The 141588-nt window shown below is 50.8% G+C and overlaps 4 protein-coding genes across 11 annotated transcripts in view; all 4 read right to left on the reverse strand.

The window, feature by feature from the left end:
* Positions 1-3205: 3205 nt before the first annotated feature.
* KLHL30 (kelch like family member 30) lies at positions 3206-13388 on the reverse strand. Its single transcript, XM_004427731.3, has 7 exons — positions 12553-13388; positions 10979-11114; positions 8915-9001; positions 8145-8300; positions 6600-6788; positions 5652-5797; positions 3206-4159 (listed from the first exon to the last, which is right to left on the reverse strand). Exons 1-7 carry the CDS (start codon positions 13324-13326, stop codon positions 3908-3910), a joined length of 1740 nt encoding a protein of 579 aa, XP_004427788.1. The 5' UTR covers positions 13327-13388; the 3' UTR covers positions 3206-3907.
* A 7258-nt stretch (positions 13389-20646) lies between these two features.
* ESPNL (espin like) lies at positions 20647-45434 on the reverse strand. 2 transcript variants are annotated; one of them, XM_004427729.3, is made up of 10 exons: positions 45141-45434; positions 43663-43853; positions 41662-41848; positions 38106-38288; positions 34102-34233; positions 27344-27440; positions 26987-27004; positions 26167-26270; positions 25014-25208; positions 20647-23690 (listed from the first exon to the last, which is right to left on the reverse strand). In XM_004427729.3, exons 1-10 carry the CDS (start codon positions 45432-45434, stop codon positions 22092-22094), a joined length of 3000 nt encoding a protein of 999 aa, XP_004427786.2. In that variant the 3' UTR covers positions 20647-22091. The 2 variants fall into 2 exon arrangements, with proteins under 2 accessions (XP_004427786.2, XP_004427787.2); XM_004427730.3 differs by lacking the exon at positions 26987-27004 and having other exon boundaries at positions 27326-27440.
* Positions 45435-46581: 1147 nt separating this feature from the next.
* SCLY (selenocysteine lyase) lies at positions 46582-82836 on the reverse strand. 6 transcript variants are annotated; one of them, XM_087424627.1, is made up of 13 exons: positions 82666-82836; positions 80149-80261; positions 71850-71950; positions 66981-67161; positions 65790-65849; positions 63603-63730; positions 63222-63386; positions 62114-62220; positions 54844-54880; positions 51738-51821; positions 51141-51243; positions 49704-49779; positions 46582-47699 (listed from the first exon to the last, which is right to left on the reverse strand). In XM_087424627.1, exons 1-13 carry the CDS (start codon positions 82752-82754, stop codon positions 47546-47548), a joined length of 1398 nt encoding a protein of 465 aa, XP_087280753.1. In that variant the 5' UTR covers positions 82755-82836; the 3' UTR covers positions 46582-47545. The 6 variants fall into 6 exon arrangements, with proteins under 6 accessions (XP_087280753.1, XP_087280752.1, XP_087280755.1 ...); XM_087424626.1 differs by having other exon boundaries at positions 80149-80264; positions 82666-82835; XM_087424629.1 differs by lacking the exon at positions 82666-82836 and adding an exon at positions 82375-82630 and having other exon boundaries at positions 80149-80264.
* A 14319-nt stretch (positions 82837-97155) lies between these two features.
* UBE2F (ubiquitin conjugating enzyme E2 F (putative)) overlaps positions 97156-141588 on the reverse strand; it is a 56611-nt gene continuing 12178 nt past the window's right edge. Inside the window, exons 3-11 of one of the 2 annotated variants that reach the window (XM_087424637.1) lie at positions 139080-139109; positions 135011-135076; positions 118942-119009; positions 110924-110994; positions 109043-109123; positions 106468-106525; positions 103349-103381; positions 101907-101969; positions 97156-97915 (exon numbers count right to left, since the gene is read on the reverse strand). In XM_087424637.1, coding sequence (XP_087280763.1) covers positions 97865-97915; positions 101907-101969; positions 103349-103381; positions 106468-106525; positions 109043-109123; positions 110924-110994; positions 118942-119009; positions 135011-135076; positions 139080-139109 — 521 coding nt within the window. In that variant the 3' untranslated portion in view covers positions 97156-97864. The remainder of the gene's footprint in view (positions 97916-101906; positions 101970-103348; positions 103382-106467; positions 106526-109042; positions 109124-110923; positions 110995-118941; positions 119010-135010; positions 135077-139079; positions 139110-141588) is intronic. The other variant, XM_087424638.1, reaches the window with a different exon arrangement.

A 141588-nucleotide genomic window follows, 5' to 3' on the forward strand; every position in this document is an offset into this window, starting at 1 on the left:
CCCAGTTCTCAAATCACGTGATTGTACCCATAACACAGAGGAGGAAACTGAGGCTCAGATCTTGCGACTGGCCCAAGGTCACTGAGCCCCCAAATGAAACCTTGTCTGGGTCCAGCCCCGACAACTCGAGGTCAGCAGCTTCAAGGAACCCACGGATTCCATTCAAATCAACGAACAGTTACTCAGGTCCTGCTACGTGCCAGGCACAGAGTCAAGTGCTGGGAGCAAGCCACATGCATCCTGGACGGAGCTGTGGGTGATCTCAGGTCTAACAGGGGAAGAGGTCTGTCTCACTTCCACCCAGAGGGTCTCTTGGGTTCTTTTCTGCTAATTGTCTGCATGGTTTCAATAGACTGGTTTTAAAAATTAGTCTTTAGGTCACCTCTTCAGTTTAATGCAAGAGAGTGGATATCGGTGGCTCTCTTTGCCATTTTGGTAAGAATCACATTGTTAAATGTGACTGTGACCAACATAACCCCAGCCGCTGGCCCTGGAAATCCTTGGGAAAGTCTAATAGCTTTGAGGAAACTGTGTTGGCTCCTGGGGTATTCACTGCAAACAGGAAATTACTTCTCCATGAAGGTTCTCGTCGCAGTCCACTTCATTCTTCAGTTAATCAGTGGCATGCCTGGCTGCCCTCCTGTGTGCCTGGGGCTGGGACCTCTGGAGAATTGGCTGCACACAGCGGTGGCAGCCACACTTCAGGCTGAGTGCCCAGCACTGTGCTGGGGGCACTGGGAGCAAAGGTGAAAGACACAGCCCTGGAGGAGTGGACACCCTTACCTTGTGTGTGGCTGTTACCACCTCCCTCTTAAGTCACAGATAGACTCCAGGTCAAGAGACTTTCCACTGGGCCAACTGGTCGACCAACCACCTGGAGCAGTGGTCTAAATTGACTACAGTGGACTGTCATTTGAACAGTCCATTTTATTATAAATAATTACATGGGAGTGTCACCTGCCTACCTCCAGCAATCACTGACCCTGCCTGGTACAAGGAAGACACTTGATAATAAAAGGGTCTTGTCTGGGAGGTACTGGAGAACCCAAGTCCAATGGAACTGGCTAGAAGTATCCCTGGACCCTGGCTCACCTGGGAACCAAAGGGAGCCGAGCCCCAGCTGGCTGTGCTGGGCCTGGCTCCTGAGGACACTGTGTGGTCACTGAGGGCTGGGGTCTGCTGGCGGAGGGGTCGCTTCCCACGTTGCCTGTGGGAAAGACAATATGCACCCACCTGGCAGATGTGAGTACTCTGGGGCTGGGGAGGTGGTTCGCTCCCCATGGGCCTGAGAGTTTGGTGGGCTTCTGCACATGTTCCAAGGTCATCCATTCCCCTTTCTAGAAGCCAGGCTAGCCTCAAACCTTCTAGTGAGTGCTTGTTGTCCTGGGGACTTTGATAAGGGAAGAGGATGGCTTGGGCTGCTCCACGACACTCCATGTGAATTAGTACACTAGTGTCCGTTTGGACGAGAATCTGTTGAGCGTTTGATTCATATGCCAGACGTCTTTCGTTTGCCCATCCTGGTCCCTGTCCACCTCCACCCGCTCCCTTCCCCACCACCCCAGCAGGCTGGTGGCGGTGGACTGTGTCAATGGCCTGTCTTCCTTCTGATTCTGGTTGGGTTTGGCCAGTAGGAGGGACTAGCGAGAGACTGGGGGGCAGGAAAGAGAGGGAGGTGGGGCTATCTACTCCACCACTTCCTCCCCACTGGGCTGCAGGTGGCGGTGGCAGGGGCTGCGTTCCGTTAGCAAAGGCCCCAGCTTCTTGGCAACCCTCTCCCTCCAGCTGTCTTCCTGGAGTCTGCATCTCCTCCTTCCCTTGCCTCTGGAGGCAGAGGGGTGGTGAGGGTTCCCCACTGTTGCCAGTCCTGGGAGCCCCTGGAGCCCTTGCTGAATTCCCATCAGCCTGCCCACACCTTAGAAATAACCCTTTGTTTAACTCTCCTCCATCACTCAATTTGTGGGGCCGTCTGTTTCCTCCTGGGACCCTGAAGGATATGATTGGCCTGATCTAGTGCCCAGAATAGGGCAGCTCAGCTGATCAGACCAAGAGCAATTTGGCACCCCAAAGTTGAGGCCCAGGCCCTGGAGTGGGATGTGTTCCCCCCACCCCAGCACTGACCCCCATTGCCATGAGTGTGCGCAGGAGCAGAAAGCAGGCCTCACTCCAGGACGCCGCCTTTTCAACTGCCCATTTGTGATCAAAATAAGTCCATTTTGACATAGTGAGTCTTTATTTTGAAACAGCACTTGGCTGAGCTGAGGAAACATTCCAGAAGGTTTTCTTACAGAAAGATTCAAGGACCCCAGAAACCTTCCTCCTCGTTTTCACCCACTCTGCCAGCCGACTAGGTGTCCTCAGGTCCAGGGCTCCTGCTCCTTTGGGAGCAGACGCTCAGGAGGCCCTGCTCTGTCTGGGCCCTGGGGGCCAACTCCATTCTCCCACAAAAGATGGGCGTGAGGAGTCAGGGCTGGAGCAAAGTGGATCTGGGTCTCTGGAAGCTGGAGGGACCCAGGGATTCCCTCCTGAGAACCAGGGATGTCAGAGGCCCCTCTGGTCCCCCATGGATTCAAGGAGGAGCCTGTGGGCTGGCGCTGGAGAGGAAACCCAGGTCCAGAGGGACCCCGGAGCTACCCAAGGCCACAGCTGGTCAGTGCCAGGGCTGGAGCCGGGCTGGACCTAGAACTCTCGACTTGCAGCCCTGTATCCCCTGATGGAGCCTGTGACAAAGAGGGAGGGCCACTGAGCACCCAGTGAGAGTCCTTCATCGTCCCCTTGGTTACAAACTTGTGCCTTGTTCAGGATGAGACAGAAGGGGCAGGGAGGGGCCCCAGTCCGACCTGGGGGCTCTGGGACCCGCCTGAGCCACCCTGAGTCACACCACGTGCGGGCAGGAGGAGCCCTTTGGGTGCCACCCTCGCTCAGGAGGTGACCTGAGTGGGAGTAAGCCACCAACGCACCCAAGAGGCATCCCCGGAAATCCCTGCAGGACCCCGCCCCCTCGGGGCCTCCCGCTGGGGACCTTTGTTCTATCGAAGAGCCTTTGTTGTGAAGCGAGCCACCCTTTGTTGTGAAGCGAACCACCCCAATAAACAGGGGAAATCCCGCCCAGGGAGCACCCCTTCCTGCTTACCTCCCTGGGAAGCCTCTGCGGACCCCCTCTCCCCCTACCCCTCTCTCCTGGCCCCCACGCCCCACCTCCTTCCTTCCAGTGCCACCCTCTGTGCTGCCCTCCTGGGCGGCGTGATACAGAAACAGCTGGGCCTCCTTTGTCCCGAGGAGCAGCCTTTGGAAACAAGGTGGCAGCATGCAAGGCTGGGGGCAGGGAGAGCCGAGAGCCCACCTGAGCCAGCCCCATGTGCCTGAGGCCCAGAGAGGGGCGGCTGCCGACTGTAGGCCAGGCAGAAGCAGGCCCATGAAGGCCTGGTGCTGACCCCGCCCCAGGACCCTTTGCTCTGTGTCCACCCTCCCCAACAGCTTCAGCTTCCTGGGCTACTCCATGTCACCCCCCATTTGTGCAACTCCTCCGAAAGCCACCGGTGAGAGACACAGCCAGGAACAGCCACATTCAGAGAGCCAAGAGAGTTCTCACAATGCTTCCCCGGACCCCTCAGCTCCTTCCCCTGAGGTCTCAAACACGCCCATGGGTGGGAGAGCTGCCTCTCCCCTCTATACAGGCATCCAGAGGCCCAGCCCTTGCCGCTAGTCATCTTAGACTCTAGAGAGTTTGGTTAGTGCTGGCTGCGGAGACCAAGGCTGTGTCCTCTGACATCCCTGGTGGCCCGAGCCCAGCCCGAGCCCTGGAGGGGACAGTGGCTCTTAGTGAACAAACGAGTAAAAATAAGAGGGGGGCCATCCCACAGAGGTGGGGGCGCCGCTGGGCCCCCCAGGTGTGACGAGGAGCGGCTCAGTGCTCCTGGGCGGGGCTGAAGGGCTGCGTCCACTTGGAGACGTCCAGGAAGATGGTAGAGGCCCCGTGGTAGAGCCAGAGGCGGGGCAGGGCGCCGTGGCGGACCCAGGCGTCGTGCCCGCGGTCATAGGCCTCCATCTCCACGTGGTAGTCGCCGTCCATGCCCTGCCAGCGGCCGCCCGTCACGTAGAGCGCGTCGCCCAGCGGCACCAGGGCGCCGTTCTCATGCAGGCTGTGCAGGGACTGTACCTGTGGACGGTCGGCGGTCAGTGTCCAGTGGGCGGCTGGAGAGTGGTGGCTAGGGGTGCCCTCGGGGTGAGGCAGAGCTGGGGACATGCAGAGAGGACCACCAGCATCTGCCCAACATCCCATCCAGGGCACCAGCACCCCTGCTACCTGGGGACCTGTAACTCCCCGCTCCGCCTCAAGGACTCTCCCTTTAGTGGGGAGACCCCACTGCTCCCCTCCAACCTGCATCTCCCACGGTGATGTCTCCAGCTCCTCTCGCTCTCTTAGGCCCAAATTTGCTCATATCTGAAGTTGGGGAGTCAGAGAGGGTGGGGGGATGTGGAAGCCTGAGGTTGGAGTTGCCTCCCGGGGTGAGGTCTGGGCTGGGCTTCTGACTCCCAGCTGCTCTCTTGGTGGGGACAGATGTGGCCTCAGCCCTGAGAGACGCACACGTGAGGGGCTGCTCACCCCATGGGCCCCCTCGTTCTGCCCCTGCACCCCTAGCCTCGGTCCAGGGCCTCAGGAGTGCCCTGGATAGGGACTGTGGGGTGAGGGCCAGCAGCTTTCCAGAGGCCAGAGAGAGATGTAGGCACTTCTGGAAGGGCCCAGGCTGGGAGAGGACAAAGTGGAGCCTCACACAGCTGGGACCCCAGCCCAGAACTGTGGCACAGGCCAGGAGAGGCTGGCCGAGGCCCAGCTGACAGGGCCCAGGAAGAGCGCCAGCCTGGCAGGGCCCGCCCTGCACCTGTTCTGCCACTGTAATGGGGGCCTCCAGTCAGCTGAGAGCTGACGCCAGGGGACAGCTGCGGTCAGCAGGATCGCAGAGGCCCTGCCGTCGCCCAGCCACCCGGCATGGCCTACCTGGGGTGGTTCTGGAAGCAGTGCCACCCCCTGGGGCATCCAGGGACTGAGAAACTCAAGGCAGGCGGGGCAGGCCCAGGGCATCCAGCTAGTGCTGAGGCCACCATGGGTTCTGGGCACTGTCCCTCCTTCTCCGGAAGAAACATGGAGAAAGGTCAGGGCTCCGGTGCCCCCGAGGATGGGTCTCAAGATGCCCACCTCCTACCTTGTCCCCTGGTCCTGATGGAGGAGGAGGCGGGTAGCAGGCCTGGCCCTGGGGGAATGGGGCGTCCAGGAGCCGCTGCTCCCTCCTCACCCACAGCGCAGGAGTGCCCTCTCCAGCTTGACCACCTCTGGGGACTGGAGACTCACTCCCTCTTGGCCCTGGCCAGCACCAGGAAGGATGGGCTTTCTCTTAGTCCAGCTGTCCCTGAAGCAGTCCCAGTGAGCCTGGTTTTGCTCCCTGAGAAGGAGGACAGGGGCCCTGTGCTGGGGACAGAGCACTACAGTGACCAGCAGCCCACAGTCCTTGGCTCTCATCCTCAAGGGGACTCTGGGCCCTCGTGTCTCCCTTCACTGCCCACCGCCTGTGGCAACACCCCCACGTCCCCTGTCCCAAGACTGCTCTCTGCCCTAGGGTAGGGGTTGCACTGGGAATGAGGCTGAGGCCCACCTTCTGCCACAGGTTGGCCCCTGGGTCATACACGTAGACCTTCTTGGTGTTGTCGCCGACCAGGTAGAGCGCCCCCTGCAGGGCGGCACAGCGCGGCGATGACAGGTACTTGGGGAGGAAGGGGGAGGCGATGACGCTCCATGTGTCTGCGGGGACATGGCACAGGCCCACTGTCACCAGGGTGGCCCTTCTCTGAGCCTCAGGAGTGAGCCCCTTGCGGGGTTGGGGTGGGGTGGGGGCTCCACAGGCCGTGCCCACTGCCTGCACCTCACTAGCCTCACTCTCCCTGGGGTGGGGAGGCTGGTGTGGGCAGGGCTCCCTCGGATCCTTGTCCCCAGGTCATCAGCAGGGACGTTAGAGCGCTCAGAGCCCTGGCCTGGCCGCCACCCCACCCCACTCACCCTAACTGGGCACCCCTGGGCTTCTACCTCCTTTCCACTCATCCTAACTCCAGGTCCAGTCCATCTCCTGAGGAATCCTCACACCCACCCTGCAAAATGGGTCCTGTTGTCGTCTCCACCATGCAGAGAATGGGACAGAGGGTGAGAGATGGGGCAGGAGGGCCACCGAGCCAGAAAGAGCCCAGCTGGTGCCAAACACTGGCATGGAGTCCAGAGCCCCAGCTGGCACACCCCCAGCCTTGAGGGTCTGGGTCACGGCTCCCGGTCCATGAGGCCAGTTCCAGGCGGACACCCCAGCCAGACAGCTTTCAGGACCTGGGGCTGGGCTTCCGCGTCCCCTGCCCCGGGCACTCTGCCTCCAGCCCCCAGGCCCCCATACCTCTAGGCTGCAATGGGACTGTGGCCCTGTGCCGATGACCCCCTTGGTTCCCTGCCCCTGCCTGTCTCCACTGTCCCATCCACCTTTGACGGGACTGCAGCCCTTGTAAGAGGCCCCTGGCTGCCTGCTCCCAGCCCCCAGCCCCCTGCCCGGCCCGCTTGCGTGCACCTGTGACGGGGCTGTAGCACTGCAGGGCCAGCGCGTTGTACTTGCAGGCGCTGGAGCCCACCAGGTAGAGCCGGCCCTGGCAGCCGGCTGCGGAGAAGTTGCTGACGTACTTGAGGGCCGGGCTGACGGGCGTCCAGGTGTCTGTGTAGGGGTCGTAGCTCTCCACCTCCACCACGTCCAGAGTGGTGCCTGCGGGGGAGGGGGGTCAGGGCTGCAGGGGGCTGGGGACAAGGAAGGTTCCTGGACACGTAGGGTCCGGGGCTCTGTAGAGGCCGCAGGGACGACCCTGGGTGCCCCAGGAGGGGAAGGGAAGTGAAGGAGGGCCCGGCCACGCGAGGTGGGTGTTACCCCCATTTCACAGAGAGGGAAGCTGAGGCCCGAGAGCTGAGGGCCACACTGCCAAGAAGTGGGCACTCAGGAATATTCGACTCCAGGGTGCGAGATGGGGGCCTCACAGCAAAGCCCAGCCACTGCCAACCCTTCAGAGCCCAGAGCGGGTTGGAAGGGTGCTGGTGGGAGCCCCTGGAAGCTGCCACTCCCAGGCCTCTCACATGGTGGGCGTCCTTCCCTGGAGTGGAGGAGGTCAGTCCTGGGGAGCTATAAGAGGTAAGACCCCGGAGCTGTAGGCAGCTCCCCACTCCAGCTCCCAAGAGTCTGAATGTGACAACCATGCAGACCTGCCTGCGGGTGGGAGGGCACGCCTGCTCTCACTGGGGACACTCTCCACCTCTGAGAGGCTGGGGACCCCGAGTTGCCTTGGGCTCAGGACCTATGTGTGCTCTCTGCTCTGGGGGGGCGACACGGCAGCCACTGAGAGAAAAGGGGTTACCTGGGACAGGTGGGGGCACTTAAGAGTGGTCTCAGGGCCAGTTTGTCACCTACGGAGGTGTTGGGAAACTCTTGCTCTGCCACACGCATTTTGTTTTTCAATATTCATCTAACTGTGCGTCTCTGGGGCCACTCCTTGCTGTAAGCTCTGGGCTGTAAGGGAGATAAGGTGGGCCCTGTGCTGAGGCTGGGGGCATGGTGGGGACAAGGGTGACAGCAGAGGGACCCATTGTGGGTCACCTCACCCCAGGGATTTCACTGAGGAGGTGACCCCGAGCTGAGGGCTGAGCCCAAGGCTCTGGGATGGGAGTGGTCATCCCCGCTGGCAGCTCGAGGCCCCAGCTCCTCACGGGTCCCCTTCTGGGGACTGACTCATGGCCCTGTTTTCTGGATCCCCGAGCGCATCAGAATCACCCTGGAGCTGGCTGCCTAGGCTGGTGCCTGAGCCTCAGCCCAGGATGTCCAGGTGACAGCACAGCCTGGCTGGGAGCCCTGGTGTAAGGCTTGTTTACCCAGACAGTGAGCTCCTCAGGGCAGGACTGGGGAGCAGTGCCTCTGTTGTCCCTGAGGCCAGCATGGGGGGTCTCTGGTCCCCAGTGAGGGCATGGGGGTGGGAGCTGTTACTGCAGGATTGAGAGGCTCCCAGGCCGTGAAGAGGAGGGGAGGGGGCTCCGACGAGCAGGAGGTGCCCAGGGAGTGTGGAGAGGGGGGCCTTACCGCCAATGGCGTAGATCTCGCCGTTGAGCGCCGCACTGGCATGGTTGGTGCGGGCCTTCCGCATGGGCGCCACGGGCTTCCAGGCTGCCTCCCTCAGAGGGAAGCACCAGGCCTGGGTGGTTGACCAGGTGTCCGTCTTGGTGCCCCGAGAGCCACCTGACGGGAGAGGTTCTTTCCACTTGGGTGCCCACCAGCCTGGGGTCTCTGGGCCAGTGGGGGCTGGGTACCAAAGGTCCTGCCCCCTTCTCCCCCTGCCAGTCCTCTGTGCTGCCAGACACCGGGCCGGGGTGGGACGGTGGTGGCACATATGAATTGGACAGGTCCCTCCATGCCCCATACACCAGGGGGACAAGATTAGCGGTTTCAAACCTCCATCAGTGGAAGCTTTTTCCCCAAGAAAATCTTACAAGGATCCCAACTTCTAAGATATAAGAGAGCAGAGTGACCCCCCCCCCAACATCACGCAGTTCCTTCTGGGGAGGCCCTGGCTGTAGGAGCACAGCAAGGCCACCCAGGGGGTCCACATCAGAGAGAATATGGAACGATTCCCTGCACCCATGTGCGGACCCACGGACTTTAAATTTTCTGGTTTTCACATCATGAAAAGTTCTGGAAGAGTCTTGACTAAACTGTCAGGCGTCCCATTGAGTGAAGGGGGAGAGCTGGTTCTCCCTGGAGTCACGTTCAGAGTTCAGATCGGCTACTCGGATGAGGCTGCTGGGAGCTTGGCTCCCTCTGAGCCAGCTCTGCAGGGACCCCCGGGTGCCCACCTGTGACGTAGACGGCATTGTTCAGCGCTGCCAGGGAGAAGCCCCACTTGTGGTAGTCAGGGAAGTCCGGGAGTGCCATCCACCTCTCTGGTAGGAAGAGAGAGAGGCAAGGGGTCAGAGGGGCTGGGCTTGCTGCTGGGGCCTCCCCTTGCCCCTCAGCGCCCCTCCACTCAGTGGCTGCAGAGATGTCCCCTCACTGATGGAAGGGCAAGGGGCAGGACTCAGCTGGCCACCGTGGTGAGGGGTGACACCTGCTGGGGCAGGGTCCAAGGCCCCCGTCTCCTCATGCCACCCCTCGGAGCCTGGCACCCAGAGTGGACCCGGGACCACACCCAGGGTGTGCAGAGAGGCAGCCAAGACTCCAGAGGCTGGGTCTCACCCTGACCCTGCAGCTGACCCCACTGACCCCAAATGGACCTTTCAGTTGGGTCCCACCTCAGTCAGATGGGGTAACGGATTAAGGGGCCTAATCTCTGGTCACTAGTGAGTTATAACACAAGCATGATTCATTCGTTCATTCCTCATTCATTCATTCATCCTGAGCACCTTCTGTGCTCATGTGTAGCCAGGTGCCTGTAGGGGATCAGACTCAGGCCTTGCAGCAGGCAGAGTGGATCCAAATCCCAGCTCTTGCACACCAGCCGTGTGGCCTTGGACAAAGCCTAGCCTCGGTTTCCTCGTCTGTAGAATGGGGGTAATTCCCACCTCTCAGGGAGATGTAGGGGCTGCATGTGACGACGCCTGTCTGTCACAGGGTGACTGCTTAGCTGGTGGTGGCTGTTAGGACTATTGTCCCTACTGTGAGGGACAGAGTAAGGTGCCCACATTGAACCTGCCTTTCTGGAGCTACATGAGGTAAACTGAGGCACAAGATGAGAAAATGCTTTTAAAAAATCAAAATGAGACAATAAACGTGGGAATGTAAGTCCTATAAATGGACACATTTTGGGTGTTTGTGGAAGGCTGTGAGAGAGACCCAGGCCTGCGGGACGTCCCCTGGGGAGACTCTGTTTACTATTTACAACAGTTTTCAGGACACGCGGCACTCCGGGCCTTGCTGGGGGCCTGCCTGCTGGGCAGGGACTGCATGTCCCCCTGACTCATGTCTGTGTCACTCCATGGTGGGGATTTCCCAGTGGGCACCAGGCCTTTGCCTGCCAGTGTCTCCCCGCCCTCCCCTCAGGTTCCAAGGGACAGCTGCTCCCAGGCGGAGCCAGCAGAGTCATCTCCTGACGTCAGCCCCCAAATCCCCTCTCATCAGCCCCTGACCTGGGCAGCCGGCCTCCAACTTCCCGGAGCCCGCCAGCGTCTGACGCCATGGGGATGGCGGCGACCTGCCCAGTGGCCCTCGGACATCAGCCAGCCCCCATCAGTGTTTTCCGAAGAGCTGCCCGGGGCCAGCGTGGCCCTTCCACAGCCCCTGCTGCCCACTCACTCTTCCTCCTTTCCCAGGAGGGAAGGGATGCCCCGCCCCCGCAGGAGAGGCCACATCCAAATGACAGGCCTGGTCCCCATGCCCGTTGGCTCCTCATTACAGCTGTGTGAGGAGCCCATTTCACAGAGGAAGAAACTGAGGCTGGGGGAGGTGAAGTCACCTGCTCAAAGGCTGGAATTAGAACCCCATTCGGGCTGACCGAGAGCTCTCAACCCCTGCCTGCATGCCCAGCCCCCGGTTTTCCTCCTGGGGCCATGGTTCCATTGGGCGCACAGGGGAGGGGGCACCAAGAGGAAGCCACCAGCCAGGCTGCCTACCCCACTCAGGCCAGCGGCCACCTCCCACACAGTGCAGTCTGGGCAGCAGAGCCCTGTATCCGGGGCCACAGGGCCTAAAAGACCAAAGTTGGGGGCTGTGGCTGGATGCAGGAGGGCCACAGTGGCCCCCATCAGACTCGCCTCCCTCTGCCGTGGCCCCCAGGCTCCCCTGCAGCCCCCCGTGAGGCCCGGGCACACCCAGGACGGTGGACTCTGCCCCTCGCTCGCTCCACCCGCTAGGAGGACACAGGCTGTTCACGTTGATGCAGGGTCTGCAGGCCCAAGCCCTGGGCACCAGGAGGGCGTACTCACTGGCCTTGGTGTCGTAGAAGGCGAAGTTCCCGGGGTGTGGGGCGGGCTCCTCGGCGCCCTCCTCGTCCTCCTCCAGCGCCCGCCCACCCACCACCACCAGAACCTCCTCCAGCGTCTGCGGGAGGGCCAGCAGCGCCTGTGGGCCCAGAGGGCTGCAGTCAGAGGGGCAGGGCTGCTGTCTCCCCCGTACAATGGCCCCAGGCGCTGGCAGCCTCGGTGGCGTTTTCTGGGGCAGGGGGTGGCATGGATGCGTGGGGGTGGCCGTGGGTCCACCGGTGTGCCCCTGTGTCGGTGCACATGCATGGAGTGGGGCGAGCTTCAGCGTGCATGTGCCCATGTGTTTGTGCATGTGCCCATGTGAGCGTGACACACACGCTCACATGGGGCCAGGGATGGCAGCAAGTACTCAGAACTGGGGGAGGTGGGGACAGCAGGTCCATGTGTGCCCCAAGTGTGAGCGCTGCTCCCCTCCCAGCCATCACCACATGGCTTTTGGAGGTGTTCCTGCACCCACTTTTGGAACCGACCCCCAGACCCTGTCCCCAGTACCCCACATAAGCCTCCCCCTCCCCCACTACCGGGAGCCCAGCTCCCCGGGGCAGCACGTAGCAGGTCGCACTAGGATGGCCCTGGCCCGGCAGCCAATGCTGGAATGGTTCCACCCTGGTTGGTAACTAGCCACCGCCCAGAGCTCCTAGGCCCCCGGGTCCCACCGCCTCTCTGACCCCATCCTACTGAAGGCCTGGACCTCCCACCTCCAGCAATTCCCAAGGAGCGCCTAGTAGGGCAGGGCCTCCTGTGGCTCCAGCACAAGGCCGGCCCGTTGTGCCTGCAGAGCCCGGTGGTGCCTGGCGGTGCAGGGGTTAGTATTCTGCCACCACACACAGCTCCCAGGGCCTGAGCCACATCTTTGTCCCCAGACATGGCGCCTGAGGAGCCTCCAGAGCAAGGCCCCGAGCCGGCAGCCCAGCAGTGGACAGACTCATCCGCTCCTTGTCACCTCATCAGGACCTGCCCCGCCCGCCAGGCCCACTGCCAGCACAGATAGGAATTGCACCCCATAAACTCTTGATCAGCTTCCTAAGGGTCAGGTGGTGGCCGGCTGCCATGCTGTCCGTGCTCTTTGCCTGTACACAAGTGGTGCCATCTTCCTGGATTGTTTTCCCTCCTGCCCAGCTCCTATTCCTTCCTCTAAGGCCCAGCTCAGATGCTGCCTCCTCTGGAGAGCTCTCCCTGACTACCCCTTCCTCCGAGGATGCCCCCAGCCCAGCGCTGCCCTTTCTCATGCTGCCTTAGGTCTGTTTCCAGGTTTGTCCCCACTGAGCTGTGGGCTCCTCTAAGACGGGGGTTGAGAATGATCCCTCTGGGTTCCCCTTCCCCTGACATCCAGGGTGTGGCACACACAAGGGCACAGTCTGTACTTGGGGATGAACGGTGATGCCCTCACAGATAACCGGCCCAAGGCAGGTAGAGTTGGAAGGTTGGGGACACCTCGGGGATGCCCACTCCGTACTCTCCATCCCCATGCAGCTGGGGTCTCCAGTGCTCCTCTCCCTGCTCCTCCCCTCACTCACCCCCTCATGGCCCCGGGACAAGGCTGCCTGACACGCCTCCGACTCCCGGATCAGCGGCTCTGTGGCCAGCAGCTGCTGCACGCAGGGCCTGGGCACGGCATCCAGGTGCACCAGGCTGAGCAGCTCCGGCAGGTGGGCAGCCCGGGCCTGTGGGTCATGGCGCACCCAGCGCAGCAGGGCTTCCAGCCGGCTTTGCTCTGGCTGCACCTGCAGCAGGTCGCTTGCCAGACAGGTGGCCAGCCGGTCTTGGGACAGCTGCAGGAACTCGTCCTCACGTGCCACGGCCTCAAAGTTCTCTCGCAGGAAGGCCCAGGCCTTGGCAGCCACGCCGAGCAGTCCCTGCTGCTCCCCAAACTCACAGATGCCAAGGCAGTTGGTGGCGTCCAGCTGCTGCTGCAGGTAGCGGCCGCAGACCTTCTGCACGGCCGGGAAGTGGAGGCGTGCGGCCGCGCGGGTCAGGGCCTCCACGTTGCCCTGGGTGACGGTCAGCCGGCCCGTGTACACGAAGTCCACCAGCTGCCCCACCATGGCGGGCTCCACGTCCCGCAGCTCCACGCGCGCGGAGAAGCTCTCAGCAAAGTCGCCTGCAAACATGGCATGGAAGTAGGGGCTGCTCAGCGCCAGGAGTCCGCGGTGGCAGGGCAGCTCCTGGTCACCCACCAGCAGTGTGACGTCAGCCAGCTTGGGCTGAGAGCGCAGCCGCTGCAGGCCGTCCAGCATGTCCTGGGCGTGCGAGGGCAGGTGGAAGTCCAGGTCGTCCACATTCCGCACCATGGCTGCCGGTGCCACCTCGGGGGCCCCCTGTGGCCCACCCACTCACAGGGAAGAAGGGCCTGGAGATCCTAGGGACAGAGGAGAGCAGGGTCAGCCAGGGGTAAGGGGACACTACCCCGACACTACTCACTCGCTTGAGTCACCCGTCTGTCTGACGTTGTCTGTCAGTCCTATCCGCCCCTCAACAAGCATTGGCTGAGCATCAGGGACATGGGACGTGCATCCCCCCTGACGCAGCCCCACAGCCCGTGAGGACGGCACAGCACTCTCCCCGTTGCACAGTGGGGAAGCTGAGGCTCAGAGGGCAGGAGAGCTACCCATGGCCAGGCCATCAGGGCAAGACGGGGCCAGCAAGAGAACCCAAACCCTGGGCCCCCCCAACTCTGGGCTACGCAGCACAGACACCCTGGAGCATGGGGCTCACTGTTGCCCCCAACTCTCGAGAGGCTTCCTCTGCTCCCGGATCCAACACTGCTGGGGAGGGCCTTTGAAAGCTTTGCTGCCCTACCAATCCTCACTGTCCACCGTTACATGAGCCTGGGCCTGCTGAGACCTTGCTGGGTGACCTTGGGTGAGCCACGCCCCTCTCTGGTCCCAGTCTCCTCATCTGCAGATTGAGAGGCTGGTGGGGAAGGGGCTGCGTGGAGACGCCAACAGAGTGCTCCCCACATCCTGAGCTTGGCACATGCGTTCGTCACTTAGCCCTCACGACAGCCCTGAGAGGTAGGTGCCATTAGGGTTCCTTTTACATGGGGGGAAACCAAGGCACAAAAGGCTCAAGTCACTTGTCCAAGATCACACAGCTAGGAAGTGGGGGAGCCAGGCTCGGGGGCTGTGCCCTGAACTCCCAAGTTTCATGTTGCTGGGTGTAGGTTGGTAAAGAAACAACCGAAGGATACTCTGGAGGGTGATTTTGCATCCCAGCGTTCACATCATCTGATTCAGCAGATCCTCTTCTGGGCTTGTTTAATTATGTGCACATTTATTTATGTGCTTCTGATATATTACCCCAAGAAAGAAATGCTCTGCATGGAGGCCTTTGCCCCGAGTGACCCACAGCAGCAGAAAGCTGCACAGTCGAGAAACAGCCCGTCCACTAGGGGGCACCCTCCAGAGTCATCAAAGGGAAGGACAAGGACCAGTGCATCCATGGGGACAAGATGCTTGGTGAAATTAGCGCAATCGAAGTGACAAGGCGCCGTAAGGAGAACCGGCAAACTATAGACGCCTAAGGGTGGGAGGGCCTTCCTGAGTTACGGGGCCGGTGCGGGGAGCTTGAGGCCCCCTTCCTCACGGGTGCCCGTCTCCATCCTGCAGAGCAGGGAAGTGCCCAGGGAGCCCCCCTCAGGGCCCAAGGACCTGCCTGGGCTCATGCCCAGACAGGAGAGGTCAGGGGGCCGCCGGCCGTCCTGCCTCACCCCCCTCCCCGGGAGGCCCTCTGGCTGGGGTGAAGGCAGCTCTACCCTCCCAGGGGAGGCCAGGAGATTAGCCGGGCAGCCGCCGTCCCCAGGCCTCGCATTCCCATCATTGTTGTGCTCCTTTTGGCCAGCTGCTAGGGCAACAGGAGCCAGCAGGCAGGAGCGACCAGCCACCTTCCCTGGGGGCCTCAGCCCTGTCTGCTGACATCTACCGCCTTGCAGTCCCAGCATGGGGCAGGGGCTTCTGGAGGGTCTCAGAGCCTCCACCGGATGCCAGCCCAGGCCAGGAGTGAGCAGGGCTGAGCGGGCAGGACAGCAGAAGAAGGGTCTTAGTCAAGCTCCAGCCGGTGACTGAACACTGGGAACCTGGCTGCAGTAGGAGGGTGTGGTCCAGCCTCCCCCTGCCCACCTCTCCAGCCAGGACATGAAGGAAAGTGAACCCGCTGAGCCTCCGCCCCCTCCAGGGGCCCGGCTTGACCAGGGCGGGGGTCTCTCTCCAAACCACCCAGTGCTGTGATCTCCAGGCCTGCCGGGCTGTCCCACCATAACCCACCCTCCCCTGCTGGTCCCTGCCCCAGTCCCCACCTCCACCTCCCATCTGCCCCACTCCAGAGCCCCCTGGACCCTACCTCTCAGTCGTCTTCTGGACCCCCGTTGCTGAGCATGCAGGCCAGAGAACAGGACTGCCCATCAGGCGAGGGGGCATAGAGGGCCTGCTGGGCTGGGCTGGGCTGGGTGACCACGTGCTGATGAAAGGGTATTTTTAGCCTCTGTCTGCATCGGGAGGGAGGGAGGGAGGGATGGGCAGGTGGGGGAAGGAGAGAGATGACTGCTCCCCCCGTCCGCTCTGAAAGCCCACACTGGCCCCTAGGGACAGCAGGAGGCATTCCAGGGCGAAGGCGAGTCTGGGCTTAACCCCTCCCAGAGGCGCTGGGCTCACTGGGGAAGGGGGTGCAGCTCCCCCACTTCTGTTTCCTTATCTGCAAGAGGGGGCCAGTGGAGCCTGTGCTGGGGACTCTGGAGTGGACTTGTGAGGGCCTGACAGGTAGCAGCTTCCCCCTGGTTATGGACGGGTACCCATGTTGCCTCTCGTTCGTCTGTCAAGCGGGAAAAAGTGACTATTATGAAGAAATGCAGGTTGGTCAGCAAAGGCTTTCAAAACCTGGGGTCCGTGGTGGTGGGAAAGTCTCTGGTGGTTAAGGGGTGCCAGAGAGGTGAGGAGGCATCCAGAGTACCCACCATTCTGGTGACAGGGACACGGGATCCTGAGGATCCATCCATGTCATATTGTGGCCTTGGTCTCGGAGCTGCCCCAGATATCTTTATTAGTCGTGAGAGCCAAGGACGGCTAAGAGGTGGGTCATCTAAAAATACAGCAGCAGCGGCTGGCGGCCTTCCCTGCATCCTGGGTTCACGCGGTCACAGGGGAATCCCTCACACCTGGGTCTCAGCTGGGCTCAGGACACACAGGCCCTGACCCAGTCAGGGGGTTGAGCCCGGGGGGCTGAGAGGGGGGTCTCCGGACATCTCTTATGCCGGTGGTCAGAGCAAAGCTTCCCAGCCCAGGGCCTGCAGGCACGCAGCCTGGCGTGGCCAGGTGGGACCTCTACCTGTCGGCCCCTCTTTCCTTTATCCACATGGGCCTTACTAACACAACTGTTTTCTAGATGTGCTGGGACGTGGGAGAGTCAGGGAGGGCCAAATCCCACAGAGGCCTCCCGACGCCCACGAGGGATTGGCTTGATGCTCTTATGGTACAGAGAGGCCCGGAAGGCCCCCAGGGTGACACCCTCACTCCTGGCAGAGTTAGGTGATTTCTCAAGGGCGTCGGGGTATCCTGACAGCTTGGGCACCTGCCTCGCCAGCCCAGCTGCTGGCCCTGCTCCCTGCTGAGGGGATGGTTGTGAGCTGGGAACCAGCCTCTGCTCTCACCATGTGTGCGGTCTAGTGGAGGCCCAATCGTCACTCAAATAACTGCTATGATTGACCAGCTGATTACAAGGTCACAGGTCACTTCCATGCGCTGTTCACCCACAGGCTTCCTGATTCCATGCTTCCCTCCCCAGCCCAGCCCAGCCTAGTTTAGCCCAGTCATAGCCCAGTCCAGCTCAGCCCAGCCCAGTCATATCTCAGCCCAGCCCAGTCCAGTCCAGCCCAGTCATATCCCAGTTCAGTCCAGCCATATCCCAGCTCAGCCCAGCTTAGCCCAGCCCAGCCCAGACCAAGGCCCTGCCCCTGCCCCAGTCCCAGGACTTTTCCCCTAGCCTTGGGCATCAGCCTCATGTTGGGGGGCCCTCATGGATGTCCCCAGCTCTCACTGTGGCCAGGACCATCCCAGGGAGGGCGCTAGAGGGGGAACAGAGGCGTTGGTCTTGCCTCGGGCCCCCCCCACCCCCGCTCCATTTGCAGGCAGAACACGAAGGGTTAATGCATTCCGACTCAGGCTGGAGGAGATGAGGACAGGGCATTCTGATGACAGGCCACCGTGCCCAGAATGGAGGCCTTTCAGGGATGTGGGGATGGGAGACCCAGCACCTCGCATGACACATCAGTTTGGGAAACTCGATACCAGGGACTCAAAAGGGATCCTCATCATCAGATTGCTAATGAGTGGTGTGGTTTTTAAAAATACGCTGCTTGGTTCTTTCTACGATGATAAAAATAGCACACGTTCATTGTGGAAAATTTGGAAAACACAGAAAAATACAAAGCAGAAAATTCCACATGTAAAAGACAATCCCCATTAACACACTGGTGTCTTCCCTGCCAGGCTATTACTATTCGCAACATTAGAATGACTGCAGTTACGTTTTCGTGTCTTGTTTTATCAATATCATGAGCATTTCTGATATGATCAGTCTTTGAAAACATGATTTAAAATGTCATCGTGGGCCGGCCCTGTGGCTTGGTGGTTAAGTGCGCGCGCTGCATTGCTGGTGGCCCGGGTTCGGATCCCGGGTGCGCATCGAGGCACCACTTCTCCGTCCATCCTGAGGCCGAGTCCCACATACAGCAACTAGAAGGATGTGCAGCTATGACATACAACTATCTACTGGGGCTTTGGGGGGAAAAAATAAAATAAATAAAATCTTAAAAAAAAAAAAATAAATAAATAAAATAAAATGTCATCGTATTAGGAATATGTCACACTTTAAGAAGTTGGAAGTGACACCTAGTCACTTCTATTAATGGACATTTGGGTTGTGTGCCATTTTGGACTATGATAACTAATATGGTGTCACTTCTGTGATTATTTCCCTGGAATAGATCGGGGAATGAAATCACCAAGTTGAAGTTGTGACCATCTTTATAGCTCGATGCACGTCCCAGAGGGCCATCCAGCTTGGGCGAGGAGGGCACCTTCTATGGCAGGAGGTAAAACGGTCCCCTCCGCTTGGTCTGGCGCATTCATGCTGTGAGGCCGTCCCGGCACAACTCTTGGGGGGTTTTATGGCTTTACGTGCTCACAGTGTCTCTTATTCCATCTGGGATTTATTTTGGGCATGGGGTGCATAAGGTCATACTTTTTATTCCTCAGAATAGTTTACCAATGCTCTCAGAGTTACTATTGACAATTCCTTCTTCCCCGTGGACTGGCTGTGGCACCTTGACCTCAGGGCAATGCTTTCTGTGTGGAGTGTCAGCTTTCTTTCTCTATTCTGGGCTGTCGATCTGAGGGACAGTATTCTGGGGTCAGCACCACCTCGTTTGGTGGACTATTGCTCTATAATTATGATGTCTTCCTATCTGAAATGGAAGCCTCTTCATTACTCTTCTATTGACATTTTCTTGTCAGTCGTGTTAGTTGTCCGTTGCTGCATAACAAATTACCCCAAAATCCAGTGTCTTACAACAACAAACATTTATTATCTCAGACAGTTTCATGGCTCTGGGAGCACTTCAGCAGGTGGTTCTGCCTCAGCACCTGTCCTTAGCTGGCCACAGGGTCAGCGGGACTGCAGTCACCTGAAGGCTGGACTGGGGCGGGAGGGCCCCCCCCCTTCCTCCCCACGTGGGCCTCTCCGTACGGCTGCTCCCAACATGGCGGCCAGCTTCCCCCAGAGACAAGAGAGCAGCGAAGATGGGAGCCTTTTATAACCTACTCAACGTGTTACCTGTGGCTCCTGCCGTGTTCTGTGGTGCAACGTAGGAGGGGCTACACAGGACGTGACTACCAGGAGGCAGGTGCTTTCTTGGAGGCTGGCCTCCACAGCTGGCTTTGTTCATTTTTTCTTTCAAATGAACTTTTAGAGTCATTAAGAAAAAGCGCTCAACTTTGCATTAAACTTGTACATGGATATGCGAAGCACGTACACCGTTACCATCTTTGTTCTAGCCACGAGGGAAAAGGTGCCATTCCTTCACCATCTTTGATCCGACTCTGTTCTTCTCCATATCTGTCCTGCACACATGTACGGGCCAGAGAGACGGAGTCCCTTTCTCCAGTCTTTTTGCAACTCATCTGAAAGCCCCTGGGGTTTGCACCTCGTTTGGTGTCTGCTCACCTCACTCAAGCCTGCAGCCTATGGAGGGGCTCCGGGGTCCTCGGTGAGTTTTTGCCAAACGGACGACAGGGGTATAGGCACCAAACAGGCTTATAGCTGAGACTGTGGCCTTGCCGGGGCCAGCCCTGCCTACTGCAGGGACACCTGCTTCCCACAGGTGAGCTGCTAGTGGGCCGGGGGTTTCCAGGCCGCTCAGCATCAGAATCACCTGCAACGTCTTGAAAAAAAAAAAAAACAGCTTTCCCAGCTCCAGCCCAGGCTGAAGGACTCAGCATCCCTGGGGCCACCCACAGAACACGGTGCTTTTATAAGACCCCCAGGAAGCAGGGTGTCTGCAAGAGGCATTTGGGAGCCACCCGGAGTGCCCAGCAGAGGTGCCCTCTCCTTCCTTCCAGGCCTCAAACCCAGGCCTGAGCCTCCCTCACCCCTTTCCTGGCAGCCCACCCCTGGAACCCAGGATACTTGTGGGCCGCTCCCTGCTAATCTTGGTCCAGTCCCTCAACAGGGAAACTGAGACCCGGAGGCCATGGAGGGCCTTGCCCGAGGCCACAGCAAGTGGGCAGGGACGCCCTGAATTGGGCATGCTGGTCCCCTGCCAAGGCTCTCCTGAGCACCCCCAGCCATCAGGCGACCACTGAGGCCGGGCTCTGTGTCCGCCCCCTCGCCTCACTCCCATCCCCCTCCCTTGCCAGGCCCTCGGAAGAACAGTATCCTGCAGGCAGCACCCGAGGAGCGAGACATCAGAGTGCCCAGTACCTCTGACACCCCGACCCCAGGGCTCCCCCAGCCCCACCTCAGACCTGCACCCCTGCCAGCCTGGGCGGCGGCAGTGCCCTGTGGACCAGCCCTCATCTGGCTCCATCGGTCGAGTTTTGGGGCCAAGAGCCAGAGCCTCACTGATCAGGCAACAGCGTCTGAGATGCCCGCGGCTGCCCAGAGTCAGCACCCTGCTTGCTACAACCTGCTCCTTGAAATACTGACGTACCTGGGCGAGTGTTACTGTCGTTCCCGGACAGAGAACCCGCCTGTCTGGGACCTCAGTCCACCCTCACTGTGACCCTGGGAGTGGGCAGGTCAGCATGCACCCATTTTACAGATGAGAAAGTGGAGGCTTTTGGGGGATAAGGAAGTTGCCTCTGGTGTTTCTACTGAGCTGAGATGAGCACTTGGCTCTCAGTGTCCACCCAGTGCCGGGACCCTCTCTGGGCACAAGTGGCTCCCCACCGAGGGCAACAAGCACAGCGTGAAGGCTGGCCAGGAAGGGGAGTCTTTATTTAGCAAACTCATGTCCAGTGTCGGCTCTATGGGAGGGTCTGGAGTCGGGGCCAGCACCTCCTCCCTTCCTGATCCTGGCAGCCCTAACCCCCTGACACCCCCCCAGTTCATATCTTCCCGAGTGTCCCTCCCTGTGGGATGCTGAAACAGCTGGCTGGGAGGGCACTCTGTTCCATCCAACAACTCGCCTACTGCCCTTCAAGCTCTGCAGGCGGGTGGGAACACTGCAGAGACCCCTGTCCCAAGAGAGCCAGGCTGCAGGGAGGCAGTGGCCAGTGGAAGATTCCTGAAAAGAGTCCTCCCCACACACTGCCTGTTGGGGCCATCATACGCTGCAGGACAGCCCTTCCCCAAAGCCCTGTGGGCTTGGGCCAGCCTCCCCGGGCCCCACACTGGGTGGAGGCCCATCCTCCTGGCTGCCATGGGGGCTGGGGACAAGCCACATCCCAGGGCCAGTCATTCAGGGCTCAGTCCCCAGTGCCCTGTTCACGAGATACTCTGCAGCACCTGGTGGCCCTCAGAGGGAGCATCCACTTCCTTTCCTCAGTCCCTCGTGGAGGAGGCGTGGGTGACACCCGGGTGACCACAGGAAGTGGCCGCACCTCATCAGGGCCCAGCTGATGTGCCCCCACCCCTGCCATGCGTTTTCCTCTGGAGCCGGGTTCACCTTGGAGGGTGGGGTGCCGGCCCCCTCTGCTCAGAGCCCCCTTCAGCCACCGCCTCTCTCACAGATACTCCATCCATTCTTGCTCTCAGGAGCCTGCAGGTGGGGCCCTGCGCTGCCTCGGTTTGCGTGGCCGGGGCCAGGGGCCAGTGGTCAGCTGGAGGACAGGAGCCCCACAGGGAGCCCTCCTTTCTGGAGCACACTGGGGTGGGGCACTGGCATGGCGAGGCAGTGGAACACATCTGTCAGCAGGTGGCTGTGTGTGACTGGCACACATGTCACCGTGGCCCATCTCCCTGACCTGGAACATTCCAGAGGGCAGTCGGGTCTGACAGGAGGCCTCTTGCCCATCAAATCCCATTCTCTCCAACCTCCAGCTCCTCTCCCACTTCACAGACTGGGGAAAGAGGCCTGGGGAGGTGAAGGGGCATGGCCCAAGGTCACCAGAAGGTACCGAGGCAGGACGAGGGGAGGGCAGACGGAGGCTCCAGCTGCGGCCCAGACTACCAGCACTGGGGGAACAAAGGGACGGGACGCCCAGGCGATTTGGGACACTGGAAAGAGGCTCCGGGGAAGTGGGCTGGCATCCCAGGTGCCCGGGGGACAGCCAGGCAGAGGGACCCGGGGCTGGGACGGCAAGTCGTCTAACTTCAGGGCCGACCAGGAGACTGACAGGGCTCCTTGGGTTCAGTGGTGAGAAGGATTCTGCAGCTGAGTCCCAGCACTGAGGAGGCCGCACCTGTCAGGGGGCAGAACTGGAGCGCAGCAACTAGCAGGCTGAGTATCTGCTAGCCTGGCCTCGGCGTCACCTGGCCACCAGGTGGGTGAAAAAGGAAAAGAGGAAAGAGAACCAAAACCACCCCCAAAACCCCATTCTAGAGGAAGGCTGGCTGCCAGCCCTTCTCACTGTCCGAAGCTGAACATTTCAGCCTCTTTTTCCTTCCAGAAGGCAAAGCTCCGGCCGATGTAGCCACAGATGTCCTCATTGTTGAAGCTGCCCCACTGGGAGCCAGGCCCCAGCCGCTGGGCCGCAGGCTCCAGGCCGCTGCTGGGGATGGCAGCGTGGGGCAGGGGCCCGAGCAGGGTCAGGCCTGTCTTGCGGCCCGGCTCCACGTCCCAGGCGGGACCACGGCTGGAGCCGAAGAAGCGAGCTTTGATGTCCTCGAAGCCATCAGTCCAGGTGCGGCGGCCGGCAGCCACCTCATCCGTCACGGCCTTGTGGAAGGCACGCACGGCCTCCCAGCCGTGGGCACCCAGGTGCTCGAAGACCTCGAAGCAGAGCAGGTGGCGCATCTTGCGCTCCTCGGCCGGCAGGTCGCACTCCAGGAGCTGGAAGTAGCCCAGCAGGAAGAGGTCCAGCGTGAGGCTGCCGTAGGGCACGGGCGCCCCGTCCACGTGGGGCAGGAACTGCTCGGGGGACAGGGGCCCGCGGGGCCGCCGGCTCAGCCGCCGCAGCTGCCGGGCCGGCACGTGCGCCATGATGGCCTTCCAGTTGCCCAGCAGGTGGGCGATGATGCTCTGCTGCTGCCACAGGTGGCCGAGCCGGGGGCCCTCGCTGGGCGGCAAGGAGGGTGGCCGAGGGCCCTTGGCCACCTCCTGCCCCCGCGGCCTAGCACGGCGGGCCTCCAGGGTCCTGCAGGCGGCCGTCTTGAGGGCTGGCGTGTAGGCCGACTTCTTCCAGTGGCTGAGGAAGAGCATGACGATGCGCTCCTTGCGCAAGTTGGCCAGGTCGGGACCAGGCACGGCGCCCGCCTCTGATGAGGCCTCCTCACAGCTGATGCCCAAGTCGCTGGCCTCCTCTGCGTCCCCTGGCCCAGGCTCCCCTCCCATCAGGGCCCCGTGGGGCTGCGGGGGTGCCGGCCAGGAGCCTCTCAGGCACTGCCCGGGCTGGGCCCCCGCCTCACTGGGGCCCGGGTTTGGGGCACAGGGCAGGCCAGGGGCCGACTCGAAGTTGCCTCGCAGCATCCGCACGGATACCCCGCACTCCTGGATCTCGCGCTGAACCGTGCTCCGCGGGGGGCTGGCTGGGGTCTCCCTGCGGGCCTCCTGCTGGGGCAGGGCAGCTGGCTTCTCCTCGCCCTGCACCAGCCCGTTCATGCCCTTCAGCAGCAGGGACATGCTGCGCACCAGCCGGGAGATGTGGCTGCACCAGAAGGGCAGGGGCTGCCCTCTGGGCTGGGCCTCCGAGGAGCCCTCGGGCTCAGCTACCAGGGTGGGGCCCTCCTCGCCCTCCAGCCCCTCTGCCCGGGGCAGGAAGTGGCTGTTGACAGTGATGCTGACCGGGGGCGTGGGCAGCAGGGCCTGCAACTCGGCCGCCAGCCGGCCCAGCTCGCTCTCATACTCCTGGCAGCGGCGCCGCAGCTGCAGATCAGTAATTTGCTTCTCCAGGTAGACCAGGTCATCCTCAGTTAGCAGCTCCCCAAAGGGGCCCAGGATGGCCCGGTGGGTCTGCGAGTACCGCCAGGGCGCCTGCTCCGCAGGGCCCGTGCTCGTGCTGTCGTCCTAAACACAGGGAGGGCAGGTCAGTGGGGCAGTGGCCCACACTCATCGCAGTGGGGAGAGGGCATGTCCCTGCTGGACACAGGCTCCTCGTGGCCGGCCTGGCCCCAGGTGCCCCCGGGGACCCCAGCCCAGCCCCTGGACACCAGCTGGCCCTTGCCTGGACTTAGAGAGTAAACAAGGTGGCTGGCCAGCCCCAGTCCCAAGTCTGAGGCTCAGGGCAGCCACCTTGCCCTGCAGGGGTCCAGTCTTTCCCCTCAGAACAGGCCGGGGCACCTCTGCCCTGCCATTCCATATCTTCCTAATCTCCCCCTCATCTCCTCAATGTTTAATCCAAAGGATCTCTCTCCTCAGAGTCCTCCCAGACCGTCCTACCAAACTCCAGAACGTTCTGTGGTTGGGTGGTAGCCTCAACCACTCTGCTCTGGGTTCTCCCCGAGTTTCACCCTGAAACATGCCCCTGGGCTTGCCCTGGCACCAGGATACAGCCCTGCCCCCCAGTGCTCAGTCTGTGGGGAAGACAGACATGGAGGGAACCTGAGCCCACCATCCCTCATTCATTCCACTCCAGCAGTCTTGCCTCCTCCTGGTCCTCCCTTGGGCCAGCCCTTCATGCCACAGGACCTTAGCACTTGCTGTTCCCTCTGCTTAGAATCACTTGTCCCAAATTCTCACAAGACTCCTCTCTCATTTCGCTCTGGCCCTGCTCAAGGTCACCTCCCCAGAGAGGCTGCCCTGAGCACCATATGGAACAGCACCCGCCCCCGCCCACCCCCACCCCCGCTTTTCACAGCTTTGCATCTCTCCATAGCACCTGGGATCACCTTCCCCGCCCCACACACCCAATGCAGTTGCCCAGTCACCCCGTCTTCCCCGCTGCAATAGAGGCTCCAGGGGGGCAGGGCTTGTCCCCTTCACTGCCGAGAACCGGGCTTGGCACAAGGTAGGCGCAGATTCGAATCATTAGATAAAAGAGCCTGTGAGCGTCACGCCGCTAACGCAGGTGAAGGGGCACTGCTCATAGCCTCTGATCGGGTTCAACCTCATCTTCTGCAGAGGAGGAAGGTGAGGCCACAGAGGGGCACTCAGTACGGTACCTGGGTCTCAGGACTCGAGGCGTGGGCCCAGGTCCCCACCTTCCACGACCACCTGCTGGGACAAAGCCTCCTGCCCCACCTCAGCCCTCTACCCCCGGCCCCACCCTGTCCCACCCCGCCCCAGTCCCTCACCATCCCGCCCTCCACGCCCCGCCCCTGTCCTGCCCCACCCAACCCTCCACTCCGGGCCCCCGCACTCCACGCCCTGCCCCGCCCCGCCGGGCCCCACCTGGGCCTCTGGCTCCGGGTCTGCGCCCAGACGCGCCTGCAGCTTGCGTACCATCACCTGCCGCTTCCACTCAGGGATGGGCCGGCCACGCTCGTCCCGCGTGGGTACCAGCCCGTCGAGGTCGCCGGAGGGCAGCCCATCCAGCTGCAGCGCGGCCAGGCCGTCCGGGGCATCCCCCGCCGCCGGCTCCGCCCCCTGTGCGACGCGGGCTGGTCACTCAGGGCCCCGAGGGCACCCGGGCCCAGGAGCAGAAGGAAGGGCCTCTCGGCGCGAGCATGGCCCAAGAAAGAGGGGTGGTGGGGGCCGGCCAGGGAGGGCAGGGGAAATCACGACAGCACCCCGTAGCCTCTGAGGGCAGGGGCCTGAGATGTCCCCTGTGGGACCCAGGCGTGTGTGGTGGGGCGTCGCTGGCTGAGAGAGGCAACCAGAGATTCCTCCCTCTTCTGTATATGGCCGAGAAGAGTATGCCATGTGGGTGGGCAAATTCCTTTGGGGAACAGTTGCATAGACAAAGTCTGGTGGCCAATTCTGGACTGTAGGACTTGTCAGAGCCTTAATGTGCTGTGTGCACTGTAACACTCCAAGAGGGGTGGCACTGTGCAGCATTTCCCAAACTTGCACAGAACATAGGGACTGCGACTTCCCAGGACGCATTCAAGGAAAGGATGGGCTGGATTGATTTATAAGGGTCTCGTGCCCAGAAAGAGGAGCAGGCCTCCTCCAGTGGGTCCTGGGCTGGCTTGGAGCCCCCAAGGAGGAGCCCCCAAGGAGGAGAGCACTGCGTTCTGCCCACCCTTCCCATGGACGACTGCTCCTCTATACTGAGATGGCAGCGCCTGAAGGGGGCAAGGGGCATCCCTGGGTTTAGAGGTCAGGATGAGGAGCTTGGGCCACTGGGACTCCCCGGGATCAGAGGAGGGTCCCACGTCTTCTATGATGAGGTGACAAGCTGCTTGTGGCCCTGAAATTCCCGTCTCCTCAGAACCCAGGGATGTCCTCCAGAGCCAGCCAATCACCCCAGGCGCCGGCCTGATGTCCACCCGCAGGCAGTGACCTGGCCTGGGCCCACATAGGACAGCACGGTGAGAGGCTAGCTGGGCTTTGAGGGTTGGCTGGGGGCGTTGGGAGACAGGGACTGGAGGTGGGGGCGCACCGTGGGGATGGCCATGGCACTGGCGGCGACCCTCGGGGGGGCTGCGCAGGTCGTCTGCTCCCTCGGAAGAAGCTGGTCCGGCCAGGCCGGGCTGAGGGGCGCTGCTGCTGGGCGGGGGGGCTGGAGTCAGAGTGGCTTCCAGAGAGGGCCGGGGATGAGGAGTAGAAGACCCTGGACCTGGGGCAGAACCAGCCCCCCGCAAAGTGCCATAGGGCCAGGCAAACTCATTCATGGCTGGGGCCCACCCCAAGCCTGGCGGGTTGCACAGCTTGCATTTTACTCCGCTCATCCCATCCCAGGGCACGTCCCCTGCCCCCTCCCCACCCCCTTCTATGGCCTGGAAGGAGCTAGAAGGGCATAAGTTTTGGTGCTCTGAGGACATAATGCAGCCCCATCAGACCGCAAACCCTGTCCTCTTACCGCCCCTCCCCCCACTACAAACACACACCTAGGGCCACACTCCGAGTGAGAAACATCCTGCATCACACGCACACACACGCACACGCACACCCGCTTGGACGTGTGACTGTATAGCTACAACCCATTCCGTTCCATTCTCACTACATATGGGGCCTGCTGTCATGTTTCGTGCTGTTCCACTTCATTTTGATACGTGCTGGTCACAATCCCCTAATGGGTGGTGACCTGCAGTGTGAGGACGGTTCCCCTGTCCCCTGCTGGCCCACGGATGCTTGGCCTGCTGGAGTCTCAGACAACAGGGGCAGATCCGAAAGGGGCCTGGGCCCCAGTGACCCAACCTTTGATTTACCTCTGGACAAGCTGAGGCCCAGAGAGGGGATGAGGCTGCCCAAGATCACACTGGCAGGAGAGCCAGGCCCTGGGGCTCAGAGCTCACAGAGGGACCCCAGAGGGCTGGGCAGGAGGCTGTTGAATTGTGATCATAATAAGGGCCCATTATGGAAAATGGTGATTCTCACTTTAAAGAAGGAACAGAGACAACAGAGGAGACCTGGAAGGAGTTGGGGGTTGGGCGATGGGAGGGGTGACCCCAACCCTGTCCTGAGAGTCCTGCGTGTCAGCTGCCTGGAGTCAGCTACTCCCCTACCCGCCCCCTCGAAGGACCTCAGAGGGGAGGCCAGCAGCGCCCTCTCCTGGCACCCGTGGCCCAGGCCAGCCCTCCCTGGGGACGTGTACTCACAGGTGGGGCTCCTGAGACCTGAGCCCCCTCTTCTTCCATCCTCCAGGGAGTGCCTCGCGGCTGACAGTGGAGGAGGGGGGAACGGTGGTGGCGGGGGCGTCATCAGGAGTGGCACCTGTGGGTGGACAGGCCTGGTCAGCGGGAACCAGGTGGGCCTCGACTTGGGCTGCCAGCTCTCCCAGGTGGGGCTGGGGGCATCCAGCGGGCTGCCCTGACCCCATCTCCCCGGGGGGCTGTGCAGCTTGGAACAGGGCTGGAGGGGGTTAAGTGTGCAGGAGAGAGGGGCAGTGCCCCTCGAGTACTGTCCCCCTGTGTCTCTCCACCCCCTCCACGTTGGGTGACAGGCTCCCCAAACACCCCCATGCATTTGTCTGAGTGTCGTCACTCACTGTGCCCCCATGCCGCCACCACCACCACCACCAGGTGAATCCCCATCTCAAGGCCCCTCAAGGCTCACGGGCTCCCTCTGGAGGCAGCTTAACTCAGCAGCTCCAGGCCCTGTGTCAGGGCCTGGTGTCCGGCTTGTGCTCACCTCTCTTTGGCCTTACAAGGGATGCATGCACACATGCACACGTACGCACAGGCATCCATATACACGCACGCACACACACACACACTCCCTGACTATCCCTGACTTCCGTGCTGAGACGAACCACCTGGAACCGCCCCCCCTCTCTGAGGGGAGAGCAGGTGCCCGGCCCCTGGGCACAGGGGAAGACCACAACGAACTTGGAACTCTTCTCAGCCCTGTAAGCAGGAGCTGTCCCAACCTTTAGAGTGGTGGTGCTGTGCCCAGGACCCATGATGGAGTGTCCAGGCTGCCTGGAAACAGAGACCACCAAAATCAGCCCCAGGGAGCCTGGGGTTGGGAAATCCATGCCCGGGGCTGCAGGGGCACCCACGCCTCACCTCCACACCCTGCTCCACGTCTGGGGCAAGGCACAGACCTGGCCGTGGCTACCTCTCCTGCCCCCAAGCGCTGACAGGTCTGCTGCTGGTAAGAGCCCTTGACCTGGAGTGCCCCCCAGCTCAGCCCCGCGAGGCCTCAGTTGTTGCATCAGACCGACGGGAGCTAAGGCTCCTGGGCCGGCCGGGCAGGAGGCACGAGGCGTGCCGGCTGCCCTGACACTGCAGGACCGTGCTCACCTCCCCACCTCTGCGTGTCCCTCTTTAGGCGGCAGAGAAATTCTCCAGGAGGACACCCAAGCTGTCCTCCAGCCAGGCTTGACACCTTTTGGTTTAAAGCTGAAAGTCGAAGGCTGGCTGACCCGGTTTCTTGGATGGCAGGCACCTGGGCTCTTGGCTGCACTGTCACCTTGATGCCCAACTGGCACCCGGCTGCCCCAGCTTGTGTCTCCAGCTAGTAGGGCTGCACTCTGCGTTCCCTCTGAGCACCCCACCCTGGCCATCAGACTGAAGCTCCTCGCCTCCCTCCCTCCCAGCAGTGGGCAGTGGAGGCGGGACACAGTCTCAGGGCCCCCAGTTGGCACCGGAGAGAGCCCTGAGAGGGACAGAGGACCTGGTTCAAACCAGCCGCATGCAGGATGTGTGGCCTGGGGCTGGGGCTGGGGCTGGGGCTGGGGCCGGTGTCAGGGGCGTGTAGCCTGTGCTGCAGCTCAGTTGAATGCTCTGCTGTCTCTTGAAATGCTGAATCGTTTTTGAACAAGAGGCCAGCATTTTCATTTTGCACAGGGCCCTGCACGTGAAGTAGCCGGTCCTGCTGCGGCAACCCCCCACCGGCCCCTCGGAGCATCCCCTTGCTCATTGGTAAGGTGGGCCCAGTCCCGCCTCCCAGCAAGGAGGGCAGGCCTTAAGTGGCTCTCCCAGCCTGGGGGTGCACTCAGGAGAACCCTGGCTCTGCACCCACCGTCTCCAGCCCCTCAGTCACACTCCGGTCCAGGACCCTCAGTCCACCGTGGCCACTAGGAAGGAACACAGCCTGCGACCCCGTCTGCCCGGCCACCACGCACCTCACACGTCACTCCTTCCGGGAATCCGTGCCGAGAGCCCAGGAGCCCGGGCACACGGCGGGATGGGGATGATCCACCGGCCCCCTGCCTGGGAGGACCCTCGGAAGCAGGGGCCGGGCTGTGAGCACAGGGAGATGCGGCTGTCCTGGGCTGTCAGGGGTGTCGCAGCTGCCGCCCCTGGGAGCAGGAGGTGCCGCATTAATATTTGAAGGCCGAGGTGTCAGGTGGCCAGGCAGGCTTGGGCTGGGTGTGGGATCCCTTACCATGGTGCCTTAACTCCACAGCACAAGGGCCAGCGGGGAGACCCTCCGGGTAGGTGTGGGGAAACCTGAGACCCCTGGGTCACGTCAGAGGGAGAGACTACCCAGAGGAATCCCCTAGTAGTGTCTCCACCCCTAGTACAGCCACCAGGGCACAGATGGGGAAACTGAGGCTCAGAGAAGGCAAGGGGCTTTCTCAAGGCCCCACAGCTGGGACGTGGCAGAGCTGGGATCAGAATCTTAGTTGACACTCCAGTCCTGACTCCTGCCAGGGCCAGGAGCTCCTGGAATCATTGCTGCTTTGGTCCAGGGGCACCAGCAGTGGAGGCAGAAGCAGGCAGGTGGAGCTCTGGGGGCAGGGGAGGCCCGAGCACCAGTTGGGTCTCTCACACTCCTACCAAGGATGCAAAACCCTGGCCATTGCTCGGGGCTGTGTTTGCAGGGAGGGACCCAGAGGAACAAGCAAGCTGCTTACTGCTCACTATAAAATGGGGGTTCCCCAGGCTCAGTGGTCCTCAGCTGTGACACAAACCTGCTGTGTGCACAGCAGCCATCTGGGCCCATGTCATGCCACCCTGAGACTTGGGGGAGCAAGGGGACCTGACAAAACATGATGCTTGCTCGCTGCCATGTGTCTCAGAGTCTCGTGTCTTCTCCCAGCGTCCACGACACAGGCACAGGCTGGCTTAGGAGCTTTAAGCAGGGTCGAGTCAGCCCCAGACCCCACGGCACGGCTGCAGAAGCTGGCTCTGACAGTCTGACGGACAGAAGAGGGCTGGGCCCTGGGTGGGCCCTTGCCACAGGGCCACCCCAATATCCCCGGCCCCTGCCTAGCCAGGACAGGGCTATGAGCCTGGCCATGTCTCCCCTGCAACCTGTCTGTGCCTGGGAGCCCTCAGCCCCTCCCCGCAGTTGAATCTGCTCTCAGGGGTGAGGGGCAAGAACTGCCCCTCTGCAGGCAGAGTGCGGGGCTTGGCTGGGGTGGCAGTGGCCCCCTCATGCAAGGGAAGACGGAAGAGGCAAGAAGTTGTTCTGGGGCCCAGGAGAATGGACTTTGGCCCCAGCGCAGCCCCTGCAGCCTGGGGGACCTCAGGCCACCCTCCTGGTCCCTGGGGACGAATCCTGCTTCACCTCTTGCCAAGGAAAAGCCCTGGGGAGTCTCTCCCTGGGCCTCAGTTTCCTTGCCAGTAGGTCAGGAAGAACTCTGCAGTTGTCGGGAAGATGGGAATTATGGAGACCGCCTGGCAAGTGGTGGGACCCCGACCTCATCGCTGCTGTTACCACAGTGTCACCACGTTCTCTGATTTTAACTGGGACAGGACAGTCCCACAGCACAGGGGTCTGCTGTGATAGGAGTGTCCACGACCCTGAGTCCCACATAAGGCTCTGGACACTAACTAAGTCTACAAGGACCCACAGGAGCTGCAGATGTTGGGTCCCAACCTTTGGGGTCCTGACAGTTGGTCACATGCTGCCCCCGAATTGGGCAGTTGCCCCGAGGTTGGCACCCTTCCCGTGGCCTGCTGTCTCCTTTCCTGCGTTTTTGGTGAGATTTGAGCAGCACCAGCCTGCCATGCATTATACATTGTGGACAGCTGTGGCCAGCCGGGTTACAGGCCTGTAATGCCACAGGGGCCGAGAAAATCATGACCCACAGATGGGCGCCGGACACCAGTCACCATGGCTGAGATTCTGTTATTGGCTGCACAGCCAGGCCCCGCCCCTCCCTGGAGGGGGGAGGCTGCCCAGGGAAGTCCCTTGCTCTCTCTGGGCCTCAGTTTCCCCATCTGTAAAATGCAGTGGTCCTGGAGCCCTTCTGGACCTAGGGGCCGGGAATTAGCACTTGCTGGGGGCTCCATGTGCATCTCTACCTTCCAACTAGGCTCTTCAGTCCCATTTTACAGATGAGAAAATGGAGGCTTGGAGATGCTCAGAAGTTGCCCAGCCAGGAAGACCCACTCCAACCCTGGTGGGAGTGAGCACAGGGGTGGGGGCAAGCAGGACAGCCCCAGATGCCATGGGAGTCACCAAGGGGCTTGCCTCCCCGAGCATGGAGGGCCACACTCACCATCCTGGGCTGCTGTCCCTAACTGTTGCCCCCTGGCCAGGATCTCACTGAAACCTGGCCCTACAGCCAGGAGCCCAGCTGCCCCGCCCACTGCCTGGGGGTCGGGGTGCAGGGGGCCCTGCTAGTCACTGCCCCACCCGTCAGAGAGGCCCAGCCCCTCTCTGGGCAGTGGCTAAGCGCAGGTCCTGCGGACCCACCTACGAAGGGGGTACCTCCCCTGGGGCAGGTCTCGCCACTGCCAGTCCAGCTTATTCCCCAGGCTGCCTCTCTTGGGACCTATGACTCCCTGGGGACAGATGCAGGCTGTCCTGTCGTGGGGATAATGATGGCTTTCACCACCTCCTCTGAGTCTGACATGGAAAGGGGCCAGTGCAGGCGACCTCTGCATATTGTGTTTCCATCAATATTGCATCAGGCACACAGCTTCCCCTGGCCTGGCGGCCCACAGCTGACGGCCTACCCTCCCGCGGAGCCGAGACTGAAGGGGTACCACTCCAGCCAGGGGTGAGAGATGGCACCACGTGCTGCCCTGGGCGCTCACTGAGGGAGAAGAGACAGATGCTTGAGTCCTGAAGCTCGCTGCAGACGCACTAATGAGCCTCGAGAGCCGGGGGTTCAGATCTGCATGTGCCCGCCCTCGGGCCCCAGATGCAGACTATGGGGGACTGTGGATCGGAAGGAGGTGGATAAGCCCACCCACCCTCCTCCACCACAGGTGGGGCAAGTGGACAGGCTGAGCCCTGCTGGCCCGCAGGTCGGGGTGGGGGGGAGGATACCCAGACAGCCCAGACGGCTTGGGGAATCCTGAGTGAAGGGGACGCTGCCTCAAATCCTGTGGTGACACCAAGGGGACAGCCAGGACCAGAAGAAACCCCCGGAAGCCTGAGATGGGCCACATCCCCACAGCTCTGGGGGTGTCGGGAGAGCACCCAGAGCCCCCATCCCGGCAAGAGAGCTGAGTGGAGGGGCCAGGAGGGGCTGGCAGATGTGCCAGGGTCTGGGGAAGGAGGGCCGGGGACAGAGACTCTGCTTGGACGGAAGGCCCAGACCACGGGCACTGCAGCGTGGCTGGGCTGGGGATAGGTCAGGGACCCCAGCCTGAGGCCAGGCAGGATCTGCTCCCTGGCAGCAGAGCAGCTGCCTGCCCCACCTCGTAATTTCAGCTGCCAGGCCTACCCCAGTGACCACACAGGGGCCCGGGAGGGACCCAGGTGGCCGGGGCATTCCTAGCCTGTGGACTGGGAAGTCCCATCCACTAAACCAGGAATCCGCTGAGTTCCAGCAACTTCTCAAACCCAAGCCAGAAAGACAACCTCTTATCAAACAATACCCAATCGAACATTTAGTAAATGGGTAATTTAGTAAATAAGTTACTTCAAGCGGTAACTGTAGTTCCCGTTTCTGAAATATCAACACCAGGACAAACCAGGGCAGTGACGCGTGCCCAGAGCACCCGAGCTGTCCCGAACCGCGGCAGGCCTGGGGGGTTTTCAGGAGGCGGGGACAAGAGGCTCTTGGCGGTGGCCGGGTGAGGACCGTCCCGCGGGCCCCAGTGACAAGGACGACTGCGGCTCTACTTCAGTTGGTCCTGGACGCTCTGGGGACGCCCCCGAGGGAAGAGGAGGTGAGACCTGGTGTGGGGGGCACGTCACCTCTCTGGGCCTCGGTGCTATCACCTGAAATGGGCAGGCGACCCCAGGGAACCTTCTGAAGGGGCGGCCACTAAAGAAAACTGGCAAAAACTGTGGCAGGTTGGACTAACTTGTCATAGTAACTGCCTATGGGGGTTCCGGAGGGTTCGCCTCTCCAGAATGGGGGAGGGATGGGTGGGAGGGCACGGGGGAGCCTGGCTCCACGCTGACCAACTACTGACTTCACCCACCTGCCCATCCATCCATCCGCCCACTTGTCTGTCTGTCCGTCCACCCTCATCTGTCCATTTGCTCCTCTGTTCATTCAACAACCACTTGTTGTGGCCTGTCATGTGCTGGGGGCTGGGGCCAGCAGGACAGATGAGGTCCCTGTGCTTACATGGCTCAGAGTGGTGTGCGGTCATGTGAGGTCACTCGCCAAGACCAGAGAGCACGACTGGAACCTGCTGCCTTCTGGCCTGCACAGGGCTGGCCTGGCCTCATCAGGGTCACCTCACCGAGGACCCATGGCCCTGCTCCCACCCCCAGGGCATCCTCAGTCTGACATAACGTCACCAACAGGAGGCCTGGCCAATGTTCAGCCACAAGCCCAGGCCTGGTCCCAGCTATAGCCCCAGGTCTATCATGGCCCCTGTCACAGCCGGGGCCCCTGTCACGGCCCCTGTCACAGTCTGGCCTCAGCGCCTGGCCAGCTGGCTTGTGGTGCTGCCTCAGTTCTGGCCCAGGCCCCTTTCTCCTGCAGATGACATGGTGTATGTACACAATGAGCTTTCCAGCTACCTGGGGCCTGTCACCTCTGCCCCCAGGATGGATGGGGACTGCTCACCGGCCGGGCCGTCTCCCGCAGGTACTGGGCGCAGTCCTGGTGTCCGTGGTACTCTGCCAGGTCTGCCGCCGTGTAACCGTCTTCATCCCGCAGGGAGGGGTCCACGTGGTGGGAGACCAGGGTCTGGCAGCACTGCAGGGAGGGGGCGCATGTGTGACCCGCTGCGGCACACGCCGGAGCCCCTGGCTTTCACCCAGCGCTGATGGAGGGCAGGCACCGTGTGAGCAGCTCACCAGCCCCATCTCCCAGGTGGGAAACTGAGGCTGCTGACAGCTGAGGAGCCTGCCCAAGGCCCCGCCGGCATTTGCTGCAGGGGAGGACTTGAATCCCGAGCCTCACCGGCAGCCGCCCGGTCCTGGCAGCAACGGCACCAAGCCCCGCAGGCACCAGCACATCCTTGTCCCAGGTGGGAACCGAGGCGCCCCAAGGACAACATAAAAAATAGACTAAACGTAAAAGTCACCTTCCTAGAGCATGAGAGAGGTAACAAGGAAAGTGAGGAATTACCCAGCCAAGCTCAGGAGACAAGGAAAATCCGGGGGGATAAGCCCACTACCCAGAATGGCTTTTGCCCTAAGAGCATGTTGATGCAGGAGACACGGTTTTAACCTGAGTGGTTCTTCCACAGCCTCACGGGACTAGGGAGACCAGGAAAAGCTCAGGGTCCTCAAAGGGGGGGCTCTGAGTCACCACCTCCCACTGTGGGCTGAGGGCTCCACCCTCAGAGAAAAGGTAAACCAGAAGCCAGCCAGCCCTCTGCTTCTTGCCGCACAGGTGGTCCAAGGAACCTCGAGCCTGGAATGTGGACTAAGACGCTCCTGGGCTGGCAATTCCCACGTGTGCCTGACAGGCAGAGGCCAACAAGATGTCATCCAAGGCCTCAAGTGACTCCTGCAAATCATTTTTCAAATATAATGTCCAGCATACAGTCAAACAAAACCAGAAGTAAGAGCCTGAAGACACAACACACAAGGAAATAGACCCACAAAGACCCAAGAATTCACAGACTGTAACACAACTGTACTTACTACTTTCAAAGAAATAAAAACCAAGCTTGAAAATTTAGGATGGAATTATAAACCATAAAAAGTGACACAGGGGGCAGGCCCAGTGGTGCAGCGGTTAAGTCTGCGTGTTCTGCTTCAGTGGCCTGGGGTTCGCAGGTTCGGATCCCAGGCGTGCACTGACACACCACTTGTCAAGCCATGCTGTGGCGGCATCCCATATAAAGGAGAGGAAGATGGGCATAGATGTTAGCCCAGGGCCAATCTTCCTCAGCAAAAAAAAAAAAAAAAAAAGAGGAGGATTGGCATCGGATGTTAGCTCAAGGCTGATCTTCCTCACACACAAAAAAAGTGACACAGTAGCTTTGAAAAATGACTAATTAGAAGGTCAAGACATAAACATAATAACCAAGTTAAAAATTGAAGCTGAAGGCAGCCCGGGGGCGTAGTGGTTAAGTTTACACACTCTGCTTCAGCAGCCTGGGGTTCACAGGTTCAGATCCCAGGCGTGGACCTACACACCACTTATCAAGCCACGCTGGGGCAGCGTCCCACATACAAAACAGAGGAAGACTGGCACAGATATTAGCTCAGGGACAACCTTCCTCACCAAAAAAAAAAAAAAAAAAAATTGAGGCTGAAGAATTAGTAAACAAAATTGGTCAGAAGCAGCAATCCAGAATACAGCACAGAGAGACAAAAGATGAAAACAGAAAACGGACTTGACACAGTCGGTCTAAAATGCATGCAATATTAATCCCAGAAAGGGAGGAGAACAGAATGGACACAGAGGTCACATCTGAAGGGATAATGGCTGAGAATCTTACAGAACTGATGGAAACACCAAAGCACAAATTCAAGATGCTAATAACAGGGGAAAATGAAATGGATGTGAGTCTATGGGAACCTGGTACTAGCATCTCAATTTTTCTACAAATCTAAAATGATTCTAAACTATTCTAAGATAATTTATTTTAAAATGGGGAGGGTCAAGCATTATCCTATATTTCCTGGATGAAGTATAATTCTAGAACTGTTAACGGATTAAGAGACTCAACAGACAAATCAATACTGTGTGGACCTTGTCTAGGTCCCCATTGTATCAGAGTCAGGGAGATGGATGTGAGATGGGTATTAGACGGACTGGACAGGAGATGATATTAAGAAATTATTGCGAATTATTTTTTGGTGTGATAATGGTTTCAGGTTGTGATAAAAAACAAAGGGAGTCCTCACCTCTTGGAGATGTCCGCTAAAGTATTTATGGATAAAATAATGTGACAGCCCCGATTTGCTCTTAAATAATACAGCAGGGCAGGCAGGAGGGAGTGGCTGAGGAGAAAGGGAATGAGCTGAGCCAGGAGCTGATCCTCACACACTTTTGCGAGTTTAGAATTTCCATAATAAAAAGTTTGAAAAGGAAAGCAGTTCTCAGCTTTGAGGCTTCAGTTATTTTCATATTAAGAGAGAGTGAGGAGCCAGTGGACTCTTGGCTTAGCTGTTCAACTTCTTGGGCTCCTGTAGAGTATTTCATTTGAAAAAAGATTATGCTGGTTAAAAAAAAAAAAAAGTTTGTAAACCACTGCTTGAGGCCCTCCTCCCGATTTGGAAGAACCACACTGCACTGGCTCCGCTCAAGCCTCTTCCGGCCACCACCTGCCTGTAGAGGACACGCCCTCCCTCGCCTCCCACCCAGAGGCACCTCCCGATCCTGCCACCTCCTCCTCAGATTCTTTCTTCTCAATGGAGCAGGAGGAAAAGGATGACTGGGGGTTATTTGCAGGCTTTTCCTCTTCTCTCAAGCCTCCTGAGGACTCACCCAGCCAGAGATTCACCCCACCCCCCACCCTGTGTTGCCCTCCCGTCTAGGTAGGGGATGGAAACTGGGGAGACACGATGGGGGAGTGAGTCCTGCAGGGCTGAGGAGGGGGAGCTGGGGTGGAGGGTGGGGAGGAGTGAGGGGCTCAGGACTCGAGAGGGTGGAGAGTCAGAGAAAGACAATGCTGTGAGCTGGGACAGTGTCTCCTCTGTGTTGTTCAGAAGGACCGAGGGCCTTCTGATGACTCTTGCTGTTGCAGAGTCTTGACACGGCTGAGACTGCGCCACCTGGGCCCCAGGGATACCTTGGGTTCCAGCCGGGAACTGTGTCCAGAATTGTAGACTCAAAATGGGACACTCAGGTGTATCTCATTAAAAGCCTCCCTCTCGACTAGCCTCACCTGGACCCGGAGCACGTTTCTCACGGCTCCAGATGGCAGCAGGCCGAGCCCTGGGCTGTGGGTGTGACACGAGAAAGCCCAGGAGACATCCGTGGGATGAGCCGACCCCTCTGGAGACTGTGCCGTGTGGGACTGGGTGGGGCAGGGGGAGGAGGAAACCAGGCATTGCCCTCAGATATGGCCTTGACTTTACGTGAGGTCCATGTGCAGGGGCCCCTGTGCAGGGGCGCCAACGCAGGGGCTGCCGAGGGCTGGGCCCATTCTCGGTGTTGGGCCTTAAATATGTGAACACCACCCCTGCCTACTCTGCATTTCTGGATGTTGTTTCCTCGGGACTAGGCCACGTGAGCCCCCAAGGTTTGTTTGGATGAGAGCAAAGGGGCTAACTTCACGCCCCTGGCCCGGCTCTGCTCCTATGGTGGGGCTCACAGCAGGGGTCAGCAGCCAAGGGCTATCCCGGGGGGACCCTCAGGAAGGCCAAGCCCTGAGAAGGCACTCGGGGAGTCTTTGTGCAAAGGGAGGGGTACACACAGAGGGGAGAGCATGGATTTTTTTCCCAGATAGATCAGAGTCTGGATTCCAGGCAAGTGACTGCCCCTCTGAGCCTCAGTTTACCCATCTGTAAAAGGGGAATAACGTCTATCCTACAGGGTTGTTGTGAGGGTTAAATGAGTTCTTTAGGAAGTGCCTGGGCATAGTAAGCATGCCAGGACTGCTAGTTCTGGAGGCTCATCGGCCCCACAGGCTCCCACCGCGCAGCCTCCCACCACAACTGCCTCACCTCCATTTGCCCATTCTCCGCTGCATCATGGAGGGGGGTCCCACCCCAGGAGTCTCTCATGATGGGAGCACCCATCAGCAGGAGCCGGTCTAGAATGGGCGTGTGGCCACCTCGAGCTGCAAAGTGGAGGGCTGTGGCCCCCTCGTTATCCCGCGCTGTCAAGCCGATGTCCGTGAAGGTGACCTGGGAAGGGGTGGGGACATGGTAATTGAGGCTGGACAGGGGTGACGGCTCCTAGGGAGAGGGATGGCTGCCATGAGGAGGACGTGGAGGAAGAAAGCCCAGAGCAGAACTGGGGGGTGACCTTCAGGGGCAGGAGCACCACTCCCCAAGAAGCCCTGGGGACAGAGCTGGGTCCTCACAGGTGCCCCATCACCCTAGAGTGGCATGGGGGGAAGTGAGCTCAGTGGTTTTATTGGGAGGCTCCACTGTCCCCAAATCTGCCCCAGCCCACCCCAAATCTTAACCCGAACATCCCCAGGGGCTGGCTTCACACCCCAAGTGAAAAAACGCCTCGCTGGCACCAGGAGACAGTAATGGATGTTTGCTGATGGAGGAAGGGAGGGATCGAGCAGGGAAAGGGCATCCTCTGGCACCAGGCCCATTTGCGCCCTGAACACGGCTACAGCGCAAAGACATGTGGATTCTGGGAAGTGGGTCCTGCATGTGTCTCCCCGGAGCCTGGTCATCCTGTGGTTTGGGCCCCGCCCTGCTGGCAACCACATGAGTGACTTCCAGCGGGCCCCGCCTCTCTGGCCCCCTGCTGCCCCTCTGGGAGGGCACCAGTGGGCTCTAGTCCACAGCATCCAGCTGGGCCTTGGGGGACTGCTGGGGGCCAACACTGTGAGTTGCCCACCCCCTTCTCCTACGGGCGCACACTGGACTGCGTGCATCTGAGACAGCCACGTCACCCCGTCTGCCAATGAGACCTGAGGGCCTCTTCTAGGAAAACTCTGCCTTCCTGACAGAAGGGGCTGGTGGATGTGGTGTCACCCCCTTTTCTCCCTCTTCCTGCCCTAATGTGGCCAACTTTCACCATGAGGGAAAGGCCAGGAGAGCAGCAGAGATGTGGCCCAGTGGAGATGGGGTTGGGCGGCTGACCCAAGTTCAACGGCCTCCTGCTGCTTTCCATGTGGGAGGGACGGCCTTCAGGCTGCTCAGTCCACTCGTCACCTGCAGCCAAAAGCAGAGCTGGCTGATCCAGTATTCAATCGTGTTTGTCAGGAGGACAGTGAGCCTGGAACAGAGGCCTCCCCATCGGCCAGCTCCCTAAGGGAGAGGGAGCCCTGGAGCGGGTGAGCCCGGCTGGAGGCTGCCCCTTCCCGCTCAGCCCCTCCCACAGGGAGGAGGGGGGCAGGGAATCACATCTAGAAAGGCCTTTCTGGCCCTGGGAGCTGGCCGGCTGCTCCTTCCCCAGGATGAGCTCATGGGGCTCCACGGGGCCCGCTGGATACAGGGCCCTCCTACCCACCCTCCCGGCCCCTCCCGGTCACCCCGCACTGCTCTGAGCTGCTGCCCCTCCCCCTGCACAGCCCACTGGCTCCCTTCCATCTGCCGAGCACCTGATTGTGCGCGGCCCTGTGGCCAGAGATGGCCAGGACTCAGGCTCACCCAGGAACCTGGAGTCCAGGTGTGGGGACAGACACATTTCTGGGAGGCCACGATCTGAAGTGTAAGGGGTCAGAACTACAGGCGCGGGGACAACTCCTCCCAGTGGCCAGGGTGGGGCCGATGTCTGGAGAGTCAGTACAGCAGGGGCCCCAGAGCTTCCTCCTGGGAGAGGACCTGGCTCCAGCGGCAGGAGCTGCGGAAAGGCAGCCCGGGGGGCATGCAGCCTGCGCAAAGGTGCGGCGCTGGTGGTGCCTCAGGGCCAGTGGAGGGAGGCTGGAGGCAAACGCTGGTGACCTCTGAGGCCAAGGTGAGCGGCTGGACTTCATCCTGAGGCCAGGGGAAATCCTCTGCTCCTTTCTTCACTCATTTGCTCACTAAACATCTCTGGAGCCCTGACATGGGGAAGGCAGCAGATGACAGTCCCTGCCTCCCGAAGCTCCTGGAACTTACACCCAGACATCCACCAAGATACTGAAGTCACATTTACAGTTTGTCAGGTGTTGGTGCTGTGGGGGAGAGACAGCAGGAGAGCAGGACAGAGGGCTGGGCGGGGTGGCTGCCATCCTAAAGGGGTGGGCAGGGAAGGCAGTGGGGGGGCCACGCACACCTGGGACCTGCCGCCTAGCAGAGGGTGCAGTGCATGCAAAGGCACCGGGAGGAGAGGAGTGAGGCCAGCCTGCTGAGGGGCTGGATAAGGAGGCCCCACGGGAAGTGGTGGCGTTCTAAGCGAGGAAGGGCTCTCCCTTCTCCACCAGCAGCCAGTGTGACATTCAAGATGCCCGTCAGACCTGCCGCTCCTCGCTCACAGCCTTCAGTGGCTCCCCAGGGCCCTCAGGAAAGAGCCCTCATCCTCCTGGGGCCTCCGTCTGCCTTTCCCCCCTCACCCTGCCCCAGGGGCCAGGGTATCCCCAACTTTCAACCAGCTGTGCCCTCCCCCAGGAATTTAATGTGGAACCCACCCTTTGCCCAGCCACCTCCGGTCCACCCTCAGTTCTGCCCCGAAACGTCTGTCACCTCCTCAGGTGACACTCCACTACTCTGGGCGGGGTGGCTGCCATCCTAAAGGGGTGGGCAGGGAAGGCAGTGGGGGGGGCCACTCACCCTGAGAGCACCCAGGAGACCCACCAGGACTGCCGGGAGAGGGCTCAGGGGAGGCAGTGCACGTCCAGCCCATGGCCACGGCTGGTTAAAGCTATGAGAGCCAGGCTGGAACCTGGATCCCAGCCTGGGTCGGGCACACAAGGGTGCTTGGAGCAATGGGGGGCCACCCCTCCACTACTCTGAGACCCCATCAGCTCTCTGTAATGGACTCAGAGCTCCCGGAGACCCCAGCTGGTCTGGTTTTCTGTGGTGCAGGCAGGAAGTCCGTGTCCCATCCTGGAAGAAGGCATCCCCCCAACCTGGGCCACTCTGTGTCCTGGGGTGTCAGGGCTTCCTTCTGGAAAGAGGCCTGAATGACCCCTCTATGGGTCCAGAAGGGAAGAGGGGTGGGCTCTAAGGGAGCAGGGTCTGTACAAGTGGCCAAAGGGGCCAGGCACTGCTGGTGCCGAGCGCAGGTGACAGAGCACAAGTCACAGAGCATCAGGGTGCCACTCACCCTGAGAGCACCCAGGAGACCCACCAGGACTGCTGGGAGAGGGCTCAGGGGAGGCAGTGCACGTCCAGCCCATGGCCACAGCTGGTTAAAGCTATGAGAGCCAGGCTGGAACCTGGATCCCAGCCTGGGTCGGGCACACAAGGGTGCTTGGAGCAATGGGGGACACATCCAATCCCCCAGCAACCCTGTGGGTCCCAGTGCTCAGGAGGGCAAACTGAGACCAGGGTCGGGGGGGCAGACCCCACCACAGCCAGGCCTTGTTTGCTCGGAGGCGGCTCTGGGGCTGAGGCAGGAGCAGGTGCCAGCCTTCCTGGACCTCCGCCACCCCCTCCCCCGGTGCCCCCTTACCAGCCAGACGACAAGCGAGTAGTGGCCACGGTCAGCGGCGGCGTGCAGAGCGCTCATGCCGTCGAGGGCTCGCAGGTGCACGTCGGCGCCACAGTCCTTCACCAGGAACTGGGCCAGGTGCAGGTGGCCCTCCTGGCAGGCCAGGTAGAGAGGGAAGGCACCGCTGTGGGTCCTCCGGTTCACGCCGCTGTTGGGGGGCAAGGTTCAGAAGGCGCTTGGCCCAGGGTCGCGGGGTGGGAAGGGGGCTGCTCCAGCCAAGGGCCCAGATCGAGGGGAGGGGTAGTCCTGCACCTGCCGGCATGTTTGCGCCCACACCCTTACCAGCTGAGGGGGCTCCAGCCAGTCACCTCTACGGTTGCACAGGTTGTGCACCCCCAGGGGCACCAGCCAAGGACACCGGCTGCTGGAAACCCGCTCTGTCCACGCCCCATCAAGCTGTGCGCACCACCAGGGCTTGCCGGCAGGGGGCACTTCTTAGGGGTGAGTGGTCCGGTGGGGCCTGCAGTGAACATCCAGAGCCCAGGGCCTGCTCTGTAAAGAGGCCACTGTGAGCAGGACACTAGCCTGTCCATGGGCGACCAGGCCTGGCATCCGAATTCCAGGCCGCAGCGTGGATGGACTGGAGCAGGTCACAGGATTTCCTTCTTCCTGCTCTGCCCCCACATTGCTGCAGGGCCAGCTGAGTACTTGGTCCCCGGTCACCCGCTGTAGAAAGGGCTGGTCCCCTAGCCCAGGTCGACCCCATCCCTTGGTGACACAGAAGTCACCTCTGGCTCCTGTGGTTGGTGCCAGATGAGAAGGTGAGCCTGGGGGCACAGGACCTTCCTGTGTGTGTGCCCGTGTGTGCGAGTACACGCACGTGTATGTGTGTGTTTTAATGTGAACTCTCCCAGTTCTCAAATGGCAGAAACTACTTTAAAGACTGTCAGTCTAAGAGGCACTCTGTGGCTGGTGAGGCTCGGGGCGGCCGGTGTGGATGCTCTGGGGAAGATGTGCAGAAGCGAGTCCTGAAGCGTCGGGATGGTTAGACCCGGCAATAAGCACGCTGTTCCACAGCGGAGCTGTCAGGCCTTGTGGGACACAAACGTGGGGCGGCCGGGACAGCCAGCCACCCGAACAAGAGGCCTTTCAGAGGAGAAGAGGTGTGGTCAGAGGCAGGCGGGGTGGGGGGAGAAAGGCAGCAGGTCAGGTGTGGGGTGGCACCAAGTCCCACTGCCGGCCAGGACGGGAGCCCTGGGAACAGCTGGTGGGGAGGCATGGGCACGGCGCCCCTAGATGGCCCGTCACTGTGCCCACGGTATCCTGTGTGTGGGGCAAGGACCAGAGGAGCACCACGATGGGGAAGGGGGAGGGGAGTCCTGCTGCCCCCACCTCACTGGGCCTGTCCTGTCCCTGCCCCTCCTTCCTCGCCATCCACAGCTCTGGGCGGTGGGCACAGGGCCACCGAGATGACGAGACTGGCCCCCCTGGAGGGGCTCCCAGTCCGGGGAACGGGACAGTGCAGAGGGAGAATTCGGGCCAACCTGATGGGGGCCTCACCCGCCCGAGTCCACTACATAGCCTCTGCCCCCTTCAGGTGACTTGAGGGTGCCTACCTTCCCCCGCTGGAGAAGTTAGGTCCTGAGAAGTCCCCAGATGGGCCGGGAGCCACCTGAGCATCACGGGGAGCTTTCTGCCCAGGCTGTCCTAGCAGCTTCCTGGCTGTTCTCACTGCCCCTCACACAGCTAGACCACTGTACCTGCATCCGCTGTAGGACCTGGCCTGGCACCTGCACTGCCGGCCCTGCAGGTTCAGGGCCCGTCCTGAACCCCCACTCAGAGCTTCATGCCCCGCCCACACTCTGGATCCAGACTGGCCACCCCTCGCGCCCGTGACAGTGTGCCTGCCCCATAAGGCCCACCTCAAAGGCCGCCAGCCTGTCCTCCTCTGCCTGCCTTGGTGTAGCCTCCCCAGAGGCCAGTGCCCCCAGACTGCCACCAGGCGGCGCTCCACCTCCTCACCTGCTGTAGGCGGCCGTCAGGAGCTTCAGGCAGGTCAGGTCCCCGCTGACGGCGGCGTGGTGCAGCGGCAAGGCCCCCTCCAGCGTCTCCAGCGTGGCTGCGTGGCCCTCTCGGAGCAGCCACTCCACCAGCACCGGGTGTCTGAAGCGGGCGGCCAGGTGCAGCGGGGAGACGCCCGAGGCGTCCTGGTCCTACCAAGGCACGGACAGGGTGGTGAGGGGATGGCAGGCCCAGACCCACCCCTGCTGGGCAGCATCAGTGTGGCCAGAGCCAGCTGCCAGGGCCACACTGCCTGGAAGCCCAGCTGCCCCCTCCCTCCTGCCCTCCCTCTGGTTTGCTCTAGCCGTAGGGAGGCGCTCTCTGCCGGACTGAGCGAGGCCACCTGGAGCGAGGCCACCTGGAGCGAGGCTCCAGGTAAGAGGCTGAGCTAGGACTCAAGTCCAGGTCTCCCGAGTCCAAATCCATGACCCTGCCACATCCAGGCCCCCTCTCCCCAGCGCAGTCACGGCCCCTTCTCACTCTCTGCTCAGTCAGAAAGGCTTCCACTTGCCCAACTGTGCCCATGTCGGGCTCGGTGACCTGCTCTGTGTCTGGGGACACTGCCTCTTGGCCCCTGCCCCTACCCGCACTGCGGGCCACAAGCCCTCGCGACCGGGGAGCATTTCCACCACAGGCGTCAGGCAGACCTGGGCATTCTCCTGGGCACAGAAATGGGCACCGCTCCTGCCCTGCTGCCCTCTGGGTCTTTGGAAGAGCAGATGAGCACAGGGGTGTGAGGCCACTGCACACTCAGGCTGTGACCATGAGTCCTCCCTCTCCCGGGACCCAGGAGGTCACCCTGTCACCCACCCAACCCTGTCAGAGCTTGCTCACCATCTCCCCACGGTCCTTCACCCGCACAGAGGGGCACCAGACAGGCAGGAAAAGGGGGAGGGCGGGCCCTGGTAGAAACGCCCCTGACAAGACCACCACTGAGACCTGGAGACCGTACTCTTTACCATCAAGGCTTTCGTCCCACTGCCCACCGTGGCCAGGCCCGTGCTGTTACCCATTGGGGTCCCCAGTCATCCAAGCCCGAATGCCCACCGCATTTCTCTCTGGACCCTTTTCCAGAACCTTTGGGCAACAGGCCCCACGGATCAGGCCTGATGAGAACACCGGCAAGACCTCCACTGGCCAGGCCAGGCGCTCCCTTGGGGGAGGGCGGGGGAGAGAGTGCTGCATGGCTGCTCTGTGCTGGGCGTGGGGAGCACAGGGGTGGGGCGTGGGGCAGAGACAGAACGACTGACTGCGTTGTGGGGTTTGTGTGGTGAGTCCTCGAGAGAAACAGAGCCCAGGGCCACGGTGCATGACCATGGGAGGCCAAGGGCTCTGGACCTTCTGGCTCAAGGCTCACTCCTCCCTCAACCCACATGGACGTGGGCCCGCCGGGCTGTCCCCAGCCCCACTTGGCTGCTGTTCCTGCTGTTCCCGCTCACCTGCAGACCGCAGCCGCCCTCTCGCACCAGCCAGCACAGCTCGGCCAGGCTGCCCGTGGCAGCGGCGTCGTGCACCGGTGTGGCCCCGTTGTGGGCCCGCTGGTTGCCAGGCAGCTTGGCGCGCTGCACCAGGAACTTGACACAGGCCAGGTGGCCAGCCCGGGTGGCGTGGTGCACCAGGCCAGCCCCCAGGGCGTCGGTGATGCCCGGGCCCAGGGCGCCAGCCTCCAGCAGCCGCTGCAGGGTAGCCAGGTCCCCGTCCTTGGCAGCCCCAAGTGCCCGCTGCTCCTCCATCCTCTGGCCCCGGCCACCCGGCGGCTCTCGGTGGCTCACGCACAGGCCGGGGCTTCCTGTTTCAGGCGTGGACGCAGCTCCCGGCTCCGGTTACTGGATAACAGCACACAGGGCAGATGGGAGGCGGCAGGGGGTGGGGGGCCAGGCCTTGGGGACCGGGCCTCGCACCCCTGCCCCAGCCACTCCCGAGGCGCCCAGAGCTGCGGTGGGCAGGGGCCCCAGGGCGCAGGGGAAGGGTCTACACAGGGTCCAGGTCAGGGGGTGGGCGCCAGCCAGCGGACAGTGCCCCGTGGCTGGACCATCCTTGTCCTCCCGTGGAGTGAGGGCCGAGGAAATGCACCGTGAGCAGCTCAGCCTGAGATGGACTTCCTGCATCTAGAGGGTGTTCACAGTTACTAACGTCCTTTCAAGGAAGCAGGAGGCCCCTGAGTGTCTGCTTCCCCCGGTCTGGGCAGCAACCTGAGCAGCCGTGCTGGCCCATGGGGAGGCCACCTGGGTGACTCTTCTCAGGGGAGGGCAGACCCATCCCCAGTGGGGCCCTTCCTGGGGACTCACTACCAGATGTGTTGGAGTTAGACGTTCTGGCTGTTGTTACCACAGGGAGCCGAGGGCCCGCCTGCCCAGGGAAAATCTATGCTGGGTCCGTCCTCAGCTGGCCCAAGACCTTGGAGGCTCCACGAACCCCTGGGAGCAGCGGCTCCCCAGGGCCAGCGAGGGGCGCAGGGCCTTGACAGGACAGGAAGGTCTCCGAGGTGAGAGCGAGGGTCTCGAGGCCCCCGCCTCAGCCCACCCTCCAACCACAGTGACTGAGTCCCTGGAACAGCAGCTAAAGGTCCCAGGTGCATTTGTCAGAGCTGCCAAGCATCTTTTTCCAGACGGTTCTCTTTGTGGGGCTGGACACCCGTAGCCCTTTGCTGGGGAAATCTGGATCACCACAGCCTCTGTCCAGAGGCAGCAGGATGCTGCGTGTCAGGGACCTATTTTCTAGGGGCTCCCAGAGCCACAAGCTGAACTTCTTGAGCGATAAGCATAATGATTCAGTGACAAGTTGAGGTTCCCGCTCTACCCTCTAACGCCACCCCACGGCTGGCTCAGACACACGGGCCCCAAGAGATGCACCCACCAGAAAAACCACAAACATCCAATATGAGCACTGAAATTGTTTATCAGTTCATTGAATTTCTGACGCACGTTTCCTCAATGCCATGGTGTAGTTCTTTGCACCTCAAAACCACACATTAAAAGTGCTGTTCAATTAAAAATCATTCCTATGTAAATATCTCCTAAGACATGACATGTGAGGCCACAAAGCACTTGTGGAGACGAAAGGTCCCTTCTGTGAATGAAATGCAGATGAAAGCTGAGGTGGGGAGGGGCTGATCTCCCACCTCAGGGCCGACCCAGAACCGCACAAGTGCTGGCCGCCCCGAGACTCAGCGGACGTCTGAGCTGAAACCCTGAGTAACAGATCAAAGCGGAAGAGGCCGGAGGGGCCACTGACTGTGGGAGGGGTGGGCACAGTGTCCTCATCAGGGGGACAGGGCCGGGCACGGAAGTGGGGGCCAAGCAGGGAGCAGCCCATTGACGTGACCCCACCCATCTGGAAAGGGCTTAAGCAGGGCCCTGAGGGTGGGGGAGAATGCAGGGTCGACCCACCGCTCTGCAAACACGGATGGGGAGGCCATGATCGCAGCAAAATATCAGGGTTCCTATTTTCATGATAGCAACTGACAATGGATTATAAATACCAGGATTTTATCTTCTGGATAAAAATGCCACCTTCCAGGAAGGGGGCGTTCACAACAGGCTCTCCCCACTTCCCAGAGGGGAGCGTGGACACAGCCGAAGCGTTTCTACTTCGACCCACACCGTTGGGCAGTAGTGACAGTGACAGTCCTACGTGGGTGCTTGTGTCCTGGGCCAAGAAGCCCCCGCGGGGTCTGTGTGCCCAGCACCCACTCTCCACCAACCATGTGCAGGAGAGGGAGCTGGGAGCACACACTGCCCCGTCACCACGCTCAGACACTCAGGACAAATGGAGACTTGGACAAATTAGGAAGAGTCGTCCTGGCACGGCCCTCAGGAGGGCTTCCTACGAGGTGCCCTGGGCTCTAGGCCTGGCCCTCCAGCCGGGCCACGGCCTGCTTCAGGTCCTGCACGACGAGGTCCACCTCGGCCCTGGTGGTGCTGCGGCCCACGCTGAGCCGGAGCGCGTTCCTGGCCACGTCGAAGGGGATGCCGCAGCTCAGCAGCACCGGGGACGGCCTGGGGGGCAAGGAGACCGGGTCAGCTGTCACGGAGGAGCTCTCCTGTGCGCATGGGGCTCGGGGAAGGGACCCTGCCCTTCTGCTTTCGGTCAGCTCCCCAAGTGGGGACCTGCTCCCCTCCTCCCCTCTCTGCCAAACACCCATCTTGAGGGTCCAGCTCACAGGCTCCCCTTGCCCTCCCCGCCCCGGGTCCTCTCGTGCTTGGAACCCCTGCGCGGTGCTGTGGCCTCCCCCTCTGCCCCCTGGAGCACAGATGCAGACCGCCAGCCACTGTAGCTGGCTGGGCAGAGCCCCGGGATACAGGAGGGGCTTTCTCGTCCTCTAGGACTTTAACAGGCCTCGGAGGAGACGCGTAACCACACAGACGAGGCCGAGCGTCCCGCCTCCCATGTGTGGATTAGGGGCCGCGGCCCGCCCGAGTCGGGCACACAGCACAGGGCCTTATGTACAATAGGGTCCCAGTCAATATCTGTCAACCCAAGAAACCACACAGAAGGTTCTCTGAAGCTGGGCGGTGTGGGACTCGCAGGGGTCCTCAAATCTTCAAGCAGGGTTCCCCAGTCAAAGGTCCACCTTCGCAGGCCGCCCACCAGCCAGGGACCAGAACCAGCCCAGCAAGAGCGTGCTGTCATGCCACAGCGCCTGCAGTAGCCATCCAAATAAGTTTCCTTCGCACAGGGTCAGGTGAGGGGGTGCTTTCATCACCTCCAGTCACCGAGAGTCGGAGCTGGAAGCCTCTGCAGCCGGTCCTGTCACAGGTGAGAGCAGGACCAGGTAGGCAGTGACACAGCCCCTGCCCCTCGCAGGTGGGTGACCTCACTTTCTACTCCAGGAGGATATACCCCCACTTCCCACAAGGGCAGTGAGCATCTGCTCCCTTTCCTCTCCCTCCCTTGCAGGGGCCGCACCAGACACTTGTCCCTTCTGAGGCGTGCTGCCAGCCCTTCTGTGTCCCCTCCACCTCTGCCACCAGCCCCTCCCTTCCTCATCTCTGTGGCTGTTAAGATTGCCGACTCTGCACCTGCCAGCGTGAGCACTCCATCTGTTTCCTGGTCTGAGACCTGGGCTACTCGGATACTCGCTTGAGGGTCGTGGTGAGCACTCCATGAGCGATGACGCACCTGAGCGCTCCGTCAGGGACAGACCCCGTGCGCCCTCCCTCTGCATTCCAGGCTGGCCTCAGCTTCCTGCTCTGGAGGGTGACTCTGGCTGCCACATCCTGGCTCCCGGTCCTGCCTGCCCCACACAGCCCCTCCACTGCAGGTGCTAAGGCCCTGAGGAGACCCCTGCCCGATTCTCCACCTCCCTGGGCCACAGGGGCTGCTCCTCTAGGAGCCCTCTCGCCTCACCTGCTTGTGCAACCCGGCCAGCCCTGGACTCTCATGACGGCCCGTTGCTGATCATGTCCACCTCTGCTGTCTCCGGAGCCCGAGCCGCTTTATCCAGCTCCACTCCCACCTCTGCAGGCCCCCACACTCACAGCAAGCCAGAAACCAAACACCCTTCTCTTCCTCCAGCAGGGCCAGGTGCCCGATGCCCTGACTCCACCCCCCCTCTTCCGCCTGGTCACCACCATCACCATTCGCCTGGGCCTGCCGTCCCATAACCTTCCCGTACCTGGTACGGGGAGTTATTGGAAACTCACGTCTGATCGTGTCATCACCTTCAGTAGTCTCCTTTCCTTGAGGATAAAGCCAACACCCCGCAGCCTGGCCCTGCTCCTCCAGCCCTGCCCCTCCACCCCCTCCCCGGGGCTGAAGTGCTCGTCCTCCTCTCCTGGTCCAGTTCCAGCCCTCCTCTAGGCAGCAGCTTCCCCTCCTCCCCTCCTGAGGCCCGTGTAGAGCCTCTACTTCACCGGCCGCAGCGCCGGCCCCCTGGCCCTGCGATGTCTGGTCACTTTCTGTATCCCTGCCAGGCTGCACAGCTCCGCGGAGGCCTAGGCCCAGTGCCTGGAGCACGGATGTGCCCTGGGCACTGTGGCCGGTTTGTGGAGAGCACTTACCGGTCCCCATGGTCCGAATGGCATGCAGCCCCCACGCTAGCCAGCAGCGTCCTGCACTGAGCCAGCACCAAGCGGCCTGTGGAGACAGAGCACACGTCCCCTGAGTCCTGGGGAGGCACCCTGTCCCGCCCCGTCTGCGTCATCTCTTCTCTGCCACAAGTTTTGGGGCCCCCTCCCTCGTGCCACCTAACGGATCCCAATGCACAGGCCCCTCCGACCGCAGGTGAGGGAACTTGCAGCAGGATCCAGAGAAATCACTTCTCTTCTTTGGCTGCAGAAAAGCAGAACCTACTCTGCCTCATAAAACTAGCCTTGAAGATGTTATTTCTGATCAATTGTCTAGTAAGATACCCAGAATTCTGGTTAGCTGCCTTACTTAACAATTTGTTGCCTTGGTGATAATATTTAAATTTACATCCATCTTTTCTAAAGGCAGAGGCACTTGGGAGCTGTCTTCATCAAGCAAGAAGGCACTTCCATCTTCTTTCACAAGCACAGAGATTAAAAAAATACATTGATGACTGCTGATGTAATTAAAATGAGAATCTCCATCTCATTTAAATGGCCACAGGTCATCCGTGAACATAAAGTCTGCCCCCAAAGGAAAGGGGAGAGATGACAGAGGGACCTTCCTTCCCACAGCAAGGTCTGGAGACGGCCAACAGCCGCCTGCCTCCTTTCCGGTGAGAAGGCGTTTCAGCCCACGTTCTCATTCATGCGGCCGCGGTGCTGGCTGCCCCAGAGTTTCTTCACGCTCCAAACACAGCTGCCCCCTTTCTCTGTGGAATCCAGGACGACAAAGGAGGCAACAACTCTTCTTCCAGGAAGTCAAAAACTGCTCTGCAGATGTGGCTCACGTGTGCTCTCGGGGCCACAGTAATTGCCTCCCAAATAGAAGACGGCTGGTCAGTGCCCTGGACTCCAGCCTCAGGACTCGGGGTGAGCCAGGTGCTGTATGCATCTGGAATGCGAGTAATCCCCACTGTTCCCAGCATGGCGGCAGCTATCGCGGGAACAAACGGAACCCTCAGATTTGTGCTTCGTCCTTACCCTGAGCCAGTTGTTAAAGTTGATCGCCTCTGCTTTCCCTTACCCTCATAAAATACTGTGTAAAACTTGCTGACACAAATGGACCAGCTAGTCTAAAATGTGGTTAGTTTCACCTCCTTCCCTGGAAGCTTTCGGGTAGGACTGGAGCGAGCGCTGAGTGCGCCGGCGTCCAGAACATCATTAGTGTGGTGAGCAAAGTCGGGGGGAAAGAAGGAGCTGTGAGGGGAGCCCCAGGCCACCACGGGGTCACCGCCCGATGGGGCCGTTTGCTCTGGGCACCAGCCAGCCAACGGGGCCCTCGGTGAGCACCTCCTGACAGCACTGAGCCTCCTCCCACCAGCGCCCACCCGCCACACCATGGAGACACCAGGAGGAGAGAGTCGTCACCTTGGAGCTGGGGTCCCCGGATGGAAAAGTTACACGTGTTGGGGAGTCGCTCAGTCCCTGGAAACTGGCTGTTCAGATGGATTCTCTTCTTATCAAATTCAGCCTGAAACATCAATGAGATACTCAGTGACAGCTTCAAAGCCTCCCCACCCCAACTGTCTGAACTTTAGACTTTTCTGGGAAACAAAACCTCAGCCTCAACACGTAAGATAATTATCTTATCGATAAGCATCTACCTATAATAGTTAAGGGGACTGACTATGGAAAGCAAATTAATTAGGAGAAAAAAAATTCTGAATACATATGGCACTTCTACATAAAACCATTAAATATACCCCCTCTGGTATATTGTTACATGTGTCTGTGAAAAAGATAATCCACTTGGTCTGGAGTCCCTCTTTGGGGCCTACGTTTCATCATTTAATTTTTCCCTCTTCCTTTAGGACCTCGGTTGTTCCCAGAGTGCCCAGGGCCTGAGTTTCAATCAACACAGTTCCTTTCGTCCGGTACAGTCCAGCCCATGTCCTGCCTGCCCCCTGGGGCTGCTGTCCCCAGCCCCATGGCTCCCTCGCGGAAGGGCAGATGGTCCACGCTCACCAGCAGCCTCTGCTCCAGGTAGTCGCGCACATCTCTCATGTGGGCCTCGTAAGCCTCGCAGTTCTCCGCCACCAGCTCAGCGGCCTGGGGACACAGGAAGGCGGCAAAGTGAGAAAGCACGTTCAATGGTTGTGAAACAAGGAGATCAAAACAGCTTTAAGTGGCAGAGGCGACCTTTCCTCACACTGCTCATTTTCTGGAACATCACAGGCGATATTTACTGAGTGCTGGCTGTGTGACAGGCCACGATAAGTGCTTGAGAAATGTCATCTTCGCTTGTTCAACAGGAATCTACCAGGCACTTCCTGACACCTCCAGGCACCAGAGATCCCACAGCCAGTAAGACCAAACAGCCATCCCAGTCCTCAAGGCACGTCCACTCCAGAGACACAGACAGATGGACGCACACAACAAGGGAAGAGGTGAACCCACATACCGACGGGGTGAGTGCTATGGGGGGAATGAGGGCACGCGGTAGCGGGAAGGTGTGAAGGGGATGGCAGAGCTGGGGGAGGGCGTTCCAGGCAAAGGCGGCCACCGCAGAGGAAAAGGTGAGTGCTCCTGGAATAGAGTGAGCAAGGGGACAGGGCCCCGAGACCTCGGTGACAGGAGGAAACTGAAGCAAAGCACAACAGGGCAAATGCACTTGGATTCTGAGAAAGGGGTGAGCTGGTCTGATTCGCATGTTTAACGATCATTCTGGATGCTGTGTGGAGAACGGAAGAGGCCGTGGCAGGTCCAGACAAAAGATGGGGATGACCTGGTCTGGAGTCGGTGGCGTGGAAATGGACAAGAGGCAGATCCTCAATACACTGTGGAGACAGGACAGACAGGGCTGGCTGTTGCATCGGGTGCCAGGGACAAGGACAAGGGCACCTCCTAGATGTCTGAAGGGAGAACCCAGATGGCGGGAGGCACCATGGGGAGAGGGGACGATGGAGGAGAGAGCGGGACATCGTGGACCGGGAGGAAATGTGAAGTAAGAAGCGGGGACCCGGGTCTCCCAGGAGAAGGGTCAGGACCTGCCCTGAGATGTCAATCAAAGACCTGAGCCCGGGCTGGTGTTAGACCCACGGGACCAGATGAGCGCCACACGGAGCTTTTGTGGAGAGGAGGCTGGGATGGAGCCCAGGAGGCTGGCCGACAGGTGGCGAGGCAGAGGCACAGCTGGGGCGGAGGGGGAAGCAAGCCAGAGAGGAGAGTGGTCCAGCAGCCGTCAGCATGGCGAAAGCTGCCATGGGGCAGATGAGGATGTGACAACACGGCGGTCACTGGGGACCTCCTCAGCCAGTTTCAGGAGAGAAGAGGCACGAGCAGCAAGACTGGGTGTCAGGAGGACGGAGGTAAGGGGGTGAGAGTGTGCAGGCCACTCCTTGGGGACCTTTTGATGTCGGACAGAGAAATATAGGGGAGGAGTTTGGAGGGGCGAGACCAGGGAATGATAGTTTTAAAGGCTGGGGGAATGTTCTAGTAGATAGGAACGTGATGATGCACAAGAGGGGACAACAGCAGGAGGGGCTCTTCTTCAGCCGGCACAGAGAAGGGATGGGAAGCCCAGAAGAGCCCCTGACTCGGCCTGGGTGGGGTGAGGACACGTCTTCTGGGCATGCGGAGGGCTGTGCCAGGGCCAGACTGCATGAAGGGAGCCCAGGCTGGGCAAGGAGAGAGGAAGGACGGACGACGGTCTGTCCCCTAGCGACTGCAGGGTCAGAGGATCTGGGTGCAGGGGTGCCCAGGGGCGAGGAAAGGGTGGCAGGCTGTGGGGGACCCTGAGCTGAGGCGCCAGCGTGCTGGTAGGCCACCATCTAGTCCTCAGAAGGAATCTCTTTAGGAAGCTGCTGCGATCATCCCCACCTTGCTGGTGGGACACCAGGGCTCGGGGAGGCGGGGTGACTTGACCCAGGGGAGCAAGCAAACCTGCTGGCCTGACCATCCTCTTAGCTGTAACGACGTCACTGTATTTCTTATATTAGAAGAGACTCGAAAAAAGAGCTTTACCCGTTTAAATGCTAAGTCCATGCAACGTACTCTCCAGTCTCGAAAAGTACACTTGCAGGCTGACAAATAAAATTCGAGGCTTTTTCTTGTATCAGTCCGTTTATTGGGATTGTGAATATGATTTCCTAAAGCCCTGGACACCTAGTGAAGCCGAGGGGGAAACTGACGTGAGATGACAGGAAACCTGTGCTGGTCTCTGCTCCCGGGTCCCGGCACAGAGCTCCCACAGCCTCGTAGCCTCCTCAGTGGTAAGAGCACTAGGAGCACCTGTTCTAACATTTGGTCTTCGACTCTGGCTCCTGACCCCGGGATCTTCAATCCCTTGGAATTTCCGGGTGATAGGAGTGTCTTTTGTTCTAAGGAGGCGACTCAGGGGTGGGCTCCTGGATGGGGCTGATCACTGAAAGACCAAGCCGTGATTTGAAGTTTGGAACTTTCAGTCCCCCGCCCCTTCTGCAGAGAGGCGAGAGGGCTCCAAATGGAGTTAATGATTGATCGAAGCCTCCATAAACCACCCCCGTATGGGTCCGGAGAGCTTCCGGGTTGCTGAACACATGGAGGGGCTGGAAGGTGGTGCCCAGAGAGGGCATGGAAGATCCGCACCCCTTCCCTCGTACCTTGCCCTACGCATCTCTTCCATCTGGATGTTCATCTGTATCCTTTATCATATCCTTTTATAATAAACTGGCAATCTAGTTAGTAAACTGTTTCTCGGAGTTCTGTGAGCTGCTCTAGCAAGTTAGTTGAACCTGAGGAGGGGCTCACGGGAACCTCCAATTTATAGCCAGTTGGTCAGAAGCACAGGTGACAACCTGGACTTGTGATTAGTGCCTGAACTGGGGGGTGCATCTTGTGAGATGGAGCCCTCAACCTGTGGGATCTGATACTCTCTCCAGGTAGATAGTGTCAGAACTGAGTTAAACTGTAGGACACCCAGCTGGTGCGGCAGAATTGCTTGCTGCGGGGTAAAGAACCCCCACACCTGCTGCCAGAAGTGTTGAGTGTGACAGTAGTGCAGGGGTAGAGGAGAAACAGAGGAGGACTGAGTTGTTCCCACACACCGACGGACAAAGCAGCTGCTCCGCCAGCCGAGGTTCCCCAGGCTTACCTTCCCGAGGCCGGCAATCATCGGGGTGTTCTCTGTCCTGTAAGAGACAAGGGATGCAATCCTATTTCTGTGCAAAGCAGTTAACAAATGTCCCAGGAGGGAATCCTGTCTGTATGAAAGTCATGTGTTCAGATAAAAAACAAATCACACCCACATCTTCCCTAAACAGGTGCCATGCGGTTGCCCTCCACGTAAAGTTTACTAGTCCTGGCCCAGTGACAGTCGACACGCCCACTGTGGGCAATATATGCTGAGTGTCCACAGTGACAATTCGATCTGGACCCTTTTCCTACCCAGGAGAACCCACTCCTCTCACTCAGACCCCAGAGCCTGCCTCCTTGGTCCCCATTGCCAAACCAGGTGAGGGTCCGAGAATTCACCCCTGACACTGTTCCCTTCAGCCAACGTTTCATCTGAAGCCTCTCCACTGTCACGTGGGAGGAATCCTCTGTCACCAGAGATTTGGGGCATAATAGGGGTGTGTGTACGTGCATGCGTGTGTGTGTGTGTGTGTGCGTGCAGGAGAAGGACAAGAGACCCCTGAAGAGCAGTGGTTCTCATACACTGATCCAACAAACTCTTTGCTCTATTGCAGGAAAAATGAAACAAAACATTAACTTAATAATTTTCCTAATTTTAACTTTTGGCTAAATCAAGTTTTCCTAAGCCTCTGGAGCTGGCTCCTGCTTGCCTGCTGCAGATAAGAAGGCAAGCGTACACGCAGCATAGTATTACAGGAGACTGACCCCACTGCTCTGCCCTGGACGCGTTTATTGATCAGGTCTGTCCCCGGGGACAAGCCCCACACCTGGGGTGGTCTGGGAAGGACAGGAGCCCCGGGCTTGGTCCTAGGCCGGACTCCTCTCCCAGCTGTGGGACCTGTGACGGCATCCACTTTCCGGGCCTCACCTTCATCTGTAGGACCACACGGTCACACCAGGAGCAGCTCTCAAAGGTCTACGCCCTGTGACCACCTGGAGGGCTGGCCAGGGTGAACAGCTGGCACCCCATGTAAGACTGGGAACCCACCCTGTGCCACCCAGTCCTGCTACCAGGCCTGGCCCCTCCCCCACTTCTGAGCAGTCAGCCCTCCTCTACCTCCACCCAGAGTCAGGCAAACCCTGCTTTCCGCACCCTGCCCACACACTGAGCTACCTACTATGGCTTCCAGCACAGCAGATGTTCTGCCTCCTCTTCTTTTTCTAATTAAACTTTTTATTTTGAGATAATACAGATTCACGTGTGGTTGTAAGAAATAATATAGAGACATCCTGTGTTACTCAGTTTCTCCTAAGTAACACTACAGCCAATATCACAACCAGGACATTGACAAGACACAGAACGTTTCCACCACCACAAAGACCCCTCCTGTTGGCCTTCTATAACCACACCAACTTCCCTGAAGTTGCCCCACCCCTTCCTTAACCCCTGGAAACTGCTAATTTGCTCTCCATCTCTATAATTTTGTCATTTCAAGAATGTCATATAAATGGAATCATATGGTTTATAACTTTTGGGGATTGGGTTTTTTCATTCACTATAATTCTCTGGAGATTCCTCCAGGCTGTTGTGTATATCAATAGCTCATTCCTTTTCATTACTGCATAGTATTCCATGGTACAGATGGGCCATAGCTTGTTTAGCCATTCATTCATTAAAGGACATCTGGGTTGTTTGCAGTTTATGGCTATTATGAATAACGCGGCTATACACATTTGTGTACAGATTGTTGTGTGAACGTAAGTCTTCATTTCTCTGGGATAAATGTCTAGGATTGAAATTCCTAGGTCATATGATAACGGTATATTTAGTTTTTAAAGAAACTGCCAACCTGTTTTTCAGAGCAGCTGTACCATTTTACATTCCCACCAGCAATATATGAAAGATCCAATTTCTCTGCATCCTCACCAGCATTTGGTGTTGTCACTATATTTTATTTTAGCCATTCTAACATTTTGCATTCCTGCTAGCAATGAGTGAGAATTCCAATTACCTCACATTCTTGCCCAAAACTAGTACTGTCAATCTTTCCAATTTTAGCCATTCTGGCAGGTATGCCTCTCACTGTAATTTTAATTTGCATTTCCCTAATAGCTAAAGATGTTGAACATCTTTTCATGTGCTTATTTGCTGTCTATGTATCCTCTTTGGTGAAATGTCTGTTCATGCCTTTTGCCCATTTTCTGAATGAATTGTTTGGGGTTTTTTTGCTGTTGAGTTTTGAGGGTTTCTTTACATACTCTAGATGCTAGTCCTTTGTCGAATCTGTCATTTGAAAATATTTTCTCCTAGCACATAGCTTGTCTTTTCATCCTCTTAACAAAGTCTTTTACAGGACAGAAGTTTTAAATTTTGATGAAGTTCAATTTATCAGTTTTTCCTTTTAGGGATGCTTTTGGTGTCAAGTCTAAGAACTCTTTGCCTAACCCTGGATCCTGAAGACTTTTTTCCACGTGTTTTTCCTGAAAGTTTTATAGTTTTATGTTTTACATTTAAGGTCATGATCTACTTTGAGGTAATATTTTATAAGGTGTGAGATTTAGGTCAAGGTGCATTTTTTGCCTACAGATGTCTAACTGCTCTAGCACCATCTGTTGAAAGGCCATCTTTCCTCCACTGAATTGCTTTTGTGTCTCTGTCAAAAATCATTTAGGCATATTTCTAGTTGTATCTATTCTGTCCCATTGATCTACCTGCCAGAATTTTGATAGAAATTGGGTTAAGCTTGTAGATCAATTTGGAGAGAATTGACATCTTTACTATACTGAGTCTTTTGATCCATGAACTTGGTATGTCTCTCCATTTATTTAGATCTTTGATTTCTTTCATCTACATGGTGTATTTTTCAGCATACAAGTCCTACAATACATGTTTTGTTAGATTTACATCTGAGTATTTTTGAGTGATTGTAAATGGTATTGTATTTTAAATTTTGTTCATTACCAATATATCAAAATACAATTGATTTTTGTATGTTTATGATGTATCCTGTGATCTTGCTGGACTCACTTATTAGTTCGAAGAGTTTTCTTATCTATTCCTTGGTATTTTCTACAGAGAAAATCAGGTGATCTACAAATAGGGACAGTTTTGCCTCTTTATCTCCAATCTGTATACCTTATTTTTCTTTTTCTTAGCTTCTGCACTGACTCGAGCTTCCACATTGTTGAATAAGAGTGTGAAAGTAGACATTCTGGCTTGTTGCTGATCACAGGGGTAAAACATCCAGGCTTTTACCATCGAGTATGATGTTAGCTGTAGGTGTTTTGTAGATGCTCTTTTCAGGTCGAACAAGTTCTCCTCTAGTCATATTATTCTGAGAGTTTTTAACGACTGAATGCTGAATTTTCTTAAATGCTTTTTCTACATCAAATGATATGATGATGTTATTTTTCTTCTTTAATATGCTGGATTACTTTGATTGATTTTTGCATATTGAATACTGAACCAGCCTTGCATCCCTGAAACAAACTCCACTTCGTTATGGTGTGTAAATTATTTTTATATTTTGCTGAATTCCATTTGCTAATATTTTGTTAAAGATTTCTGCATCTAAATTCATGAGAGATATTTGGTAGTTTATGTTTTTGATAAGTGGCTCACTTCGTCTAAGTTGTCAAGTTCATGAGTGTAGGGTTGTTTGTAGCATTCCCTTATTATCCTTTTGATGTTGGTAGGGTCTGTATTGATATCCCGTTTCATTCTTGATAATGGCAATTTGTTTCTTGTCTCTTTTTTTCTTTGTCATCTCTTGCTAGAGATTCATCAAGTTTATCAGTATTTTCAAAAGCCAGCTCTTTGTGTCATTGATTTTTTAAAAAATCACTTTTGTTTTCATTGATTTCTGTTCTTATCTTTATTAAGTGCTTTAGCTGTGTCTCACAAGTTTTGATAAGCTGTATTTTCATTTTCATTCATTTCAATGAATTTAATTCCTTTGAGACTTCCTCTTTGACCCATGGATTATTTAGAAGCGTGTTGTTTGTTTCTAAGGGAAGATTTTCCTCTTATCTTCCAGTTACTGATTTCTAGCTCGATTCCATTGTGGTTAAAGAACACACTTTATGATTTCAGTTCTTTAAATGTATTGAGCTTTGTTTAATGGCATAGGATATGGTCTATCTTAGTATATATTCTGTGGCACTTGAAAAGAATGTGTACTTTGCTGTTGTTGGGTGTAGTGTTCTAAACATGCCAATTAGATCCTGTTGGTTGATAGGTATTATTGAGTTCTCCTATATCCTGGCCAATTTTTGTCTAGTTGTTCTATCATTGTTGATGGAAGGGTATTGAAGTCTCCATCTATAATTGTGCATTTGTCTATTTCTCCTTCCAGTTCAATCAGTTTTTGCCTTGCATATTTTTCAGATCTATTGTTTACTGTATCCACATTTAGGATTGCTGTCTTCTTGGTGGACTCTTTTATCATTGTATAATTCACCCCTTCTCCCCCGTAATTCTTTTGTTTTTTTTTTTTTTTTTAGATTTTTTTTTAATTTATTTTATTTTTTCCCCCCAAAGCCCCAGTAGATAGTTGTATGTCATAGCTGCACATCCTTCTAGTTGCTGTATGTGGGACTCGGCCTCAGGATGGACGGAGAAGTGGTGCCTCGATGCGCACCCGGGATCCGAACCCGGGCCACCAGCATTGCAGCGCGCGCACTTAACCACCAAGCCACAGGGCCGGCCCTCCCCCGTAATTCTTGATTGACTCTTTTATCATTATATAATCCATCCCCCGCCCCCGTAATTCTTTGATCTGGAGTCTCCTTTATTTATATTATATAGCCATTCCTGCTTTCCTTTGATTAACGTTTGTGTGATACATCTTTTTCCATCCTTTCCTTTCAACCTGCCTCTATTGCTATATTTGAAGCGAGTTTCTTGTAGACAGCATATAATTGGGTCAGCTTTTTAAAATTCACTCTGCCAATCTCTGTCTTTTAATTGGTGTATTTAGACCATTTACACTTAATGTAATTATTGATGTTAGGGCTTAAGTCTGCCTTTTTATTTTTTGTTTTCTGCTTATTCTGTTTTTTACTTCTGTTTTGTTTTTCCTACCTTTCTGTGGGCTACTTGAATATTTTTCAGAAGTTCAAGTGAAGAATAGAAACCTTACCACCTTTTATATCTCTTTACCTTCCCCCTTTTATAATATATTATCTTAAATATTTTTTCCACATACATTTTAAACCATGTCAGACAGTGCTATGATTTTTGCTTAAGCCATCAAGTATAATTTAGAAAACTCAAGAGGAGAAGAAAAGCCTGTTTTATTTACCCATATTTTTGGTTACCATGTTCGTTCTTTCTTTGTGATATTCCAAGGTTCCTTCTTTTACTGTTTTCTTTCTGTTTAAAGAACTTCCTTTAGTCATTTTTAGCAAAGGTCTTCTGATAACAAATTCTGTTAGTTTTCCTTCATCTGAGAATGTCTTGATTTCTCCTCCATTCCTGAAGGACATTCTGCTGTGTACACAACTCTGGCTTGTCAGTCCTTTTCTTTGAGCACCTGCAAAATACTGCATCATTCCTTCTGGTCTCCATGGTTTCTAATGAGAAATCCACTGTCATTTGAATTATTTTTCCCCTATAGGTAACGTGTCATTTTTTTCTCTGGCTGCTTTCAATATTTTTTCTTTGTCTTTCATTTTCAGAAGTTTAATTATATGTCTTGGCATGCATTTCTTTTGGTTTATCTTCTCTGGAGTTTGTTTAGCATCTTTGTTTATATCTCTTACCAAATTTGGGAAGTTTTCAGACATTATTTCTTCAAGTTCTTTTTCATCCTGCCCTTTCTCCTCTCCTTTTGGGACTTCGATGAAATGAGTGTTAGACCTTTTGTTATAGTCCCGCAGGTCCCTGAGGCTCTGTTCAATTTTTTTCCAGTCTATCTCCTCTCTGATGTCTAGACTGGGAAATCCTATTGTTCTACCTTTCAGTTCACTGATTCTTTCCTCTGTTGCCCCTCCTCTGCTGGTGAGCCCATCCACTGAGCTTTTTGTTTAGGTTGTTGGGGTTTTTAGTTCTAAAATTTCCATTTAGTTCTTCTTTACATCTTTTTATTTGCTGACACCTATTTCATTTGTTTCAAGTGTGTTCATAATTGCTCATTGAGGCATTATTACTGTGTCTGCCTTCAAATCTTTGTCAGATAATTCTAACATCTTTGTCATCTCAGTGTTGCCATCTATTGATCATCTTTTTTCATTCAATTTAAGATCTTTCTGGTTCTTGGTATGATGAGTGATTTTCTTGGTACGATGAGATGTTTCTGTATTATGTTAAGAGAGTCTGAATATTACTTAACCTTCTTGTTTTAGCTGGCTTTTCTTGACACTGCTCTGGCAGGGGGAGGAGTGTGCCACCTCATCACTGCCAGGTGAGGTAGATGTCCAGGCTCCCTATGTGGCCTGTGTTAACACCTGTTGTGGGGATACTCCTTGTTAGTGACGGGTGTGGGTGGAAGCCCTGGGTCCCCATGTGGTCTCCACCGACACCGTGGTGGGGGTGCCTCATTACTGGCTTGTGGGGGCAAAAGTCCTGGCTCCTGACTGGGCCCTTTCTGACACACCTGGTGGTGGTGTAGGGTGTCTCGTCACAGCCTGTGAGGGTGGAAGTCTGGGCTCTGTGCTCTGCATTTGCTGGCGTGGGTGGGGGTGGCGGCAGTTTACTCTGTGGTGATTGGCTGGAGTAAAGTGGGTACTGTCTAACAGTTCTCTGTCTTGTGAGGCTGTCCCTTTCCTGGTCCACTGGCTAGAGAGGGCAGGCTTTGGTTGAACATTTTTCGTCTGCCCTCCTTGGTGTTTCTGAGTTACCGGCTTCTTCAGCTCTATGTCTTGGATAAAGGAGGCAAAAGAAAACCCAGGGCATTCACCTCCATTCCTGTTTCTCCCTCTTGTTATCGAGTTTCTGACAAAACATGTGGTGCTGGCCCCACCTTGTTCCCTGGTTAAAACGTCCCTATGTGTCACGGGGACACAGGAGCTTCAGAAAGGAAAGCAGGTGCTCCTAGGTGGCTCCGCTCACCACACAGTCAAGAGAAGAGCAGCACTTCTCAGCCAGGAGGGCTCCAGCTCTGAATCACCACCAAAGAGATGGCAGATCTGTGAGTCCTGGGTGCGGAATCAACCAGTGGAGCCAATTCTGATTCAGGAGTGATGAAGACTGTGCTATTACAGTGCTTCCAAGAGACAGAGAACCCCACTGCCCTACAGGCCAACTGCATGGCCAGCAGGTCAGAGACCTCATTAACCTTCTACCTTACCCTGGCCTGAAATTCCGTTCTTGTCCACCTCCAAACAGCATGGGATACAGAGGGGTGAGTTCACCGAGCCCTCGGACGTAAAGGGCTCCAATCCTGGGACCATAGAACTGAAAGGAAAAGTCAGTCATTTATTCAATAATAAACTTCTGAGGACCTTCTCTGTATATGGCTGAGCGCTGAGAGGCACACAGAGAAACAATAATGTCCAGGCCCCACAGCTGTGCACCCATCACCGCTCCAGACACGCAGGGTCACAAACGTCTTCAGGGTGAGGGCCAGAGACTCTCGTTCTCGGCTCAGTGGCAGCGGAGCTCCTCTGCGCATAACGGGACAGAATTTACAAAAGGAGAGGGGTGGGAACTGGAGAGCACCAAGGGCTTTTCCTGGGTATGATTCTAGGTTTTCAAATCGACACTATGCAACAATTTTAAGTGCCACAGTGTCAGGCCAGCATACAGGCTCCTTTGGAAACCAGCTGAGTACTGTGCTTCAAAACGGAGAACTAAAGATATTTCAGGTTCTAGTCAGCTGCCAGAAAGAGGAGCAAAAGCTTCAGAAGGGTCTTCATTATGAACTATTTCTCCTATTCCACCTTAGAGGTAAGAGTCACTAAAACCAAACCTTTGCATTCCAGAGCCACACTTTGAATCAAGGTAGAGAAAGCAATCTTTTTTTGAACCTCACATATTCCGTCCTTGGTGTGGGGGCTACGAGTGGGCTGATGAGGGTCTGCACACGCTCTCTCCCTGCTGCAGAGAACACGCATTACCTGGCTAACCTCACCTGCCTTCTGTCTTACCCGAGACCTCAATGCCCTCCCACAGCCGCCCCACTCCTGCCCGGATGGGTTTGGGGCCCCACTATCCCTGTCATGGCACTCATCAACGGCATCCTAGCTGCTGCTGCTCTCCCCTTCTTTACGCTGCTGAGGGCAGGGGCCGCGAGTCGCTGGTCACCGTGTCCCCGGGTCCTTGCTCTGGGAAGGCACCCGAGGCACACTGGGCGACAAGTGAATGGTGGACAGTGCTGCTGGCTCTGCTCCACGGTGAGCCTCGGGGTCATCGGGCATCATCCCCACCAGGAGGGAAAGAGGCCTCTGCAGACACACCTTGTGCCCCACGATGGTCAGGAAGTCCACGCCCAGGTCCTCCACGTCCACACGCGTTTTCCCCAAGGCCTGCGCGGCGTCTGTGTGCAGAAGGATGAGGGGCAGCCCAGCCGCCGCCCGCCTCTGGTTCAGGGCTTTAATCCGCTGACTGATTTCAGGGACCGGCTGAAGTGGGAAAAAACAAAGAGTTGAGTACGTTGCTGTGATTTGATGAAAACCAAATGAAAGAAATAAGGAGTCATTAATGAAGACAGGCAAAAACAGTTACAAAACTGAAGAACAGAGAAAAGAAGGCGGCGGAGGCTGGGAAGCGTGCGGACACCAGCAAAGCCTGGCTCCCTTCTCCCCACGAGATTTTCTTAAAATGAAAAAGCGACTCACCATGATGACGCCGGTCTCATTGTTGGCCAGCATGATGGTCACGAGGCAGGTGGTGGGGCGGACGGCCGCCAGGATGTCGTCGACCTCTGCCTGCCCATTCACCTTGGACACTGGGACAAAGGTGACCGCTGAGGTATGAAGCACAAGTACCAGGGTTAATCCCACAAAGTAACCTCTCTTGACGGTTCACTCAGATATAGCTTAAGAAAACAATTTTCCACAGTTAAAAAGATAATTTATTGTAAAAGTTCAGAAAACCATAAAGAAAAAATATAAGCCACCCATTATTACCCTGCCCAGAAATAATCAGCTTGAAGGCTTCTTTAATGCAGCTTTGGCTGGCGGGTTCGTTGCATGGAACACACTCTCCTTCCTGCTTCTAACGGACCATGAGGAGGTAAGATGCTCTCAGTTCATGAGAGCATCTCAGGGCACCAAGACTTGACCCTCACTCACTCGACCCTGGACGGACAGTCTGACCATCTGCATTGTGCCAGGCGCTGTTCCAGGCACCTGTGGCCTCACTACTGCAGACGGAAAATCAGTGGAGGTAGCTAAATCAAGGTTTTTGGTTCAAAATGGTGGAAAACAAATACATCTACTTTCTCCCCAAGGTCCCACTGAAACGAGAGAACAGGTATATTTCCAAATAAGGGGTATCTCCTGTAGACAAGGTATTTTGAAGAATCCCCAGAATACAGAAAGATGATGGCATTAGATTCATAGGAACAGGGAAAAAACTTAGTTTTTTCTTAGAACTTAGAACACTAATAGGTGAAAACTAATTCCACAGGAAGTATGAAAGGACCCAGTGACCATCCAGGTTCAGGGTGCACAGCATGGGCGCAGGGCAGGGCCGATTGCCCAGACAGGCAGAGCACCCGCTTTACACCCAGCAAGGGGGTGGCACCACACGCCCCGAAGAGGAACGACAGGCCCAGGCAGGCTCCTGGGACAGGTCGGTGCCAGCGAGAGAAGGGCAGAGCTTGTGCACCACTATAGGATTCAAAGAGGAGCAAAGGAAAGGCAGCTCCGGCCAGGACGGCTTGTCTTTTATTAAGGACATGGGAACTTGCTCACATCAGCAGCAGCTAGGGAACTGCAATCAAAACTGCAGTGAGGACCACTTCACACGCACTAGGATGGCTATAATAAAAATACAGACAGTAGCAAATGTTGGCGAGCCTACGGAGAAAGTGGAACCGTCCTGCACTGTTGGTGGGAATGTAAAATGGTACAGCTGCTTTGGAAGACAAAGATTAAGGTTAAACATAGAGTTACCATATAACTCAGCAATTACACTCCTAGGTATGAACCCAAGAGAAATGAAAACGTGTGCACACAAAAACTTATACACAAGTGTTCATAGCAGCATTATTCATAATAGCCAAAAACTGGAAACAACCCAAATGTCCATCAACTGATGAATGGATAAATAAAATGTGGTCTATATATATATACCATAGAATATTATTCATCCATAAAAAGGAATTAAGTTCTGAGACATGCTACAATATGGATGAACCTTGATACATTAGGCTAAGTGAAAGAAGCCAGTTATAAAAGACCACATATTATGTGATTCTATTCATATGGAAGTCCAGAATAGGGAAATCTCTAGAGAACATGGACCAGTGGCTGCCTAGGGTTGAGGGAAACGTGCCCATCTTCCTCCATTTTATATGGGACGCCACCACAGCACAGCTTAACAAGCAGTGTGTCCGTGCGCACCCGGGATCCAAACCGGCAAATCCCTGGCCGCCACAGCGGAGCGCGCGCACTTAACCACTTGTGCCACCGCGCTGGCCCCAGTGAGGTTTCTTTTTGGGGTGATGAGATGTTCTATAATTGATTGTGGTGGTGGTTGCACCACTCTGTGAATATACTAAAAACTAGTGAATTGCACACTTTAAATGGGTGAATTGTACGGTGTGTGAATTATGCCTCCATAAAGCTGACTTACAAAGAGAACAGTTGCCAGGTGTGGCGAGGGAGGCGGTGATAGATAGTCCAAGTCCTCATTTTATATCGGCGAGTCAGCAAACAGATGCTTGAGTTGATAAACCAAGGGATGGAGATTATGTTTGTAAGTTATTAAGTGTAAACTGGAAGTAAGTAAAATGATAATGATAACCACAAAACAAAAAACAAAGAACAAAAAACAGGGCAAACTAGAATGGCAGTTACCTCTGAGGAGAAGGACTCGGGGCAGCAGGGGAAAACCTCTACTTTGTACTTCATTCCTTTCTGTAAGGTTTAAATGATTTCCATCACATGCGTGTCTATACTTTGTAAAAATCTGTGTAATTTTAAGCAAGAGGTTAAATGCAACAGTAACTAATAACGATGTATACTAAGTTGTCCTTCCCTGTATAAGACACAGAAAAAAGGCCCTACAGAAAAGAGGAACTACAATTTAAATAAGAAAGTTAGACCTGACTTGTTTTTTTTAGTTAAAGTGGTGCATTCAGGTAAGACCATAAAGAGAAAAACCTTTCCAGGAGGCAAACAGGAAAATCAATAAAAAGGGTTCATAGTCAAACCAAGCAGTTCTGTTACGGTCCTTTATCTTTAAGATGAAAATACTTTCTCCTGATTCACCTTCCAGGCAGATGAGGGAACAAGGCTAATGCTGAGAAGTACATCACTTTCTTATGTAAAGCACAGCACTAACCTTGTCTTGGGGGAAAAAAGCTCTTACATTTTCAAAAGTTAGTGGCCACATCCTGTGTCTTGAGACTTCATTTCACAGGAAAAGTGAAAGAAAGACCATTGTTGGCTGTGCAACAGTGACAAAGCTCCACTTATCCCTGGGACTCCCTGGCAAGCTGCTCGTGGCACCCACGAGCCTCCGGGTGAGGCCCCGGCGCCATCTCCCGCCTCTCTCCCACTCTCACTGACAGGCCCTCGTCTCCTCTCTGTGGAGATAAAAGCACGCCTCAGGGGCACCTTTATTCTCGTTTCTACCAGCTGAAGTTGATGTCTATTTGGTCCTTGTTCTTTATATCAGAGGACGTGGAAGCCAAGATTTAATTATTAAAATGAAATAATGAAAAGCACTGTTCAGCATTTTATAGACATGCTATTTAAACATGCATATATTTATTACATGTAAGAGTCTGAAATATCACTTGGTAATATAAATGACTCGTTCTACACAGTGATTATTAATTTTTTCCTACAGGAAAACCCAGGAGCATTGACCGACCCCCATGTGGCGGCCTGGAAGAACAGGCTGTGTGACCTCGGCACCTGACAACAGCCGGAAGCCCTGTGCAGGAGCGAATGATTCACTATGTCCCAGGGGTGGTGCCCTCCACTGAATCGGTCAAGGCGGGGTAGCTGTCCCGCTGGGGTCCAGCCAGGCTGGTCACTCACCGGCCACGTGCTCCTTGACCAGGTGCTCCAGGGGCAGACGGATGGAGTCGTGCTCCACGGTGCAGGTGACAAAGTGGGGCGTGGCCCCCTCCGCCGGGCTGTGGTGCTCAGCCGCGTCCCTCTCTGAGGTGTGGATTTTGTGGAAATGTTTCACCACAGAATGGATTACTAAGTTATTTGACTGCAGAGATACAGCAGAAAAATCACTTACAAAAATTGCCCTAAGGGGAGAGTCAGAGCAGCAACCTCTCCCACTCATGTTTTCCTTCATGGCTAATATTTAGAAAGAAAAAAAATGGCCTCAAAGAAACTTAACTTCCTGGGCTGTACCTTCTGAAGGGCCTAACTCAAAGATTTGGGGGTTTCAAACTTCAGAATTCATTTCTGGTCAAGTATGCCTGTTCTGTTGTTAAGTGACATTATGCATTTTTAAATTTTATAAATCTGTCAAAAAAGAACATTCTGCCCTGGCACCCATCACAGGGGGACTGTAAGCTGGTACAGGCTCTGCTAAGGGCCACTTGGCATATTTAGGAAGTAAGCCCTTGACCCAGCAAGTGTACTTCTTGGACTTGGTCCTACAGCTACACTTGCACAGAAGAAAATGATGTACATAAAGGTTATTTACTTATTTACTTAGTTATAATAGGAAGATTGGCCCTGTGCTAACATCTGTTGCCAATCTTCCTCTTTTTTTTCTTTTTTCTCCCCAAAGCCCCAGTACGTAGCTGTGTATCACAGTTGTAGAGCTGTAACTCTTCTATGTGGGATGCCGCCTCAGCATGGCTTGATGCGTGGTGAGTAGGTCCGCGCCTGGGATCCGAACTGGCGAACCCCAGGCCGCCGAAGCAGAACGCACAAACTTAGCTGCTACGCCACCGGGCCGGGCCCCAAGAAGGTTATTTATTAATAGTAGCACTGTTGGCAAAGCAAAACCTTGGAAAGCCCTCAGTGTCTCTCAATAAGGGGACTTGAATAAATTACGTGACACTGTTCAATGGAACACAGAGCAGATGTAAAAACACTGAAGGGATGCTCTATGGGCCGATACCAAAAGGCCTCAAATACACTTGTTGAATGGAAAAAGGTGGCAAATGTCATACACAGTATCCTACAATTTATATAAAAAGGGTAAAATAAAAAAAATACATGAATAAACATTCAAAAAAAGGGTAAAATACATAGACGCTTGCTTATATACGCAAAAAAATCCTTAAAAAGGTAAAAAGGGAAGGTTTAGAAAAGAATATACAAATCTACATACTTATTTGCTTTGAACGCAGAGACTATCTCTGGAAGACACAAGAGAAACTAACAATATTACTCTCCTGTAGGGAGAGGAAGTGGATACTGAGGATTTGGGGTGGGAAGAGCCTTTTTTAAAAAAAGGAACCTTTTCTCTTATTTTTAAGTATAACATATACACAGAAAAGTGTGTAAAATATCAGTGTAAGTTTAATGAAAAAGTGTAACAGACAATACCCGAGTACCTGTTCCCTTGGTCAGGACAAAAACACTGCCCGCACTGAGGGAACACCTCCCATGCTCCCTCCCGTCACCCCCCCACCCCAGGTGCCTGCCCCCCTGACTTTTGCAGCAATCCTCTCCTTGTTTTCTCTACACTGCACTTCCTGTGTAGGCATCCCTAAACAATACTGTCTGGTTTGCCTCTTTTTGAGCTTCATGCGAATGGAATTGAACTGAATTCATTTTTTTTCTCAATTAAAGATCCCGTCTATTCAAGGATCCGAAGGCACTGCACAACAGGAAGGCGGGAGATGCTGCTTGTACGTGCTGAGGCCTCCATGCACGGGGCACAGAGGACTTAAAATGCACTGAGGGTTTAACAATGCACGCCTGGTGGAGAACCCAGGCCACCAACGCAGCGGTTCACCCTCATCTGAGACGGTGCGGAGGTGCTCGGGGACGGACCACTCAGATGTGCTTCTCCAAAAGGTGGGCGCTTCCTAGGAGTCTCAGGTCACAGCCTTGTAGAAAACGCTGCTGCCCCACAGAGCGATTTTCGGTCCAGAAAAGAGGGGCCTTCTGGGCTCCATGTGGCTTCAGTGGCCCAGCAATCCCATTTAGGGGGTCCACAGGTCACCACGGATGGCAGTGTAAAAGATGATCCGACCGACTGTGAACAAGATGAAGATGCCCAGGCCCCTCCCACGTGCCGCCACCACCTGTAGGCAGCTGCTGAAGGGGCACAGGACTCCACACTGACCACGTCCCAAGAAACCTCACAATGGCTATGCTCCTGGGTGGCACTGGGAGCACAGTGGCCTCTCTTGGAAGCAGCAGGTCACATCTGAAAATGCACCACATGTCCCAGGCCACAACGTTCCTCGGACCTGGCTCCAGAAAGACCAGGACAGCCCCACCGGGCAGCTGGGGCTGAGGCAGCTCCTGGCGAGGCACCAGGAGTCTGGTCCTCGGGTGGTGGTCACAGTGCCCAGAGGCCTGGTGGCAGCTCCTGCCCCCTCACCCAACCAGGCCATGGTGGCTCTGCTCTGCCAGGCTCAACTTACTCTTTTACCACATGGCAAGATCCATCACATTGCTGCAGGTAGCTGGTGGTGTTCCACGGTAGGACTGCACCACAAGGTACTAACATTGGTCCACGCTAATTCTGAGGGACAGCTGGGTGGTTCCCAGTTCCTGGCTGTCATGAACAATCTTCACCTGTCCCCTGGTGCACACGCGCCTCACTTGTCTGGGACATGTACCTGCTGGCTGGTAGGGTACGCGTGTCTTCTACCTCACCAGATGCCAACCCAACTTCCAAAATGGTTCTGTGAGTGCTCACTGCCCTACATCCTCTGTCAAACCTGCTATTACTGGAATTCTTCATTTTTACCATTCTGATGGGTGTGCAGAGGAGTTTCAGTGTTTTTCACTCTGACTATTTATGAGGCTGATCATCTCCTCCAGTGTAGAAACCACGTGGGCTTCTCCCTGGTGAAGTGCAGATTCAGGTTTCTGGCCCCTATTTCTACTGGGTTATCTGCCTTTATGTTCTGGATGCTGGTCTTTTGTCAGTTACATGTTGCAAATATCTTCTCCCACTGTCTGCTTGTCTTTTTATTTCCTTCATCCTGTCCTTTGATGAACTGAAGTTTGTTTTGTTATGGTGGTGGTGGTGGTAAAATTTATCAATCTTTTCCTTTATAGTTAATGCTTTCTGTATTATATTTAAGAAATCTATCACTGAGACATCACAAAGATATTAACTTATCACCTAAAAGCTTTATAAATTTTGCTTTTCATGATTAGGTCTTTATTACACCTGGAGTTATTTTTTTGTATGTGGTGATGCAGAATTCCAATTTCCTCTTTCTTTGTGAATATACAGTTGTCCCAGCACCATGTGCTGAAGGGACCATCACCTCCTCCTGCTCTGCTGTGCCACCCCAATCACATATGATGGTCATATAATCTAGCATCTGAGCCAGAAACATTTAAGAATAAGAGGGCAGCATTATAATTATGTCAGGACAACACGCATATCCTGGGACTGTCCTGAGCAAACCAGGACAGATGACCACCCAGTCACGTGACAAGGGCCCATCCATGTGCGGCTCTGCTTCTGGTCTAGTGTCTATCCTTGCCCTAGGACCATCTGCTTTAATCGGCAGAGCTTTATCAAAGGCTTGATGTCTGGTAGAGCAAGTCATTTTCACTGTGTTCTTCATCTGCAAGGTCTTGACTATTCTTGGCCTTATTTTTGTTTTGGTTTTTTTTGAGGAAGATTGGCCCTGAGCTAACATCTGTTGCCAATCTTCCTCCTTTTCTCCTTCCCAAAGCCTCAGTAGATAGCTGTACGTCATAGTTGTACATCCTTCTAGTTGCTCTATGTGGGACGCTGCCTCAGCATGGCTTGATGAGTGGTGGGTAGGTCTGCGCCCGGGATCTGAAACAGAAAACCCCAGGCCGCCAAAGTGGAGCATGCAAACTTAACTGCTACGCCACCAGGCCGGCTCCTTCTTGGTCTTTTGTGTTTCCATATAAAGTAGTTTGTGAGATTCCACCAAAAAACTGTCAGAATTTTGATTGAGGTCGCATTGAATCTACAGATCAATTTGGAAAGAACTGACATATCTATAATATTGAGTCTTCCAATCTGTGAACATGACATTTTGCTCCATTTATTTTGAACTTCTGTGAAGGCTCTCAGTAGTATTTCTGTTACTTTGCCAGTGTGTGTGTAGCATCTTACAATTTTTTTTTTTACTAGATTTATTTCCTAAGTATTTGATATTTTTTGGTGCTCTGGTAAATACCCGTTTGTTGCTGGCACACAAAAATACAATTGAGTTTTCTATCTAATAACTTGCTAAATTTACTCACTAACTCTAATAACCTAGCTACAGAATCTCTCAGGTTTTCTATGTGGACAGTCACGTCACCTGTGAACGACCGTCGTGCCTTCCTTCCCAGTAAGAAAATGAGACGGTGAGTATTACTAATCGAGCAGAGGCCCTCACGCCATCCCACTGTCTTGGAGCATCTTCTATCAATTTAAAAATAAGTACCTTTGGAATGGGTCAAACCTCAAACTCTCCATAAGGATAACAACTTAGTAGGCATTCAAAGGAATGATTCCAGGGCAAAAAGAAGGGGAAACTCTCTCTATTGAAATAAGAACACAGAGCAAGTTAATTTACACATCATATTACCAATATCCTATCAGCCACCTAGCATTTACTTATAGGATAAATACTGGCTCATTACATCAAGCCAATTTGTAAAATAGCAAGGCCAAGCATTATTCTTTCTTCAAAAAAAAATAATACCAAGAGGGAACCACTTTCTGTTTTGTATTAAAACTTACAACTAAAAGAATGTGAGACTGCTCATAAACCTTACCTCGGTGCCCCCGGAAGTGAAGATTATGTCCTGAGGTTTGCCGCCTATCATCTTCGCAAGGTTTTCCCGAGCTGCGTTGATGATATCCTTGGCCTTCCTACCTTAAGGGACCAAAACGGAAATTCACTAGCATTGCTTCACCAAGCCCAACCAACTCATGTGTAAAAGAATGACGGGACATGAAGGAGCGAGACCTGAATGGGCAGTTCTAAGACGAAACATGTCTCGTCAACGAGAACACAACAATATGGCACAACCTAGAAATCTCTTGGTGAAGGGGCAACAGTGAGATATTAGCAAATTAGTGAAAACGACTGAGATTTAAGTAACTTAGTGAGAGCCAGAGACACAATACGCCAGGATGCCTGGGAACCCTAAAATGTCCTAAGACGTGGTTTTCTTCTTACCAGATGCTACAGGAGAGGGGAAGCTGTGGCCATCTGCCTTGCTTCCCGTTCATCAAGACAGGAGAACGAAAGGATGGACTAATTTGTTTAAGATCATGCTGCAAAACAACAAAAATAAGCAAAAATAGAACTCATGACTCCTCAACACAAAGTCCAATGCCATATCTCACATTGCAGGTCCCCCTAGGAACACTAGAAACGTTACTGCCTCAGGGATATATTTGCTTTCAAATAGGACTGTGCATCTCAGCTATCACCCAGTTTCACTGGCTGGTAGGGACCAAACTTCATGTGGCAGAGAAAGAAAGGCCCTGAGATGGGAATTCTGAAAATTTCGATGACCATTCTTACTTAGTCTATGGCCCAGTAGGCTCCGAATTTTTTTGATTATTCAGTCCTATTTATATAAAAAATAATTTGAGCAGGCACCACTAAAATAAATATATATATATTATAAAACATACATAAAAATAGAAACGTAAAAGGATGTGCAAAAATAAGTATACAAAGTAATTCACACACTCCTTCAGACTATCGTATAGAGTTTAATTTCAAGCAGTGAAGGTCTATGGTGTTTAGGAAAACCTAGTTATTTCAATTAGTGATCTGTTCAAAGCCTGTAATAACTGTCAATCAACTGAGGCAGGACACTGCCTGGCACATAGTACTAGCTCCTCTTGGAATGTTGCTCAGATCTCGTCCACCAGCCACATTCCCGCTCCTCCTCTAAGATGCTGTTGAGAAGGCTCCTCTGAGAAGCCCTGGGGCTGATTCTGAAGCAGTAGCTCCCTCTCTGCTCATGTTCCCCCTCTCCTCCCAGGGCAACTGCTGTTGCCAGTTTGGTGTATGGTCCCCCAACCTTTTCCAAGGTACTTACGGACCTTCATATACGCCTTTCACAGGGTTTTCTTTTTTCTTTTCCAAAAGGGGTTTCATAATTTACATATCGCTTTGCAAAAACTTCTCTTTTCCCACTTATCAACAAGCCTTGGAGAGCCTTCTAAATATGGACTCGTAGGGCTACCTCACCACCACTATATACTGATTAGAATGGCTAAAATGAGAAGACTGACCATTCTAGGTGTTCGGAGGGCATGCAGGAACCGTGACTCTCTCATACACGGCTGGTGGGAAGAGAAAATGGTACCACTGCTTCGGAGAGAGGATGGCAGTTCCTTAAGAAGTCAAATGTACACCTACCATGTGATCCAGCCGTTCTGCTCCTAGGTATTTATGGTAAACACTATTTACTGAGAGTAAAGAAAGCAGATGTCCATGACTTGTACACAAATATTCACAGCAGTGTGATCTGTAATAGCCTAAAACTGGAAACAGCCCGAATGTCCACCAAGAGATGAATGCATAAACACACCATCGTCTGGCCAAACTATGGAACACTACTCAGTGGTAAAAAGAAATCAACTGTGGGTACACGCAATAACATGGATGAACAATGCTGACCAAAAGAAGCCAGACAAAAAACCCGTAAGATTCCACTTTTAGAAAAATATAGAAAATGCACACTTATCCACAGTGACAGAAAACATATCAGTGGTTCATTACAAAGGGGCACCAGGGGACTTTTGGGGGCAATAGAGATGTTGACCATCTTGATTGTGGTGATGGCTTCTGGGGTACATACACGCGTCAAAAGTTATTATATCGTGCACTTTAACTGTATGTTAATTACACCTCAATAAAGCTGTCAAAGGGGGAAGGGGCCCCTTACTGCACCGCTCCTTTTGCTCACTGACACAGAGATGCGAGACCATGAGTCTTGAGAACATAACAACCTAGCGAACACCCAGAATCACAGCCTCTTTGGACAGATACGGAAACTGCTAGAAACAACGTTTTGGCTGCTCTTTTTTTTTTTTTTTTTAAAGCCTGTCACTTTTTTTTTTTTAATTTATTTTTTTATTTTTTTTCCCCCAAAGCCCCAGTAGATAGTTGTATATCATAGCTGCACATCCTTCTAGTTGCTGTATGTGGGATGCGGCCTCAGCATGGCCAGAGAAGCGGTGCGTCGGTGCGTGCCCGGGATCCGAACCCGGGCTGCCAGCAGCGGAGCGCGTTCACTTAACCGCTAAGCCACGGGGCCGGCCCTTGGCTGCTCTTTTCATCATATTCATAAGTATATAATTTATACTTCATATTCATAAGTATATAATTTCATAATTATATAATTTATACTTTTTTATAAGTATATAATTTATTCATATTCATAAGTATATAATTTATATTTTAAAAAAGGATCTAATGCCACTTGAAACAAAAAATGCATAATCAAGGAAATTGGAATACGAATGGTAATTAGATACTGTTATTGGATTAATGTTAAATTTCTTGGGTGGGAAAATGTGGTTACTGTGGTTACACAGGAGAATGTTCTCGTTCTTAGGAGACACAGGCTTATTCAGGAGTGAAGCCTCATGGTATTTACAACTTACTTTCAAATGAAGAAATGGGGCAAAGTGTTAATAATTGGTGAATCCAGGTAAAGGAAACGGAGGTGTCCATTACACTATTATTTCAACTTTTCTGCTGCTGTTACATTTTCCAAAATAAAACTGGCAGAAGCAGTTAAAAAAAACAACCCGTGAAATATATGTTTGACAGCAATGGTTCCCCAGCACACACACACACATGATAATAATTCAGTCTTATCTTTTTAAAAAACAATTTCCTCAGTTGAGGAGACTAGAATATTAGACCAGTACATTATGTCACATTCCTATGAATGGTCACGACACTGTGACGGGAGAAAGTCTTTTTCTTACACGTGCATGTGCTTCCCTTGGATGGTGAGGTATCATTCTGGCTATAACTCACTCTCAGTGGCTCACGAAAAAAATATGTAAATTTAGAAAGAGATCAAGCTAATCCGGCAAAACTGTTGGATCCAGGTGGAAGATACGTGGGTGTCCATTTTACCACTCTGTTAAATGTTCTGCATGTTTGAAATTGTTGGTGTAATTAAACATAAAGGGTAGAGTGACAACAGGGCGGGGCGCAGCCAGTGACCACGCAGGCAGGAGCACAAGACAGAGACGTAACAGAGCATCAGAGCGAGCGCTGAACTCCTGCCACTCAGAGTAAAAGGGGAACCATAAGGGGTGTGCGGGGGGCTCCCATCATCCGTTACAGCAAGCCACCTTCACTTGGCTCATCCTCACACCAGAGACCCCTGACCCTCTACCTCCCTCCCATTACTGCCCGTTTCTTCTTTCCCTTTAGGATCTCCATTCCCTCTTGAACCCACCACAATCAGGTATTCAGGACACCTGGTCCTCAAATCTACTCTTCAAGTCCCCATGTGGTCAAGTCCAGGCCCTTACCTCCTCTCCTGCCAGCAGCCTCCCCTGGGCCCCTCCCTCCTCCTCCATGTCCCCTGCTGGTCCAGGCTCCAACTCCAGACAGGCTCCTCAGACCCCTCCCTCCCTCAGCAACTCAAGACTAACCCCAGGTCCATGCTGATGACTGACTCCCAAACTTCCAGCCCAGACCTTGCCCTGGACTCCCCTCACTCCACCTGGATGTCCAACAGGCATCTGAGACCACACATGCGCAATGCGCAGTTTCTCCCCCACTTGCTCCTCTCTCAGCCTTTCCTATCTCAGTAAAGAAACGGCGACTCAGTCCTTCCAGGGGCCCAGGCTGAAAGCTCTGGCTCTTGCCTTTCTCGTCCCCCATTATCCAACCCATCAGCAAATCCTGTAGACTCTGCTATCAAAAATATCCAGAACCTGACCCCACCTCTCCACTGGCCCAGCCCCGAGCTGAGTCAAGACCACTGCTGAAATATTCTCCAGGCAGGCCCCCAACTCCACTGACCCCACCGGGTCCATCCTCCACGTAGCGGCCAAAGTAATGCCTCGAAAACCCGGAACAGCGCTTGGTACACAGCAGGTGCTCAACCAACACTGGGTAAATCAGCTGTTCTCAAAGTGTGGTCTGGGGAACCCTGGGGGTCCTCAAGGCACTTTCAGGGGGTCCACAAAGTCAAAACTATTTTCGTAATAATACTAAGACGTCATTTGCCTTTTTTACACTCATTTTCTGTCAAGCGTATAGTGAAGCCTTCCAGAGGCTACATGACGTGAATATGGCAACAGCTGGATACAGAAGCAGGGGTGGGAATCCAACTGTCTTCTATTTAGCAGACATTAGTTAAAGGGATTTTCAAATATGTACAACAATGTCATTCTTCTCGCTAAATTTGTTCTGTTTTGGAAAAGATAGTTTCTTTTTCATAAAAAATGTTAACATGTAATGGATTTATTATTGTTATTTTCAAGGAACTAATAAATACATATTTAGTTAAAGTTCCTCAGTTTTAATTTCTAACGTGGCAGCCATCTGTGTGTCCAGCACACATAAACAACAGCTCTTTGGGGTCCTTAAGTTTGAAGAGCATAAAGGGGTCGTGAGTCGAAAAGGTTTGAGAACAGCTGGGTTAAATCACTTCACTCCCCTGCTCAGAATCCTCCAGACACACTCCCTCTCGGTCAGATGCAAGCCGGGCCCTCACAGTGGCCTCCACAGCCCTACACGGCACTGTCCCCAAACCTCCTGGACCCTAACACCCAGCCCACAGGAACCCCCTCCTGTCACCGGCATGCTCCCTCTGCCTGCAGTGCTTCCACGGACTCCCCCTTCTCATCTCTGTGCAAACGCCCTGTCCTCAGAGATCTGGACCATCCCGGACCAAGGCAGCACCCCTACCTCCCAGCACTGCCCTGCCCTTCATCCTGCTGGACAGTCCCCACAGGACCTTTTCACCTAACAGTTGGGTTTATTGATTCGTTCACTGTCTGGCCCCTCCCTCCCCCTCCCACGATGAGAATGGAAGCCCCACGAGGGCAGGAGCTTGGTTCTGTTCGTGGCTCTATCGACCAGGCTCAGAGTAAGCACACTTTAGGCATGTTGGATGAATCACGAAGTTGAAACACTTATGGAAGTCTGATTTTACGTGTCATTAAGCAGGACTCGACTCCTTGGAGGTGAGTCCAAGTCTCATTAAGTCGTAGACCCTCCATCCTGAGGCAGGGCTGTCCTTGAGGGCATCAGAAGATGCTACTAGCACAGGCGCTAGGGAATTGCTGACTGCAGTCAGAGGGGTTACGGTGGGAAAGCCCAGAACCCAGAGCTAAGAGCTGGTTCCAGGGGCCGGCCTGGTGGCATAGTGGTTAAGTTCACACACTCTGCTTCAGTGGCCGGGGGTTCACGGGTTCAGATCCTGGGCACAGACCTACATACCGCTCATCAAGCCATGCTGTGGCAGTGTTCCATATACAAAGTAGAGGAAGATGGGCACGCATGTTAGCTCACAGACAATCTTCCTCAAGCAAAAAGAGGAAGATTGGCAACAGATGTTAGCTCAGGGCCCGTCTTCCTCACCCCAAAAAAATAATAAAAAAATAAATAAAAGAGCCAGTTCCATCTGAGGCCCAGCCCTGCGACACTGAATGCCACTGACCACTCTGAGAGTGGGCACCCTCAGCTGTAACCCTGGAGCCCTCATCCCTGCCACATCACAGTTTATCACTAACACAAGTGGGGCACATGCAAAAACACTGTGAATCTAACTCACCATACAGACTTAACACCTGCCCATCGTCTTCCACAAGCAAAGGGCTTGTGACAAGTGACTGAGACGGAGAAGCTGGAGCCCATTTATTGAAGTGTATGCTTGCTATCATTTCAGCGTAAGAACAGAGTTTTGAAGAGATGTCCCCCCAAACCTCGGCCTTAGTAAACCTTTATTTTTAGTATACTATATATGCTGATTGTAGAAAAATTAAAAACTAGGAAACAAAAAGAAAATACCCTGGACCTCCCACCATCCCCCTACTCAAAGATAACTGCGGTGGAATATTTGGTGTACATCCGGCACGCTGGGGCTCCAGCTATCCTCTCTGCCACTCTCCCTTCCCACTACAGTGACGTTTTCAGCTGGCATACAGCTGAATTAAGACACTTTAGATTACAAAATTCTTAGATTAATTAAGAAGTAAGACCTCATTTCCCAACTTCCACTGCAACTGGAATGCCAACTCATGGCCATGGGACCAAGCTCTGGCAACGGGTTCTAGGTCAGAGTGGTAAACGCAACTTCCAGAAGCGTCTCTGAAGGACTCAAGCATCCCTTGCTCCTCTTCCTCTCCTTCCCACAGGCTGGACTGCTGACATGATGGCTTGAGGTGGAGCAGCCGCCTTGACCACAGAGGAGAAGAAGAACAAGGAAGAAGAAGTCAGGGGTCCTCAGTAATGACTGACTGACCACATGGGCCCTGGACTGTGAGAGAAATAAACTTCAGGCTGTCTAAGCTACTGTTATTTGGGAGTTTTTCTCTCTCTCACAGCAAAACTGTACAATACATTTTCCATACTTGCTCATACACAATTTTTTCTTTGTCGGGTGGGTAAGGGAACATAATGAAACCATACTGCTCATCCTGTTTTATAACATGCTTTTTCCACTTGAACCAGATGCCACTACTCCCCTTCTAGGTCATTGATACAGTCCACACCATCGCTTCAACAGGGTCCAGAACTCCCCTCCGGGGCCTCAGCACACTTCCTGTGATTGGTCCCCGACTCACGGACACTGAGGTTATTTCCAGCTTTTCACTATTACCAGCAAGGCTGTGATAAACGTCCTCGGTATCTACACTCTTCCCACATATCCTTAACATTTTCCTTAAAATATATTCCCCCCCAAGAAATTATCATCATTATTAAATCACAATATTGTGAAAATAATTACACCATTCTATCAAAGGTGATTTTCTTTATTTTCCTTTTACATTTCTACCTGAGTATCAACAGAAAGTGAATGCAATGCATTTTTAAGTTACAGTTCTTAATTTGTGGAAACAGGCTGTCAAGGCCACTGAAAAGCCACTGACAGGCTTCGTCAGGTCAAGAACATTAGTTCTCCCTGAGGGTTATCCCTACACTTCTTCATGATAAACGCTTTTTATTTGCATTTAATTATTCTCCATATTCTCAAGTTTAATGCATCAGAAAGTTAAATTTTCCTAGAGGCAAGATTACACACAAGGCAATGTCCAGATTAGCCAGAACACAGGCTCCAAATAAACCAACAGAGAAGTTAATGAGTGACTAGTATCCGATTTTGAAAAAGTATTTAGTTCTCAAGTTGTGAAGCTTTTAATAAGCAAACAGATATGAAAACCCACAAAACTTATAAAGTTGTACACAGGTATTACTAAATCCCAGGTCTTGGCAGTAGTCTGAAAGTTATTTTAGTTCATCATAATCCACAGTTAAGATAGTTTATCTTAATTATCCCTGATAAACAAGAAAGGTATAATTTTAGCTTGCCATACGAAAAACATAAGGTAGCCCTGCCACATAACTACTCATTTGAAGCAAATTATTCTCCAAAATCTCCAATGTAATGCTCTACAAAAAAACAAGAATAAATGAAAACAAATAAGAATTTTCATAATTATAACTAAAATAAAGAATTTAAAAGTAATTTTCATTAAAGAGGGAAAAAAGCCAGGATTATATGCTATCCTGATGATTTAAAAGATCAAGTTTGCAAATTTTCTAAGGATCGACTGAGATGGATACATGAAAGGATTGTAATAGGTACTGTCATGACAAATCACTCTTAATAAGACAACTTTTCATCTGGGAAAGGAAGACAGGAAAGTATGTTAAAGAGGAAAGATGATGGTACTCACAAGGCTCAATGTACAAATTTGGACTTATCAGAAAAAAGCCACCAAAAATTACAGCTAAAGATTTGCAGTTAACAGACAATCTGCTCAAAACCAAGCGAACACACACGGCATGCAGTTTCTCTAAGTGTGCCTCTGGGCCCCCATCTCCCATCCATGTGCACCTTCCAGAATTACCTGCAGGGTAAGGACTGCTGGGGTTTCCCCAGGCTTCCCGCATGGCCTCAGTCATGGCCTGGATGACCTCCGGCTCCAGGGGGGTGGTTGCATTGTAGTCCATATAGACTTGCCTGCTGGAAAGACAAGGATGTGACTGTTAGGGAAAAGGAGCTGGAACACGGAAACACAGCTGCCCTATGTCTACCCCACCAAGAGGAGCAACTACTGTCCAGGGCTCCTCTGCGGAGACGTGCGCAGGCTCCACAAACTGCACTTGGAAATCTCCAAATCTTCGTTACTTATGGAAAATGTACGCATAATTTCCAACAGTCTAGTATTTGCTAGTTTCCTTTATAATGGATAAGAGACGATCCACTTAGATTTCAGATTAGGCCTCAGGTGATCGGGGCGCCCTCTCCCCCTCTACCCACCCCTGCTTTCCCTACCGGGGCCTTCTTCCCAGGGCAGGCGGCCTCCCCTCCCCTTGCACTTGCCGTTTGCTTTGCCTAGAAGGACCACGCCCCATACCCACACCCTCCTTTTTAGGTCTCTGCTCCAACTTGACATCTTGTGGGGCTCCCTGCGGCTCTAAATAAAATTGCAGCCACTCCCTCTCCTTGCAGCACTCGGTCCTCCCTCCCGCCCTCTATTTCCCGGGGGCACTCCTCATCATCTGACTCGCTCCTTGCTCTGTCTGCCTCAATAGAAAGTGATGGACCATCGGCTCCACGAAGTCGCGGGCTTGGTCGGTTTTCCCAACTGCTCTGTCACCAACACAGAACAACGGCTGGCATGCAGCAGGGGCCCCATTTATAAGATGACAAAGTAAACGACACAGAAAACGCACATCCCCTGAAAGATCCCTCATAAGTAAAATTTATCCGTACATCTTTTTACCAATATGAGAAGCCTTCAGAAACTTTCATAAACATATATAGCAGGTAATCCTACCTCATACGATTATTTTATCTGATTTTAAAATCAACAACAGCGCTTAAACCAATCCACATGAAAATTCAAACACAATTAGCAACCATGGCTGCTAAAACAGTTTTTTTAAACCACGGAGTGTTTTAACGCGGCACCTTGTCTGTGAGCTGCCCCAAGTCCCCTGACACGTACTAGGCTTTGGGGCTTTGGGAAGTTCAACCAGCCATCCTTGGCCACCCCGTATTAGGAATCTCCTGGTCCTGCTGGGCCTTAAATCTGCATGCGCCCCAACTCTGCTCTCACTTCCTACAAGTAAGTGTCTCAAAGTTCCTCAGGCTACTCGTGTCTGCTGAGTGACTACAGCTTTTCAACTTGCTGCTCGGCTGAGCGAATTTATGGCTTGAATTTCAGGTTAACATTTTATAGATTACTCTGCTCCATTATTTGCTGCTTCCTTGAAGTGCTATCAACATTGCATGGGAAAGCTAAAGTCTACCGGGTTCAGAACCAAAAAATGAGGAGGCATCGTGAATCTCCTCTCCACTGTCTTCCTACATTTTCCCAGCTCCCTTCACTCTGTCCCAACCAAAGCAGAATGTCTAATGAAAGAAATGGTCAGATTGAGGCCTGGACCCAAATTTTAAAGACACACACACATTCTTCATATTCAGGTAGAGAAGGTTATTCCCGGCCTACTCCCCCCAAAAAAGTTTTTAACACATTCCTGGACTGGAGGGCCAAGACTCCAAACAAGAAAAGGCACACCCCTCCCCTCCAGGGGAAGTGGTTCCAGCACGGGTTCTCCAGCTGGAGAAGCCACGTGGACTGCAAGGGCCTCCCTGTCTTCATCCCCACTTTCCCAGGTGCTCAGGCCAGCAGCCTGGGAGGCATCCTTCTTAATCCGTCCTTCCTCCACACCAGTGCCACCACACTCGGGTCCACACCACCTCTCTTTCCTAAATTTTTACAAGGTTCCAACTGGTTTCCCTGCTTCCCCCTGTGCCACACCCACCCCCGTCCCTACTCTCTACAAAGCAGCCAGAAGAATTCCTTATAATTAAATCACATCCTGCCCTGCACAAACTTCCCAGATCCCCATCACCCTTAGAATACACCCCAAAGTCCTCCCTGGGCTGTGGCTCTGCTGGCTGTCAGCTGCTCCGACAAGCCCCTCCTCTCCAGCCACGCGCGCTCTGCAGGCTCCTTTCCGCCCTCAGGGCCTTTGCAGCCGCTGTTCCCTCTTCCTGGGGTGCTCTTCCCCAGAACTTGTGCGGCTGACTCCCGATGTCACTCAAGTTTCAGCCCAAATATTACCTCCCCGGAGCCCATCCCAGGCCACGCCTCGCATCCGCTCGTCCTCCCAGCTCGCATCTCTGATTTAGGCCTCCCTCGCGGACAGCCGGCCAGCGCTGCAACTCCGCTTGGGACTCTCATGCCCGCGGAATGACCACCAGCCGGCCGTCTCCTCCCCTGGAGAGTGACCACCGGCCGGCTGCCCCCCTCCGACCTCCCGCCGGGGCACCCCGACCTCGCCCCGCGGCGCCCGGAGGGCTTCCCGGAGGAGGGCGCTGGCGGATTTCCCCGTCTTCTCCTCAAGGCGCGCACCTCTCCGGCAGGCTTTTCTCTCCGCGGCCGCTGGGCGGACTCGCCGCGCTCACCCGCACGTTCCTGCTCGGCGCCGCGGCCGCCTCCATTCCGGCCCCGCCGCAGCCCGGCTCCGCCCCTCCTGCCCGCGGCGGTGCCCCAACCGACACAGCCGGTCAGGCCCGGGAGCGCCGCCAGGAGGCCCAGCGGGAGGAGGCGGGGCCGAAGGGTCCGGAGCGTGTCCGGATAGGCTGAGCTGCGCACTCCCGGCCAATCCCCGTGCTTCAGCGGGCAATCTGCGCGGAGGCGGGGCCCCCGGCGCTGGGACAGGATGGAATGCTGATTGGCTGCGTGGGGTCAGGTGACGGAGCTGGGGGCGGGGCTCCATGCGCGTCACAGAGGGCGCGGCCACGGCGGCGGAGCGCGGGCGGGAGCCGCGGGTGAGGAGAGCGGCCGAGGCGTGGACGCCGCGGTTGCAGGGCCCGGGAGTCTGCCGGAGTCCTCACCTCCGCGGGCCCCGGACAGTCAGAGAGAAGGCGCCGCCCGAGAGCGAGCGCGCCACGGCTCTGGGTCGCCGCAGTCCCGGGGGCTCTGAGACCTCGGACCCTGCAGAGTCCGGGGGGCATGGGCGTGCATGATCGATCGTCTCCTGGGTGAGGCTGAAATGAGGAATCATTTACCGAGGGTGGATTGAGGGGTCTGGAGTAGAGGTCGCCAGGCCGGTTGGAGGCTGTTATAATGGCCAACGCAAGAGATGGGGAACACTAAGCAGTGAACGTAGATACGCAGGAAAGGTGGGTTCAGGGAGGTTTAGGGTGAAAATAGGCAGGAATGGTGACAGCCGAATGCGGGGCATGCGGGAGAGTGGGAACGCAAGGATTAACGAAAGGACTCAGAGGATGTTGGTGCCTTTAACTGGGATACGAAGGAACACAGGAGGGGGAAGGTGACGGGTCCAGTGGGAATGTCTACCGTTTGTGATCCCACCAACCATGACAGAAGTCAGTTGGGAAGGTGGTGAGAGGGCAGAGATCCAGATTCTTGAATTCTGACGAAGCCACCCCTTGCCTTTTTGGCACAATAACATCTCTAAGTTTAATTGAGCCCTGAGCGTGTGCCAGCCACTCTACTAAGCACCTTTCATGGATTCACGGATTTAATCTTGATAACAGCCTTATCCAGTGGGTACTGTTATCCCCACTTTGTATATGAGGAAATTAAGTTACAGAAAAGTTCAGCATCTTGCCCCAGGTCGCATGGGTAGTGATGGAGCCAGAACTGGAATGCCAGAACACTTTGCCAGGAGTTGAATTTTCATTGGCTCTTCGTAGACTTTCTCAATTTTCTATCCTGTTGGGGTCCAGAAGTTGTCTTTTCCAGCACTGCAAGTCTCCATGTATGTGGGTGCTTTATTTCCTTTCGTTCTTGCTTGCAAACTGAGCTTATTTCTTGCCAAATGCAGCCAATAGCAAAGGACACACCAAAATTTAAGGAGCAAACTGATACACAGGAACTCGAAGACAGTCAACAGAGAAGGAAAGGGAATTAGGGAGGAATGTTGAAGTCAGATGAGAGTGTGAAGTGCAACTGAGAAGAAATCTGAAAAGTGTCTACCGTTATGTGACGATAAGGAGGCACTGACGAATTTAGCGAGAGACATTTCAGTGGAGCATTGGGGGGGGGTGTGAACCAGTGTAGAGTTGAGGAATGAATGGAACATGCAAGAGTGGAGAGTGTAGTCAGCTGTCTTCAAAAGGTTGAGAAAGGAAGGAGCTGAAAGGGGTACAAGATCAAGGGGAGATATTTTAGAGACTGAACATGTTTCTAGGCTGAAGGGAGGCAGCTAACAAGAAAACTGAAGAAAAAAGAGAAGAGCCAAAGTCCTGGAGGCGATGAGCAGGTGAGTGGGGGAGTTGAAAGGTAGGGGCAAGTTTCATCCTCTAAATCTGTATGGAAGGCTGTAAGGCTGGGAGCTGGAGGGGCCCAGGGACCACTGACAAGGTGATTCGTCTCAAGCACTCCTTGGACCAGTTAGGCAGCAATTAGAGGGTTTGTGTTTCCCGGCAGATACAGTGAGTATAGTGGTGGAGTCAGAGAGATGAGACAGCGCCCCACATGGCTGGTGATACCCAGGAAGAACAGAGTGCCCACATACACAGGGCCAGGAGCTGGGGTAGCCATTTTGCCTCTCCTGCACTCTTACCAGCAGTAGGGTATGGGGCAACATGCAGGAGCAGCCAAAAGGATTCCAAGTGGGCTGGTCAAACATGCAACAGGTGACCTAATTACAAAGATGTCTTAATTACATAGATAAGTGTCTAATAAAGACCAAATGTTTGAGGAATGCTGTCTCCATGAAAGGGAGATAGTTAACGCAATAAATAGAACTCATACCTAAGGAAAAAGGGTAATAGAGCTATCATCCTTGTAAATTTTACCCTTCTGGGTGCTGAGATCATTGTAGATTTACATGCAGTTGTAATAAATGATACGAGGTACTTTATCCAGTTTTCCACAATGATAACATCTTCCAAAACCATAGTAATCCACTCTGCCAATCTTTGTCTTTTGGGGTATTAGACCATTTACACATCATTATTAGCTCTTAAATCTACCATCTTATTGTTTTCTGTTTGTTACATCTGGTTCTCAACGCTGTTTCTCTTTACTTGCCTTCTTGTGGATTATTCGAACATTTTTAAGTATTCCATCTTGATTTCTCAATAGTGTTTAAAAACAGACATAATTCACATAACATAAAATTCACCCTTTTAAAGTGTGAAGTTTAATATATTCACAAGGTTGTGTTACCGAACCAGGTTCCTTTTCCCCGCTGCATGATTATGCCAATCACCGAGATGATGAGTTTGCAGCAGAGAAAGGGTTTATTCACAAGACAGCCAAGCGAGGAGACAGAACAAATCTCAAACCCATCTCCCTGAAAATGAGGATTAAGGATATTTGTGGGATAAGGGGGCAGTATAGTCTGAAGTGTGGGGATGGATGATTGGAGGTAAGGAGAAGTGGGGTAATTGATGATATGCATGGGCTGTCCAGCTTTTTGGCTCTTCATAGGATGCATGTTCACAAAATGGTTGTGTTACCATGATCTGAGAGTGGAGTTTTCGGTTCCTTCACATCAAATGGTCACCTGTTAGTCATCTGAGCAGGCCTACTTGATGAGTCAGTGGTCCTAACCAGCCTGAACTGGACAAGGAGTCGACTCTCAGTTCCTGAAAAACTTAAGTGCCCATTACCATGGTGACCCAAGCATGAGAGATGTTATCTATAGGGTGGGTTTTAGTAATGCATTATCTAACTACTTTTGCAAACAGACAACTAACCGAGTATAGTTAAAGCAAGTTGGCCCCTGGTTTCAGTTGTACAACCATCACCACTATCTAATTCCAGAACATTTTTATCACCCCCCAAAAGAAACACTACTCATTAGCATTCAATCCCCATTCCTTCCTCCCCACGGCCTCTAGCAACAACTAAGCTACATTCTATCTCTATAGATTTTCCTTTTCTGCGCATTTCATATAAATGGAATCATACAGCACGTGGTCTTTTGTGTCTGGCTTCTTTCAGTTGGGATAGTTTTTTCAAGGTTCATCCAGGTTGTAGCATGTATCAGTAATTTATTTTTATTGATGGTTATTATTCCCTTGCCTGGCTGTACCACATCTCGTTTTTCCATTCATCACTTGATGAACATTTGGGTTGTTTCTGTTTTTTGACTGTTATGAATAATGCTGGGGCTGGCCCCGTGGCTTGGCGGTTAAGTGAGCACGCGCCGCTGCTGGCAGCCCAGGTTCGGATCCCAGGCACGCACCGACGGACGCACCACTTCTCTGGCCATGCTGAGGCCGTGTCCCACATGCAGCAATTAGAAGGATGTGCAGCTATGACATGCAACTATCTACTGGGGCTTTGGGGGGAAAAATAAATAAATAAATAAATAAAATTATGAATAATGCTGCTCTGAACATTCAAGTTTTTTACATGGAGATATATTTTCATTTCTCTTGGTTATATATCTAGAAGTGGAATTGCTGGGTAACATGGTAACTTTATGTTTAACTTGTTGAAGAACTTCCAAAATGTTTTCAAAAGTGGCTGCACCATTTCATATTCCCACCAGCAATGTATGAGGATTCCAATTTCTCAACATCCTCAGCAACATTTGTTATCATCTTGTGTGTGTGTGTGTGAGGAAGATCAGCCCTGAGCTAACATCTGATGCCAATCCTCCTCTTTTTTGCTGAGGAAGATTGGCCCTGGGCTAACATCCATGCCCATCTTCCTCTACGTTATATGGAACGCTGCCACAGCATGGCTTGACAAGTAGTGCGTTGGTGCACGCCCAGGATCCGAACCCACGGGCCCTGGGCCGCCGAAGCAGAGTGCGCGCACTTAACCACTGTGCCACCAGGCTGGCCCCCATCTGTCTTTTATTTTAGCCATCCTAGTGGGTGTGCAGTGGGGTCTTGATTTGCATTCCCCTAATGACTAATTGTGATACTGTGATTTATAATAAGAAATGTATATCTGGTCTTTGTCCCTGTTCCTGGCACACAGAGCTCCTAAAACTCTTGGATTTTCCTACTTGATAAGAGTGATAAAGGTGAAAGGAACATCTTTTGTTATTCATAACAAGCCCTTTTCAACCACACTCAAGCTTGACCCTAAGGATGGGGGACTGGTTGTCAGGAGAACCAACCATATGATTAGAGGGTTGGAACTTTCAGCTCTAGCCCCTCCCACTCCCGACCTCTGAGGATAGACAGGGGCTGGACATCTAGTTTAATCATCAGCGGCCAATGATATAATCAATCACACCTGCATAAGGAAGCCTCCATAAAAACCCAAGCTGAAGGAGTTTAGAGAACTTCCAGGTTGGTGAACACATGAGGTGCTGGGAGGGTAGCACACCTGGAGAGGGCATGGAAGGTCCATGCCCCTTTCCCCTTACCTTGTCTTATGTGTCTCTTCCGTCTGACTGTTCCTGAGTTATATCATTTTATAATAAACTTGTAATGTAGTAAGAAAACTGTTTTCCTGGGTTCTGTGAGCTTTCTAGCAAATTACTGAACCCAAGGATGGGGTCATGGGAACCCCTGATATATAGCCAGTCAGAAGTACCAGAGGCCTGGACTTGTGATCGGCATCTGAAGTGGGGGGCAGTCTGGTAGGACTGAGCCCTTAACCTGTGGGATCTGATGCTAACTGCAGGTAGATGGTGTCAGGATTGAATTGAATTGTAGGATACCCAGCTAGTATCAGAGAATTGGTCTGGGAAAAAACGTACACACCTGGTGTCAGAAGTGAGTAGTGAGTAGAGAGAGTTTTCCTGTCACTAATGATGTTGAACATCTTTTCATGTGCTCTTTGTCCATTTGTATGTCTTCTTTGGAGAAATGTCTATTCAAATCCTTTGTCCATTTTTTAATTGGGTTATTTATCTTTTAATTGTTGAGTTGTAAGAATTCTTTATATATTCTGGATACTGGACTTTCATCAGACATGTTTGGCAAATATTTCTTCCCATTCTGTGGGCTGTCTTTTTACTTTCTTGGTGATGTTCTTTGAGGCATAAAATTTTAAATTCTGATCAAGCCCAGTTATCTATCTTTCTTTTGTCATTTGTGTTTTGGTGTTATATCTAAGAATGCTTTGCCTAACCCAAGGTCATGAAGACTTATTTCTATGTTTGTCTCTAAGAATTTTATATTTTTAGCTCTTATATTTAGATATTTAATCAATTTGACTTAATCTTTGTATATGGTGTGAGGTAGGGATCCAAATTAATTCTTTTGCTTGTGGATATCCACTTGTCCCAGCAACATTTCTTGAAAAGACTGTTTTTCCCCCACTTAGTTGTCTTCACACTCATCACAAATCAAATGACCATAGAGGGATGGGTTTATTTCTGGACTCTCCACTCTGTTCCATTGATCTATGTCTCTTCTTATGCCAGTCCCACACTGTCTTGATTACTGTAGCTTTGTAGTAAGTTTTGAAATTGGGAAGTATGAGTCCTCCAAACTTGTTCCTTTTCAAGATTGTTTTGGCCACTCAGGGTCCCTTGAATTTTCGTAAGAATTTTAGGATAGGGTTTGCACTGAATCTGTACATCAATTTGGGGAGTGTCGCCATCTTAACGATGTTAAGTCTTCCAATCCATGAAAACAGGATGTCTTTCCATTTATTTAGGTCTTCTTTCATTTTTTCCAGTGCTGTTTTGTAGTTTTCAGTGTACAAGTCCTAGATTTCCTTTGTTGCATTTATCTCTAAGTCTTTTATTTTTATTCTATTGTAAATGGAATTGTTTTTCTTAATTTCATTTTTGGATTGTTCATATTGATACTGCATCTTGCAACCTGGGAAAAGCACTGTTGCCCTGGGTGAGTTCCAAACCAGGTCAAATACAGATAGCCTTGCAGGTGGAGACTTCCAGTGAACTACAGATCTGTTAAATTATGACAAACTCTCTGGGAATGAGGCTTTGTAGGAGCTCCAGCCACGTTCTGCTCCCTCTGGTAGTTCCCAAGTTACTGGCTGTCACCATGAGTGTCAGCTATCTGTTTTTAAGGCTGCTGTGGGCTTGGAGAGTGAGGAATGGGGCTGGTGCAAGTTAAAATGCCACAACGTTCTGTGCTTACTGAGATTTATCCACTTGAGTAAATAAATGCTCCTTGGATTGCTGCAAGCCTTTGGCTAATTTCCAGAGTTCTAAAAAAGTTGACTCAGAGAATTTTTGCCAGTTTTCTTGTTGTTTATAAAGGGGACAGAGTTTTCAGAAGTTCTTTGCCAATTTTGCTGCTATCACTCCTATTGATACTGTTTTTTAGTGTCTCTCTTCTTAGTGGCTGCTCTGAGTATTATAATGTACATATGTGACTTATTAAGTCTACCAGCATCAGTGTTTTACCACTGCAAGTGAAGTAAGGAACCTTCGCCTGCATTTAGTTCCCTTTACCTTCTCTACTTTTAAATATCATTGTCTTGAGTATCAGACAGTATAGTTTTTATTTAATCATATATGATTTATGAAGATTAGTTTTTATCATTTCCTTTGTTTGAAGAACTTCCCTTAGCCAGTCTTTACATGTAGGTCTGCTAGTAACAACTTCTTTTAGTTTTACTTTGTCTGAGAAAATCTTGATTTCACGTCATTCCTGAAGGAAGTTTTCGCTGCATATAGAATTTGTGACTGACAGAGTTTTTTTTTAGCACCTGAATAGTATCAGCCATTTCCTTTTGGCCTCCATGGTTTTGAGGAGAAACTCACTGTCATTCAAATTGGTGCCCTCCATAAGTAATGCACCATTTCTCTGGCTGCTTTCAAGACTTTTTTCTTTTCTTTTCTTTTCTTTTGTGAGGAAGATCAGCCCTGAGCTAACATCTGCCAATCCTCTTTCTGCTGAGAAGACTGGCCCTGGGCTAACATCCGTGCCCATCTTCCTCTACTTTATATGGGACACTGCCACAGCATGGCCTGACAAGCAGTGCATCGGTGCGTGCCCAGGATCCAAACCCGGGCCCCAGCAGTGGAGTGCACACACTTAACCACTACACCACGGGGCTGGCCCCACAAGACTTTTTTCTTTGTTTTTAGTTTTCAGACATGTAATTTATGATGTGTCTTGGCATGGGTTTCTTTGTATTTATCCTATTTGGGATTCACTCAGCTTCTTGAATCTCAAGGTTTTGTTGTGCACCAAATTTGGATAGTTTTCACCCTTATCTCTGCAAACACTCTTTCAGCCCCTCTTTCTCCTCCTTTTGGGATTGAGATATGAATGCTGGATATTTTGTTATTGCCCTCATAAGTCCCTGAGGCTTTGTCCACCCTCCTCCCCCCTTGGTCTAGTTTTTCTCTGTTGTTCAGATTGAGTAAATTCCATTGATCTGTCCTCAAGTTTACTGATTCTGCCCTCTGTCATTTCCACTCTACCATTGAGGCCATGCATGAAGTTTTAAAATCTTTCATTGTTGTATCTTTTTGTTCTATAATTTCCACTTGGTTCTTTTTTTATAAATTCTTTATCTTTGTTGAGACGTTTTTCATTTGTTTCAAGAGAATTTATAATCAGGTTTTGAAGCATTTTTATGATGGGTGCTTTAAAATCCTTGTGAGGTAATTCCAACATCTGATTCATCTCGTTATTGGTGTCAGTTGACTGTCTTTTCTCATTTCACTTGCTATTTTCCTGGTTCTTGGTTTGATGAGTGGTTTTCATTTGTGTCCTGAACATTTTGTCTATTATGTTAAGACACTATAAGTTCCATCAGGCAAAAGAGCACCCAGGTGCAGCCAAGCCTTTGCAGTGTGATTTTGGTCTGTGGTTTATCTGGTGCTGCTGGGGCTCCCACTGGTCCTGACTGAGGAGATGGGACTTCCCCAGGCTGGGCTGATCATCCTCTCCCTGGGCAGGGGGAATCTCAGGTCTGTAGGGATGAAGAGACTTGTCTGGCTGGGCACTCGTGGTGGTGGGCTCCCCATTGGTGCTCTCTGGCCACCCCAGTGTCTTGGGATGGTGGAGAGCCTCAGGCCCATGGTGGCCAGATGCTTGCTGTTTTGGGGGCAGAATTCGTTTTGCAGGTGCTTTCTGGCTGATCTGGTCCCTCTGGGCAGGGGACGGTGGTCTCAGGCCTTCCTGACTTGGCTACTTGTTGTGGCAGGTTTTGCGTTTTTTAAATTCCTATTGGTCTTTGTTCTGGGACACAGTTACTTTGAAATAATTTGATCCTTTTAAGGCTTGTTTGTAAGATTTTTGGGTGGGGCCAATGCAGCCTTTGGTGTATAGTTTCCTGATACTGAGCCAGTACTCTTTCTAGGGCGCTGGGAATCACAAGGTTTTCCACTGCCTCATGGAGATGTGGACTCTTCCTGGCCGTGTGTGAGCTCCAAGTGTCATTTTATCTGCTCCTTTTGGGGGGTGGTCTTCCCACCCTCAGGTAGTTTTCTCAGGTGCATATGCTAGTCAGCGTCCAACTGAAGGCCTGAGCAGACCCCTCTGCAGGTCCCCAGAGCTTGCTTTCTGTGCGGCCCTCTCCCCTGGGAACTCTAGCTCCTCTGGTCTCCCGAGATTCTTAGTTCCATTGCAAATCAGAGTGCCTGCTGGGTTCTACCTGGGATCCCCCTTCCCTGTGCTGAGGCTGGGCAGTTCTCGCTCAGGGGTCACTGCCCTGCACCACCTGGTGTCCACTCTGAAAACCGTCCTTCTGTCTAGATTGTCAGGGGTTTGCTGCTCAGATAGGAGAGCTAATCCCATCCTGGTGCTCCATCTTAGCCATAAGCACTAGTCCCCTTTGTCCTGTCTGTCTGTCATCTTCTCGCTGATGGTTTCTCTCTGTTGTTCTCTTCTGCATTCTGGGAGAATTTATCAAATTTGTCTCCACGTCACTGATCTATTTTTCTAGCATCAATCCTGCCCCGCACTGCTGTGAATTCATTATTATGGTTATAGTCTCATCCTGCTGCCATTTCATTTGAGCCTATCATCTCCTTATGACTTCTTAATTCTGAGTCAAAAATGCAGTTTACTGCATTTTCCTAAACGTGGATTTTTTCACCTAAAAAGTTTCTTTCAATCCTACACTTCATTTCCAGCGTCATGTTCATCCTGAGTCGGCTGGATATTATATCTTTCTTCTTTTCCTGCAGTATTTTTTCACAGGCCCATTTACTTAAGCAAAGCAGCCTGTTCAGACTTGGCATCTGTCAGCTGATGGAAGGGTGGTTTGTGCATCTCTATGCTGTCAGATGCCCTCCTCAGCTATTGCCTGTGTGGCCAGCACGCCCAGCTTCCAGTGAAGTGACCGTCTGGAGCAGGCTTGCATCTGGTGTGGCTGTATGCGTAAGCTCCTGCTGCCTTTAGTCAACATTCAATAACCACGTTGTAATATTCAGTTATTGTGGGATGGCTAAGATAAGGCCCTGCGCTACAGATGCTGATCGACTCCTGGCACAGGCAGGAATACAAATGTGAGCAAGTGCACACCACTCCCCAGGTACTTCTGGAAGCCAGGGCAAGATGAGGATACCCCAGAACTGTCCATCTGCCTGTCAGATAGGCTTCACAGCACGGCACCAGGGGAATTAAATCTTGACAGGAGCCCTGACAGGGAAGCTGGGTGTCCTGGGAGAGCAGACCTCAACCCAAGGCATGGAAGCACTACTTGGAGGCCAGGCAGTAGCTGGCAGGGATGAGGCTGGCAGGGTGGACAGGGCCTAGTCACAGTGGGCTCTGTGTGCCAGGCACAAGGGTGCCTACTCTGGAGGCAATAGGAGGACATGGCATGATGAATGGTTGTTTTGGAAACCCTCTGGCAGCAAGGTGGGGAGGAGGCCACCCCATCAGTTTATCTTGGTCTCACCCTGGTGTTTGGCCAGGTCTTCCTCCACCCTGCGGCTCTTCCTGCGTCAACTGTGGTTTCTGTCACACGCCACTCTTACTGGTCTGGCCAGGCACACAGCAGCCGCAATGGGATCCATGTCACTGGACTCCACCTGTGTCTCCTGCTCCTTCAAGAGCCACAGTGTTCCCCAGGGAGACAGGTTTTATCTTCTCAGCCTCTTGAGGCTGAAACCTCTTAGGAACAGGGAACAAGGCTCTTTATCCACACGCTGCACCCAGCTATGGCTCCTCAACCTCACCCTGGGTAGAGGAAGGAAAGACACAGGTGAACAGGTCTGTTGAGGTGGGAATAAATTTTTAGAGAGAGAGAGATGTTTGATAAGATCAACGACTGGTTTAACAGACAAAATGATCTTTCAACATGGAGCATCACGCACTGCATGGGAGTGATGAGTTGTGAGGAAGGCTAATAGGTCAGACACTGAGGTGATGAAAATCCAACACCAAAAATACAATACGGAAAAGGAATTCCTGTGAGGCCAGAGAGAAGACCCAACAGGCCTCACCTAGGTATCAGAGCAGGGGAAGAACATTCCTGGATATGAACTGCGGACCAAAGGCTCAGTGTGGAGACTGTACGAGGTGCTCAGCCATCCACGGCTACTGTCTAACTCTCTTTCCTGGTTACCGATCCCTTGACAAATACTGATCCCAGTCTCCTGTGCGTGGGGCCCTGTCCAGTCTCTCCTCCAGCACCGGGAACTCTTGGGGCATGCATTGTTTCTTCCAACCGGCCCTGACACAAGTGGAAAAAAACAGTGAATTTACTGTTAGAACTCTGGCTCAGTGAATTTAGCAATGAAAATGAATGAGCCCTAAGATGGATTTTTTAGAAGAGATTATAATTCAGTTTTTTATACAGCTCAACATGAATAAGTAGACATTCTTAACAATGCAAGGTCCCCAAATGCCTCCATCACTGGGTTTTTTGAAGAACTTTTTTCAAACCAGCATTCTTTCAATGAATCAATTTTGGTTCATTGGGCAACATGGACTCCTCTGGATTATTGCCTCTGAGCTGCTGGGTTTGTCTGAGGCAGGGCTATAGGAGGGAGACAAGAGGGGTGTGATGGTTTTTCTTATTTTCCAAGTTCTTTGCCAAAGGAAAAGTAAAACATTATTTTACTAAGACTGTGTATTAGCATTTTACTAGACACTTTATTTTACGAAGAAGAATGAACTTGTAGCAAACCTGACTTTCCAAGATTAAACATTTTTAAGTAGATGAAAGTGAAAACAATCCTGGAATAGACTGCACTAGCTGGAAAAGACATGTCTTGTTCGAGACTGCAACTGGTGGCTAACATCTTGGAATTTCTACATGAAAAAATTCTTCTTGATTTGATAATCAATCAGCAAAAAGTCTAATGTTAACAGGAATTTGTGTTTTTTCCCACAGTTCTTCAAAGAAGTAGGGGTAGACAACAGAGCAACCCCAGGGAACAGTGACGTTTGGCACTTGAAGACATGTAACACATCTTGGCAATCACCACTGCCTGGGAGTTTGCCCTCTGGGGTTTTTTTGCTAAAGTTCCAGAGCCCAGCAGCGGGGCTGTTCAATCTGTTTCTGCTGCCCTAAGAAAAAGACATGCTGGCTCTGCCAGGAGATGGCCCAAGAGTGGGCCGGGGATTCGGCTGAGACTGGCCTGGCTGTGGCCAGGCCAGGAGGAAGGACACTGTTGCCTCCTGCACCCATGACGTCTTTCCAGACAAGTGTGCAAGTCCCCAGCAGTGTAACTAAGGGCAGAGGAAAATATGCATGGACACTTGGAAACACTTAAACTGGCAAATACTAAGTACATGTTCCTTTTCAAGACTGTACATCCAGAATGTTTTAGCTACTGCAAATAGTCTGAACCAGCTGTGTACAAAGTTTTCACATGAACCTTTGTACTGCAGTGTCTTCTCTAGCACATGCACAACCTGGCTCAGCCTGTAGCTGGTGGAAATCACATAAGCAGACCTCTATGGCTTTTAGTGCTTGGAGATGAGCGCGGCTAACAGAGGGCGTCTTGCGAAGTTAGCCATAACCCAAGACAGTGTTCCCTGGGGCGGCACTCTGCAACACTCAAAATACAGTAGGTGCAAACAACACAGATGAGGAGCAAGGACCAGGGCTGCAAGGAAGGAGAGGGACACAACCGGGAGACCAGTGCTCAGCATCTGAGCCACACGCTTGCCCTGGCTCCTTGAGGAAACTGCAAAGGGAGGTAACTTGCAGGTGTGTTTGAGGGAAGGTAAAGGGGCGATGGGAGCCTGTTCCTTCTGAGATGCCTAACCCTGGAACTGTTTCCTTCTGAGTGTACCTGAAAAACATGGAGCTGACTTATCAAATCCTAAGCAGTAGAGTCATGGGGACCCAGCTGATCATCAGAGCTGTCCAGGAGCTCCCTGTCCCCAGGGCCTGCCCCACTCCTGTCTCACTCCAGGGGTGTCAGGGGTGGCCTCTTTGGCCAGAGGCTCCACATTCCCACCCCCTGGCAGACTGGCAATCATCAACTATCACGAGGCTGGTGGGGCACACGGACTGCAGCCACAAATGTTACTTTGGCCTGAGAGGGGAGGAGACCCCAAGAAACCAAAAGGCCTGGAAGTCAGGGTCCCACAGCCACCAACAGGTGCCACGGGCCCCACTGGCCAAGTACCTAGCACAGTACCAACTACGCACTGAGATGGGCCAAGCTGGGTGTGCTCCTTCACGGTTTGGGGCTAGGGGGCAAAATCCATGAGGGATTCCCACTGGACAGAAAGGGACGATCCAGTGATGTGGAAATGTCATTTTTGAAGAATTACTTGATCCCTGATAAAGTATTTTTCTATTGTGCAAATACGTTGAGGTCAGAATTAACAATAGATATTACCCTTTCAGTCTGGTCCCGAGGGCACAGTCTTTTACCTACATTATGCACATGTCCATTTAACTGCGGGCACAGGAACCATTTCTTCCACTTCCATCGGCACCATCAGCTGTGAGACGTCATGACTCGGGCCTGGGGTTGGCACCAGGCAGAGAGCTGCATGCCCTGGGTCACAGTGGCAGATATCAGGCACGTGGGTGGACCAGCTGCTGGTCTCCTGACCCCCTAGCAGAGGACAGCCCAGTGCCTAGCTGGCAAGTTCCTGTGACACTGGGCGGAGCTCCAAGTAAGTATGTAAACTGCAGTGGCTCTCCCAGGCCTCGGGAGGCAGGGATTACTGTACCTCCCTGAAGGCTCTGAGCCGCTGAGATGCCACCATGCCCTTAGTCCAGCCCCACCTTTCCTGCTCAGAGCACCAGAGGTGTGGCCTGTTACCCGGGGCACCCTCAAGTCTAATGGGCACAATTACTGATTACAAATGGGAAGCATGGCCTGCCTTCCTCCCCTGCAGACCTCCAGGACAGACTGATCCCATAATCAGAGATTATATTAGAAATTAAGAAAAACAAACCAGACTGGGGAAGACGGCAGACGGGGGGAATCCAGAGGTCTAAGAGGTTGTCAGTTTAACTTGAGCGTGCTAGGCAGGCAGCAGAGGAGACACACAAATATGTATTTTGTGTTTGATTTCACTGGTTCAGATGTCTAAATGCTGGAGTAAATCTATGTGCCTCTCTTCGGTGTTCTTACTCTGAAGTGCGTTGACTGACCAAGTATGGCTATATGCTGCTGCTGATTCCCGGCCCTCCAAGGCCTAGGAGACTCATCCTCCATTCAGGACCCAGAACCACAGCAAACTCAGAGGCCACAGGTACGGTCTCAGTGGCATCAGACAATATTTGGGCTGATTCCCAAGGTATCTCTTCTGTCCCTCAGGCACGAGAGTCTGGCTCTCTGATAAGTAGCTACACAGGGATCGCTACTGGCCCACGAGCACACGACCACTGCAGAAACCCAACGCCCCCAGCTGGTCTGGGCTCCAGCGAGTTTCCTCTGGGCAGCATGTGAGAAAGGGTTCCCTGCTTTTTGGGGTTTTTTTTTGTTTTAAATCATCCAGATCTAGCTTCAAAGGATTCCAAAACTTCCTTGCCCCATCTGGACCTGAAAGCAAAGGAGCTGATTTTTAAAAGCCAAATTCTCATTGCATTTGGACAGAAAGAATAATGTGTCTTTCATATCTTCTTTGTATTTCTCTTCAATAGTTGCTTCACCCAACATCTTTCTGTCTGCTCTATACAATGAAAATACAAACTAAATGAGAATAGAAAAAAATAATTAAAGCATTAAATTGTACAAATTACAAATCTGTTCCAAAATATACTTACATTAAATAAAATACGCATTTCAGTAAGAGATCTACAGTGAATGACTCTATGCATTCTGGGAAGCTTCACGACACCTAGGCAGGGCCAACATTCGTGGAGGAGCTAAGAGAACTGGCATCCAATCAGTTTGTAGCGGGTTTCTTATCACCAATCTGCGAGCTACACTGAGCACATCATTAGCATCACCTGTGCAGGGAAGTGATCTTATTGGGTACAAGGGGAAGAAGCAAGCTCGAACCTCAATTCTGAGTTCATTACAACTTCTCATCAACAGCCTATACAGTACAGTTTCAAAAAGTAAACATGTTAAGGTAAGCAGACAACTCTTTAGAACCCCAAACACATTTTCTTGCTGTATTTATGCGGAACTCTCCGTCTACAATGGGCAATCGTGAAGAGGTTCTTCCTCGGGACAACATGGTCACAGGACTCGGACGACCCAGTGGGACTGAGAGGGAGCGCGAGGACTGGGGAAGAGGGCTCCCTCTTGGTTTAAGCTGGAGACAAACTTCTAACACACAGTCCACGGCCCTGCAGTCTTCTCCTCCTATCATCTGGCATAACGCTTAATGTAGTCTTCAACTTTATTCCGGAAGTCCTCCTGTGGAGCGAGAGCAATCAGGAGAGAAAGGAGAAGAGGAGGAGCGAGTTAGTGAGGGGAAGTGACACTTCAGGAAGAAGTCGGACCTAACCCGAGCCGAGGACCCGCTGTGAGCTCTCAAGAGCGTGCAGAGGGCTTGGCCTCCACCCTCCGGTCGCCACGGTGGCAGGATAATCAGAGACCTGTGGAGCTGAGCGCTGTTTCCCACTACTCTGCATGCCCACTGTGTGCAAGACACTGTGCCCAAGTGCTGGGGCTGGGGACATAAACAGAAGCTCTAAGAGGAAGGGATCCTAAGACCCTTCATTTTGCAGATGGGGAGAGCGAGCCCCACGAGTGTGGACGAGTCAGGCCAGGACTCCTGACCACAGATGAGTGTTGAGCCGTGGCTGCTGCTCTAAGGAAGTGTCTTCCGAGAACGACTTCTCTGGACCTGGCTGCCTATTTCAAGTGTGTCCACTCTTCATGGCCTAAGTGCAGCCCACCATCAGGGTGACCACCCTGCCCGAGAGTAGGGGTGGGCTTAGAGCAAAGATCCCTCCTTGGGCATCAAGCAGAGCCACCTGGGAGCCGGGTGGCTCCCCATGGATCTGGGGATCTCCCAGGTCAGGATGGGTGGGGAGGGAAAGCCACCTCAGATCTGAGCCGGCACCCAGGTGTGTCCCCCAGGTCTGTTCTCTCTAAGTTAGGAGCAAAATTCCCTGGCCTTGCAGGACTGGGGGAGGGCCTTGCCCACCTCAGAACGGCTGCATTTAGTGGCAGGACACTGTGTAATCTGACAGGCAGGCTCTCCACCCTCTTACTCCTATAACACAGCTGCCAGGTCACTGATGTCCCGTGGGGTCACACTGCTTCCGTCCAAGTAACAGGCGCAAGGCCGCGTGGCTCCCGCTGTGCAGGGAGCACGGCACAGCACAGCACTTGGTGGGTGCTGACGTGCGCCCTCTTGTGGCGAGCCGCTGCCTGGAGCTGCGTCTCTTCCAGGGGTCACACTTAGAAGGCACTGGAGCACTGAGCTGGCCTGCTCTTCTGCCACACTTAATTTGCACAGTCACCCTTGCAAGGTCAGGGCAGGTTCCTAGTTTTAAAGTTCTGGAAATGGTTCGGTGACTTGCTCACAGTCTCAGCTGAGAAAGTGGAGAGCTATGATGGCACTCCAGGTGGCCCTGACTACCAATGCCCGCACTTGTTGACAGGACTGCATTCAGAGGCTCCCACACAGCCCTCAGCCCACAGGAAAGATGGGCTGTGTAGAAGCCCTGACTTGCCTCTAGCAAAAACTCTCCCAAGGTCATTTCCATGGTACCCAGAAGCCAACAACACTGTCAGCTAGTAAGGAGCCACAGCCGAGGCTCACAGATGTGAAGTGAAGACCCCATAGGCACCCCTCACCCCACATCCTGCCCTCAGGACCAAAAGTGCCTCTGCTTATTAGTCTTAATCCCCTTTGCTCTCATCATCTCACCCAGGACAGAGCCCAGAGTCCATGGCCTCCAGAAGGCCCTCTATGCTCAGGCCTCTGCTGCCTCCCACTTGCCACTTTGCCTGGGGGCCCACAGAGCAGGACCAAGTGAAGACCAAATCTTGGGCTCTGCCCCTTCCTGGCAAGTCTCTCACCTTCTTGGTGGCTCTGCTTCCTCAGCAGCAAATCAGGGATAATAAGACTCCTTGCCTTGTGGAGTTGTCAGGGGAACAAATGCCCTCGCGGAAGTGCCTGGGACAGTGCCTGGCACATGCAAGGGCCCCTCAAGGTTGCTGCTACCATCACGTCACTGCTGTCCTGCTCCCCTGCTCTAGTCAGGCTGGCCTCTGTACTCTTCCCTGAACAGCCCAGCACATTCCCGCCTTGGGGCCTTTGCACTGGCTGTTGACACTCTCTGGAATACGCTTCCTCACTTGGTTCACATCAGAAAGGCCCTCCCTGAGCACCTCACATAAAATAGCAACACCCCTCACCCCCTGACCCCCAGGACCCCCCTACCACATGTTATGTTTGCTTATCTGCACTCGGCCTCCTCCCACTAGCATGTCCACTCCACAGGGACAGGAACCATCTGTCCACTCATCTATCCTGGGCATTTAGCACTTTACCTGGCACTTCAGTGGCCACAAGTCAAATTTGGGATGAACAGTGAATACAAAATAAAGGAAGCAGAAAGTGCAGTAACTGTGACCATGACTTGGCAGGAGGGCATGGGTGGGGATGGGACACTTCTCAGAATTCATGTAGAGGAATCACTGTTTGGAGGATTTTAAGCCCATCTTACCGGGACTAAAATTTTATAAACTGTAAGTCTTCCCCTTATTTCATACAAAGAGTATGAAGCAACCTTCCAAGAAAAAAAAGACGATTTGTGACATCTTTCCCCACCTGCCTCTGTAGAAGCATTCCCTATTATCATCGCTTTCCTTCCCTGACAAGGTTGAGTCCACAAGGGCTGCCAACAGCCACAGTCCTGAGTGGGGATGTCCTTGTCCGCGACAATGACAGGTGGAGTTACAACATGAATGGAGCCTCCTGAAAAGGCACAGAGCCCCGGAGCACGCCTGCAAGGGCTTGTCAGCGCACTGGACAAACCAAGGCTTTGCCAGGCCACACAACCCAGCCAGTGCTGCCCAAAGGTGGTGCGGAAGGCCAACCATTGAAGGTGGGCGAGCCGTGAGAACAGGCTGAGGGGGCTGCCCGGCCCAGAGCCGTCTTACCACGGGCACTTCATCCGAGGACCTCTGCTACCTCCCGACCTCCTTGGCAACACGCTGGCCTGACAGCCAGCCTCCTCCGCCTGACCAAAAGCACCCACTGACCCTCAAGTCCTGCTGCAGGACTCCCTGTTCCTCACTGTGCCTGTCACACAGGACACAGGCAAGTAGGCGCGGCTCTTGGGTCTCTGGCAGGGACACTCCTGCCCACTCCTCGGGGCCCTGCTGAGGCAGCACCCCTGCCCCTCTGTTCAGGGTTGTGGTGAACATCACACACAGCACATTTAAAACGCCCTGCACACCCTGGCACACAGTAGGTCTTACATAAACAGAAGCACTTGCTCTTAATGTTAAGTACGATACTTAGAATCAACCTAGTGGCTTTTAGAACTTTGTATGTTCAGAGCAATGCCAGCCAATCCAACAGTGTTAGGGGCAGACTGCTGGGGTCGGCCAGGATTCTCAGGGAATCTGGTTCAGAAAATGAAAGGCGAGGTTCTCTGACTAAACCAAGTCAGCACTGCAGTGCTGCCCACTTGGGCCTAACTAGCTAACTAGCTTGGCCCCAAGTGAGGCTGAGCAACCTCTAACAGCCTTGTCCAAGCATACAGGGCCATCTCCCAGCCTCCTGCTCCAGATCCAATGCCTTGTTCATGCACTCTGTAAGGATGTGTGTACACGGAACATTTACTGCATTATCGTTTGTAATCAGATAAAAACCCCGTGGGGAAAACCCAAGTGCCCACCAATAAGGAATGGTTAAAAAAAGTATGGTAGAGCCACTTTATGGAATATTAACAGCTCCTAAAATGACTGAGCGATAGTTTATGCATTGACTTGGAGGGGAAGGAAGTTTTAAAAAAAAGGAATTGAAGATTAGGAGTTATAAATATCATCCAATTATCTGGGGCCAAAACCAAACAGGCATGCTTGTGTATGAGCTCATTGGAAGCTGTGGAGGGGTGACGTAGCTGGCTGGGAGCCAGGAGGGTGCTGGTGGGTGTGACATTCTCCCTTCTATCTGCCTGGTCTGTTAACAAGGTGAAGTAACAGTTGCCTGGTTTAAGTTACTCACTGAATTCTACTAGGAAATCACATCTAATAAAACCCTTTCTGACCAACCTTGGGTCAAACACTTTACTGAGACCACTCACGTGTTATAACACATTATTTATAAATTGCTTTACATCCCAGTCCTGGACCCCACATTCTCAATTTCATACTTATCAAGAGACAATAATTATCTTTTTACCAAATACATCCACCTAGAACATTCCTGTTAGTAGCTTACCTTGTCCCGCAAATGATGTTCTGCAGCTTCAATATTCAGTGGATCATCAAAATTCAAAAGATCCTTAAAAAGAGAGAAACTCAAAGTAAACAATGGAAAGAATCTGTTTTTCTGTTATAAGTCTTCATTGAATGAACCAGGCAACAGAAATCTAATCAGTGAATGATAAAAGGACCTAGAGAGTTGAGAAATTCCATTAAGAACTGAAGTTCTTCTGATGTAAGAGTAATGAACGTGTGGGTCTTTTTTTCAAAATGGTGATTAATGGTTGACTGAAAGAAGTCAGCTTACATATAATTGTCCAAAGTCTGGTGAAAATGGAAGAAATAGCAATCACATTAATTTCTAATGCTATTTTTAATAACTGGAGAATGAAAAACCACTCATTATGAATATTTCCAAATAGAAATCCCATTCTTTTTTACTTAAAAATTCATTTCCCTCCTTTATTTTGTGATGAACAATTTTGCCTTTGTAAGTCTATTCTGACCTTAGCTGGATTTTCTCTTTATCTTCTAACTCACCTTCATAAGCATGGCACTCATAGCCCAGCAGGGATGATGTCTGGAACCCGACTGAATGCAGGGGCAGTGCCATCATGCCAGTGTCCCGGGGCCTCAGGAGGGAGCACCAGACCCTTTCTACCCGTGCATCTGCTAGGACCAGGAAGCTGCCCCTCCAACAGCCGGCAGTCCTTGGGGGCTGCCCAGGATGGGCTCATTTTCATGGAAGGACCTTAGGTTTTACCAAAAGGAGCACAGCTGTTTTTTTTTCCCCCCTAGAGACAGATCCCTGAAGCTTATTTCTTGTAAAGCTCTTTTATGATCAAAAAATAAAAACTCGAAGGAACAAATAATATTATATAAGAAGTCCAAATACCCACTTCGGCTGTGCCCTTTTTACTTCTCCCTATGCCTCTCCTGCCCTCCAGCCCTGCCTGTGATGCACTGTTTTCTGAGGACAGCAAACTTGGGCAGCTTGTCACTGAGAAATCAAGAAAAACTCTAAGGTTCTGGGTTCATGAAAAGCCTCAAGGTCGGGTGACCACAGACTCCTTCAACCAAACCAGGACGCCTGGGAGTGAAGAAGGCTGCAGACTGGGCTGCTGGTTGGAGCAGATGCAGTGCAGGGCTGGGCCAAGCACTCCCAGAGGAACACCTGCCCCATGTGAAGGAGCCTATAGCAGTGGAACTGGTCTCAAGCCCCTAGAAAGTGGGGGCGACGCTCTGCTCCCCTCCTTCCCCCAATGACCTCCCGACGTGACACTCCAAAGCCCTCTCAGTTCCCGTCTCACTGTTCTTCTGACTCAAAAGTGCAAGAGAAAAGGGGGTCTGTGTACACGGTGTTGTTTTTAATCCCTTCGTGTTATCCTTTCATGTCATGTTTAACACCAGCAGTCAGGGGAATCAAGAAAAACTTGGGATTTTGGTCAATATACTCACAGTAAACAAAGAGTTTAATCCCCAAACAACATCCTGAAATGAGAAAGAAAGAAGAAAACAAGTTTCAGGCTTCTGTGCACTGAAGTCTTTTAAATCCATGACCAAGAAATACGTATTGTGCCACATCAAAAGTCACCTTCAGCATGCTTTATTTTCCCCAAGACAGAAAATTAAAACAACTTCTCTTCAATATAACAACAAACCGTGGGACATTCAGAGATGAGCAGTCACAGGTGGTGAATACAAAATCTAAGACAACATAAACTGCTCTCCCTCGGAGACCAGGGCCCAACGAGCCCAATCCCGTGCACGAGAAAGCCCACGGGCAGCGTGGCCAAGGAGAGCTTCACTGTACACCACTTGTTACCTGTCATTACCAAATACGGTTCAGACTTCTGAAAAGTCCTCTTTAAAATACAATCTATTGGGGCCGGCCCAGTGGCGTAGCAGTTAAGTGTGTGCGTTCCGCTTCGGTGGCCCAGGGTTCGCAGGTTCGGATCCTGGGTGCGCACTGATGCACCGCTTGTCAAGCCATGCTGTGGCGACGTCCCATATAAAATAGAGGAAGATGGGCACAGATGTTAGCCCAGGGCCAGTCTTCCTCAGCAAAAAGAGGAAGGTTGGCATCGGGTTAGCTCAGGGCTAATCTTCCTCACACACACACAAAACAAACAAAAAAAAGTAAAAAAAAAAAAAAAAACAAAAAAACAATCTATTGTTTTTGCATCTGTGGCCTCTTTGGGATCGTAGATAAGCTAATTACTCACTGTCCCACTGAGTCTTCTTAATAATTTTGCTCTAGTTACGCCAAAAATCAAGGGAGACTAACATGTTCTAACATGCAAAGATCAGAAATTTTCATTAAAATAAAATTGAAAACCATCATTGTTCTCTGTGACTTGTGATGTGACTCAATCACAAATCCTTCTTGCCTTCCTCTTCAGCAGCTCACGAGTCTTCTCTTTTTAAGGCCTATTCTCATTCTCATTCAATACTCTCTGCTAGTTGGCAATTTTAATTGCCATGCTCTGCTTTCTCCCATCCATCCATCTGTCCCTCTCCATCTCCCCACCCACCCACCCCTTCATTCATCCATCCATCCATCCATCCATCCATCCATCCATCCATGTCCTTTTGGTGTGAGCCAGGCCTGAGGCTGGAGCTGGGAGTGAACACAGGCTCTCGGTCTGGTAGAGGGGGTCAGGAAGACAGGCATGTTAGCAGAACTTCCACAGAAGTGTTCCCACAGAGGACCCACCCAGGGAGGAGAGGCTTCACAGAGGAAGTGGGGGCCCGCCAGGTGGAGGGATGGCAGGAAGGGCACCTTCCAAGTAGAGGGACTGCCTGTACAGAAGCTAAGTCTCACAAGGCAGGACATGTCCAGGACATGGTGAGAGAAGCACAGGCCAGGCTGCCCCTGGTAGCAGAGACGACACCTCATGAGGAGCCACGGTCATGACTGCATGAAGTCTGCAGTGTCCCCTGACTCTGGGACAGGGCCCCAAACTCCTTCCCTGTGTTCTTCCCCCGAAGGACCTACTTGGTGATACCCAACACCCAACAGTCCTTTCTGGACACAAGGAGCGGTCTATACACCAGTTTGTAGCTGTCTCCACAAGGTGTGGTTACGTACAGAACTAGACCCGGCCCAGGCCTGGTGCAGTCACCTACACGTCTCTCTGGGCCTCAGCGTCCTCTAAGAGCACTGAGGCTGCAGTGTGCCTCCTGTCCTCCCCCAAGAGCTGGGGAACAGGAATGACAGTCTCTAAGAGATGGATCCATAAATCAACATGTAACAGATGAGGTTCGTTTTCTGCAGAAGTTATTTTAAAAGGCAGGTCCTGGAGAGTTAATCTGTGATGGACGGTTGGGAAAGAAAGCCCGGCACACATGTCCAGTCCTGCTCAGGCTCACCCTTGCGACCTGAGGGGCAGCATCCAATGCTGCATCTCTGTTATCAGCCATTGCTTTCTTTCTGTGCATGTGGCACAGACTTAGACTTATAAGGGTTTTAGTTATGACAACTTGTATAATCCATGCATGACTGAGACAAAGCTGACGTGTGTGGAAAAATAATACTCTTGAGGAAAGACAGAGAGGGAGAGAGGAAAAGATGGCACGTGCAAGGTGCCACAGTTCTCTGAGCTTCACCAACAACGTGCAAGTGTTGACCTGGTGAGACTGTCAGACTCAGAGAAGGCAGACACAGTCACCAGGGAAGATGGGCCTGGCCCAGATGACCACGCCTTTGTGCTGAGTCCCCAGCTAAAGTGCAGGCTGGGAACACAGTGGACCCTGAACCCAGTACCCGGCGAGCGCTCTTCTGGGCGGTATTGATCCACCACAGGATAGGGCAAAGGCTACGATCGCGTGGAACTATTTCGTTACTCAGTCAAAAAATGATGGCAAAAGTCAGGTAGCTGTTTACTGCTAAGTGAACACTAGCCAAAAGTTCTGACGACTACTGATAAAAAGACCAGGCAACATGAAGAAACCATAGGTGCCCTACAGATACCCTTGCAGAAAAGCCTTGAGGTGAAGCCATAGCTGGTGGCCTCAGGCAGGTGCTCATGATGTGTGCCACTGAAACCAACTCAGGATGCTGTTGTAGAAGGAACTGGGGCATTTATTTAGTCCCTGTGGCTCCCCTTCCACACTGCGCCCCCAGTAGAAGGGGCGTCTCCTCAGGACATACCTGGCTGCTGTCCTGCCACCCCTCCTCTGTCCAGTGTAACTCAGAACAGACAGAAAGCCCACATCTACCCTTTCTTTTCCTCCCTCTCTACCCATTCCTGGAAACTCTCCTCTCCTTTAAGGGTGAGATGACTATAAAAGACCAGGGTGAAAGAGAAACTGTAAATTATCTGAAGCCCAAGTGGTAAAGGGCAGAAGGGAGAGTAGATGACCTGCCCCCTCCCCCCAGTGCCCTAAAGAGGACTGGGGGCAGAGGAAGTGATCAGGGCAAGGGCTTGGCCAAGCAGCCCCAGGCAGGTGGTGGGGAGAGGAGGGAATAGGGTGTGCCCAGCCAGCTGTGTGGACAGGACAGGGAGGACGTCACTGTTCTTACAGGAGGCTGGTTACTCCAGGGGAGGGCTGTGGTCAAAGGCATTGCTCTCTACCTTTAACGTCCTAGTGGGAGCCCAGCCGGTGCCGTCAATCGAATGTTCTCTCAGTAAACTGAAACAGACACAGAAAGGCACAGCGGTCAGCAAGGAGCAGGCTCCGGTCACATGAGCGCAGGTGTGCCACACACGCACGCCCTGTTGCCAGGTCCTCTCGGCACATGCCTGCTCTTTGGGAGATCCACTTCTCACGTAACCCCGCTCTCCTCTGTGGCTTCGCAGTTTCCTGTCTTGCTGCAGAAGGCCTTCTCCAGCTCCAGGGTTGTACACGTACTCGAGTCTGATCTCTCGGGTTATTTTTATGTAGTGTACATACACATCTTTAATCCTGGATGCACATGGAAGTTTTAAGCGGGGAAAAGCACGCTTAAAACAGAACATGCAAACTGTTCTGCATCTGTCGATTTAACATTCAGAAAATGACAGGAACAGCAATGACAACAGGAACAACTGACACTTAGAGCTTCCTATGTGTGTCAGCACGATCCTAAACTCACTAACGCCTCAACAACCAGGAGAGGAGGAAACCAAGGCACAGAGCAGCAACATGCCCCGGGGCACACACCTGGTCAATGGTGCATCCTCCAAACCCGGGCAGCTCACCTGGAGTTGTGGGTTAACACCAATGTGAGCCCCTAGCACATGAAATTTTAATAGCTGTTTAAAAAAAAAAAAAAACCTCAAAAGGGAAAACTTAAGGATGAAGGTAGACAAACACTAAGCTCTGGATGGCGCTCACCTGTGGGTGGGAGGACCATGTTCAAGGGAGGTGCCCAGGAGCCTCAGAGGCGCTATGAGGTCCTATTTCTTAAGGTGGACCTGAGAGCTACTTTCATTACTGTTCTATCAGCTGTAAATGCATGTTACATACTCTCATATAAATGATTATTCCATACTTTGAAACATTACAGTTTATTGCCAAGTTTCCTTCTGGTAATAAAATTAGTTTGGCATTATTGAATTATATTGTGCTGTTGCTCTGAACTGCACACAACAGTTCGTAAGCTAACACGTCAATATCAGGCTTTCCAGGTCATAATTGTTACTGTGAAGAAATTTTTTGAATCAGAGCATGTTCAAATTCACATAAATCAATTAAGATCAGGAGAAAATAGAAATATGTGGAATTCAAATCAAGGCTATAATCTTAACTGTCCAAGAAGCTCAGTTAGAACAGATAAAACCAACTGGAAGAGGGCCACTATAGCTTATTTTGAGCCTTAAAAAGAAAACAAGAAAGAAGAAAACTCAAATCATGTACCCTACTCCCATCTTACCGGGTGGACGTCTTTCCCCCATCTCACTGATTGAGATGAAACCTCTACAACTTTTGAATAACTTTTTAGGAACTATCTGCCAAATCCTAGTGGTTTATATGACCCAATGAAAGACTTCTTTACCACGACAGGGGAAAGGATTACTTCTGATCTAGCTTATCCTTTTCTTTTACAGATCTCATTGTATCTTTAGCTATATACTTGTTTGTTTACTCGTTGAATGTCTGTCTGTCAGGGGCCACCAGCTGCAGGCCCCATCAAGCAGAGAATGCAAACTGCTCCCCACTGTGTCTGGGCTCAAGGAACATTAGCTGGTGGAAGGCACGCAGGCAGGCAGCCACGTAGTTGGCTGACCAGTCAGTATCCTCTGAGCTTTCCTGTCAACAGCAGGGCCAGAGCAGGAGGGCTTTGTACCTGGAGGCCAGGTGTGCCTACCAAGGGTAACAGCAAGTCACAGGGGAGCAAGTGCCACTGGGCAGGCTGTGCCCATGTCTGGTGGCCACAGGTCTGGGCAGGGTGACACCATGGAGGGGAGCACAGAGTCACCACAGAGACTCTAGCCCAGCCTCAGCAGACGACAGTCCTGTGGGAGCTCAGGTGACAGAGCCGTGTGGTCATCAGAGAGGGTACTAGGCAAGGAGACAGAGAATATCCCAGGGACTAGACTGCAAGCTTGGACTCCAGGAGAAAAAGTCTGAGGCGCAACTACCAGACTCCTGGCCTTGGCACCTCTGACTGAGCCAAGAGCAGGGTGAGGGCCCTGAGTGGGAGTGGGACCAATCTCACTAGAGAGGTAAGAGCCCCTGTGTACCAGACAAGGCCCCACAGAGCACCAGGCGCCAGTCAGTACTGCCGAGCGAGGAATCCAGGTAGATGCTGCCCAGCGGTCCCTGCGGACCAGGAGCAGCTGGGCCAGGCTCGTCTTTCCCTGTATTAACGAGACGCCATGAGTCAGCTGTGCGTTAGCCACTGCTGGACACTGTCTCATTTTCACAAACAATGAGGTGGTCTTTGTACATAAGTCTGGAACATTATTTCCCTCAATTAAATCAGTAGAAGTGCAGCTGACAAGTCGAAGGGTAAATACAGTTAAATGTAGACCTTACAGCTGAAGGGCCAATGAAAAGTGCACAGATATAGGCACCTCCAGTGATGCGAGAGAGCCTGTTCTCACACACACACGTCACTGACTGTCTGCTTTTGTATCTGCCAGTCTGAGAAGTGATGAGCAGCATCTCGTTTCCGCGCTCCTTTCTCTGGTTACCACTGAGCATGAGCATCCCTCAGACACTTACCGCCCACCTGTACTTCTCCTTCCATGAATCATGTATCTGTAGCCGATGCTCATTTTTCCAGCCAATGTGTCCATCTTTATCCTATTGATTGGTAAGGATTGTTTACATACAAAGGATGTAATCCAGATGATCTTTTCTCTTTCAATTTTGTGTTTCTGTATTTTTTATTTTAATGTGGCTAAATCATCAATGACTTTCCTTTAAGGTTTCTGGCTTTTGTAGCAAGCTACCATCTGCTAAATTCCTTTCATACTTTGCTAATAACCTGATTTCTCACAAGACAGCAAAAGACGCAAGAGAAATTCCTGGCCTGGACCTAATTGTGACCGAGGAAGAGGACTTGACAGGGAACTGGTGTGTAGTGGACTCCCAGGCGAGTGAGCTCAGGTGACAGCCTAGGGGAAGAAGGCTGGACCAGACACCATTTATAACCTGAAACTGAAGAATGCTTTTAAAGTTTTAATACTTAAAGACAGATACTTAAAAGGGAAGATGCCTTTAAAAAAGGTATACTCTCATAAAATGTATTTTTAACTGTCTATAAAAAATGAGGCTGAGGGGATGGCCTGGTGGCATAGTGGTTAAGTTTGCGCACTCCACTTCAGCGGCCCAGGGTTTGCAGGCTTGGATCCCTGCAACCGACACACCGCTCCGACCTACACACTGTTCATCAAGCCATGCTGTGGTGGCATCCCACAGATAAAATAGAGGAAGACGGGCACAGATGTTAGCTCAGGGCCAATCTTCCTCAGCAAAAAGAGGAGGACTGGCAAAGGATGTTAGCTCAGAGCTAATCTTCCTCACCAAAAAAAATAAATAAATAAATAAAGAGGTTGAAATGAAAGAAAAGGGGGCACCATACACAAAAATAAAATGGGAAAATGGGTACTAACTGCACTTTGAAGAGGAGATCCTGACATCCCAGCAGCCAATAGCAGTCACAGTTGATACATCTCCCTTCAAAGGTGACTGGTGTTTATCGAGAAGGAGAGTGAAAGAAAATAGATAGAGTGGCCAAGCATGACAATTGACATAGAAAGAAAGTAAAAAATTGTGCTCAAGAAGTACTTAATGCCTAGTTTCCAGACTGTGGTTGAGTGTGAGGCATATGATGGTTAAATAACTTCCCAAAGTCACACAGCGAACAGTGGTGGGACTGGATGCAAGCCCAGGTGGTCTGGCACCTGCAATTAACATCACTGCCTTACTAGAGAAAGTGACAGATGCAGGAAAATACAAGTCCAAAGGCTTAATTAACTTTAAAAAACAAACAACCCCACACGTCTCCGGTTCTCTGCATTAGTGTCCAGCAACCTGAAGAAGCAGGAAATCGCTGATCCCTGATCATCTGCCCTTGGAAGGGTGGGCACACAGGCCACAACTGACATGAAGCTCTGGGAAAGCTGTCCTGCTTCAAAAGTGCTCCCACACACATCAAGACCATCTTCGTAAAGAGAGGACATCTTAAATACATGTGCCCAGGTCTCCTTAAGCCTGTCATCCACATTTTTTTTCTGGATTTCATTAATCATATTTTTCCCTCTTAGGGAATGCAGGATCTCACTAAAATAGGAGGAGAGAAGGGTCAGGGCCCCCAGAGGGAGCACTCTGGGCAGGAGGCAGGCTGCAAAGACTAGCAGGGGCCTTGACCACCAGGGGGCGCAGGAGGACCCAGGTCTGGAGGCTAAGGCCAGGCTGGGCAGGAGAGCTCAGACCACTCCAGTTTCTCGAGTGTAGCCCAAAGCCCCAGGGCGGTTTCCCAAACCCCCCTAAACTTGGCCCAGCCTCAAAATATCCACCAACAGAGATAACATGTTAGAAAGCCCAGCGCTCACAAGCAGTGCTCACAAATACAGACGACAGGAAGGAAGAGAAACTCACCTTAGACATATTTCGCCTGTCTCTGTGATGTTGGGGTGCCAGATCCTGGTCAAGCATTTCACCTTGGGAGGCTGCAACACAGAGATGAAGCGATCATAGGCTCTCCAAGTCACGACTGCAGTCAAACACTTACCACCTAGTCCCTTTTTCCACTGCTTGCTCAGCATCCAGTTTGACTCACCAACAGCGTTCAACCTTGGACACCGGCTCACGTCACCACACAAGAGTGTTTTCACACCCCATCGACAAGTGCTCATCTCACTGTAACACCTGCCTGCCCCCTAACAAAGCCCCTCCACAAGCCCCGGGGTCTGACAGCGGATGATGCTGGTGGCTGGGCCTCTGCCACCTCTGACCCTCCCTGAGCCGGGGCTGTGGAGGAGAAGCCCGCAACACACTCCAGGGAGGAGTTCTGCACCTCCAGGCCCCGATTCCAGCCAGGAGCCCACAGACTCCTTTGTGCTAAGTTGCTGAACTGTGGCTCAAAGTTAACTGCTCTTCAGTAGTAGCCGGTTCCCTTCGTGGATGTTTCTGAAGATGCTATTTTCATCTATACTTTTTTAGATGCAAGTCTTAGTCCACTTTATATTTAAAGGAGGGAGGATGAAAATGAGTACACGGGAATAAGGCGATATCTGTATATATATTATACATATTATACATTAATATATATATATTAACTCCACCCAGAAAGTCTCTATTAACACCTGATGTACATTTTTTGAGCCTCTTTTCTAGGCCACACACAGATGTGTGTGCACACACATTCATTTTTCTTTATAGACAGGGGGAAATGTGCTATATATTTGCTCATATTTATTTTGTCACCAATTCAGATGGTTTTGGGCTTTCTCGCATCCCATGGTACAAACACTAGCATTTAACAAGCCAGTTCCCCATTACTGGACATTTAGGTTCCTCCCCACTCCTACTACAAATCGTGCTAAATCAATGCTCCTATCTTTGCTCACTTCCGTATGAAATATTTCCCCGAGATGAAGCCCAGGAAGAGGAACTGCTGGTCAGAGCGCTGGCTTCGGATACAGTGCCAAGTGCTCTGTAGCCAAGGAGGGCCCCTTCTCCAGTCCTAGTTCCACAGTGTGGTCTCCTTTGTTTGACAAGCATAAGTGTCATCTCACAGAATCTCATCAGATATGTCATCTCATAGATATTAAAGTGTCAACCCTCTGTCACAGAGGGGCAACATTTTCCCAGTTTATCATTTAGTTTTAATTTATATTTATGATGTTATGCTGAAGTGTAGAAGGATTTTTTTAATCTTTGTAATCAAACTTTTGTCTTTGATACCAACCTAGAAAATACTTCACTACCTAATGTTCTCCTGTACTTTTTCTAGTACTCAAATAATATCATCTTTTTATTTGTATAAAGTAAACATACTTCTTCAGCATCCTCCTAAGATTTCCTCCTGATTTCAAAACACCACAGCATCAAGAGACTCCCCAAAATGATTAATCCAACTATGCAAATGTAGGTGTCTGAGGATTACAGGATGTAGGTCTAGAGTGAGTTTAAATCAATTTAACATGCTCTAATTTGCTTTTCTGCAAGTAAATGGGAATGCATTTGACAGAAGGAGTACTAGTACATCCTGCACTTCCAGTGAGGCCTTCGGGCTGGAGAGGGAAGGCCAGCACTGTCCGGGCTGGAAGAGTCTCTCTAGGTAACTGAATGTAGTTAATAGAGGTGGTAGACTAAATCACTGACTCAGCATCTAAAGGAACTTAAAGGCTCAATCTCCCTCTGGAGACCCCGGCACACGGTCACTCGCTAATGTTCACTACATCTCCAAGTGTCTGACTGTGTCCTCCTCTCCTCCTTGTCCCTTCACACCTGCCATAGTTAGATGTTGACACAGACATCAACCTTGTCAATGGCCCTCTTAACTTTCGTCCACAGAAATGAGAGCAAACCTCTGCATCAGAATTGTGGACCGGGATTCTGACACACACTTTCCAAACTGAACTGTTCTAACAAAAAATACCCTGCTCCACCTCCTACCTCAGTGGCTGGCATTGCCACCCACCCCATCACACAGCTAAGAATTTAATATACGACAGACACTGCATTGCAAATCAATGGGGAAAGAGGGATTCTTCAGTGGACAACTGCCTAACCATCTGGAAAAATATAGTCAGATCCCCACTTAGAGCTTTATTCCAGATGCTTGAAACATAAACAATACAGAACTATAAGAGTACTAGAAGAAAACGTAGATGAGCTATCTTGGGGTCTGAAGGCCCATTTTAAGCATTTTGTAACATGAAAAATTGTGAAAGAAAAGTAGATTTGTCTACAGTGGTGAAACAAAAAGCAAACTTTTATAGAACAACAACAAAAACAAACAAATGGAAAACAGGAAAATATTTACAGCACAGCTAAGAAAACTAAGAAAAAAGTTTCATATAATTTCTATAATAGAACTCTTATAATAAGAAAAACAAATACTCCAATGGAAAAAAAGGACTAAGCACACAATAATTTAAAAACATAAATAGCTAATGAGTAGGAAAAAGTATTTAGCATTCTACATATTTAAGAAACGAAAATTCGAATGACAATTAGATACTATTTATTTCCTCCCAAAACGGCAAAAGAAAAAAATAATGAAAATATCCCATGGTGGTGAGGGTTTAGGAAAAAGGGAATTTTTCAAACACCAAGGATGAGGATGCATAACCTCCCTGAAGGATAATTTTTTTTTTAAACAGTTTTATTTATTTATTTATTTATTTTTTGTGAGGAAGATCAGCCCTGAGCTAACATCCATGCTAATCCTCCTCTTTTTGCTGAGGAAGACCGGCTCTGAGCTAACATCTATTGCCAATCCTCCTCTTTTTTTTTTTTTCCCCAAAGCCCCAGTAGATAGTTGTATGTCATAGTTGTACATCCTTCTAGTTGCTGTATGTGGGATGCGGCCTCAGCACGGCTGGAAAAGCGGTGCGTTGGTGCGCGCCCGGGATCCAAACCCGGGCCGCCAGTAGCAGAGCGTGCATACTTAACTGCTAAGCCACGGGGCCAGCCCTCTGAAGGATAATTTAACAGTACTGATGAAGACCCTTAAAATTAGCATCAGGTACTCAACACCCATACTTTCACTTCTAAGAATTTATCCAAAGGACAGAGGCAGGCATATACAAGCTGTTGTCTAGAACATGCATCACAGCACTGTTTATTCCAGGGGTCAGCAAACTGTAGCCATGGACCAAATGCAGGCCAGGCCTGTTTTTGCCTGGTCTGTGATCTAAGTACACTTTTTACATTTTTAAAAGGTTGTTTTAAAAAAAGAATATGACACAGAGACCATATATGGTCCACAAAGCCTAAAATATTTACTATTTTGTCCTTTGCAGAAAAATATTTACTATTTTGCCCTTTACTATCAAAAAACTGGCCAACCAGTTGACCAATGATAAAGGATTGGTTTAAAATAATGACACATCAGGGCCGGCTCCGTGGCTTGGCGGTTAAGTGCGCGCACTCTGATGCTGGCGGCCCGGGTTCGGATCCCGGGCATGCCCCAGGCACCACTTCTCCGTCCAACGCGAGGCCGAGTCCCACGTACAGCAACTAGAAGGATGTGAACCTATGGCATGCAACTATCTACTGGGGCTTTGGGGGGAAAAAATGAGTAAATAAAATCTTTAAAAAAAAAAAAATAAAATAATGACACATCATACACTGAAGTGCTCTTATTGATGATGATGTAATTACCCCCAAATTACCAAGCTATATGTAGCGTGATCCCATTTGTACATATGATTATATACTGTCTGTAACATACGTCAGAAAGTTAACGGGGATCCTCTCTGGGTGGACAGATAATGGATGATTAATATTCTATTTTTGCATAGCTATTTTTTCTCAATTGCGTGCAAAGTATAACAAATGACATAAAAAGAAGAGTGGTCGGTGGGAGATCAGGTGTCACCTGTTGTATCTCTGGCTCTCTTCCTTCTGGAAACATGACAGGACAGCCCTTATTTACCCTCTTTGCGGCTGGTCGTGGCCACGTTACTTGATTTGGTTATGTTACCAATAATGTGTGAGCGAACATGACACGCATCACTTCCAGGAGGAAACTGGAGTCAAGGAGTTAAAAGCCGAGTTCCTTTCTCCTGCTTCAGCACACCGTTTCCTCCAACCAACACACGATCGACATGCCACGGAGCAGCGTGAGACCCGGGGACTGTGTGACACCACAGCCAGGCCACCCTCTGTGCACCAAGGCCCTACTCCTCCTCTGGGCATCCCCATCATCCTGAGGGGATCACCACTCCCGCATCACCAGCCTGGCTCATCACTATTTCTGTGTCTGTCTCCCGGGACACAGCTGCCTGACTCCTCATCTCTAGCCTGCAGTGTCTACACAGAGCCCAGCACATTTTAGGAGCCCGTTAAATGTCACTAAATCACTTCAGCCAATTTCTAGGATTGAGAGAGATTACGAGGCAGGCTTGTGGCTGTGAGGTAAAGTTCAGGGAAAAAAGGACAAAGAACCAAAGGAAATTTTGAATTTTAGCTGCTGGGGTGTAGGAATGTGTGTACAGGGGAAGAATAGCAAATAGGTGTTTTCTTTCTTTTAAAAGTTTATTCTAAAACAATGATCTACTTTACTGATTAAAAGATTTTCAGAGTCACAATCTTAATAACAGACCTAATTGCAGGAATTATAAGTGTTAGGGGTTTAAAAAAAAGTCCTTATGAAGTACAGCAATCATAAAAGTTATGGTATAAAAGCACGAGAACCCTGAAAGAGCTCCACAAAGCCCTCTCAGGCTGACCTTCTAAAACCTGGCTGTGTCTCCTCACCCAAATGAAACACAAATCCGCTGCATGACCTCTACCCCAAATGCCCGAACCTATCAGTTTTCAGTTGCTGATTTAATTTTCTATTTCATAGTTTATAGGGGGCAGAGAGAATGCCAACCTTTGGGCAAGTGCATAGTGCATACCTGGAGGGGCAGGCCCTTGCCAAGCACTGGGAATACCACGTAATTAAGACACTCCCAGACTCCTCCTTCAGGGAGCTGACAGTCTAGTGGAAAGAGATGCTAAGGAGGACTATGTAAGTACAGTCGTACTTCGCTTAACGATGGGGATAATGTTCTGAGAAATGCGTCATTAGGTGATTTCATTGTTGGCGAACATCATAGAGTGTACTTACACAAACCTAGACAGTATAGTCTACTACACACCTAGGCTACATGGTACTAATCTTACGGGACCACCGTCGTATATGCGGTCTGAAGTTGACCGAAACATCGTTATGTGGTACATGATGTAAAGATTAACTGTAAAAAAGGTCAAGGCAACTACTTCTGCATCGATTAAGCACATCTCATGGTTTCCTGGGGACGGTGTCACCCTCTACTCCTTGCCATGAGCTCGTGACACTCACTGGCCTGTCAGTGAGCCAGCTGCACCACCTTAGCCTGAATGAGAGGCCAGAGAGCAGGGAGTGGAAGGGGTCCTAACAACAGCAGGGTAGGGTCTGGCCTCTCGGTACTTCCCAGTTGGACAACGTGGGTTTTATTCCTAATGAAATCAGACCATCTCATCATTTAGAAATTTTCCAAAGGAGACAGAAACTAAAATATAAAAATGTAAAGTCATTGTAAGTCACCAATTAATACAGGAAATGTGTCTTTCAGGCTCAGTGGTTGTCTATCCTCTGTTTATTCCATTTCCCACCTCTCTGTTTCTTGAAGAAGTTACACAGGGATGGGACAGTATGACCAACACTGTCTCACTACAAAGTGGCCACCAAGTGCTGCAGGAAGGGCACACGCTGGGAAGCTGGGCAGCTCTGGACAAGAATCAGCTTCAGCAACTGAGCCATCTAGACTGACAAAGCTAAGTAGTAAGTTCTTAACTACCTTCCGGAGCCTAACTTACTGATGTGTGAAGAAATGAGTACCAACGTCACCCACGGAATGACTGGACAATGACATAAGATAAAGCAAGTGGAAGCACCTGCACAGAGGAGCTCTAAACAAAAATCTGTTCCTTCCTTGGTATTTTCTCATGTTTTCATCTCTTCCCGTACCGGGAACAAGACAATTTGCTACTAAACGATACTTGATGTCACTGGAACAGTTGTTCTCAGACTCCTCACGGCTTGTTCAAGAAGTTTCTCAGCTTATGCTGAACTCCTCCCAAGCCATCCTCCTTCCCCAAAACTCGCTGATTTTCCGAAAAGACTGTGTCACAAACTCACCACCCTTTAATTTTCACACTCTTTTGATGAGTAATGCATAGAGATGGCATATGCCCAGATAATTACAGGCTGGAATTTTAAGTACTGTATGTCTGGTTGTTTCCAGAAACCATCAAAATAGCCCCCGAATTCTAAGCATCTGTCCTTAAACCAAACCTCTCAAGCTGCCTCTCACCTGAGGGAGAACACTGTTCTGTCAAGCCAGGTTTCTCAGTGTGTGATCAGGGAAATGTGGGAAGTCTCAGCAGGTGGCTGGATGGATGGATAGACAAAGACCTGACATGCATATTTTCCTGTCTTTGCTTAAAAATTAAATTTCTTTTTTGTTTTTCTTGGATTGCCAACTCTTCCCCATCTTCATAAAGTACATTCAAAAAGAACTTTTAATGTAGTAGCCCAGTAAAGATCAATTTCCACAGATAAGGTTTGGCTTCAAACCTACACTGAACAGTACCCTGGTGATGGGGACAGATAATTCCACTTGTCAGACAGTAGGGAGCAGTTACTGCAGGCAAAGTGATGGGGCACACGGTGTCCCCAGTACTCACTGCCTCAGGTGAACAAGAGACTTCATTTTGCCATTGGATTTTTCTTTCCTATTTGATAGGCCTGGAGAAGGTTCGGAGACACCTGGGGGAAACAGCTATATAGATATATATAATAAGGAAGCAAAGCTGTCCATGTTCCCACCCCGAGAATTCAGGACTGGGAGGGACTGCATGTCTCAGTGGGCACACCGCACCCTCTCCAGCACCCACTGCAGGGCTGGGGGTTGTTGTTCACAATCTCCCATGGTTTCCACTGCCAGAGTGAAAACGCCCAACAACCCAGAAATCTGAGTTTTCTCATTCCTCCCCCAGTATCCCCGACCCCGACTCTCCACTTGAGTCGACCTGGTCAATCTACCACACACAGGTGGCCAGTTCTTATTTCCATACTTGTTGACACAGTTCCAGAGACTTCCACGTCATCCTGAACACCCTCCCTGGTTGTGGGCCAGGCCAAATCAGGACCATTCCAGTTCTATTTCTCCTTCAAAGCTTAACCGGCCTGACCACTTTCCAAAGGGACCCTCTCTTTTCCTTCTTTGAATTCCCATAAATTAGTTTCCTATCATTGATCAATATCTCTATTGTCTGCTACTTACCACTGCTGTCATTTTATGATCCCTTTCTACACTTTCTCTCACCTTCCTAACTGGTCAGTAAGTTCCTCAAAAGCAAAGACAGAATGTCATAGTAGTTGGTATAATTATTACCTAGAAGGGTCCCTGAGGGATTAACATGTAGCTGTGGGTATAAATTAGTTCCAGTTTAAAATTACAAGTCATTTTCTTTTCTAAAATTCTAAAATACACATTTTATACACTTCTGGAATTTCGGTGTTATACCATAAACAAAACTATAGCTTTAAATAAAATGCTTTCTTCTTCAGTGCCAGAATTTAACAAATAAGATTGACATGAAACACACGGGCAGCTCCCAAGAAAGGTGCTCACCTCGTCACAGTTACTCCGCCCTTGGCAGAACTGTACTCCCAGTGTAGACCGCCTGTCACGTGGTACTCACAAATATTTGTTGAAAAAATGAACCTCTTTACTGAAACTCTTTTAAATACTGCTGATGAGTGACATTAACCACAGAAATACTAGTCATTTTGTGCTCAGGCCAAAGACAGGGCGGGTAACACGTGCACACAATGCGGGGGCAGGGCTGGGCCCCGTGACGGCGACTGGCCACGGGAAGGGGAAGCATGGGCTCAAACGGAGGCTACTCACCACCATGTTGTACGCATCAGGAACTTCAGTTTCAAACTGAAATTTTCCACCCTGGTAGTAACCCTCATCTATCAAAAAACACAAAACAAAACAAAAAATCCTTTAAATTAAAAAAAAAAGGAAACAAAAAGCAAACACTATGTTAGGAAACGGCAAATACAGAGAATGAAGAGTTTAAAAATAGGACTGCAGGGTTCCTTGGTTACTTCACCAGATCCTGCCCCCGACATGATTAATACAAATCAGCTCCACCTGGCCCGCCTGCTGTCCACTCATGGGCCGGGGCCCTCAGGGAAGGGTAGGCATCCTTCTAGATGACTGCTCCTTCTCCTCCTCAGTCTCTTGGAGCACTCGACCTGCACTGCCCCGCTCTCACCTCGGCCCCACCCTTTTCCGCACTGCAGCACCGGTGTATTCCCTCAAACACACCTCACAACAGGCACTCGCCCCGTTTAAGCTACTTGCTCATCTGTTTGCTGTGGCCTCCCCACGAGAATGTCAGTTCCAAGGGGGAGGTGGACCAGCGTCAACTGCTGTATTCCCAGTGCCTGGCACATGGCTTCTATTATGCATCAAACATGCACTGAGCACGGACCCTCTGCCGGGCACTGCTCCAGGCCGTGGGGACACAGCAGTGAACCAGACAGACAAAAGTGCTGCCTCAGGGAGTGTGCCCAGTCAATAGTTGTGGGCTGGCTGGCTGGCTGAGCCTCAGTGCAGCCTGCAGAACAGAGCAGGCACTGGCATAGGCGCTGACAGGCATGCAGGAGGATGTCCGTGGTTGGAGCGGCACCGCCATGCCACCCCTCAGGTCTGCAGACCCCACAGCACAGTCCCAACTTCCTTGATTGTGCCTCCTGCCTCTGCCTCTTCTAGAGCCAGCCAGCAGATGAGCCGCCCCGCAGGTGAACTTGGTTCTGCATTGTAAGCACGCTGGTGCTGCCGTCAGCAGAGGGGGGGCTCCAGCACGAATGGGCTTGAGCCTGGAAATGCCCCCAGGAATTAAATGACTCCAAACTTCACAATTTGACAAAATTAACACCATCTTTAAAATAAAGATTCAACTTCCCCCAAAATATTTATCACCATGAACAAATCAGCAATAGTACATCTTATCACTTCCCTCAGCTTCTTACATAAAAGGAACATTTAATAGTAGGTGGTTAGTCTCGAATCATCACTAAAAAAAATTTTTAAGAGTTTTGAGATTGCATAAACATTTAAGTTATCCGGCAGCTAAAACTGGCATTCCCTGGACCCCAACGTTTTTATGCGTTGCCAGTGTGACAGAAGAGAAATACTATTTCTCTTTTATTTTACATTCATCTGATGAATGCTAGCAAGGCTGAAATTTATTTCACATTATTGGTCATTTGTATTTTTTCCTGTAAGAACTGAATGGTTAATGTTCTTGAACTCTTTTATTACCGAGGTATTCATCTTTTAACTACCAATATAAAAAAGTTCTTAAGAAGATTAACTTTTGCCTTTTACAATTGTTAAACAATGTTTCTTACTCTGCTGTTTGCCTTTTGATTTTGTTGTTCAACTGGCTTTCATTTTTAAGAAGCCAGTCTCTCTTTCTGTGGTTTCTGTCTTTGGTATTATGTTTAAAAAGGTCTTTCCCAATGAGGATTATCAAAAAATTTTATTTTACATTTTCTCCTAGTAATCTTAGTTTCCTGTATTTCATAAGCTCATTCATTCATCTACAGTTTATTATACAGAATAAGGTGGTGTATTTTTTCTAATTGCTTGTCTAACCATCCTACAGCATTTACTAGTCTATCCTTACCGCACTTATTTGATACATCTATTTCTAGTGCTTATAAACACACTTGGATTAGTGACTGACGGTATTAAATTATTTTGGGGGGGGGAAATTAACTCTGGATATAAGAACTTTTCATATAAGTGGCACTGTAGGTAGAAAACACTCAGAGCACACCGTTGTTCACACAGGCTCTGTGGACACTGGTCTCTGATATTCTGTATTGATCACCGTGCCACGGCAATCTATCATCAGGCTCCTCATACCAGGCGGTGCTCTACGGATCATTACCACATTATCACAGCTTTCGGCTGTCAGCGCTCCATCTTCCCTGCTCTGCTCTTCATCCTCAAGGCTGTGCTCTGGCCATTCCATCCGCCACACGACATTTCTTCTCCAGTTGGCCTTCCATTTCACTGATCATATAGTTTCAACTCCACTGCCTACCCTGTGTCAACGAAACTGTGATTTGGTCTAATATGGTATTGACCTTACCATATTCTTCTGTCCTAGTCAAATTCTCATTTAATAATGATTAGAATTCGATCATCTCTGAACTCAATGACCATAGAGAGCAGGCTGTTCTAATTCTTTTTTCTATCTCATGAAGCAAATCTCCTTCAGGAAGATGACCTGCTTCTGAGCCAGTGCTTCTTTTTCCCTCGTCTAAGCCACATAGTTTTTGGACCTTATCCAGTTTGCTTATTCATTACTGAATTGGCCAGAAACTCCATAGTCCAACTTAAAAAGCAGCTGGGAAGCAGATCAGACTGAGATGAAACCCAACGGCATCTCTCATTTACTGTGCTTTTCTCAATGAAGACCCCAGTTGAAGAATTCTCGCTGATCCACTTCTGGGTCTGGCTCTCAAGCTTGCACTGCGCAGGGTGGAGAGTGGAGAAAGGGCTGCTCAACTCCGGAGCCAGCAGGCAGAGGGTTCACTTGGGGTGTCTGTAACCCAGTGTGCACCATGGCCCAGAGCACCACATCCAAGGCTAGGACAGGCCAACTATGTCACCCTCCATGGCTGCTGTGGCTGAAAACATCCTGCTGCTCATATAACTGGGTATTCAAGTACAACAATGAAATGCAGCAAGAGAAAGTTCCTGGCACCCAGCTCTCCATCAGCTAGCCTGTCCTCACCCTCCAGGGTTACAATGAGAGGAACCACTTCCCTCCACTTGTACCCTGGAGCCCACTCCTGCCTGCCTTCCAGGAACCATACACCAGTGTCTTCCAGCCAGGTTACGGAGATCCCTGGGAGGACAGACTGTCCAAAGGGTATGTGGGCACAAACAGCTTTAAGAGAATCCATTTCTAATGGCCAGTGTCCACATGTGCTCTGTCCTAAAATGAACCTGCCTGACAGTGTTCCTGAGCTCAAGGAGTCATGCAGCTGTCCCTTCCCACCTGTCCTTTCCAACCTTTCTCCCACTTGTAAAAGAAGGCCTACTACTCATCTACCCTCTTACTGTGATGCACTGCCCTACGTAAACAAATCTCAGAGGACAAAAGGACCATGTGATGCACTCGTCACAGTAAAGCTCCTTGAACTGAGGCATTACAGTAGGGTTGTGCTGTTCCCTATCTTACATCCATTTCTGTTAAGGGCAAAGCTTGGCGTTATAAATAAGATATCCTGGTTCATGTTGGAATGTCTTGAATTCAAACATACTCTGGAGTCTGATGGTAGCGATGATTAAAATTTCATTTAGTAACTTCAATCCCTAGACTACTGTACAAGAATGTGTCACCCCATGAGAGGCAAGCAAAGAGGGTGCCAATAAGCAACAGGTGACCAGCTCCACGCCTCACCTTCACTAGGAATTAAACTCAGGAGTGAGATGGCTGTCAGAGGCACATCTCCGAGGTGAAAAGGGAAGTAAGACTTCGCCCGATAGAGAGTCTGCCTGCTGACTAGTTTGACAATTAGAACTGGTTCTGCCTATTAATGCATACGGCAGCTATTTCCAATAAATGGAATGATCTAAATCTGTAGCTTCAAGCTTTTGAGGAAAATATAATGTGCTAAGTGTTTAATATATTGGTAAGGGTATGATGAAATTAAAAATGTCACAATTTTACTCTTTCTGGGTACTTCAGGCAAAACAAGGTACTTCCAAGTGAAGAGAGGCAGGTATGGTTAGCAGTCAGTTGACAGGTCTTGGAGAGTGGTTTTGGTTCTTGCTTCAGAAACTGGAACGCAAAGGAACTCTAATGACTGGGTTTGTAAAGCCTTTTCCAAGTCAGGTCATTTCCAATTCTCTGCTTTCAACAAAATGGAAGAAGGAAACTCATCTAGGGCCGGCCCCGTGGCTTAGCGGTTAAGTGCTCGAGCTCCGCTGCTGGCAGCCCGGGTTCGGATCCCGGCGTGCGCACCGACAGACTGCTTCTCTGGCCATGCTGAGGCCGCGTCCCACATACAGCAACTAGAAGAATGTGCAGCTATAACACACAACTATCTACTGCAGCTTTGGGGGAAAAAAAATAAATAAATAAAATTATATTAAAAAAAAAAAACTCATCTAGTCGTCAGCTGAAAGATCATGAAAATATCTTAAATAATTTTTGGCCTCTGACTTTGAAGTCCAAAGACAGAATGACACAGCTGTAAGAAAACACCTTCCCTGCCCATCTACTTATTTATGTGAACAAGCAGATCTCATTGTCTACATCTACAAAGACAAAAGGAAGGAAGAAAACTGATATTGAATGCTTCTTTCTAGTGCAAAGTAATATTTATTCACAAACACATCAACTAAATCAGAGAAAAATGTTAATGTAACCCCATCATTCTCGGATACATTTCAGATGAAATGCTATTTTATGTTTAATAACCATCAAAGCTTGCAACACACTGTTGAAGTCATTACTCATTCAACAGATATTTGATGAGTGCCTATGAGGTGGCAGGCACTATTCTAGGAACCAGTGACACATCAGCGCCACCCTCCTGCCCTTATGAAGCTTACATTCTAGTGGGAGGGAGACAAAAGAAGTAATTATATAGTAGCAGGTGAAACGAGCTAAGGGAGGAGGAGGTGGGAAGGGTTGCAGTTTTAAACACGGTGGCTAGAGAGAGCGAAAGCTTGAAGAAGGAAGACATCAGAGTGAAGAACACTCCAGGCAGGGGAAGCCAGGTGAGGCCCACGAGAGGGCTTGGTGTGTTCAGGGAACACTGCAAGGCCAGACAGCGAGGCAGGGGAAGGAGGAGCTGAGGCCAAGAGGTAACAGGCCCGACCTTGCAGGCCACCATAAGTGTGCTGGCTTTTATTCAGAGTGAGGCTCGGAGCCACCAGAGGGGTCTCAATGGAGGAGGGACAGGATCATGTAAACAGATCACAGAGCCAGAGCCTCTTCAAGGCTATTTGTTACAATAATAATCCAGGGGAGAGATCATGCTGGTTGAGACCAGGGTGGGAACAGCTGAAGTGGAAATATCTTGATGGTAGCACACCAGGATTTGCTGACAGATTAGGCATGGGGCAGGGAAGAAAGGAGCCAAAGAGCTAGGATCTTTGACCCTGCGATGGAAAGGGCAGAGTTGCCACCGCAAAGATAAAAAGACTGCAGAGGACAAAAGTGCACAAAAGTGCACATCAGACACATTAATTTGAGATTTCATGTCAAGATCATGCTGGAGTGCGGGGGCAAGGTCGGAGCTGGGTGAGAGCAGTTTGGGAGCTGCTCAGTGTACAGAAACATTCAGATTTCATGAGCTGGCAAGGTCCCTGGGGACCTGACCGTGGAGGTCCAAGGAGAGGATGAAGCCTTTCAGGGACTCCTAGTTAGAGGGTCGGGATTCGGGGCAGGAGGGGGAGCCAGCCACAAAGGAGGAAACCAGGAGCCAGGAGCTGGTACAAACAATAACTGCAACAAATGTTGAAAAGAAAATGCTTAACATCTACGAATCTTAAATTAAAGGAACTTTTAAAATAATTAAATATATATAGTTACAGAACAGTATGAGAGGGTGACAAAATACTTATAAGCAGAAAAATGTTTACATTAGGATAAAGTTCGATGGGACAAGTGGAATAAAAATATGAGTGTTTTTTTGGAAAAAGCAACAATGAATATTTTCCAACCACTGAAGTAGAGTTTGTTCATATTTTTAAAAATACGCACAATGGTGGGTGTATCCATGGTATTTAGATTCTACTGGAAACATTTTAAAAAGCAATATAATACTTTTATTTTTAAATGTCAATATTTACAGCACACTGGAAATTACACTCTATGCAAATTTTCAACTTAAAAGGCAGGAAAAATACATTCCCTGCCAAGATGAACTTGTAGATCAGGGCTGGCAAACTTCTTCTGTAAAGGGCCAGACAGTAAGTATTTCAGGCTTTGGGCCACAGGTCTCTGTCACATATTCTGTTTTACTTAATTAATTTATTTTTTTTTTATAGTCCTTTAAAAATGTAAAAACCACAAGCTTGAGGGCTGCACAAAAACTGGCCCAGGGTGGGATCTGGCTCACAGGCCTAGTTGGCCCACCCCAACATTAAAATATATGAAGACAAAACTGTGCAACACTGACCACACATGAAGTTGGTTCATTTAAGAGGAAAAGCTGGTGTGGGTTGAATTATTCAGGGAAAGCTTGGCAGGTGTGCCATTAGGTAAGACCTGAAAGTAAGGACGACAACCACCACAATAATAAGCACGCAGACACGTGGAGCAGGGACGTATGCTATGCACACAGTCACTCACCCAGTCAGTGGGACGGGCACAACACTACTGCTTTAGAGAAGAAACTCAGGCACATGGATTAACTAACATAGCTAGTAGGTGGCAGAGCCACTTCAAATCAGGCTGTCTAGCTGGGATCTGACGATGGGCAGGGTAAGGGAAGACAAAGAGGAGAAGGAGAGGGAGAGAGACAGTGTAGATGAGGAAGGCAGACTGGGAGCAGAGCAGAAGGCAGGAATAAATGAGCCAGCTACAGCAGACTGTAAGGACTGGAGCCACGCCAGGGAGGAGGGTAGGGCAGTGAGGAGCCTCTGGGCAGGCCTGGGGGTGGAGGGCAGGGCAGTGGCAGTGGGCAGGTGCTCAGCTGTGACACGGGGGACGGGAAGCCAACATGGAGCTGCAGACAGACACTAAGTCAGCTGTTATAGAGAGGTGCTGAGATTTAGAGGAAACCATGTACACAATGAAGAAAGAAATGGAAAAAATAAAAAAAGAACCAAACAGAACATCAATAGCTAAAAAACATAATATCTGAAATGAAAACTTCACTGGATGAGCTTCACAGTAAATCAGACACTGCAGGAATAGAAATTATCCACAATGAAGCACAGAAAGAAAACTGAATAAAACCTTGTGACCCAATGGAGGTATAATTTATATGCAGAGGTAATATATATGTAAGAGATATTAATATATATAATTGGAGTCCCAGAAAGGAGTTATAGAAAAAATATTTAAAGAAATGTTGGTCAAACTATTTTTAAATTTGATGAAAACTATAACACACAGATCCAAAAAGCTCAATAAACCCAAAATGAGATAAAACAGAACACCAAATCAAAGCACATCATAATCACACTGCTGAAAACTGTGATAAAGAGACAACCTTAAAAGCAGCCAGAGAATAAAATGCACATCCCATAAAGCAGAACGAAGAATTACCACTAACTTCTTATAAGAAAAAAATACAAGTCAGACGGCAGCAGAACGATATCCTTAAAATGCTGAAATTGTCAACTTAAGAATTCAATATTCAGCAAAGCTGGCAGAATTCATCAGCAGCAAATTTGCACTACAAAAAAAATCCAAGGATGTTCTGCAGGCACAAGGAAAAGAACAGATGGAAACTCAGATCTACAGAAAGGAATGAAGATCATAAATGGTAAGTATGTTGATAAATATATAAAGAAAATAGACTGTTTAAAGCAAAGATAATAACAATGCATTCTGGGTTATAACATATGTAAAGTAAATGAGAACTATAAAGTAAAGGTTGGGAGGGTAAAATGGAAATACACTATTATCTGTCCAAACTTCCATCTTAAGAACTAGAAAAAGCAAGCAAATTAAACTGAAAACCAGCAGAAGGAAGGAAATAACAAAGATATGAGTAGAAAACAAAAAATATTACTGGAAAATCAATGAGACCAAAAGCCAGTTCTCTGCTGAGATCAACTAAATTGATAATCCTCTAGCTAATCTGATCAAGACAAAAAGAAAACATAAATTTTCAATACCAGGAATTAAAGAGGGGATATCAACACAGACTCGATAGACCTTGATAAGAAAATATTAAGAGCAATCTTATAACAATAAACTTGAAAATGTGGGATGATATGAACAAACTCCTTGAAAGACACAAAGCTCACTCAAGAATAAATAACCTAAATGGCGCTATATCTATTAAAGAAATTGTATTCATACTTAAAACCTTACCACAAAAATAAAACAAAACAACAACAACAAAATTCCAGACCCAGGTGGTTTCACGGTTAAGTCTACCATTAATAAAGAATTAATACTAATTCTACATAAACTTTTTTCCAGGAAATAGAAGAGAACACTTCCCCATTCATTCTGGGAGGAGAAGGGAGGAGGAGAAACTAGACCCTTATCTTGCACCATATGCAAAAATTAACTCAAAATGGATCACAGACCTACCTGTAAAACCTAAAGCTATAAAACTACTTTAAAAAAATAGGAGGAAATCTTTGTATTTCTCAAAGATTTCTTAAGACAAAAAAAGCACAACTACTTATTTTAGTTTTGAATTGTTGCTATAATAAATTACCACGTACTCAAGTGGCTTAGACAATACAAATTTATTATCTTCTGTGGGTTAGAAGTCCAAAAGGGGTCTCACTGGGCTAAAATCAAAGAGTTGTCAGGGCTTCATTCCTATCTGGTGGCTCTAGGGAAAATCCACTTCCTTCATTTTCCAGCTTCAAGAGGCCACCCATACTCCTTGGCTCACGGCCCCTTCCTCCATCTTCAAAGTCAGCAATGGCCAGTGGAAATAATAATACATGCAACAACAGAGATGAATCTCGAAAGCAATGTGCTAAGTGAAAGAAGCCATATACAAAATGCTACATACTGTTCGGGTCCATTTATATGACATTCTGGAAAAGGCAATACGATAGGGACAGGAATTAGATCAGTGACTGCCAGGGGCTGGGGGTGAGGAGAAGAGACTGACTACAAAGGGGCTGAGGGAACTTTCTGAGCTGATGGAAACATTCTATATCTCAACTGTGCTGGTGGTTACACGACTGACTGTGTGTGTCTGTCAAAATGCAGAGAACTGTATACCTAAGAATGGTGAATTTACCGTCTGTAAATCATACCTCACTAAACATGATTTTTGAAAAAGATAAAGAGAAAGCCTATGCCACATAAAAGGCACTATCGGGTGGTACAGGAAACTGAAAGAGTGCCGGCAATTTTTACAATGCCGAAAAGCTTAACATTTAAACAGCATGTCATTTTTGGATATTTTATACACATTCTGTATGTTTTTACTGATGACCATCAGAACATATTTTTAACCATGGTAATAAATGGCTTTTAAAACGATAAGTCAGACATTTAAATTCATACTCACTCCAGGAAGCCTGAGCGTCCCACGAGAGAGTTTGCCAAAGTTATATGCGAAGCAGAGGGCAGAAATCAGTGTAAGCACAGTGTGTGTTGGATGACGAGTCACCTACTCAGTAGGATGGTAAGCCAAGAAGCATCATATATATCAACCGAGCTCTTGGAAAGACCAAGAAAAGAGTAGTGAATGTTTTCCTAACAAAAGTTAGCTGCTGCTAAGGCAGATGAGTGTCTTAAGAGCTCACATTGCATTTCTATTACACATAAAAAGAGAAGAATTGCCATCTGTATTTCTAGGGTTATTTGAAAAAAACGACTCCACCAGGAAAGTCTGTTTCTCTTCAAATTTATCCTCTTGTAATGGTTATCTCCACATTAAAGTTAAAAGTAAATCTAGAAAGAACCAGGGATGAGCAGACATTCTGTGTGTCTGAAACCTTGACATATTAACAGTAAACTATACATAAACTACTACAGGATCGGGATGCCGGTCAAGCCAAAAGGCCTGCTTCAGTGCTCTGCTCCATTTCCACATCCTTTAAAATCTCCATGATTATGGAAATGTTGTTCCAAAATGTTCATGTGTGGAACCAAACCTGTGTTTCAGGCTTACCAACAATATTCTTAGCTCAGAAATTGGGATCTTACTTTATTTCACATTTAGAAACTCTTCTTTCTACAACTCCAAAGCTCTGAAACAATGCTAAGAATGACCTCTAACCAAATATAATGGGGTAACAGATAAATCAATGTAAGCTGTACCTTACTGTCATGCACCAGTTAGGGAGTTTTTATAAATTAAATGTTCAAATTAAGAAAACACGAATAATCCAATCAACACATTTAAAAACAAATTTAAATGAATATACATATATATACAAGATTTACAATGTAGCTATAGAATTCCTAATCAGAATTTTTATATATATATAACATTAATAAAAGGATGTTAGCCATTAAAAAAAAACCTCACAAATCTAATAAAGGACTTATATCCAGCTATATAAAGCTTACAACTCAATAATAACAGGACAAGCAATCCAACTTTTAAATGGGCAAAATATGTGAATAGACACTTGAACAAAGACAGACAGCAAACAAGCACAGGAAAAGATGCTCAACATCATTAGTCATTAGGTAAACGCAAATTAAAGTCACAATGACATAGATACATACCTACTAGAGTGGCTAAAATTGAAAAGATGGACAATACCAGTTGTCTGCAAGAATGTGAGGTAAATGGAATTCTCATTCATTGCTAGCAGGAATGAAAAATAGTACTTTCACTTTGGAAAACAGCACAGCAGTGTTTTATCAAGTTAGACTTACTCTTACCACATGATCCAGTAATTCTACTTCCAGAAGAAATAAAAACGTATGGGAAAACAAATACCTGCAAGCAAAAGTATATAGCAGCTTTATGCATAATGGCACCCAAGTGGAAATACCACAACGGTTCATCAACTGTGCATGGATAAATAAACTGGTATACACCCATACAACAGAACAGAACTCTCCAAGAAAAAGACACAGAAAACTGATTAATGCAACAACATGGGTGAAACTCAAAGCATTACGTAAAATATAACCTAGACCTCAAACAATTGCTTTAGAAATTCTAATTGCTTTAGAAAACGTCTTTTAAATCAGTGATCTAAGTTTCCACCTTAAGAAGGCAGAAAAAGAAAAGCAAATTAAACCCAAAGTATAAGGAAGGAAATAATAAAGATCAGAAGAGAAATCAATGAAATGGACAAACAATTGAGAAAAACAAAAGCCAGTTCTTTGCAAAGATCAACTGGATAAACCTCAAGCTAACATGATCAAGAAAAAAAGAGAAGAAACCAAATTACCAGTATCAGGAACGAAAAAGGGAACATCAGTACAGATCCTACAGACATTAGCAGAATAATAAGAGAATTCTTTTTGAATTCGGAACAACTTTTATATCAATAAATTCTACAACTTAGGTAAAATGGACAAATTCCTTGAAAGAAAAAAATTATCAAAGCCAACTTAAGAAACAAAACAGATGAATAACCCTACATCTATGAAATAAACTGAATTCATAAATAAAAACTTTCCCAGCAAGAAAACTCCAGGTCCAGATTGCTTAACTGGTGAATTCTATCAAATATTTAAGGAAGAAATAATACCAATCGTACACAACTCCTTCAGAAAACAAGAGGGAACACTTCTTCATTTATTCTACCAGGCTAACATTGCCCTGATGCCAAAACCAGACAAAGAAATTACAAGAAAAGGAAAATACAAACCAACATTCTTCATGAATGCTGACACAAAATTCTGTAACAAACTATTAGCAAACTGAATCCAGCAATATAAAAAACAGATAATACATCATAACCAAGTGGGGTTTATTGTAGGAATACAAGATTGTGTAACACTCAAAAATCACTAAGTTGGGCTGGCCCCGTGGCTTAGCGGTTAAGCGTGCGAGCTCTGCTGCTGGCGTCCCGGGTTCGGATCCCGGGCGCGCACCGACGCACCGCTTCTCCGGCCATGCTGAGGCCGCGTCCCACATACAGCAACTAGAAGGATGTGCAGCTATGACATACAACTATCTACTGGGGCTTTGGGGGAAAAATTAATTAATTAATTAATTAAAAATATTTAAAAAAATCACTAAGTATAATTCACCATATTTACAAAATAAAGGAGAAAAATCATATGATTCTCTCAACTGATACAGAAAAAGCACTAGAAAAAATTCAACACACATTCATGATTTCTCTCAGCAAACCAGGAAAAGGAGGAAACTCTTCAACCTGATCAAGGACATGTTAAAAAAAAACCCAACAGCTAACATTACATTCAACAAATAACGAATACTTTCCCCGCTAGAATCAGGAATAAGGCAAAGACATAAACTCTCACCACTTCTATTCAACACTGTACTGGAGGTCATAGCCAGTGCAATAAGAAAAAGAAATTAAAGGCATACATGCAGGTGAGAAAGAAGTAAAAATGTCTTTATTTACACATGTCATGATTATGGACACAGAATCCTAAGAATATGTTAAAAAGCCAGTAGAATTTAATAAGTGAATTTAGCAAGGTACAGGACACATAATCAATATACTTTAAAAAATCAATTTTATTTTTATATACTAGTAACAAGTAAAATGTAAATTTAAAAAATACCATTTACAACAGCTTCAAAAAACATGAAACAGTGATATATTTAACAAAGTACTTGTAAGACCTATACACTGAAAACTACAAAATACTGCTGAGACAAACTAAAGAAGATCCAAACAAATGGAGACATTTACCACGCTCATGGATTGGGAGACTCAATACTGTTAAGACGTCATTTCTTGCCGAACTGATCTATATAGTTAACAGTCTCAATCAAAATCTCAGCATTGGGAAAATGCAAACTAAAACCACAGTGAGATACTATTTCACACCCAAATATTGACAAGTATGTAGAACAAGTAGAACTTCTCATACATTTCTGGTCAGTGTATGGTACAACCACTTTAGAAGGTTTCTTAGAAAGTTAAACATATCTTTCCCATGACTCAGAAATTTCACTCTTAAGTGAAATTGAAGGGAAATGAAAGATATGAGTATAGAAAGGATGGTATGAAAATGCTAATAGCAGTCTTATTTATAATAGCTAAAGCTGGAAAGAATTCAAATGTCCATCAATAGTAAAATGAACAATTATGGCATATTCAAACAACAAATAAAAAGGAACAGACTACTGATACATACAACACGTATGAATTTAAAAACATGTTACATGAAAGAAGCCAGAGACAAAGTACATATATAACATTCCATTTATATGAAATTCAAGAACTGACAAAACTAATTTATGGTAATAGAAACCAGAAGGGAATTTGGGGAGGGTAGCAGGGGGTGAGGAATTGACTGCAAAGAGGTAGAAGGGAACTTTAGGAGTGCTGGAAATATCTTTACTGGGGTTGTGGTTACACAGGTGTATACATATTTCAAAACTCATTAAGCTGTAAAGTTCAAACTAGTATGTTTTATTGTTTGTAATTTTATACCTCAGTATAAGTTATTTAAAAAGTGAAAACTAAAATTTTTAAAAAATTATTTAAGTCCATGGTGCCCCCTCTGCCTAAAAGCCACCACATCACAGTGGGGCAGGCTGAGAAGACTCCACAAGTCAACTGCCAACTATGACTTGGCCCCGTTTTTCAAACTGTCTCTCTAACTTCACAGAAGACTCCAGGGAGTATTTCAGTGAGACTCTAGGCTTTTGCTCTGTCTTGTTTCGTTTTACTTACTAGTATTTTCTCTTGTTTTGTGAGGTGATGTGAAGACTTATTTTCCCTCTAAATTCAATTCTTTTCCTCTATCACCAAATTACATTTCCATCTTTTCTCTGAAGAATACATTTATTTCCAAGCATGAGGGACAGTCCAAAAACAAACAAAACTATGAAAATGTTATCGAGTATGAACAGGAACTATCTTGCCAGGAGCCAGATAAAGAGCTTTGAGCTTCAAATGCAGATGTAATTCTTCTACCGTAACCACCCAAACATCTCGACCTGATTATATGTGACTGAGTTTTCACACTCAGCCCCAGGATTACTGGATGCAAATGAGCCAGTTTCAAAATCATCTGCTTCATACATTGTTAAAACTTTACTACTTAGGCATAGCTCTATAATTTTTTTTCAATACTAAGAGGAGCATGACTCCAAAAGTTTTTTAAAAAACCACGATATTAGGCGAGCTGTTAGGGTTGGCAGATCTCTGCCACACTTCTTTTAATAACAAAGGACAGGAACCACAGCAGCTTTCTGACTCACTGCCACCAAAAAACAAGGGCCTACACACAGTATCTGAGGAGTGTGCTGAGTACACAGCTCAATGTGGTGATAATGTCCCTGAGGTGCACTTATTATAAATATAAATGGTAAGGCACGAAAACACAAGTTATTTTTTTATCTGATGGAACAGTGAATATCAAAACTGTAACAAACAATTGTGCTCCATTTTCAAGAATAAAAATAAGAACATCAAAGGTGGTGTCATATACATAATCTCAATAATCATAACATCCATGTAATTCAGTAAAAAAATTCAGTTAAAAAAAAAGAAAAGAAAAGAAACAAACAAACAAACTCACTCATGTAAGATAGTAACAAGCCTGGCAAAATCAACAAAGGTCTTTGAGTGGCTGAGAAGGACCACAAAGCCCAAACTTGGGCTGGGGGCAGAGCAACAGAATCCCTGACAGCCACTGAAAATGCCCTAGAAAGGCAGAGGGAAGAAAATATTTTTACTACAAACACACAAGCCTGAGACTACTTAGTAAACAGAGAACCAATATTCACCACCACAATAATTTCTGAAAATACTCTGCATTGCTTAACAGTAATAGTAAATGACATTCATAACGGTGACCTTGAGTCATCAAGAAACATTAAAGTGTGCTCAATACCTCTCGCTAAAAACAGTAGGCCATGCAAAAAAAAAGTGTGTTTTATGAAAGCAGCCAAAGAATGGTTACCATTTTCATCATTTCATAGTTTAAAGTCCTGAGCTTCGGTTATCTCTTGATATCAGGCCTGTGGAACACCCCATTTCTAAGGACAGTGTTCTGGTATTAACTCTATCCTAGCGCTTGCTTATCTTGGCAGAAATGGCACCAGACTGAATTTACGCATATGTCCCAGAGCCGGCTTACAACCACTACACGGATTAAATGAATTTTTAAAAGTTTTCAAGCACGTTTTTGAGAACTGGATTTCTCCTATTATAAAACACAAAAACCATCCTACCCGCAGGGAGACAATGTCAGGGCTTATGTGTGGGTTCATTATCACCTACTGAAATTCTGCATTCTCTCACTTTTTAATTAGCTAGTGACTAATATATTCTCAGTTTCTCAATCCTTTTCCACCCCCCGAAATAAAATAACACCCTCTATTTCCTCCCAACACTCCCCTCCCCTCTTGTTTGTTAACTCTCTTGTCCTCTTTTCTGCCTTCCCCACCCATCCCACAGCAGCACCAGTGGCTACAGCATGACACCCACTGCCCAATGTAAAGGCTGCTGGTCTGTGCAGTGTTCAAACCTGCAACTCTTGAAGCTGCACTGTAACTAGAAAAAACCCAAGTCCTCCCTCTTGCTGCCCAGTCTGACCAAGGAGAACTATGTGACCACCCTGGAGCACTCGGAGCTTAGACACTTATCAGTCCTAACAGGGGCAGCTGGTAATCTTCTGCTTGCTTCTGTATGCCAGACTCGGGGCTGAAGTGCTTCATGCACATTAGCTATTTAATCTCACAACTGTCCCATGAGATAGGTTCTATTCGATCCCCACTTTGTAGCTGGGGGTGCTGTGGCTGAGAGAGGTTATTAAGCAGTTTAACCATGGTCACACTGCTAATAAATTGCAGAGCAGGATCTGAACCCAGTTATGACTTCACAGCTCACATTCTTCACTGCACACCAACAGCGTCTGTCAGCACCCACTTGAGAGGTTCAGGTCTGTACCTAGTCACTGGCGTATACACTGAAAGCCTCAATCTCACTTTCTATGCTTTATTTGACTACAAAGCACTTATCTTGTCTTCATAGGGAACAGTCATTACTGTCACAACTTTCAAAAAGTTAGAGGACAAATCAAGGCAAAGATTACAGGTTTGGGCAGCCTTTAAAATCTGCTGTTTGAAAATCACTTTAACACTTAGGTATGTAAGAACATTACCTGGGGTTACAGTTAGCTGAAAGCAATGAAGCTTGTTTGGATCAGGAAAATGCACTTTACAGGTACCTGCAAAAGAAACAGCACATCAGGAAGGTCTGAGAGCCAGCTGCAGTCCTCACGTTGAGGCCAACCTGGAGACACACGTGAAGTTGAATGCTGCGGAAGGAGTTTACAGGCCCAGCCGGAACACTCCCCTCACTATCTGTTTGATAATAACTTTGCCAATCTACTAAACCTGCAAACCAGTGATTTCTGCCATGTGTTTTCCTCCTCATAGTCTTTTACTAGTTAATTCCAAATTGAGATGTTTTCTTTCAACCTTTAAATGGTCACTATAAATAGAGATCTTTCCATTAATTTCAAGAATTATGCTACTTTACTTTGAAAAGAAGAAACCATACCTCAGGGAGATTATTGTTTGTGGGTAAAGGCTAAATGGAAAAACCAGAAAAAGAACCCAGGCCAAACTTCTAGTCTGTTCACCTAGCACCATAGTCATTCATACCCACCACAGCAAATGGAAGTTAAAAAGAACTGTGCCAGCTAAGTTAGCTCCCACCCAGAGTTTACCATGGCATTTTTTTTAATGTTGTTGAAATCCAACTGGGAACTCAGCTTGCTTTGTTGGTGAAACGATGCTCTGCTGACTCAGATGGCAAGAGTCTATGCTTACTTGCACCACACCAGAAGGGGTCTGGATCAGGACAAGAAGTTCCCACTGGGAAAAGAGCTACTGGCTAGTGGTGCAGACAGGGGAAGTTGGCTACAGCCTACAGCTGCCTCCTTCAAACAAATAATATGGAAGAATGGTAAATATCCAAACAATTTGGAATATATGTAGAAATTGTCTATACTTTATAAATTCAGAAAATATCATGCTAAATTTCTTGGGTCACCTACTGACTTTATTTCTTATAAGTCCCACTCAAAATATTTGCCTAGTTTTACAATGGTATGAATTTTCCTCAAAAATAGTATGATTCAGGGGGCCAGCCCGGTGGTGCAAGTGGTTAAGCGTGCGTGCTCTGCTGCTGCAGCGGCCCAGGGTTCACGGGTTCGGATCCCAGGCGCACACCGACACACCGCTTGTCAAGCCATGCTGTGGCAGCATCCCATATAAAGTAGAGGAAGATAGGCACGGATGTTAGCTCAGGGCCAATCTTCCTCAGCAAAAAAGAGGAAGACTGGCATCGGGTGTTAGCTCAGAGTCGATCTTCCTCACAAAAAAAAAAAAATAGTATGATTCAAATTTAGATGTGGAAATGGCCTTAAAGATTATCTAGTCCAATGTCCTCAATCACGAGAGATGACATTACAGTCCAGAGAGGTTCAGTGACCAGCCCAAGATCACACAGTTTATCAACAGAAAGAAGTCTAGTTCCCAAATTAAAAACTAGTTCATGATTCTTTTCTCTATACCATGCCTCATTTCATTACTTTATGAACACACTAGGTACGCCACATAAAAACAATGCAGAACTGTTAGTGGGTTTTCTCTTTTTTTTTTTTTTTTTTACCAATCCCTCAGAAAATCATTGCAGAGTGAAAGGTAACTCAGTCTAGAAGAACAAGAAGGGGTCTTAGAGATTACACTGTCACATTCTTTATGCTAGGAATAAAGAAACTGGGGGCCAAAGAGTTCAAGACTTGCTCAAATCACACATTTCAACTGTGTATGGAATAATTTAAATGGGCTTCACTTTTCCTAATCTTAGCTTGAAAAGATAAAGGCCATTTTTCCAGTGAGATAAATAACAAGAACCTATGACAAGGGCTTAGGAAACGTTTCACTGATCAGCTAAAGTTGGCATCATCCATTTGTTTCTAACACCTAGCATTCTCCTTCGTTTCAATAAAGGTACAGAAGTAGAAATCAATCCCTCTAAAACAGACTGGCCCACCAAGAATAAAGAAATTACTAAGGAAGATTAAAAAACAATAAAACTACTGAAAAGAACCAAAAATTTTAAAGCTCAAAAAGGTCTAAGTTCTAACAACAACAAAAAAAGGTTAAAAGTCAGATTTTTGTTTTAGTTCAATGCAGGGGCTTTATTAAAACTCAAGAATTAAGCTTTTCCTCTATCTGTAGGAATGCGCTGAGACGCTCATAATATTTCCATCTGTCTGAAAGGGATATTTTTTATTTTTTGCAAACAGAGAAACCTCTACAAACTTGCAGGTAGAGAGCTCCAAACTAGCTCTGAATAAATTACTTCGCAGCACTGCTACACGGCAAGTTATTTTGTTTGCCTTAATAAATATTTTAGAAAGATTATTAAACAGATAGCAAAGATTTATTCTTTGGTGGCTTCTTGTTTCCTCTTTAGAATAATGAGCTGCATACTTTTGGAAAGCTTGGCTTACTTGTATAAACTGATTTAGATTTCCCTCCACTTTGCCTGGGGGAGAGAGGAGGGAGAAAAAGAAACAAGAAAAGGCACATAGCATATAGCATATACACATATATATACACATAGCATGCAGTCTTTTTAACCTGACACCTTAGCCGTAAGGGCTAGGAAGATGGGTCATGCCTTTTTCAAACCTAAGGTATTAGTTAAAATCCTGTTTTGAAAGCCAATTATAAAGTTTTAGTGCTTTTAAACCCAATTTTCAGATAAAGCTAAAGCTACACTCAATGGCTTAGATTCCTATTCAAGGACAAATGAACTGTGTAAGTGGGAAGTTTTTTGTGGTCTTTGATTAAATGTCTGCATGTCTATATATGTTCAAGTTGGGGGCGGATGGGAAGGTATGATGAGGGTAGAAAATAGAAGGATCACTTTATTTTACTTTTTTATTAGGAAAACGTCCTAATATACTTAATTTTTAAAAAATAGAAAAAAAAGAGAGAACAGTATAATGAACTCAACACTCCGCTTCAATATTTTGCCAATCTTGCTTCGTCTATCCTACCTACACAACACGATCACTTGTTTGTTTGTTTTCCTGGAACATTTTAAAGTAAATCATTTGTAAACGCCTCAGTAGGTAGAAAGACAACCTTTCAATGGAATCCCAAGATACTTCCTTCTAGTTCTGACTAGAAGAAAACTTTGAGGTCAAGCAATCCAGTGACTTTTAAGACACTTTTGACTGAGACCCACACTAAGAAACATATTATATCACAACCCACTATACCTATACATAAACACTATCTATTAAAAATAATTTTTCAAGAAATAATATGTACTTACCCTCACAAACAGATTTCACAACCACTGAATGGTTGCACCCCACAATTATCTTTCCAACTTTAGGTGGAGGTTGGAACAGGCCCTCTCTTACCCCATGTCAGCTGGGCCTCCACATCAAGCTCTCTGACCTTCACTCAGACCAGGAGACCCACGTATAAAATATTTCACCCACATCGACAAACATCTTCAGCCTCACAACTATTTTTAACCAAGTACGAAAAAAGTTCTAATTCAAAAAAATACTAAAATGGCCAAAGCTTTCAGCCTTTTATAGTCTTATAAAATATAAAGGGTTTGGGAAGGGATTAATGATAGAAAAAAAAAATAAGAAACTTTGACACCTATCACATGAGTGAACTGCCTGGTGAGCGAGCTTGCCCACACGTGAGGACTGCACAGGCGGTCTGTGTGTATCTGAGCAGAGAGGACCAAGCAAGGAGAGGAGCCCTGGCGACAGAGAGGCAGCCGTCATCCTACCTCATGCACAAAGACAATTACAAATAAGCACTTTCTGGACCAAAAACGTGGTACCGTGACTGACAAAAACAGGACTGTCCATCATTGATTTATACACCTTTTCACTCAAAGAGAGCAGAGTACAGAATGCTGTGGAAGAGACACAAAACCTAGCCAGCGCACCTCTGCCACAGCAAGGAGAGAGAAGGCACTCCCATACACTCAGAGATGGTAAATACCTCATCCTTACCAAGCCTTGGAAAAAGTCTGCTACCTGTTTGCACAAAAGTAAAATTTATTCCTAGCATACAAGAAAAACAGGCTTTTTGCTATGCAAGATTATTAAAACATAAAACAAGCTTCTCCATGCAATTATTTTACAGCACTTAACGTCTGACTGGGGACATTATACTTACAAGGTAAATTAGCTTCAAGTTCTGCAACCTCTGTGGAAACAAAGAGATTATTGTTAATATTAGTCAATTACTCCACATAAAATCACCACTTCTAAATTGGCAATGTCCCCTAGAACACTGAGGAAAAAAATAAACTGAACTAACTGAAATCTACCCTTGGTCTAAAGTTTAGACTTTAAGCCATGACATTGCTTAAAAATATACAAAGCGACTTGCAGGATGCCAACAAGTGCAGCCAAGGGCCCTTGAAAATTTATTTTAGTGTGAAGGAAAATCATTTAAAATTAGCATAGAAATTACCTATAGGCAAAGAGTCACTAGAGCGTTTTTGAAAATCTTGTTCCCCCAAGCAGTGGAACCACTGCCCTCAAAATCTGATTTATATATACACCTTGTGTCTCTTCCAGTTTTTCCAGATCTGTCTGCCCATGAGGGCTCACCCAGTTTGTGCTCGAACTTTTCCAGTGAGAGGAAACTCTCCACCTCCTGCTGGGCCTGAACCCTTGCCCTTTGCCATCTGTGGGCATTGCTAACTACCCAAGGGAGTCGCCTCTTCAGAGCTACATTCCTTGGTCCTAATGCTCTCTGAGGCCTCTTCCATCAGTCACTAATTCAGCATTTAAGGCCAGCAGTCGTCTGCCAGGACAAAGCTGCAAAGCCCCATCAATCCTACTATTCAAGAGCTGAAGTCTGGGGTGGGCACCCAGAAATAACTGGGCAGGCAAGCTGTCTATGCCTCGACATGATGTAACGTGCTCTAGGATCCTCGGAGCACGGAGATTCCCTCCAGCTTTGGAGACTAAAGGAAGGAGAAATTTTTGAGCTGGGCTTTAAAGAACAAGCAGAAATCAGTTCTGCAGAGGTGGAAACAAAGGTATTCTGGGGAGATAAGCCAGCAATGTGCAAAAGCACAGAACACAGACGAGCACAGAAACCAGAAAGCATACAGTGAAGCCAGAGAATGGCTACAAAGACAACAACAGAGCAACGGGAAACAAGGTCGAAAAACAGGGCCAGGACTGAGCTGGGCCCTGAGTGTGCGGTGTAGAATTCTAGACTTTATTCTGCAGCAATAGGGAGCTGAGGGCAATTTCTGAACAAGAGTTTCTAAGTTTCGCCTCAAGAGGACATCTTTAGAAAGGGCAAAGCAGAGGCCAGGTGACCTGTGAGGTGGGCACTCCAATCGGTAGCGAGGGCCCAGCAAAGGCAGGGAGAGTCAGGGGGCCTGAGAGCAAAGGGGACGAAAGGATCTGCCAACTGTGTGGGGCAGGAGGGGTCAGAGATGACACCGAGGGCTGATGTTCCAGGAGGAGGAAGTTGAGGTCTGGGTGCACGGCCACGGCCAGGGCTGAGGAGCCCCTGCAGAGCGATGCCACCTGACATCATGAGACCGACAAAGGGGAAAGGCTGGTGAGAAAAACCGCAGCAGAAAGCAGAGGACAAGGAGCAGGGAAAGTTACTGATGAGAAACAGGCAGAAAAGTAGGAGAGAGGTAGGAACATACTGATTCAGTAAGGACAATACAGACTGGCCCAAGGGGAACGAGGCCCAAGGCAAGGCCATTGGACCAGCAGGACCAGACCCTGCTGAGGGCATTCAAAACAGCAGGAAGGCAAATGGAAAGATGGAAACCAGATTACAAAAACAGAAAAAAGAAGCAAACGGGTAGTCAAAATACAGAAGCAGCAGGTAACAATTCCTTCAAGTGGAGTGGGGAGAGGTGGGGAGGGGAGAGGAGCGGGATGACAGAGGCCATAATGTTTGCAAAGCTGAATGCTGAATGCATTAGTGGGAAGACTGGCAGATGGCTCTATTCTGAGGCTAAGGGTTTAGGAAACCCACAGGCCTTTGATATCAGCTACTTGACTGACAATCTGGGTAGAGACAGGGGACCCACTAAACGTATTAGCTCTGGGGTCCAGGTATCTGGAATGGGCATCCAGAAGAGTGGAGTGGGGCAGGGGAGGGAGGGGCAAGGGAAAGGAAAGGTGCCGACGCTCCCTGCGGCTTCCAGGGCGTCATATCCAGTGCTCTAGCCAGGGACAGCCTTCTCACTGGTGAGGAAAAGAGCCAATCTCTTCAGTGGAGCTGGGCGTAGGGAGACGAGTAACAGTTAATCATCCTCCTGCTGTGATTAGAAAAGGAACAAGTTTTGTGACTAAATGCAAGACTGGGAATCTATCTTCTCAGCAGTCTTGGGTTGTGGTACATTAAAATATATTCACTTAACAAAACAAAACAATGATGAGTCTATGAAAAGTTCACTATCATTCTTCTTATAATGACCACAGCCTTAGTCTCCTCTTTCTGACTGGCCCACTCTGGCCCTTCCTTGAAGCAGGGCATTTGCTAAAGACAATGGGATGCGGTAAGGCAGGCTGAGGAGGACCACAGCCCTATGCCCCGCTCACACCATGTCCTCCAACAGGAGGGGCCAAGGGCCACACTCTGCTCCAACAGCTCCCACAGGGCATTCATTTTATCACAAAAACACACATTTTATCAAATG

Source organism: Ceratotherium simum, chromosome 37 (genome assembly GCF_057802395.1).
Source record: "Ceratotherium simum simum isolate JZ-2026a chromosome 37, ASM5780239v1, whole genome shotgun sequence".
Classification (NCBI taxonomy): Eukaryota; Metazoa; Chordata; class Mammalia; order Perissodactyla; family Rhinocerotidae; genus Ceratotherium; species Ceratotherium simum.

Bases quoted from the DNA above. Each gene is read 5' to 3' on its own strand.
- KLHL30 (XM_004427731.3), bottom strand. From the start codon at position 13,326: ATGGTGCGGAATGTGGACGACCTGGACTTCCACCTGCCCTCGCACGCC. The intron at 11,115-12,552 runs GTGAGTGAGGGG...CTGGGCCCACAG, and splicing joins TGTCCCGGGGCCATGAGGGG to GCGCTGCTGGCCCTCCCGCA. The intron at 4,160-5,651 runs GTGGGCCTCAGC...GACCGTCCACAG, and splicing joins GGGCCAACCTGTGGCAGAAG to GTACAGTCCCTGCACAGCCT.
- ESPNL (XM_004427729.3), bottom strand. From the start codon at position 45,434: ATGGAGGAGCAGCGGGCACTTGGGGCTGCCAAGGACGGGGACCTGGCT. The intron at 38,289-41,661 runs GTAAGGGGGCAC...ACCCCTTCCCAG, and splicing joins ACTCGCTTGTCGTCTGGCTG to GTCACCTTCACGGACATCGG. The intron at 23,691-25,013 runs GTGGGGCCCGGC...CCCTGTGTTTAG, and splicing joins ACCCGGAGCCAGAGGCCCAG to GACGACAGCACGAGCACGGG.
- SCLY (XM_087424626.1), bottom strand. From the start codon at position 82,754: ATGGAGGCGGCCGCGGCGCCGAGCAGGAACGTGCGGGTGAGCGCGGCG. The intron at 63,731-65,789 runs GTAACTGCCATT...TTCATACCTCAG, and splicing joins CCGAGTCCTTCTCCTCAGAG to CGGTCACCTTTGTCCCAGTG. The intron at 51,822-54,843 runs GTAAGCCTGGGG...CTGTGTCCCCAG, and splicing joins TGATTGCCGGCCTCGGGAAG to GCCGCTGAGCTGGTGGCGGA.